We start from the raw sequence: 111,048 nt of genomic DNA on the forward strand, positions 1-111,048 counted from the left end.
GGGCAAGTAACATACCGATGACAAAGGGAACAACGTATGTTGTTATGCGGTCTGACCGATAAAGATCTTCGTAGAATATGTAGGAGCCAATATGGGCATCCAGGTCCCGCTATTGGTTATTGACTAGAGAGGTGTCTCGGTCATGTCTACATAGTTCTCGAACCTGTAGGGTCCGCACGCTTAACGTTCGTTGACGATGTAGTACTATATGAGTTATGTATGTTGATGACCGAATGTTGTTCGGAGTCCGGGATGAGATCACGGACATGACGAGGAACTCCAGAATGGTCCGGAGATAAAGTTTGATATATGGGATAGTAGTGTTTGATCTCCGGAATGGTTCCGGAATTCACCCGAAGGGATTCCGGATGTTCCCCGAAATGTTTGGGCACGAGATCTATTCGATTTAATCTTCTTTTGCGGTGTGTTTGTCGAGATCCGATGAATTGTGGGTTTATGATCAAGATTATCTATGAACAATATTTGAATCTCCTTTGAATTCTTTTATGTATGATTGGTTATCTTTGCAAGTCTCTTCGAATTATCAGTTTGGTTTGGCCTACTAGATTGATCTTTCTTGCAATGGGAGAAGTGCTTAGCTTTGGGTTCAATCTTGCGGTGTCCTTTCCCAGTGACAGTAGGGGCAGCAAGGCACCTATTGTATTGTTGCCATCGAGGATAACAAGATGGTTTTTTTATCATATTGCATGAATTTATCCCTCTACATCGTGTCATCTTGCTTAAGGCGTTACTCTGTTTCCATGAACTTAATACTCTAGATGCATGCTGGATAGTGGTCGATGAGTGGAGTAATAGTAGTAGATGCAGGCAGGAGTCGGTCTACTTGTCTCGGACGTGATGCCTATATACATGATCATACCTAAATACTCTCATAACTATGCTCAATTCTGTCAATTGCTCAACAGTAATTCGTTGACCCACCGTAAAATACTTATGCTCTTGAGAGAAGCCACTAGTGAAACCTATGGCCCCCGGGTCTATCTTCATCATATTAATCTTCCAATAGTTAGTTATTTACTTTGCTTTTATTTTACTTTGCATCTTTATCACAAAAATACCAAAAATATTATCTTATCATATCTATCAGATCTCACTCTCGTAAGTGACCGTGAAGGGATTGACAACCCCTTATCGCGTTGGTTGCAAGGAGCTATTTGTTTTGTGCAGGTACGAGGGACTCACGCGTAGCCTCCTACTGGATTGATACCTTGGTTCTCAAAAACTAAGGGAAATACTTACGCTACTTTGCTGCATCATCCTTTCCTCTTCAAGGAAATCCAACGCAGTGCTCAAGAGGTAGCAATCCACTTCAATTTCTTCATCCAACTGCTCTGAGGAAGCAGCAGAAGGAATGCCTTCATCGGATCCGCTTGGGATAACGTATTCTTCATCAAAAGGAACGAGTTCCTTTGATGGAATGCTTGAGACTTGAACAACATCAATTGGATTTTCAAACGAGCTGGTCAATTTCTTCATCTTCCTCGGAGCTGAAGTGTCTGATGAAGTTGATGCTTTCCTTTTCTTCACAGCTGCACGCTCCACAGCCTTGCTCTTCTTAGCTTCTGATGCAGAAGGAAGAATTGGACTTGGTGCAGGTGCAGGAGGAGCAGAGGAAATTGGGTCTATGTCTTCAGGCACAACATATGTGGTTGCCCTAGTAGAAACAGTTTCTTCAGGCACATCGGTTGAAGCTTCGGTTGTCCTCGCAATTTCTTCAGGTGCAACATTAGAGGTTGCCCTGGCAGTTTCATCAGCGGCTGGAATGCATTCATCAACCATGGTACTAGTATTTTCTTCAGCAGACTGATTATCATAAGCAGTGCTGGCATTTTCTTCAGTAGGCTGAGAAGATGCTTCAGCCTGAGGAGTTTCTTGTTGCGTAGGGGCTGCAACATTGGTAGTGAACTTTTCAGTTATGTTCACAAATCCGACTTTGGCTCCAAGCCAGTCAGCATAGTAGCGATCAAATTCACCACTCAGTTTCTTGATCTCTGATTGCAGAGCTACAAGTTCTTTAGGTAAAAGCTTCAAGAAGTTTTGCTTCAGAAAGCACTCTTTCTTGTATTGCGCTTTCTTCACCTTCCTCCCCTTTCATATTTTTATTTTTCTTCATCAATGAAGTGAGTCAACACATGAATTCGACCAGGAGTGAGGTTCAGCTCAGGTAGAGGTGTGTTGGGGTCCTTGTGCCACAAGTCAATGAAGTCGAGGATCAACTTTGGATCCAGCATCAATGGCACATTACTGCCTTTGTCTCTAGCGGCCCGGTGCTGCCTATCTCTGATGATTTCAACGAGTTCTTCATCATCAACTTCGTCGTCATCGGACGGTACTTGGAAGGCGACCTGCTTCTTTTGAGGACTTGGTCTAGTGCCTCGTCCTGCAGTGGCCTTGGTCTTCAACAGAGTGGGGCTAGTTGTAGAGTGCAGAGGAGCTGATGAACTTGCAGAGGCTCTTGAGGCAATAGAGATGCTTGTTGTCCTTTGGCATGAGGCAAGATGCGTAGGTGCTGAGGACTTTGAAGGAGGAGCTGAGGAATTTGAAGGAGCTGGTGCGGCTTGAGGAATTGGCCGTGAGGGCTTGGCAGAAGTTGGCCGTGAGGGCATTGAAGAAGAAGGAGCACTGGGCTTGTGTGAGAGCTTCTTAGGCATGGCCTTCTTCGGCTTACTAGCAGAGGCCTCAGTAGTGGCAGCAGCAGCAACGGAGTCTTCATTGAATTTCCTCACTGCTTCTTTTACTACTCTGGCCAACTTAGCTTGACGCTTGGCCCATTCATCAGGATAGTCCTCACCGCGCTTGAGGCTAGTGGGATCAGCTTCTTGGCCAGGTGCTAATGGATGTCTTGGGAAAGGAGGGTGAAGAGAGAATTTCTTCATATATTTTGGAGTGACATAGCGATATTCCCTCCATTCCCGTGCCCATCTCCTCTCAATCTTCTGGATGTGCACTTTGCGCTCATTCTTGGTTTCCTCAGGGGGTGTGCAATATCCATCATAGATATCATCAGATTTCAAATGCAGTGTTAACCTCCAGTCTCTTTCCTCCCTTCTGAGGTTTCTTGCCATCAGCCATTTTCTTCAGCTGAGGGTTTTGAACTATTGAGTTCTTTGAAGAGGTATGCAACTTTTCTTTGAGGAACGCTGCAAATGAGTTAAGTTGATGAGAACCTAGAGATTCAGCAACGGACATGTGTACCTGTGAACAGAGTATAGGTGTGAAGAATTTGGAGAGGTCATATGCGCTCTCAGAAGTTTTTGCAAAAAAGAACAAGTTTGAGGAATTTGACCGAATGAGTCTTGAGGAATTTCACTAAGCGTTCTTTGACTTAGGTTCCAGAGTTGTACAGATTTGAAAATCCACACAATTGAGGAATCTTGAAGAAAAATGTTGCTTAGAGAAACAGATCAAGAGCAGATGATATGTGAGGTGTTTAGTGTGTGAAGAGTTGAGGAATAAACACCTTTTGAAGATTTGAAGAAAACATCAGAATCAACAAGGGCAGTAAAAGTAACTTTTAATTACCCATGATGAAGAACACGATGAACTGTGAAGTGTAGATTTGAAGCTCGTCATATTAGATCTTCCACGCCCTAACTTGGCTGAGGAAGACAGCTACGGCGGCGGCAGAGTGAATAAATCCGCGGCTGGCGTGATTACGACGGTGACGAGGTCGAGGAAGTGAAGCTCTTCCTCACCGGCGACGATGGAAGTAGTAGTGGCGCTAGGGTTTGAGAGCTCCAGCGAGGGAGTGAGGTCGAGCGAAGTAAAAACAAATTGAGAAAGGGAGAGGGGTATTTATAGCCGAAGTGAAAAACTGCTCGCCAGAGGAAATTGGACGAACGTGCCCCTGACCCTTCTCATTCGCGTGACATGTGTCACCCACGTACTGAGAGGCGACGATCGTGTGCGATCATGGGTGAATAGATAAGTATTATCGTGGAATGTGTAACGGTTTGAGCGGCAAAAGCCGAAAATTCAGATAAGATAAGTTTAAAGTTTCGTTCGCAATTTCTTCAGCTGCCAAGAACACAGTGAAGATTTTGAATGAGTTTCAAATATAACTCACATGAAGAATTTATGAATAGACTGGGTTGAGTTTAGCATAGAGGGGGAAGGGCCCAATCACATTCACTTAGCAGAACAAGCAACTTGAAGAAATAGCAATAAGTGAATGCCGTAGAGGACATAAACTTATATATAGCCAATGAAGAACAACAACGAAAAGTGAAGACAATGCAAAGTAAAAAACAACTGAGGAATTTCACAGAGAGGAAAAACTCAAATTGAGGATTTTCAACTTTTGGTGGCGGCGTTACCACCGTATAAGAATGATGATTTCAGACACCGCGTACAATTGTCGTAGGGTTCTGAGAATCAAATTCTTCATTAATTTCTTTACACTTAGAGGGTTAGTCTTCATTGATTGAAGAAAAACGTTACTTTGTGTGTTGCACATCTAAGTCATCAATTTGGCATAAGTGTTAGGATGTGTGTCCTTTTCAAAGGACATTCGAAGATTCTAAGATATTTACCTCACACCTCAACATGCTAAATCTCTTCTCATCCAAGGGCTTAGTGAAGATATCGGCTAGCTGTTCTTCAGTCTTCACATGCTCAATAGAGATGTCGCCCTTCAACACATGATCACGAAGAAAATGATGACGAATCTGAATGTGCTTTGTCTTCGAGTGCTGAACTGAGTTATGAGCAATCTTGATGGCACTCTCATTGTCACAGTAGAGAGGCACATTCTTCATGTTGATGTCGTAGTCCTTGAGGGTTTGCTTCATCCATAGCAATTGAGCACAACAAGAACCAACAACAATGTACTCGGCTTCAGCAGTAGACAATGATACACAGTTCTGTTTCTTCGAGGACCAACAGACCAAGGATTGTCTGAGGAAATGGCATGTGCCAGATGTTGACTTACGGTCCACACGATCACCAGCATAGTCAGAGTATGAATATCCAATGAGATGAAAAGCCGAGCCCTTGGGATACCATAATCCAAGTGTTGGTGTGTGAGCTAGATATCGAAGAATATGCTTCACAGCCTTATGGTGTCATTCCTTCGGTGTAGCTTGAAATCGGGCACACATGCAAACACTAAGCATAATATCTGGCCTAGATACACATAAATACAATAAAGAGCCAATCATGGAGCGGTGTACCTTTTGATCAAAGTCAATACCGTTTTCATCAGTGCATAGATGGCCATTTGTGGGCATAGGGATTTTGACTCCTTTGCAATCTTGCATGCCGAATTTCCTCAGTACATCCTTGAGGTATTTCTCCTGAGATATGAATATGCCATTGTGCTATTGACGAATCTGAAGACCTAAGAAGAATTTCAATTCTCCCATCATAGACATTTGATATTCTTCACTCATCATATAGACAAATTCATCACTGTAACATTGGTCAGTACAGCCGAAAATGATATCATCAACATATATTTGGCACACAAACAGTTCACCATCATAAGATTTAGTGAAAAGAGTTGGGTCAAATGAACTGGGTTTGAAGCCTTTCTTCATGAGGAATTCCTTCAAAGTAACATACCACGCCCGAGGGGCCTGCTTGAGGCCATAGAGGGCCTTATTGAGTCTGAAGACTTTGTCGGGATGCTTTGGATCTTCAAAACTTGGGGGTTGAGCAACATATACTTCTTCCTCAAGCTTACCATTGAGGAATGCACTTTTCACATCCATTTGATATAAGATGATATCATCATGGTTAGCATAAGCAAGTAATATGCGAATAGCTTCAAGTCTAGTAACAGGTGCAAAAGTTTCATCGAAATCAATTCCTTCAACTTGTGTGTAGCCTTGAGCTACAAGCCGTGCCTTATTCCTCACCACAAGGCCATTTTCATCTTGCTTGTTGCGGTAGATCCACTTTGTGCCAATGATATTGTGCTTGTGAGGATCTGGACGTTTGACCAGTTCCTAGACGTTGTTGAGCTCAAATTGATGTAATTCCTCTTGCATAGCTTGAATCCACTCAGGCTCCAGGAATGCCTCATCTATCTTAGTGGGCCATGTGATAGAGACAAAAGCAAAGTGCCCACAAAAGGTAGATAAATGTGAAGCTCTTGAGCATGTGAGAGGACCTAGAATGTTGATGTCCCTGATGATTTTCTCAATCTACACTTCATTTGGAACGCGATGGTGAGCTGGTTGTCGTTGAGGAATTTGATCAGCATTTTCTTCAACACCATTTTCCTCAGGTGCATTAACATGACGTTCTTCATGTTCTGGAACACTTCTTCAGCAGATTCTTCGGTAGGAATGACATCCTCAGTAGCTTTGAACTTAATAGATTCCTCATGAGGTATTTCATCTATCACAGGAGGTAGGTGCTCTGTTTGCGAGCCATTAGTTTCATCGAACCGCACATTTATAGTTTCAACAACCTTGTGGTGATAGGTGTTGAAGACTCTGTAGGTGTGTGAGTCCTTACCATAACTGAGCATAAAACCTTCATGTGCTTTCAGTGCGAATTTAGAACTGTGATGAGGATCTCTAATCTAGAATTGCACCGAAGACTTTGAAATAACTCATATTGGGTTTCTTGTCAGTGAGAAGTTCATATGCAGTTTTCTTGAAGAATTTGTGAAGATATACCCTGTTGATGATGTGGCACGCAGTATCAATTACCTCAGGCCAGAAGCGAGTAGGCGTCTTGTACTCATCAAGCATAGTGCGAGCCATCTCAACAAGAGTCCTGTTCTTGCGCTCCACGACGCCATTCTGCTGAGGAGTATAAGGAGTAGACAACTCATGAGTCATACCAAGTTCATCAAGATAGTTATCAAGGCCAGTGTTCTTGAAATCAGTTCCATTGTCACTTCTGATGTGCTTGATCTTCACACCAAAGTTGGTTGAAGCCCTCGAGGAAAAATCGTTTGAAGACTTCCTGCACTTCAGTTTTGTAAGTGATGATATGCACCCATGTGTATCGAGAATAATCATCAACAATGATAAAGCCATATAAAGATGCAGCATTAGTAAATGAGGCATAGTGAGTAGGGCCAAAGAGATCCATGTGAAGCAATTCAAATGGACGAGTGGTAGTCATGATGGTCTTTGAGGGATGCTTGGCCTTGGTCATCTTTCCGGCTTCACAAGCTCCACACAAATGGTCCTTGAGGAATTTGACGCCCTCGATGCCAATGACATGTTTCTTCTTCGCGAGCGTGTGCAAGTTCCTCATCCCAGCATGACCAAGTGGTCGATGCCATAGCCAACCTTCTGAAGCTTTTGCAAGTAGACATGTAGCAGGTTGTGGACCTGTAGAGAAATTAACAATATACAAATCTCCTCTCCTAAAGCCTTCAAAGACTTTGGAATTGTCAGCTTCCATGATCACAACACAATGATACTTGCCAAAGACAACAACCATATCAAAATCACAAAGCATTGAGACAGACATGAGGTTGAACCCTAAGGACTCGTCAAGCATGACTTTGTCCATGTGTTGATCCTTTGAGATTGCAACCTTACCAAGACCCAATACCTTGCTTTTTCCTTTGTCAGCGTAGGTGATATGCTTCAGATGTGATGGAGATAGTGCAGAGTCCATCAATAAGCTCCTGTCACCAGTCATGTGATTTGTACATCCACTATCGAGGACCCACCCAGTGGCTTTGGGTTGATCATCCTGCAGATGAATTAGTGCAGCTTACGAACTCATATACTTCATCAGTGAAGAATATGATATCAATTTCATCAGATCAATTTCGTCAAGCAATAGAATAGATAACAAAGTATGAGGACGTGAGAAATGAGAATTCATTTCTTCATGATTAGCTTGCGTCCTTTCAAGCATATTCAGGTCTCCAGCAAATTCTTCATACGATTAAGTTCGTCTGGAGACCTGACCCGGCATAAGAGTTTAGTTCTTTTTCTTCACCACCCACATCTGAAGGGGTGGCAAAGAGTTCATCATTCTGCGAGCTCCATAAGAGAAAGGTGGCATAGATGCCAATCCACCTTGTTTCACATAAGAGGGGTTAGGGTAAGCATAAGAGTAAGCAGAGAAATTCTTCGAGGACTTATGAACATAATGATTTGAAGAATAATGCACATATCCATAATCCTTAGATCTTCCCTGCAAAACAGAAGGGTTAGCACGATGATGTTCATATGAGGACTTTGATCCTTTTGAGGAATTTGATCCATATGAAGAATTTGATCTGGGGTTCCTATTATTCATAGGTGGTGTCATGATGACTGATACATCTCCAACGTATCTATAATTTTTGATTTATCCATGCTATATTATATACTATTTTAGATGTTTATTGGGCTTTATTATACACTTTTAAATTATTTTTGGGACTAACATATTAACCGGAGGCCCAGCCCAAATTGCTGTTTTTTTGCCTATTTCAGTGTTTCACAGAAAAGGAATATCAAACGGAGTCCAAACGGAATGAAACCTTCGGAAACGTGATTTTCTCAGCAAACATGATCCAGGAGACTTGGAGTCCACGTAAAGCAATCAACGAGGAAGGCACTAGGCAGGGGGGCGCGCCTACCCCCCAGGCGCGCTCTCCACCCTCATGGGCCCCTCGTTGCTCCACCGATGTACTTCTTCCTCCTATATATACCCATATACCCTGTAAACACCAGACACGGATCCAAAACCCTAATTCCACCACCGCAGCCTTCTGTACCCGTGAGATCCCATCTTGGGGCCTTTTCCGGAGCTCCGCCGGAGGGGGCATTGATCACGGAGGGCTTCTACATCAACACCATAGCCTCTCCGATGATGTGTGAGTAGTTTATTTCAGACCTTCGGGTCCATAGTTATCAGCTAGATGGCTTCTTCTCTCTCTTTGGATCTCAATACAAAGTTCTCCTCGATTCTCTTGGAGATCTATTTGATGTAATCTTCTTTTGCGGTGTGTTTGTCGAGATCCGATGAATTGTGGGTTTATGATCAAGTTTATCTATGAACAATATTTGAATCTCCTCTGAATTCTTTTATGTATGATTGGTTAGCTTTGCAAGTCTCTTCGAATTATCAGTTTGGTTTGGCCTACTAGATTGATCTTTCTTGCAACGGGAGAAGTGCTTAGCTTTGGGTTCAATCTTGCGGTGCTCGATCCCAGTGACAGAAAGGGAAACGACACGTATTCTATTGTTGGCATCAAGGATAAAAAGACGGGGTTTATATCATATTGCATGAGTTTATCCCTCTACATCATGTCATCTTACTTAAAGCATTACTCTGTTCTCATGAACTTAATACTCTAGATGCATGCTGGATAGCGGTCGATGTGTGGAGTAATAGTAGTAGATGCAGGCAGGAGTCGGTCTACTTGTCGCGGACGTGATGCCTATATACATGATCATACCTAGATATTCTCATAACTATGCTCAATTCTATCAATTGCTCGACAGTAATTCGTTTACCCACCATAATACTTATGCTCTCGAGAGAAGCCACTAGTGAAACCTATGGCCCCTGGGTCTATCTTCTATCATAATAATCTTGCAACACTTAGTTATTTCTATTGCCGTTTATTTTACTTTGCATCTTTAATTTCTCTTTATCATAAAAATACCAAAAATATTATCTTATCATATCTATCAGATCTCACTCTCGTAAGTGACCGTGAAGGGATTGACAACCCCTTTATCGCGTTGGTTGCGAGGTTCTTATTTGTTTGTGTAGGTGCATGGGACTTGAGCGTGATCTCCTAATAGATTGATACCTTGGTTCTCAAAAACTGAGAGAAATACTTACGCTACTTTACTGCATCACCCTTTCCTCTTCAAGGGAAAACCAACGCAATGGTCAAGAGGTAGCAACATGCCGCCTAGTTTTATGCGCAATATCACTGGGTGGCAGTGGGAAACCGGTGAGGAAATGACGGGAAACGGTGGCGTGTTCATAAAACTACATCAATTAATGGGAACTTAGCATAGAAGGAATATCGAGCTAGCACGACGTGTGCGGGCACATTGCTCGCCCAAGGCTATGATCCATATACTTGTGTGCCCAACAGAGCACACTATTCACAGTAAACAATATTGTTCCGTTTATCCTAGTAGAGCAGTGGCGGCAAGCATCACATGAAGTAGATGATGATCGGATGATCATTTATCCTAGTTAATTATGCATGTAATAGTTTACTTTGGTGTGTGGAAATGTCATGTGTACTAGCCACCTATGTAATTGGATGTTTGACGCGTATCACACACATCTTGTTTACACGAAACGGTTCTGTTCTCTTGGCTCAACACAAACAGTTTATTGAAATGAACTGTATGCCCTCCATTGTACACACCTTGATCTGGCTGAACCATTCCTGTTGCTTTGCCTAATCGAAAACAGTTCATCGGAGTGAACCATATGTCATATATCGCACACACCTTGATCTGGCTGACCGTGTCTCTTGTGTTGCCTAATCACAAACAGTTCATCCCAATGAACTGTATGTCGTATATCGCACATACACCTTCATCTGGCTGTCCGTTTCTACTATTTCGCCTCATCACAAACCGTTTATCCGTGCCCACGCGCAACTAAAATCTAAACCGTGTTCAATGTATCCGCCATCGCAAACGTTTTGCATCTTTTTAACGGTTTTTTACATCTCCGTTTGCGATTAATGCATCACGCACAGTTTCGTCGAAGGGTCTCTGATTGTAGTGTCGCGTTAGCAGCATCCTGCAGTAGTGTCAGTGCGGTAGCAGCGGCAATAGATTTGGCTGTGGGGAGCTATGGGAAGGATGCGGTTGGGCGGCGAGGGGTGGATTGGAATTTTTGGGCAACAACCTTTGTGCCACATATATGCACCCAGTTGTTTTTGGGCTACCCAAAAACGTTTTTGACCATGTTGGAGTTTTTGGGCAGCTATTGGAGACGTTTTATGGCATCCAAAAGCCCAAAAAGGCGGTGTTGCCCTTTTGTTGGAGATGCTCTTATGAGCATGATTACTATAATCCAGTTTTGTATGACATGCATGGTTTTAGGTCGGCAATTTGACTACCAAAACATGTCTTACACGTCATTAAAAATATATCCTTAGATTTGTTGTCGGATGAAGCTTTAAAGTAATTTTTATGTTTTTATAGGATCATTCAACATGAAGGTGAATGTGTAGATCAGCATTGCATTGTATGCACTTTTTTCCCTAAACAGAAAGGTACACTGAAACATTATTAGTTTAAAAATGATGACCCATACAATGGTCTAGAGGGAGATATTCATAGAGAAATGGAGTGTACACACATGAAAGCCCACATAAAACAGGAAAAAACACCATTTCATAAATAAATCCCAAAAAAGACATAAAGCATAGGGGGAAACCTCATTGTACCCTCTCCTAAATTCAAGCGTACAGACGCCCCCCCCTCCCCCCGTTACTTATTCATCAATGACACATCCATCTATTTTCCATTTAGCCCATGCTTTAAATGCCGCAAGCAAACCCAACCTCGTCCTCGTCGTATCTCAGATCTCGTCCTCACCACATCACACCATACCCCTCTCATTGCCGCCGCAACCAGATCTAGAGCAGCTGCAAAAGCGGCGATTGTGGGCGCGACATCGCCCCCAGTCATGGTGAACTCGGCGGAGCCGCCGCCTGCGACTTTCCCATCGGATCTCACCAAGGAAGGTGGTCCTAGGGAGGCGGGTGGTGGGGCCGTGGAGGTAGATCCAACACCGTCGAGTGCCGAACGAGGAAGGCTGATGTCGCTGCCATCAATGCTCAAGCCCTGGGGTAGCCAACGGCAGCTGCGGTGCGTTCCCATCAACCGTCATGGCAAAACCATTGCCCCGGACATGGGATCTTCATCGAATCAGCAATATGAGGTCAGGGAGAGGCTACAGCTTCGCCTTGGCAAGGTGGCAGAGGCATCGGGCACCGGCAACCCCACAGTCGACAAGTACCCTGAGGTCACCGAGGCGGTTTCTCCATAGTTGTTGAATGCCCACCCTGGCCGCCAGCGTCGCCTTGCTATGCCATCCCTCGTGGCCACGACCGCGGCGAGTGCGTCGCCGCAGACTTTCGAGCGCGAGCGGCGGTCGGTCCATGCAGATGCGATAAAGAAGCCGCAATTCTCCATATCACTCTCCGCAGAGGAGATTGAGGAAGACATCTACGGCCTCACCGGCGCACTCCTGCGTAACCGCCCTCGCGGTCGGCCCCGCAAAGTGCAAAAGCAGATCGATGTGAGTTCATGTGCCTCCTTTGCTCCCTCCCCCGACCCCCTTACATTCCAACCCCTGCCGCTCCTCCCTAGGGACCCGTTTTTAATTCCATAAACGCTCCTGTCCCCAGCTGCTATTTCCCGGCGCGCGGTTATCGCAGATCAACATGGAGTCCTACCAGGTGCAGGACAATCGCTGACCCTGTCAACTCAACAAGCGCCTCCACCCAACAGTAAGCAAGCAAAGTGAATTTGCGAATCACAGTTCACATTCAATTCGGTGCTACCATTGTTAGCTACATAATCCATCGATTAATTGGTCAGATAGAGTCAGAGTTGGTATGTATGGATCCCACCAGGAAACTAGTTGTAAGCAGCAAGTGATGACTTCTTAGTGATTTCTAATTTTGAGTTGTACTCCGTGATATTCATTTCCGTAATAGCACTAGTGGTGCTTCGTTACTATGGTATCATCAGCAATTGGAAGGATGTAATGTGGTGTACTAGTAATTGCATTACTCTTGATACTCGAGTTAGTATGTTCGTTGATGCTAGTACATTCGTTCACAAACATCCCTATTGCAATCTCAATGCTAGTACTAGCTTCAGTGCATACAATTTCTTGCTTTTTTTCTCTAGAAGATGTTTTTGCTAGCTAACTGTTGTGGTGAGTGCCATCACTGCTTGGTTGCGTTGTAGCTGGTTGGCATGTGGGCCCAGGACCAAAAGGTTTCGAAAACCCTGGCACCGCGTGGCCTTGCCAGTGGGTGCTGCGTAGTTCGTCACTTGTTTCCTGATTCCTCGTGGGGTTGGCGTGTCTAGGAGGCCGGAGTGAGGTAGTTGAATGACATACATGTATCCAAACCCTTGGTGGTCCCTATCATTGTCCTGGAGCATCCGAGGGTTCCATGACGCCGCACGGTTCATACGCTTTCTAGGTGTGAGTGGGGCTGGTGGATGGGCACAGTTCATGCACACGTTTAATTTTTTGTTGGCAGTGGCTAGGAAACGGTTACTGCTGAGCCGCTTATTTGTTAGCATATATTAAACGAATTTGGTTCATATCAATGGGAAAAAAACACCATACCGTGAAATTCTCCTTCCGTTCTTAAAGATAAGTCATTTTAGAGATTCCAATATAGACTACATATGAAGCAAAATGAGTGAATCTACACTCTAAAATAGGTCTATATACATCCATATGTAGTTTATACTGAAATCACTAAAAAGACTTATATTTATAAACGAAGGGAGTAATGGTTTGATTGATTCCTTATTCCATCAATGATCACGGCCCTTTGCTCTCCTAGCCGTCCGATTTTGCAACGGATTGCCGAGATCGGTAGATCGTACCGATAACCCTAACAGTGCATCTACCTTACGGGACACAACATTGACATGCATGCATATGTAGCTAAAACAGGCTTAAGCTACTCTTTATATTGTTTGGGGGTTATTTATGTGATTGATCCTTATGGTTTCCTTCCCTTTAAACACCATTTGGATCAAAGGAATGGTGCCACCAAAATTCGTTGGATTAGCCTCCTATATCTTAGTTCCATGTGTATTTGAATATTTGCTCGAATCTATTTTTAACCCTCATCAACATGAGATCAAGGCCGGTTTTTTCTTTGTTCTACCAGAGCCACTATTCCTAATATTTTCATGTCTTTTGTGATAGTGCTATGTTTTGCACTTCCAAACCTATCAGATTCATTTGTTATTCGTATTCCTAATACCTTTGATTCATCTCAAGTCATTTATTGTCTATTTGAAATTATGTATTTCATAATAAATTTCCATGCAACTCGGCCCGAAAGATTCGTAGCATATCTCCAACCCAAAATAGGCGGCATAAATTTCAAACAATTTACCCAAGGCTCACAAATGAATCCAACTTCTCATCTTGCCCCTCTAAACCATGGTAGAGAGTAATTATATGCAATCTATGTGAGGAGGCCATTAATGATCTACTCCCTCCGTTCCGAATTACTTGTCGCAGGTATGAATGTATCTAGATGTATTTTAGTTCTAGATACATCTATTTCTGTGACGAGTTGGAACGAAGGGAGTAGCTTTTACATCCGATGCGTTCTCTCTCCTCGCATCTCCCACTGTTCCCTATCTCAGCCATCAATGGTCTGCTTTTCCTCAAATTTGGCAAGATTTCACGGCCGCAATTAAGACCTAGTGGGGGCATCTCAATCCAAAATCGGTCTTTCTGCTGCCCACAATCTTCATAAAAAATGTGCCAAATATTGAGGGGTGGTGGGAGTATAAGTTGTTGATGTGATCCCCTACTCATTTGGGAGATGAAATCTAAGGCATGTTCAGACAGCCCAAACTTGTGCACGAATCCACCATATGCCGGTGTGCTACACCTGAGGTGGCTCGTCGGATGGCAAGCTGGATGTTGGGCTGGCCCTAGGGGCCAGCAGGCCGTGACAATTCAGAAGGCCTTCGACTAACGCAAGGAGCCCTCTCCAAGAAAGTCTAGTACCTTGGCAGGCACGCCAAGGACTCCTCCACCAAGCATGGCTTTAGGTCGATAGGATTCTTGTAACCCTAGGCCTCGTCCCCCTTTATAAGGCGAAGATAGTGGATAGGTCAGGGAAGTCAATGTTTTGGTAGATAGTACCTCCATCCGGGTTTATTAGCCTCCCTTGTATTTTGGATCCAACTTTGACTTTCTATTTGACTAAAAATACAAATTATATTTTATAAAAAGTATACTGTTAGATTTGTATTTGAAAGAGATTTTTCGTGGTATATTTTTGTGATATATTCATGGTCAAACTTTGACCCAAAATAAAAGAGAGACTAATAAACGTGGACAGAGAGAGTACAATGGTCACTTGCTTGCACCAATCCATGAGAGATGGATGAAGGTGAGTTTGACTACATGGGGTGCAAAAGAACTCCCTCCAAGGAAATTGGCAAAATACTCCCTCCATTCCAAAATATAGTGCGTCCGCGCTTTCCGTGGTCCAACTTTGACCATAAATTTAACCAACGAGACCAACTACGGTGGGAGAAAAAAATTATATAATTGAAAACTTCTTTCAAATACGAATTCACTGATATAATTTTTGCTCCCCGCCGCAATCGGTCTTGATAGTTAAATTTACGATCAAAGTTGAAGCACGTAGATAGAGGAAGCACTACATTGTGGAATGGAGGGAGTATATAATTGCCCGTACCCCTCCCCCCCCACCCCCACCACCACACCACCACCACCACCCCTACCACCCACCACAACAGCAAACAAAAGGGGGTGACGGCAGGTTTGACAAAGGTGGGCATACGACATAACCTTGTGCATTTTACTAATATATTGACGAAATGTTGAATGTCTTTTACTAATGGTCGAATGAGAGTGAATGTGAAAATAGGCATTTCTAGTGGTTTTGTCCCGCTTGCAAAAATAACCTGCATACTTCCTGTCCTATGTCTATAAACATTTTCTTCCAGGATCCAATGCAAGAGATGCACACTGAACTCACTCAATGTTAACCCCTCCAGATTTCAGTACAAAAAAGCAAAGCGAATCATGACGGGATTCAGAGAAATATCAGAGAAATCGACGGGATTCACGTACCGTTTTACAGGATGCGCTGGCTTTTGCATTAGAAATTTATAACCATCGTCACCCATTGTAGCTGGGATAGCTGCAGCGGCCATTCCGCCCTGGTGTTGTAGCCTCCAAGCAAAGGTACTGTCAGAACGGAAAGAGAGGATTGGTGGAATAGTTTGTTGTATTGATGTGAGCCGAATCCCGATCGGGAAGGAACAGTGCAAGGGGTGGGATGTTGGGGATCGGGGTGGGGAGGAGTTGGTCCCAGATATTTTATAGCGTCGAGATAGTGGAAGGGAGAGGTGGGGACTGCTGCGGGCCGACCAGCTGGAGGCCGTGTTAGGCATCGGAGGCCACAGCTCGATGGGCATATATACATACATACATATATATATATAAGGTAATTTGTCTGGGGCCGGGCACCTAGACCCATTATATGGCAACTACGTTATAGTGCATGGTATATAATACACAACAAAATGACTTTCCAAATTTATTTGCATGCACTACAACCATCAGCCCTCATTGATTGTTTCCAAAAAGCAAATATACTATTGTTTCCTACAATGATTTCTTTCCAAACAAAAAGGTATGTATGTACGTTCTGATTTTTGAGGTATCAGATACGACAAAATAATATACGGCCGGGTCACACTTTTTAACGCCTAATATTTCTATACAAATTAAGATAACCATATAATATAATGTGACCCAAATTATTATTTTACCTTTAGGAAAATATGATGCATGCTGATACCCACAGATGATTTGTTTCATGCGCACAAATACCCGCACATGATTCTTTTTAGTTTTAGGAATGCATATTTCGTGCCAATACCCACACATAATTTTCCCCATGTCTATGTCGACCTAAGACATAATGCCGGCATACCCATTTTTATTATACGCATGCTTTGTAGATATAAACAAAATTGATAGACTTTGGACGCTACATACCCGAACACTATTTTTTATTACACATATATTATGTTGAGACATAGTTGTAACTGATGCTCGAGATATACCCCAAAATTGTATAATTTAGATATACCTAATATATAGGGTATGTATATATACCTAAGATATTGTACACACAAACTCATTATCTAGTACATGTATATGCCTTGAAGACATATCCAAAAATAATATAGTTTTAATGAGGACATACCTAATAATGATATACTTTTTTTTGGGTATGTATATGTACCAAAGATATTTTACGGACAAACTATTTTCTCCAAGAATATAACATGAATATGGTGTCATGTGACATACGTTTCTCCAAAAAGGTATAAAACATCAATACAATACGAATTCTTGTTCTCTGTAGAAAAGTCCATGTACCAATGCCATGCATATTCCTGCAAAAAAAAGCCATGCATATGACCATTAATTATTTATTCTTGGTTTCCATCTAATGTGGGAATTAAGTGCCTCAAATCAAGCAATAATTAGCAAATAATTCTTTCCTAATGAAACGCTCTAGTACGAGTACAAGTGCACATATCTCAGCGTAATCCAACGATTTATAGGTAAGGTGCCCAGGCACCTAGGTGTCCCAAATGGTCATCATATATATATATATATATATATATATATATATATATATATATATATATATTCGTCACCCTGGGTGAGGAATAGTTATTCTTCACCCCCTTCTATTTTACCATCAATGCATCATAATTTTACGTTCGTAAGTTTTGTCTTATTTCCGACGCAAAAAGAGACCGTAAGAAAATATATAATCGCCGTAAAAAATATTTTATGTTATGTAAAATTACAAACGTAAAAATAGAGTCTAAAATACACATAAACTGTAAATTTTCTTGTCTTATGACCTATATTTTTATTTTCTGATGTCAAATTTTACGTAGTGAATCAATAGGAATGTAACTATTTGAATTCAAAACGTAATTTAATTATAAAATGATCGTAAGATTACCTCGGGTGAAGAATAACTTATTCTACCCTGGGTGATGAATAGTAACACTATATATATATATATATATATATATATATATATATATATATATATATATATATATGAGTACAATGATCAACTTAAAATACAAGACAAGCCAAAACAAATTCTAGTCTATCTCGTCTTTCCTAATAATCAATATACTCAACATCCCCTGTAGTCACAACGGTAGCGACGTAGACGGTGAGACTGGAGAAGAATCCGAAGGTAAGCCGATGGACACCCCCCCCTCCCACAGTCGAATGGTCGATGCATCGCGGAAGGCGTGGCTGGAGTGGAGACCGACGGAGTTGCTCAAGCAAGGCGGTAGCCCTTTGTGACGTTTGTTGAGGTAGCCAAGAGCGTAGATAGTCGGTGTAGCCATAGTCGAGGTAGTCGTGCGAAGAACGCCATGGTCGGTGTCGAGTCGGGGGTCGCCGGTGTTCGAAGTAGTGTCCTCGTTGGGAGCCGCGGAGCTAGCAGAGTAATCTACGTCCGGCCTGGCTGGTGCGCGCGCTTGAAGTAGGTGTAATGAACCTGACAGCGTCGACGAGCAGCGTAGCGGCCACGACCTGAGTCGTACACCGGCCTGTGTGGCAGTTTTTGTGTCCGCTAGGAGACACGATTGGCACGTGGGCCCCACATTATCGCTCACGCTATGTTAAAATATCACTGGTAGCGCATCAACGCGTCGTGCGCCGCGAGTCGACCTCGGCATTAGCTGACTTACCCACACTCCGTCCCTCTGGTTACGGGCGCCACGTGAGCCATACGCCCGAATGGGTGCACGCGGTAGGTATCCTAGTAAAGTGTCCTCGGGCCGCACGCGCGCGGCCCTGAACGCCGCCGATCCAACCAATCCATCGTCAGCAGATCTGCCGATCGCCGATCCGGAGAGGTCTGACTCAGAGTGTCCCGACGCATCCGAACCGACCGACTACAAAACCGGCGACCGGCAGTGCAAAGCTACCCACAGGTCGGCGATTCAGACAGGAGTGAATGCCTGATGACACGTTGGGCAACGTCTGCAATGCTGAATTCGCGCAGTCGAATCCCTGTGCGTTGCGCGCGCTCGTACGCTCCGACGGGCTCGACAACAGCGGCAACGCCGTTGTCAGCCCAGGGTCGGGCCGTAACATTCGATGGCCCGCTCCTGATACGGCGACGGGGCGCAGCTCGGCCGCCTAAGTCGATCGCACCTGGAGTGACCCCGATGACCGACGGCCTTGGTGCGGCGGTTGACCGCGGGCCACGACACTACGGCCCGAAGGGACGACGCAGCGGCAGCGCGCGAGGTGGTGCACCCACGGGAATGGCCTTAGGACGGCGGCGGGGACCTCGTGCCACGGCGCTACGACCCAAAGGGGCGACGCAGCGGCGACGTAGATCAGTGCAGCCACGGGGAGAACCATGGGGCGGCGGCGCTGCGGTCCGATGGGGCGACACAGCGGCAGCCCGTTGCTCGATCGGTGTACGGGTGCGCTGAACTCGGGGATAGGGCAGTGACGACCGACGTAGGTCGACGAGCAGGCCGACGCGCGGACGACGGCCGTGAGGGGCTGCCTATCGCGTGAGACCGCCGGGTCGGGGCGACGGGTTGGCAGACGCACGGACGAGACGGTCGTTAGGGGCCGCCTGTCACACTATGACGTCCGGATAATTAAGCTACAGTTAATATCATGCTAATGAATGCAGGGTCATTACTCTTACTGTTTACTAATCCTCATATGATCCGAGGCATAAGTCAAATTCATTCAAATTAAGCCTAATTTTTAAATTTGTCAAACCATGCAAATAAAAATGTTCAGGTTGTGGCAATAATCCCTGGATATTTGTCATGTTGAGCCAAACCTCTTCTGGAATTTCCAAAATGCCCTGAATTAATTTTTGGTTAGCACAATTAAATCGACCGGTTTCGATTTAAAATAAATATCTAACTTTTCAAAATAAACTAAAACTTCGTGTGCTGCCTTATAATACTATCTAGTATTTATTTGATAAGTGGAACATTTAACAAAGTTCATTTGTTAGCCCAAAATAAATAATTAACAGTAGAAAAAAACTGAAAAGAATAAAAGAAATTGCAAAAGCAAAAGAAGAGGGGCCACAACCGCCCCCTTTCCCACTTGGGCCTCAGCCTACCGGCCCACCCAGCTGGTCGGCCCACCAGGCCCACCTCTCCCTCTCCCTTATCCTCCCACGCCCTAAAATATCTGGACAACTCCCTCCCCACTCTCCTCGATCCCCCACTCCCCATCCCTCCTCTGTTCCTCCCGATCGGGATCGAGGAGATCGCCCGATCCCGCGACCCCGCCGCTGCCCTTCCCGGCGCCACCACGCCGGCGCTACCTCGCCGACGCCGCCTGGCGCTGCCCTCGTCGTCCTATCTGCGGCCCCATCCTCCTCCCCGTTCCTGGATCCGGAAGGGCCTCCCCGCCCCGACCTCGTCTCGGACGCCGCTCGCCGGAGCCGCTCCGCGTCGCCTCGCCTTCGTCTCGGCCATCGCCGCCCGAACTTCCCCGACCCACGGCTGTGCCCTACGTTCCCCTCGTGAGCGCCCCTCCCCTTTTCCCCGTCGCCCGACAAGCCTGCGCGGCCGGTCTACACCTGTCCGCTGCCGCGCTCGCACCCTGGCCGCGCCGTTCGTGCCCTGCGCTCGCGCACGCACACGCCCGCGGCCACCCCTCCGTGCTTGCCGCCCTGCCTTCGCTATGCCTGTCGCTGTGCGCGCCCACGCGCCCCGCTCACCTGCCGCAGCTCCCGCGGCTGGCCGCGCGCGCCAGGCTAGGCCGCGCGCGCCGGTGCCCCTGCTGCCTCGTCGAGGCCATGGCCTCCCCCGCCCCGGTGCCCCCGCCCCCGCACCGAGCCCCCCCCCCCCCCCCCCTCCCCCCCCCCCCCCCCCCCCCCCCCCCCCCCCCCCCCCCCCCCCCCCCCCCCCCCCCCCCCCCCCCCCCCCCCCCCCCCCCCCCCCCCCCCCCCCCCCCCCCCCCCCCCCCCCCCCCCCCCCCCCCACCCCCCCCCCCCCCCCCCCCCCCCCCCCCCCCTGGCCATGGCCGCGCCCGGGCCCCTTCCCGTGGCCGCCCGGCCCCACCGCTCGCCGGTGCTGGCCCCCCCCCGACCTCGCCGGCTGCCGGCGCCCCGTCGCGCCCTGGTGGCCATCGCCGGCCACGGCCTCGCCCGTGTGTTCGGGCGGGCGCCCACGCCCGCGAGCGGCGCCCAATTGGCCCCTAGGCCCTATGACATGTGGGGCCCAGCCCCTGGAGCGTTTTTTAAAGTAAAATTAAAATAATAAATAAATAAATTAAAATAATTAATTAATTAAATTAATTAATCCTATTTAATTAATCTAATTAACCTGTTAGTTTAATTAAATAGTAATTAATTAACCCTAACCCTAATTAACCTAAACAAAGAATGACAGGTGGGTCCCACAGGGCCCACACGTCAGGTTGACCAGGTCAATGGTCAACTGCTGGTGTCATGCTCACGTCGTGCTGACGTCAGCATGCACTGTTCTGGATAATGATGGTTTTAAATAATTAAATAAATTCCTAAAAATGATTTAAATCTTTTAAAAATTTAATATAAAATAAATCGTAGATCGGATGGAAAATATTTTGTACATGAAAGTTGCTCAGAACGACGAGACGAATCCGAATACGCAACCCGTTCGTCCGCCAGGCCATCCCTAGCATTAGCGAAACAGCCACTTTCCCCCTTCCGGTTCATCTGTCCGAAAACCGAACACCGGGGGATTCTTTTCTGGATGTTTTCCACTTCGCCGGTATTCACCTCCTACCGCGTTATGTCACACCCGGCACATCTTATTGCATGTTTATGCTTTGTGGTGCTATGATTTGCTTTATATTTACTGTTCTTCCCCTCTTCTTCTCCGGTAGACCCCGAGACCGATGCTGCCCTTGTGATCGGACTACGTCGACGATGACCCCTCCTTGCCAGAGCAACCAGGCAAGCAAACCCCCCCCCCCTTGAGCATTCTGATATCGCCCATTTCTTTCCCTCTCATACTTGCATTAGAACTGCTACTGCTTTCTGCATGATCCTACTCTGATGCATAGCCTGTTGTTGTTACCTGCTTTCATACCTTACCTGCTTATCCTAAACTGCTTAGTATAGGTTGGTTAGCGATCCATCAGTGACCCCACCTTGTCCCAGTTGCCTGGCTTTATGTGCGATGACTCGATCAACGTGATCGACGTCCAGGCCCCGACACCGCACATCACCCCCCTAGTTGTATGACTCTGCAGAGTTACCATCGAGTGCCGAGGGTGGAACCTCTTACATCACTGCTGATGAGATCTCCGTAGTGTAGCTATACGGTCGAGGTCATCGAGGGTGATTTCCTCCTTAACCACTTCCGTTACGGCTCTGTCGTGCAACCCATCAAACGTGAACCTCGAGGGTGGATCCTCTTACGTTCACCTTGATGATAACAGCGAGTGGAATTCACTGGGGGTGATTCCTTGGGTTTTCCCTTTGGTGTTAGACACACAGTTACTATGGTTACTATAACTTTACACTGAACCATGTTACTAAAGACGGGTCGACCCTGAGGGGTACCCGCACGAGCTTATTAGCGAGTGATGTGGAGTCGGGTTGACCTGGAAGGTGCCCGCGAGATACTTACGAGGCGTGGCCGGGCATTCTTAGCCCTTGCCGCAAGTACTCGAGACGGAGCGATGGGGTCACATCGATCGTGAGTCTCTACTCGTTACCGCGCGTTCCTAATCCACTATGATTTGGATATTTGATCCGAGGGACCTCTGACCTGATAGCACTAACCATCACGTGGGCATAGTATGGGCGTTCTGCGTCGTATGCATCAGCCGAAGCTTAATAGACGTCAGCGACTGAGCGGCGCGCGCCGGGTTGGACTGCGTAAGCTCCTGCCTTGTTGAAGGAGGTAGCTAGGTCTGCTCACCGGCCGCGTACACAACATGCAGGAGTTCTCGGGGAGATGGCCCATGACCCCTGGGGGCATAGGTTTAGTCCGGTGTGCTGGCCTCTCTATTAAGCCTAGATCGGGTTGCGGCGTATTGTTTGGCCGAGGCCGGGCATGACCCAGGAAAGTGTGTCCGGCCGGAGTTAATCGAGCGTGGTGGGTAAGTTGGTGCACCCCTGCAGGGAAGAAAACATCTATCGATAGCATGTCCTACGGTAACGGACACTTGGAGTTGTATCCCGATCGATACAACTAGAACTGGATACTTGTGATGAGAATTGGTTTGTGATGAGAAATGGATAGTATGGCTCTGGGATTGCTTTCTCGCAGGGAGTCGAGAAAGGATCTCTGGCCGAGGTTGCTAACACTACTGCTACTTTACTTTATGCTACTCTACTCCCTCCTGTTGCTGCAAGATGGTGGTTTCCAGAAGATGCTAGTCATCGATAGGACTAAGCCTTTCCTCTATTCTGGCATTCTGCAGTTTAGTCCACAGATACAACCCATTCCTTTGATACAGATGCATACTTAGTTTAGATCTGATGTAAGTCTTGCGAGTACTTTGGATGAGTACTCACGGTTGCTTTGCTACCTCTTTTTCCCCCATACCCGTTTGTTACGACCAGATGACGGATCCCAGGAGTCAGACGACGTCACTGATGACTACTACTACCCGGAGGATGCCTACTACTACGTGAAAACCGCAGACGACTAAGAGTAGTTAGGAGGCTCCCAGGCAGGAGGCCTTGCCTTTTCGATCATTGTTACTTGTGTGCTAGCCTTCTTAAGGCAATCTTGTCTAACTTATGTCTGTACTCAGATATTGTTGCTTCCGTTGACTCTTGTGTCTTCGAGCTTATGTATTCGAGCCCTCGAGGCCCCTGGCTTGTAATATAAAGTTTGTATTATTTTAATTTGTGTCTAGAGTTGTGTTGTGATATCTTCCCGTGAGTCCTTGATCTTGATCGTACACATTTGCGTGCATCATTAGTGTACGATTGAATCGAGGGCGTCACACACGCGAGGCCGCCGGGTCGGTGAAGAGGCCGGCCAGTTGCACCGGTGTCGGAGTGGAGGCGCACGGTGGTCGACGGCGGCAGCGGACGATGCAAACCGATCAAGCATAAATCGGAAAACCAAAAAGAAAAACGCCGATCAAAACGACCGGCGAGAGAGTGAAAAAATCCGGAGCAAGGGCTCGGGAAAAAGACTCTCTAGGGCAGCAGATCAACACAACCGGCGGACGAACCCTAGGTACGAGCGGCGCGGCCCCCGACGATGATCATGGAGGCCGACCGCCCCGAGGGCGGCGCGGGGCGAAAGCAGTGGGCGACGACTAGGATTGGATCGGTTAGACTGATACCATGTCATAAAGGAAAGAGAGAATTCGTGAAATATTTTATTGTATTGCTCGAGCCTCGTAGGCATATATATAGAAGTATAATAATCAATTTAAAATACAAGACAAGTTAGAACAAATTCTAATCTATCTTATCTTTTTCTAATAATCAATATATTCAACATGCACCAGCCCGTTTAGCCATGTCAATAGGGCTTAGGACTATAATCTGCACGTCCCTAAAATTTCAAAATCCCGTACCTTCCGCGCTTCGTCTGTTCGAAACACCCAGTGTTTGACGTACCAGCACATGTGCCCACGCCCACACCCGTCACTGAAAAGCGGGACCGGATGGTGCGCTCCTAATTCCTCCTCCACTGGGGCCGAGTGCCCGAGCGTGAGAAAAGGAGCGGACCGAGGAATCACAATCTTAAGGCCAACTCCAGAACACGACTCCGTCCTGTCCGGGTGCGACCGTTTGGTGCAAAATGAAGATACCAGACGGCCTAGCGCGCGGGCGCAAACGACTTTTGCTCGTTTTTATCTCCTTTTGACTCATCTCCGGCCCAAATTTAATATGCCTTTAGGGTGTGTTTGGTTGTTGTCACCGGGTAGAACATCATGGGTCCGACCCATTCCTACGGCCCATTCCCGCGTTTAGTTAGTCGAACGATTCAGAACCCACTCGTCCTAGGAAAGGGAATATTCGCTCATTATGCCGAACCGAGGCATACCTCGAAATCGGCCGGACGACAGGGAACGAGCCCCTCGCCCCGCACCCGTAGCCCTATCGCTTTCCTCTCGCTGCTCCCGCATCTCCCCCTCTGTCGCTGCTCCTGGACTAGCGCCGCCACCCTCCCGCTTCTCCCCCCTCTCGATCTGCCTTGTCCATCCCTCCCCGGCCCGGCTTCACCTTCCCCCCGCCGTCTCCTCTGTGATGGCGCGCATCTGCACCATGGCGGCGACCTAGCAAGCAGCAACGACGAAGCAGATCGGCCACGGTCCAGATCCTAGGAGCAGCGATGAAGCAGAGGGGCGGCTACCACGTAGGGGCGACCGGAGGTGCTGCAGAAGGTCTGAATCAGCACCTAGCAGCGGAGGCAAGGTGCAGTTTCCACTACCCCTTCGCACATCTCTGTATATGTTCATGTTTGGGCAGATTTTATTTCCTGTGTGCCATGTTCCTCCTCAATTTGTTTCATATATATGTGCTTCTGTGTAGTATGCAGTTCCATGGTTACCTAATTTTTATTTCAATATGTGCTGCTTCGTACAAGCAGATCCATGTTTACAAGTCATTGCTAGCCATATTTTTGATACTATGCATTACTTGTAGATGGTAAGCAAGATGAACAAAAGAAAAAGGATGGCTAGGGGAGCCGCTGTTTTTGTTGCACTAGCTGCAATGGCAGTCATTGTTCGGGCTATAATAAGGAAGACGAGACCACGTATTACCTATGGCCCAATGCATGAAAGAGATCGAATCAGATTTGATTATCTAAACCAAAAAATTTGGCAAAGCGATGTGTTATGCAAAAACATGCTAAGGTTTGAAAGAGCTGCATTCTTTCGCTTGTGCGGCATATTGAGGGATCGCAAATTGCTAGAAGACAGTCCACATCTTAGTGTGGAGCAACAATTGGTAATGTTTTTGCATACAATTGGGCATAACCTTCGAAATAGGGGTATTTCAACCAATTTTGCTAGATCATATGACACAACCAGCATCTATTTTAGAAAGGTTCTTCATGCCATAGGCAAGCTTCGTAATGATTATATAAGGCCGCCATCATTGGAAACCCCTGAAAAAATTGCATGAAATCATCAATTTGACCCATATTTTAAGGTAATTTCAAAAACTATTTCTTATCTATCTAGGCTATATGATATGCCATTTAATACTGGTCACTATATAGGATTGTATTGGAGCTATCGATGGTACACATGTGCGAGCACGTGTTACCAAAGATGTGGAACCTTCTTTTCGTGGTAGGAAGGCCTTTACCACTCAAAATGTGATGGCAGCAGTAGACTTTGACCTCCGGTTCACATATGTGTTGGCTGGTTGGGAAGGGTCCGCCCACGACGCGACCGTTTTAGCTGATGCATTAACTCGTGAGAGAGGCTTACAAGTACCACCTGGTAAGAAGTTGACCTAGATAGAATTTGTCCATATGTTACTGCCTTAAGAAACCCTTGTAACGAATATTTGTTTTTACTTTTTTAGGAAAGTACTACCACCTTTTCGTGGCGTGAGGTATCATTTGAATGAGTGGGGCAACAATCCGGTCCAAAATGATAAGGAGCTATTCAACCTTAGGCACTCAACTCTACGGGTGACGGTAGAGAGGGATTTTGGATCTCTCAAGAGGCGTTTCAAAATTTTAGATGATGCCAAACCATTCTTCACTTTCCCAGTCCAAATCGACATTGTTATAGCGTGTTGTGTTCTTCATAATTATGCACTATCACAAGGGATCGATGAATTCATTATACCGGAAGTGACATGGACCACCCAACCAATTCGAACATCAAGGCAACAATTAAGTGATAATAGGGCCTTGGTAGACCATAGGCTACAAATTGCTGCCCAAATGTGGGAAGATAGGCAACTCATGTATGCAAATTTATGAGTGCGCCGCACTATGTATTTGTAATGTTTATGCAACTACCTTTGCATTTATTTGATGGCCGGACATATTGTGGTATTTATTATGTAAAACCATATATTTGTGATGATTTCATCCCTTTTATTGCAACATTTTGATGGCTGGGCAGATTGTATCTTCTATATGTTTAAATCATGTGTTTGTGCTGATTTCATCCTTTTTATTGCAACATTTTGATGGCTGGGCAGATTGTGACTTTTATATGTTTTAAATCATGTGTTTGTGCTGATTTCATCCTAGTTTTTGCAACATTTTCATGGCTGGGAAGATTGTAACTTATAAATTTAGATGTTTTAATCCATTTTTTTGCAAATTTTTTATGACTGGACAGAAATGGACAATGTTGAAGTTACCGCTGCAAGTGGGAACACCGGAAAAAGTGGGGTCATTGTATGGACATCTTCCATGACCAACACTAGGCTAGGTTTTTTGGCTGACCTTGTTGCTAAAGGGAAGAGAACTTCTAGTGGATTCAGGGAGACACATCTCAAACAATGTACTGCTGTTTTGAACGAGCAATTCAAGCTAGCTATCACCTCTGATCAAGTTAGAAACCATCTCAAGAAGTGGAGGAAGATTTGGGTCAGGGTTGTCAATTTGAAGAATTTAAGTGGAGCTCTATGGGATGAAGATACTTGTACAATTAGGCTCAGCGAAGAACACTATGCAGGTCATTGCATGGTGAGCTTCTTATATTATGAACAATATCAACCCATTTTATGCCTTCATTGTTGTCGTGGAATTGTCACGGCAGATGTCCTTAGTATCAGGACTTAGTCGCGAGGCCAACACATCTATGTGGTAGCTTGAGAGGGGTTGAGCGGGACGAGAGACACGATGTTTTACCCAGGTTCGGCCCCTCATGGTGAAGGTAAAAGCCTACATCCTGCTTCATTGATATTGATGATGATGATCACGGTTACAAGAGTGCTCTATCTCGAGAGTTATTGTCTAAACCTAACTTGTCCAACTTGTGGAACTTGTGAATCTTGTCCCCTTTTGGGGAGCCCTGCCCCTTCTTATATATGTTGGAGGGGCGGGTTACATGACTAGTCCTAGTTGGATTAGGACTAGTCTCTTTTCTATTACAAGACGGATAGCAATCCAGGTCTTATTCAAACTATTTAAGTCGGCCTGCTGGGCCACCTCCCGTGATGGGCCGTGGCCTACCTCCATGAGGATACTCGTGTCCCATATACACGACAGTAGCCCCCGAGCTTTCGGGTGACTCGAAGAGTCGGGCGGAAGGTCTTGATTTTGTTGATGCTTTTGTCTTCCTTGAACGTGGAGCTTTTTTCCGGGTCGTTGACGTAATGGATGCCGAAATGTGGATGAAGAGATTGCCGGGTCATGAAGCGTTGACGTTGATATTGTCGGGTTGTCCTCCGAGGCTGGATTCTGTCTCCAAGCTGGGTCTTCCCTAGCCAGGTCTTTCCGAATTTTTTCCAACTCCCATAGTATGTATATCATCTGTAGCCCCCGAGCGCCGGGTTTGTTTAGGCCTTTAACAATCCGGTGGTATGTGAACTTGTGTTTTGGTAACGAACAAAGTCCATTTTTTCATAAATTCTGGCTTGATAGCCCCCGAGGCTCGAGGCGACACGAGGAGTCGTCTTGAGGCTCTTTGTTCCTAAAATAAAACACATGAATGCATTACATCGTTCGTGATGTATAAAACAAAATTAAATAATAATTTCGATGAATTTGTCAACTTGTGTTCAAGTTGTTAATCGTTCGACTCGACTAAGTAGGCTTTCGCGTGGACTTTTTTCATGGAATATGATATGTTCAGGGTCGACAAAGTCCATGATAGGCATCAGAGTCGATTGACAATACCATACCCACTACTTGGTCGGTTACGAGTTGCATCTGACTTAGTAAAGAACGAACATAAAATTATTTTGCTGATATGTAAGGCACCCATATTTGAACTGTGCATCGTGGCAAATAGTCCTCTTTGGTAACCTTATGACTCAACTTTATGAGAAGAAATTATAGCCCCCGAGATTAACTCAAAGGTGCCGGATATATATAATTGACTGGAAAAAATGAAATTTAAATATCAAAGTGACTTAGCTTGTTTTTATGATGTGGCATAAGCCAGCGGACCGTTGGGGTCGACGAGGCAGTGGAAATGGCAGGCTGGCGAAGGCAACTCGATGGAGACGGGCCTAGATGGCGTGGCGATTCACGACAAGCCGTGAACATCAATGGAGTTTTCCCGGGCTCATGCTTTCTGCTCTTAATTGCACCTTCAGTCAAGGTAATGGACCTTCTCAATAATATCAACTTCAGATCTCCAGTACTCATCATGTTGAACGCAACTTATCCTTTGTTTAAGGGTCAAGTCCTTTTGAGGTTTTCTTCGAGGCCTGACTCCGTATGATTCCCTTTTTCAATTTGCTCAAATGCTGGGGCAGCTTGCATGACACAGAGGCGGCAGCGGCGGCCCGCAGTTGGTGATGTGAGGCTAGCCCGGTGATAGCGGGTCACAATGGTGCCGCGTGGTGAATGTAGCAAGCCTCTCCTGGGGAACAGCTTGAGGAAGCCCCGGGGAAGCAGAACGAAACGGCCATAACGGCGGCTCTGTCACATCCATACTTTATACTAATTGAAGCCTTGTTATAGTACTTGATACTAGCACCAATACCGTACGCGGCACTGCCACATCCATGTACTGCTATTGCTGTAGCTTTGTGCTTCGATCTGTCCTGGCGGTCTGGCCTTCCCAGACGTTGCCGCATCTCCGCTTCTCTTTTTTCTATGGAGGAAAACAATAGCAATTCAGCAGCAGATCTGCAGAACTTTTCCATCTCGATTGCCCAGCTTGGAAAGTCAACCTTTTTTTCACAACAGACAAGGCATGGTTCTTCACACCAACGAAGAAATAAGCCAACGCTGTTGGCCGCAGCGTGACGAGCGTCGTTGTCCAGTTGATGTTTGTGGTGGCTCAGTGATGCCAGCTTGAGGCAGAGACAGAACCCAGCCGATGCACGCGCGAAGCAACTGGGTTGAGTGCGGATGCGGCGACTTGCCGTGGGTGGGTTGACGAAGCGGGGCGAACGGCGGGTCAGCGCCCGGTGGCTCGCAGCAGTTGCCAAGGCCGCTCACTCGACGCCTCGCGGCGGACCGATACGCTGGCGGTTTGCCATGTCAGAATCCAGTAGAAGGAGGCGAGACGCACTCGGATAGGCAGCGGTTCCCAAGTTGAAGGTCACATACGGCGGCGTACAGGAGCCGGAGCCAGCGAGGGGCTTGGCGACTTGAAGGCCGAAGCGGACTCGGTGTCGAGGCCAAGGTCGTTGAATCATGGGTAATCCGGCAGCAGCAGCGAAACCCACGGGGTAGGAGCAGAGGCTCCTCAAGGCCGGGCGGCTCACAGACTTGAAGCGGGCCGACCATAGCCGCAGCTCGGCACACCGGCGAGGGCGACTCGGAGGCGGACTCATAATCCAGCCACAGCAGAAGGCGGACTTGGTCTAACGGTGACGGCGGCTCAGAGGCGGAAGCAAGGCCGTGAGGAAGGAAGCTCGATGAGGCTGGCTATGGCCAGAACGGCAGCGAGGCCGGCTCGCGGCGGTGGAGGTGCCCCGGCGAGGCGATTCAGCGAGACGGGGCTGCAGACGCATGAGCCTCCAAACGGGTCAACGGTGGTTTCTGACAGGGACGCTGCAGGTTGCCTCAAACACCAGTCCAACTTGGCAACTTTTTCTCAATTCTGGAATTAATCTCCTCGTAGCCTCTCTCCTTGTCTTCTAGTGGCGTACTAGTACTTGAAAACACCAGGGTGATGCTTAATGCGATGTAAACAATGCGCGTGTCTGCACTCTTTGATTTAATCAGAAACAACAACTCGGCAACTCTAACTGCAGAAATGTGTGCAACTTGATGGCTTCGGCGGACAAACATCTGCAGCCGTCGTGGTGAATCCTATTGTTTTCCGGATGGCTTGAAAACATATGACTTGACGGCGGCGCACCAAACAATATATCTGCCTTCCGGGTCGTGTGCGGCTGCACGTACGAAACCCTAACCTCTCAAACTTAAACTTGCATTGATGACTCTTTTTCACCGGATGATCGCGGGATCCTCGATCCCTGGGTGAAATCCCTTTAAGAACTCGACACCACCGTGTGCTAGCCCCACGGTGGATGCCAACTGTCGTGGAATTGTCACGGCAGATGTCCTTAGTATCAGGACTTAGTCGCGAGGCCAGCGCATCTATGTGGTAGCTTGAGAGGGGTTGAGCGGGACGAGAGACGCGATGTTTTACCCAGGTTCGGCCCCTCACGGTGAAGGTAAAAGCCTACATCCTGCTTCATTGATATTGATGATGATGATCACGGTTACAAGAGTGCTTTATCTCGAGAGCTATTGTCTAAACCTAACTTGTTCAACTTGTGGAACTTGTGAATCTTGTCCTCTTATGGGGAGCCATGCCCCTCCTTATATATGTTGGAGGGGCGGGTTACATGACTAGTCCTAGTTGGATTAGGACTAGTCTCTTTTCTATTACAAGACAGATAGCAATCCAGGTTTTATTCAAACTGTTTAAGTCGGCCTGCTGGGCCACCTCCCGTGATGGGCCGCGGCCTACCTCCATGAGGATACCCGTGTCCCATATCCACGACAATTATGCTAATGACTTGTGAATTTTTTGTAGACCCACAAACCTGATGCTCCCTTCTTGAATAACCAATTGAGCACTACCATGCCATGGCGACCATTTTTGGAACAACCGGGGCTAAGGGGATGAATGCAAGGTCTGGGAATGATCTCCTCTCTATTGATATTGATGATGAGGTGAATGGTAAGATCAACACGTCACCACAAGTTGGTGAGTCTGCTCACCCCAAAGGACCACCAAAAAAGAAGGCCAAGGCGGTGAAAGTTCTAGAGGGTCCACTAGGTGCCATTCTCAAAGATGGGTTTAAACTTGTTGCTGAAACTCTTGTGAAATCTGGTGGAGATGATGATGATATAGCCGATGATCTTTGGGATGTAGTCTCCAATTTGAAAGAATTTGATGAAGAGCACCTTGCCCAATACTATGCTCATCTTGTTTACAACCCCAAGACTGCAAGAGCCTTCATGAAACTCTCTGAAACCAACAAATCTGTTTGGGTGAGTAGGTATGTGAAGAAAAACTTCTAAATTCGATATGGTTGTATGGTTCTCAAGTATGTGAACTTGACATGTATGGCTATAGTGCCATTGGGTTGCTTTTGGGTATTGGGTATGTGAACCTGTATGGCTGTAGTGCACTTTGCTATGGTTATTTTTATGTTAAAGACATGTAATGGTGTATGGCTGTAGTGCACTTTGCTTTGGCTGATTGCTTCTGGATGTGCCAAATGAACTTGCTACTTCATTGCTGAAAATTGAATTCTATGTCAATATATATTGTTATGTTGTTTTTCTTGAAAATACAAATGAAATGTTGCCGAAATTTTGAATTTTTTGTTATTCTATTTTTCATTCTATTCTTCCAAACCAAACACTGGAACGGAACCAACCCGTTCTACTTTTTTGCACCTACCAAACACAGGAACGGAACCGACCCGTTCCTCTGGAATGGAACCATTCCATTACGTGACAGTTGGTTCCTCAACCAAATACACCCTTAAGGTGAAACGGACAGCGTGCGGACGGGCGGGATGCGCGCGTTTGTCCTCCCCTGGACCGCCCGTCAGTGGCACAAAGCACCCGCCCGACGCCCCGTTTTGCGCCATTTCCCTCCAGAACCCTCTCACGTCCCGACCTCCCCTCCACCCACCACCCTCCCGCCATGGCCGATGCCCCGCCGAATTTCGGCTGCCAGGCCGTCGACCCCGCCCCGAAAGGTGAAGAAGAAGGCGGCCAAGTGTCCGAAGAAGTCGCGGTCGGAACTCACGCCGGCGGGGCTCGCAAAGCTGGACGCGGAATCGACCAAGAGGAGGAACCAGCGGGCGGCGGCCAAGGGCAAGAACGCCACCCCCATGTTCGCCGCCTAGCGTGCTGCATTGGAGGCCACGCGGCACAAGGCTGACGCCGACGAGAAGGAGGCCATCGTCAACAAAGCACACGCCCTCCTCATGCTTGGGATGTGCCGTCCAACGAGTTTCTTGGCACCTCCCGTCGGCCCGGCGAGCACAGGCTCGTCGGTCGCCCGGCCTCCGCAGTGCCCCTCGCCGACGTCGTGGACCACGCCATTGTTGCCCGGTTTTTCCTCCTCCAAGGTACAAAGGCCAGACCCATTTCTCGGGGTCATCGGACGTTGGCGTGATCGTGTCGTCCACCCCACGCCCCTCGGCCGTCATCGACCTCAAAGTCACGCTAGGGTCCGGCAGCGGCGGACGCCCATCCGTTGAGATGCAAAGAAAGCAAGCACAGCCGCCATCTGCGGCCACCATGCCGGCACCCCGCGTCCTGTTCGGCGAAATGCCAACACCAACACCAACGGTCGAGGACCCCTTCTACAACCAGTTCATGGAGAATGTCATCTACGAGGGCTATGGCGAGGCCTTCCAGATGGGTGAGCATGGCGATGCCTTCGATCCCGAGGAGACCCAGAGTCAGGATGGTCATGGCCAGTATGTTGCCAATGGAGACTTTGAGGCCACCGACCATGGTGACTCGTGGCTTGAAGATGATGACATCTATTGCGAAGGTGAAGGTGAAGAAGAATAGGAAGGCATTGATATTGTGGGCGAGCCATTGTTCATCGACGAGCTCACCCAAAGAGCGGAAGCACAAAAGAGGAAGAAGAGCATCCGTACGGGATCATACTCTCAAGATGAGGACAAGTTGATTTGTGAAAGTTGGATGGAGGTTGGCCAAGATCCGAGGATTGGTGCGCAACAAAAGGGACTTGTTTTTTGGACAAGAGTTCACAAACACATTCCATGAAAGAAAGTTGTTTGCGCCCTACCAATTTATGAGCGAATGTGGCATCACCTCGATTCAAAAAAGGTGGTTGTTCATCCAACAAGAATGCAACAAGTATTGTGCCGCACTTGAGAGCGTTAAAGCACGTCCCGTGAGTGGTCTTGGCATTGGAGACATGGTATGGTCTCTTATATTTCGTTGCTACGGCCATGACTTCGGCCTTCTATATGTTTGCATGTCCAATTGTTGTTGATCGTGTAGGCATTTCAATCTTTGAAAGCATTCAAGGCTCGGCACAATGACAAGCCATTCACTCTTACGCATTGTTGGGCGATCATCAACAATTTCCCTAAGTTCAAAGATCAATACTGCAAACTTCAAAGGAATAGAGGCAAGAAGACGGCCGCGTTAGCCGGAGGTGGAGATGGTGAAGCGTTGAAGAGGCCGAGGGGCAAGACCAACTCCAAGATGGACGACAAGCATGATGCGGCATCCTTTGCCTTGCATGAGACTTTGCACGACATAATGTCTCAAAAGGAAGTGAGGGACAAGAAAAGGCGACAAGGCAAGGAGGAGAAAATGAAGCAATACCTGGAGCTTCAAACTAAGAAGCTTGAGTTGGAGGAGGCGGCCAAGAAGAGGAAGATCGACATGGAGGAGGCGTCCCGATAGAGGCAGCTCGACATCGAGGCCGCCGCCAATGCCGCAACCAAAGCAAAGGAGGTGGCGCTAGCGATCATGAGCGCCGACTTGAGCAAGATGAGCGAGAAGACGAGGAGCTGGTTCGAGGCCTGGCAGAAGGAGATGTTTGACGCCGACGGCCTGAACTAGGTGGTATGTTCGTCCGTGGTCGTTCTTTTTGGAGGCTGGCATGGGTGTCGGCCGCCGGATGTGTGCCGGCGACAAACCTATTCATTTTGGAGGTTGGCTGTGTTGCCGGCCGCTAGATGTGTTGCTGGCGACAAAACTATTCATTTTAGAGGCTGGCTGTGTTGTCGGCCGCTGGCTGTATTGCCGGCGAGGTCGTGTAAGCTGGCTGTGTTGCCGGTGTGAACTAGGACCGTTGGCATGAACTGTGGGCCTTGGTTATTCGAATATTTGTGTTTGAAAAAGGAGGCGGACGGGATACGGCCAAAGGATGCGTCCACGCGTTGGGCACACGGCCACTGCATCCCAGAAAAGGCCGGACACGACCCCATTTCCCGCCCCAAACGGACAAAATCCAGGCCAAACGGATGTCTGTTTGGGATCATGCGCTGGAGTTGTGCCTTAGAGCATCTCTAGCAGACCCCGTATAACGCTGACCCACAAAACGTGTTTACAGTTCGCGTAAAAATGGCTTTGCGGGCCGGCGCGGGTGGCCATAGAGTCAAACCCCGGAAATGGACCCGTACAAAAGGATATTCGCAGAAGATGCTTTTTACGGGTCGGCTACCCCGGCTTTGCTCGGGCACCGCCGCGTCGACACGCAAACCGAAAACCCCCAATAAGCGAATTTAACAGCGATTCCGACAAATGAGTTCAAATTCAAACGATACAACATAGTTCGGGCGCAAATAAAAGCATAGTTTTGTAGGACAAATGCAAAAGGACTTGCAAAAGAGAGGACCACGTCCTTGATCATCTTGGTCGCTCTTTACTCCGCACCACCTCCATCGAGGTTATCGCCGGCACTTGTCCCAATTCCAGCACCGAAATCACCGGCGGGCGCACTGAATGCATTGGCGATATTGGTTTCAAATCCCGATGAGAAAACATCATCGACACTGTAACACGCACCGACCTACACAAGCATCCTCCTCTTCAAGATGTCCCTCCTTGCCATATCATGCCATTCTTTGGTGATGTCGTCCATGTCATTGCGGTTCAATGTCATGATCCTATTCTCTTCGGCAAAAGCTTGGACAAGGCTTTGTTCTCAGCGGCACGTGCTCTTCTCTCCTCAATGGCCGTCTTGCGCACCCCCTCGTCCTTGAGAAATTGCCACTTCTCTTGCTTCTCCCGTGCCTTCTCGGCCAACTCTTTCTTTGTCTTCAATGTCTTTGATAACATCAACTCATTTGGTTGCACCATGACATCTATCTTGCCCCAAAAGCTCGACGCTTCGTGTTCCCTCTTGATCTTCTCCTTTGTCTTCTTGTCATCATCGGGCTTGTTTAAGTTACTTGGGCCATCATCATCTTCATCCATGTTCGTAAGTGAACCTCTCTTCGATGGGGATTCCTTGTCAATCAACTTCCACTTCTCGCACTCTTTGAGCATATCCCAACAATGCTCTAGCTTAAATTTTTTGCCTTCGAAAGCTTCCATGTCTTTGTATCTTTGCTGGGCAATTCTCTCCTACACAATTTAAACAAAGTTAAATGATGCAATCACTTCATATGATACAAAATGATGTGCACAACTTGGGACGTGAAAAGGAACTCACATAGTCAGATTCCATGGTTCCACTTGGAGATGCATTGCATACTTGTTCCAAGCAAGCTGCCCAACGGCTGCAAATCGGCTTGATCACATCCCAACGCCCTTGGAGTGACCGAAAGGTCCGTGGTGTCCTATTGGGATGCTTAGCCATCATGTGGAAGTATTGATCCTCGATTCTTTGCCAATATCTCTTGGAGGTTTGAGATGTGCCCGTGCAAGCATCAAGAGACACCACACTCCAAGCCTTGATCAAGATTTGATCTTCCAAGATCGTGTAGTTCTTTGATCTCATGCTTTTTTTGCTTGTGCTTCCTCATACGCCCCCTCATCTACCTCCTCCACTTCATCTTCACCACCGTGATCATGTTGGAAATATGCCCTAGAGGCAATAATAAAAGTATTATTATTATATTTCTTTGATCATGATAATTGTCTTTATTCATGCTATAACTGTATTATCCGGAAATCGTAATACACGTGTGAATACATAGACCATAATATGTCCCTAGTAAGCCTCTAGTTGACTAGCTCGTTGATCAACAGATAGTCATGGTTTCCTGGCTATGGACATTGGATGTCATTGATAACGGGATCACATCATTAGGAGAATGATGTGATGGACAAGGCCCAATCCTAATCATAGCACAAAGATCGTGTAGTTCGTTTGCTAGAGCTTTTCCAATGTCAAGTATCTTTTCCTTTGACCATGAGATCGTGTAACTCCCGGATACTGTAAGAGTGCTTTGGGTGTATCAAACGTCACAACGTAACTGGGTGACTATAAAGGTGCACTACAGGTATCTCCGAAAGTGTTTGTTGGGTTGACACGGATCGAGACTGGGATTTGTCACTCCATATAATGGAGAGGTATCACTGGGCCCACTCGGTAATGCATCATCATTATGAGCTCAAGGTGACCAAGTGGTTGATCACGGGATCATGCATTACGGTACGAGTAAAGTGACTTGCCGGTAACGAGACTGAACAAGGTATTGGGATACCGACGATCGATCTCGGGCAAGTAACATACCGATTGACAAAGGGAATTGTATACGGGGTTGATTAATCCTCGACATCGTGGTTCATCCGATGAGATCATCGTGGAGCATGTGGGAGCCACATGGGTATCCAGATCCCGTTGTTGGTTATTGACCGGAGAGCCGTCTCGGTCATGTCTACATGTCTCCGAACCCGTAGGGTCTACACACTTAAGGTTCGGTGACGCTAGGGTTGAGGATATGTATATGCAGTAACCCGAATGTTGTTCGGAGTCCCGGATGAGATCCCGGACGTCACGAGGAGTTCCGAAATGGTCCGGAGGTAAAGAATTATATATAGGAATGCGTTTCGGCCATCGGACAAGTTTCGGGTCATCCGGTATTGTACCGGGACCACCGGAGGGCCCCATGGGCTGAAGTCCCGGGCTGGTGCGCCCCCCAAGGCCCACCGGGTGGGGCCACCTGTCCCGGGGATGGGCCACATGGGCTGTAGGGGGCTGCCTGGCCTACATGGACAAGGAGTGCTGCTTCTCCATCATCACCAGCCCCTATAGGCCCGGTATTGCGGCACTAGGGTTTCCATATGGGCTGAGTCCAGCCACTAGTGGCAGGCACCTGCGCCTAGGGTTGAAACCCTTGGGGGGGCGCCCCATGCGGGAAACCCCCCTGCCGCCGCACCTAGGAGATTGGATCTCCTAGGCTGCGCACCCCCCCCCTGGCCTATATATAGTTGAGGAGAGGAGGACTTCAGACCTCAGCCTTGGCGCCCCCTCTCTCCCCGTTACATCTCTCTCCTTCGTAGTATAGGCGAAGCCCTGCTACTGTGACGCCCTGCATCCACCACCACGCCGTCGTGCTGCTGCTGGATCTTCATCAACCTCTCCTTCCCCTTTCTGGATCAAGAAAGGAGGAGACGTCATCCGCTAGTACGTATGTTGTTGAACGCGGAGGTGCCGTCCGTTCGGTGCTTGGATCTCGTGATTTGTCACGTCGTGTTACGGCTACATCATCCCCGTTCTTTGAACGCTTCTGCTCGCGATCTACAAGGTACGTAGATGCATCTAATCACTCGTTGCTAGATGAACTCCTAGATGGATCTTGGTGAAACCGTAGAAAAATTTTTGTTTTCTGCAACGTTCTCCAACAGTGGCATCATGAGCTAGGTCTATGCGTAGTTCTCTTGCACGAGTAGAACACAATTTGTTGTGGGCGTGATGTTGTCAACTTTCTTGCCGCTACTAGTCTTATCTTGCTTCAACGGTATTGTGGGATGAAGCGGCCCGGACCAACCTTACACGTATGCTTACGTGAGACCGGTTCCACCGACAAACATGCACAAGTTGCATAAGGTGGCTGGCGGGTGTCTGTCTCTCCTACTTTAGTTGGAGCAGATTCGATGAAAAGGGTCCTTATGAAGGGTAAATAGAAGTTGACAAATCACGTTGTGGCTTTCACGTAGGTAAGAAAATGTTCTTGCTAGAACCCTATTGCAGCCACGTAAAACTGCAACAACAATTAGAGGACGTCTAACTTGTTTTGCAGCAAGTGCTCTGTGATGTGATATGGCCAAAGTTGTGATGAATGATGAATGATATATATGTGATGTATGAGATGTTCATGCTCATTGTAATAGGAATCACGACTTGCATGTCGATGAGATGACGGTGACAGGATGATCATGGAGCCCCAAAGATGGAGATCAAAAGGAGCAAATGATATTGGCCATATCATGTCACTATTTGATTGCATGTGATGTTTATCATGTTTTGCATCTTATTTGCTTAGAACGACGGTAGCTTAAATAAGATGATCCCTCATAATAATTTCAAGAAAGTGTTCCCCCTAACTGTGCACCGTTGCGAAGGTTCGTTGTTTCGAAGCACCACGTGATGATCGGGTGTGATAGATTCTAACGTTCGAATACAACGGGTGTAAGCCAGATTTACACACACAATACACTTAGGTTGACTTGACGAGCCTAGCATGTACAGACATGGCCTCGGAACACGGAAGACCGAAAGGTCGAGCATGAGTCGTATAGAAGATACGATCAACATGAAGATGTTCACCGATGTTGACTAGTCCGTCTCACGTGATGATCAAACACGGCCTAGTTGACTCGGATCATGTTTCACTTAGATGACTAGAGGGATGTCTATCTGAGTGGGAGTTCATTGAATAATTTGATTAGATGAACTTAATTATCATGAACTTAGTCTAAAATCTTTACACTATGTCTTGTAGATCAAATGGCCCACGCTAATGTTGCCCTCAACTTCAATGCGTTCCTAGAGAAAACCAAGCTGAAAGATGATGGCAGCAACTATACGGACTGGGTCCGGAACCTGAGGATCATCCTCATAGCTGCCAAGAAAGATTATGTCCTAGAAGCACCGCTAGGTGACGCACCCATCACAGAGAACCAAGACGTTATGAACGCTTGGCAGTCACGTGCTGATGATTACTCCCTCGTTCAGTGCGGCATGCTTTACAGCTTAGAACCGGGGCTCCAAAAGTGTTTTGAGCGACACGGAGCATATGAGATGTTCGAAGAGCTAAAAATGGTTTTCCAAGCTCATGCCCGGGTCGAGAGATATGAAGTCTCCGACAAGTTCTTCAGTTGTAAGATGGAGGAAAATAGTTCTGTCAGTGAGCACATACTCAAAATGTCTGGGTTGCATAACCGCTTGACTCAGCTGGGAGTTAATCTCCTGGATGACGCGGTCATTGACAGAATCCTTCAGTCGCTTGCACCAAGCTACAAGAGCTTTATGATGAACTTCAATATGCAGGGGATGGAAAAGACCATTCCTGAGGTATATTCAATGCTGAAATCAGCGGAGGTGGAAATCAAAAAGGAACATCAAGTGTTGATGGTGAATAAAACCACTAAGTTCAAGAAAGGCAAGGGTAAAAAGAACTTCAAGAAGGACGGCAAGGGAGTTGCCGCGCCCGGTAAGCAAGCTGCTGGGAAGAAGTCAAAGAATGGACCCAAGCCTGAGACTGAGTGTTTTTATTGCAAGGGAAGTGGTCACTGGAAGCGGAACTGCCCCAAATACTTAGCGGACAAGAAGGCCGGCAACACTAAAGGTATATGTGATATACATGTAATTAATGTGTACCTTACCAGTACTCGTAGTAGCTCCTGGGTATTTGATACCGGTGCGGTTGCTCACATTTGTAACTCAAAGCAGGAGCTGCGGAATAAGCGAAGACTGGCGAAGGACGAGGTGACGATGCGCGTCGGGAATGGTTCCAAGGTCGATGTGATCGCCGTCGGCACACTACCTCTACATTTACCTACAGGATTAGTTTTAAACCTCAATAATTGTTATTTAGTGCTAGCTTTGAGCATGAACATTGTATCAGGATCTCGTTTAATTCGAGATAGCTACTCATTTAAATCCGAGAATAATGGTTGTTCTATTTATATGAGAGATATGTTTTATGGTCATGCTCCGCTGGTGAATGGTTTATTATTAATGAATCTTGAGCGTAATGTTACACATATTCATAGTGTGAATACCAAAATATGTAAGGTTGATAATGATAGTCCCACATACTTGTGGCATTGCCGCCTTGGTCACATAGGTGTCAAACGCATGAAGAAGCTCCATGCAGATGGACTTTTGGAGTCTCTTGATTATGAATCATTTGACACGTGCGAACCATGCCTCATGGGTAAAATGACCAAGACTCCATTCTTAGGAACAATGGAGCGAGCAACCAACTTATTGGAAATCATACATACTGATGTGTGCGGTCCAATGAGTGTTGAGGCTCGCGGTGGCTATCGTTACGTTCTCACCCTCACTGATGACTTGAGTAGATATGGGTATGTCTACTTAATGAAACACAAGTCTGAGACCTTTGAAAAGTTCAAGGAATTTTAGAGTGAGGTTGAGAATCAACGTGACAAGAAAATCAAGTTCTTGCGATCAGATCGTGGGGGAGAATACTTGAGTCACGAATTTGGCACACACTTAAGGAAATATGGAATAGTTTCACAACTCACGCCGCCTGGAACACCTCAGCGTAATGGTGTGTTCGAACGTCGTAATCGCACTCTATTGGATATGGTGCGATCTATGATGTCTCTTACCGATTTACCGCTGTCATTTTGGGGCTATGCTTTAGAGACTGCCGCATTCACTTTAAATAGGGCTCCGTCGAAATCCGTTGAGACGACACCGTATGAATTATGGTTTGGGAAGAAACCTAAGCTGTCGTTTCTAAAAGTTTGGGGATGCGATGCTTATGTCAAGAAACTTCAACCTGAAAAGCTCGAACCCAAGTCGGAAAAATGCGTCTTCATAGGATACCCTAAAGAAACTATTGGGTATACCTTCTACCTCAGATCCGAAGGCAAGATCTTTGTTGACAAGAATGGATATTTTCTAGAGAAAGAGTTTCTCTCGAAAGAAATAAGTGGGAGGAAAGTAGAACTTGATGAAGTATTACCTCTTGAACGGGTAAGTGGCGCAGCTCAAGAAAATGTTCCTGAGGTGCCTGCACCGACTAGAGAGGAAGTTAATGATGATGATCATGAAACTTCAGATCAAGTTGCTACTGAACTTCGTAGGTCCACAAGGACACGTTCCGCACCAGAGTGGTACGGCAACCCTGTCTTGGAAGTCATGTTGTTAGACAACGGTGAACCTTCGAACTATGAAGAAGCGATGGCGGGCCCAGATTCTGACAAATGGCTGGAAGCCATGAAATCCGAGATAGGATCCATGTATGAAAACGAAGTATGGACTTTGACTGACTTGCCCGATGATCAGCGAGCCATAGAAAATAAATGGATCTTTAAGAAGAAGACAGGCGCGGATGGTAATGTAACCATCTATAAAGCTCGGCTTGTCGCTAAGGGTTATCGACAAGTTCAAGGGGTTGACTACAATGAGACTTTCTCACCCGTAGTGAAGCTGAAGTCCGTCCAAATCATGTTAGCAATTGCCGCGTTCTATGATTATGAGATATGGCAAATGGACGTCAAAACAGTATTCCTTAATGGTTTCCTTAAGGAAGAATTGTATATGATACAGCCGGAAGGTTTTGTCGATCCTAAGAATGCTGACAAGGTGTGCAAGCTCCAACGCTCGATTTATGGGCTGGTGCAAGCATCTCGGAGTTGGAACATTCGTTTTGATGAGATGATCAAAGCATTTGGGTTTACGCAGACTTATGGAGAAGCCTGCATTTACAAGAAAGTGAGTGGGAGCTCTGTAGCATTTCTCATATTGTATGTGGATGACATACTGTTGATGTGAAATGATATAGAATTCTTGGAAAGCATAAAGGCCTACTTGAACAAGTGTTTTTCAATGAAGGATCTTGGAGAAGCTGCTTATATATTAGGCATCAAGATCTATAGAGATAGATCGAGACGCCTCATTGGTCTTTCACAGAGTACGTACCTTGACAAGATATTGAAGTTCAAAATGGATCAGTCAAAGAAGGGGTTCTTGCCTGTATTGCAAGGTACGATATTGAGCACAGCTCAATGCCCGACCACGGCAGAAGATAGAGAAAAGATGAGTGTCGTCCCCTATGCCTCGGCCATAGGGTCTATCATGTATGCTATGCTATGTACCAGACCTGATGTAAACCTTGTCGTAAGTTTGGTAGGAAGGTACCAAAGTAATCCCGGCATGGAACACTGGACAGCGGTCAAGAATATCCTAAAGTACCTGAAGAGGACTAAGGATATGTTTCTCGTTTATGGAAGTGACGAAGAGCTCGTCGTAAAGGGTTACGTCGATGCTAGCTTCGACACAGATCTGGATGACTCTAAGTCACAAACCGGATACATTTATATTTTGAATGGTGGGGCAGTAAGCTGGTGCAGTTGCAAGCAAAGCGTTGTGGCGGGATCTACATGTGAAGCGGAGTACATGGCAGCCTCGGAGGCAGCACAAGAGGCAATCTGGGTGAAGGAGTTCATTACCGACCTAGGAGTCATACCCAATGCGTCGGGCCCGATGACTCTCTTCTGTGACAACACTGGAGCTATTGCCCTTGCCAAGGAGCCCAGGTTTCACAGGAAGACCAGGCATATCAAGCGTCGCTTCAACTCCATTCGTGAAAGTGTTCAAAACGGAGACATAGATATTTGTAAAGTACATACAGACCTGAATGTGGCAGATCTGTTGACTAAACCTCTCCCTAGAGCAAAACATGATCAACACCAGAACTGCATGGGTGTTCGATTCATCACAATGTAACTAGACTATTGACTCTAGTGCAAGTGGGAGACTGCTAATCACATCATTCTCCTAATGATGTGACCCCGTTAATCAAATGACAACTCATGTCTATGGTTAGGAAACAAAACCATATTTGATCAATGAGCTAGTCAAGTAGAGGCATACTAGTGACATACTGTTTGTCTATGTATTCACACATGTATTATGTTTCCGGTTAATACAATTCTTGTTGGAAATATGCCCTAGAGGCAATAATAAAATGGTTATTATTATATTTCTTTGTTCATGATAATTGTCTATTGTTCATGCTATAATTGTCTTATCCGGAAATCGCAATACATGTGTGAATACATAGACCACAACACATCCCTAGTGAGCCTCTAGTTGACTAGCTCGTTGATCAAAAGATAGTCATGGTTTCCTGACTATGGACATTGGATGTTGATAATGGGATCACATCATTAGGAGAATGATGTGATGGACAAGACCCAATCCTAAGTATAGCTCAAAGATCGTGTAGTTCGTTTGCTATAGCTTTTCCGAATGTCAAGTATCATTTCCTTAGACCATGAGATTGTGCAACTCCCGGATACGGTAGGAGTGCTTTGGGTGTGCCAAATGTCAGAACGTAACTGGGTGACTATAAAGGTACACTACAGGTATCTCCGAAAGTGTCTGTTGGGTTGGCACGAATCGAGACTAGGATTTGTCACTCCGTATGACGGAGAGGTATCTCTGGGCCCACTCGGTAATGCATCATCATAATGAGCTAAATGTGACCAAGTGGTTGATCACGGGATCATGCATTACGGTACGAGTAAAGTGACTTGCCAGTAACGAGATTGAACAAGGTATTGGGATACTGACGATCGAGTCTCGGGCAAGTAACGTACCGATTGACAAAGGGAATTGTATACGGGATTGATTGAATCCTCGACATCGTGGTTCATATGATGAGATCATCGAGGAGCATGTGGGAGCCAACATGGGTATCCAGATCCTGCTGTTGGTTATTGACCGGAGAGTCGTCTCGGTCATGTCTACGTGTCTCCCGAACCCGTAGGGTCTACACACTTAAGGTTTGGTGATGCTAGGGTTGTTGAGATATTAGTATACGGTAACCCGAAAGTTGTTCGTAGTCCCGGATGAGATCCCGGACATCACGAGGAGTTCCGGAATGGTCCGGAGGTGAAGATTTATATATATGAAGTTAAGTTTCGGCCATCGGGAAAGTTTGGGGGGTAATCGGTATTGTACCGGGACCACCGGAAGGGTCCCGGGGGTCCACCGGGTGGGGCCACCTATCTCGGAGGGCCCCATGGGCTGAAGTGGGAGGGGAACCAGCCCCTAGTGGGCTGGTGCGCCCCCCCCCCATGGGCCTCCCCTGCGCCTAGGGTTGGAAACCCTAGGGGTGGGGGCGCCCCACTTGGCTTGGGGGGCACTCCGCCCCCCTTGGCCGCTGCCCCCCCTTGGATATTGCATCTCCTAGGGCCACCGCCCCCCCCCCCTAGGGGTCCTATATATAGTGGGGGGAGGGAGGGCGGCCGCACCCTAGCCCCTGGCGCCTCCCTCTCCCTCCCGTGACACTCCTCCCTCTCCCTGAGCTTGGCGAAACCCTGCCGAGATCACCGTTGCTTCCACCACCACACCGTCGTGCTGCTGGATCTTCATCAACTTCTCCTTCCCCCTTGCTGGATCAAGTTGGAGGAGACGTCTTCCCAACCGTACGTGTGTTGAACGCGGAGGTGTCGTCCATTCGGCACTAGGTCATTGGTGATCTGGATCACGACGAGTACGACTCCATCAACCCCGTTCTCTTGAACGCTTCCGCGCGCGATCTACAAGGGTATGTAGATGCACTCCCCTCTCCCTCGTTGCTAGATGACAACATAGATTGATCTTGGTGATGCGTAGAAAATTTTAAAATTCTGCTACGTTCCCCAACAGATTCTAGCATGAATAATAAACATTTATCATGATATAAGGAAATAAATAATAAATTTATTATTGCCTCTAGGGCATATTTCCTTCAAAGGCGAAGTTCATTGCAGGAAGAATCATTCCAGCTATTGCAACTACAATGGCCATGGCCACATGCCTTGTGTGCCTTGAGCTTTACAAGGTTCTGGCAGGTGATCACGCAGTTGAAGACTATCGCAATACATTTGCAAGCTTGGGACTACCAATGTTCTCCATGGCTGAACCTGTTCCGCCCAAGGTGGTGAAGCATCAAGACTTGAGATGGACAATGTGGGACCGATGTCTATCAAGGACAACATTACTGTCGCCAGAACTACCTAAGCGGTTAAGCGGCAAGGTCCTGACTACTTACAGTGTCTCTTGTGGCACATCCTTGCTATACCAACACCATGGTCCCAATGCACAGGGATCTAGATAGATGTTCTAGCATACAGGAAGCATTTTGATTTTGTTGTGGCTTGTGAGGATGATAAGGGGAACGACATTTATCTCTCCCTTATCTCCATTTACATCCGATAGGCAGGCGTTGTCACTCTATTGTGAGGATAGACGATTGTGCAAAGAATTCCTGTGGAGAGATGTTTGAAACATTCCTACTCTTGGTCGGTTCGGTTTCTTTTTGCATTGGTAGCAATCCATAGCGTTTTGTGTGGGTCCTTCCGCTCTGTTGTTGCATGCCAAGTATTTGCATGTGTGCGATGTTGTCTGATATTTTGATGAATGAACCATAGCCTATCCACTGGGTAGCATGGGATTGATATTTTGGGGTTGCTTGAAGATGTGTTCATCGAGTCATTACAATTTTTACCTCACATACATCAGTACCTCACTGCAACCATCACTTTATTCTTCTTTATCCCTGGAGTTAAGCTATGAACATACTGTTGTTGTGGTTAAGCAAAACTGTATCTAGCAGTTTTGCAAAAAAATCAACTTGGCTGATCCCTTTTCATTGCTTTGACATAATGGAAATACAAGAGCTAGCCAATTTGTAGCCAGCAAGTTCAAAGCGAGGTTCAGGAAGCAGGAAATGGAAAAGAGTTGAGTTTCTACATGTGCCAATCCAAACACATGCTATGGAGCCAAAACTTAATGGCAACAAATGCTCCCCTCGGCCGACACCACCCCTCGGGAGGCGGCAGACCATGTGGCGGGGAGGTGCGACGGTGTTGGTGGTGGCTGGGTCCGGACGGAATCGGTCGGATTCAGTGCGGCAGCGGCGGCGACAGGATTTGGCTACAGGGGGCTGTGGTAAAGAGGCGGTTGGGCAGCGAGGGGTTGATTGGCGTTTTTGGGCAGCAACCTTGCATATATGTAGCGGTTGTGCCCTGTTTTTTGGGCTATGCTACGCAAAAACGTTTTTGACCATGTTGGAGTTTTTGGGCAGCTATTAGAGAGGTTTTTTGGCCTCCAGAAGCCTAAAAGGGCAGGGTTGCCCTATTGTTGGATATGCTCTTATGAGCATGGTTACTATATACCGTTTTGTATGGCATATGCACGTTTTAGGTTGTCAATTTGACTACTGAAACACGTCTTGCACGTCATTAAAAAATATATCCTTAGATTCGTTGTAGAATGAAGCTTTAAAGTGTTTCTTTTAATAGGATCATTCCAACATGAAGGTAAATGTGTAGATCAGCATTGCATTGTATGCAATTTTTTCCCTACGCAGAAGGTACATTGCAAGATTAGTTTTAAAAACGGTGATCCATACAATGGTCTAGAGGGAGAAATTCATAGAGAAATGGAGTGTACACACATGACTTTCTCCCGAAAAAAAAGAAAGTAAACATAAAATGGCAAAAACACACTGTTCCATAAATAAATCCCCAAAAAAGACATAAAGCATAGGGGGAAACCTCATTGTACCCCCCCCCTGAATTCACGCGTACACACGCTCTCACGCGTAAAAAGACATAAAGCATAGGGGGAAACCTCATTGTACCCCCCCCCCCCCCTAATAAACGCGTACACACGGTCCCCCCCCCCCCGGTTACTTATCAATGACACATCCATCTATTTCCCCTTTAGCCCATGCTTTAAATGCCGCAAGCAAACCCACCCTCGTCCTCTCCGTATCTTAGATCTCGTCCTCACCACACCCTTCTCATTGTCGCCGCAGCCAGATCTAGATCGGCTGCAAAAGCGGCGATCGTGGGCACGACATCGCCCCCGGCCATGGTGAACTCGGTGGAGCCGTCGCCTGCGGCTTTCCCATCAGATCTCACCAAGGAAGGTGGGGCTAGGGGGGCAGGTGACGGAGCCGCAGAGGTAGATCCAACACCGTCGAGTGCCCACCGAGGGAGGCTGGTGTCACTGCCATCAATGCTCAAGCCATGGGGGAGTCAACGGCGGCTGCGGTGCGTTCCCGTCAACCGCCATGGCAAAATTATTGCCTCGGACACGGGATCCTCCTCGAATCAGCAATATGATGTCAACGAGAGGCTACAGCTTGGCCTTGGCAAGGTGGCAGAGCCATCGGGCACCGGCAACCCCGTAGTCGACAAGTACCCTGAGGTCACCGAGGCGGTTTCTCCACAGCCGTTGAAGGCACGCCCTGGTCGCCCACGTCGACTTGCGATGCCATCCCTCGTGGCCACGACCGCTGCGAGCGCGTCACAGCAGGCGTTTGAGCGCGAGCGGCGGTCGGTCCGCGCAGATGCGCTCAAGAGGCCGCAGTTCTCCGTATCACTCTCCGTGAAAGAGATTGAGGAAGACATCTACGGCCTCACCGGTGCACTCCCGTGTAGCCGCCCTCGCGGTCGGCCCCGCAAAGTGCAAAAGCAGATCGATGTGAGTTCCCGTGCCTCCTCTGCTCCCTCCCCTGACCCCCTTACATTCCAGCCCCTGCTGCTCCTCCCTAGGAACCCATTTTAATTCCATAAACGCTCTTGTCCCCAGCTGCTATTTCCTGGCGCGCGGTTATCGCAGATCAACGTGGAGTCCTACCGGGTGCCGGACAATCGCTGACCCTGTCAACTCAACAAGCGCCTCGACCCAACAGTAAGCAAGCAAAGTGGATTCGCAGATCACAATTCACCTTCAATTGGGTGCTGCCATTGTTAGCTACATAATCCATCGATTAATTGTTCAGATAGAGTCAGAGTTGGTATGTATGGATCCCACCAGGAAACTAGTTGTAAGCAGCAAGTGATGACTTGTTAGTGATTTCTAATTTTGAGTTGTACTCTTTGATATTCATTTCCATAATAGCACTAGTGGTGGTTCGTTACTTTGGTATCATCAGCAATTGGAAGGACGTAATGTGGTGTACTAGTAATTGCATTTCTCTTGATGCTCGAGTTAGTATGTTCGTTGATGATAGTACATTCATTCATATACATCCCTATTGCAATCTCAATGCTAGTACCAGCTTCAGTGCATACAATTTCTTGCTATTTTTTCTCTAGAAGATGATTTTGCTAGCTAACTGCTATGGCAAGTGCCGGTACTGCTTGGTCGCATTGTAGCTGGTTGACATGTGGGGCCGGGACCAAAAAGTTTCGAAAACCCTGGCACCGCGTGGCCTTGCCAATGGGTGATGCGTAGTTCGTCACTTGTTTCCTGATTCCTCATGGGGTTGGCGTGTCTGGGAGACCCGAGTGAGGTAATTGAATGACATACATGTATCCAAACCCTTGGTGGTCCCTATCATCGTCCTGGAGCGTCCCAGGGTTCGATGACGCCGCATGGTTCATGCGCTTTCTGGGTGTGAGTGGGGCTGATGGATGGGCACAGTTCGTGCACGCGTTTTTGATGGGATCAAGGGGGGTTATTTCTTTGTTTTACCAAAGCGACTATTCCTACAGTTTTCATGTCTTTTGTGACAATGCTATGTTTTGCACTTCCAAACCTATCAGATTCATTTGTTATTCATATTCCTAGTACCTTTGATTCATCTCAAGTCATTTATTGTCTATTTGAAATTATGTATTTCATAATACATTCCCATGCAACTCGACCCAAAAGATTCGTATCATATCTCCAACCCAAAATAGGCGGCATAAACTTCAAACGATTTAACCAAAGCTCGCAAATGAATCAAACTTCTAATCTTGCCCCTCTAAATTGTGGTAGAGAGTAATTATAGGCAATCTATGTGAGGAGGCGATTAATGATCTAGCTTTTACATCCGATGTGTTCTCTCTCCTCACATCTCACACTGATCCCTCTCTCAGCCATCAATGGCCTGCTTTTCCTCAATTTTGGCAAGATTTCACGGCCGCAATTAAGACCTAGTGGGAGCATCTCAATCAAAAATCGGTCTTTCTGCTGCCCACTATCTTCATAAAAAATGCGCCAAATATTGTGGGTGGTGGGAGTATAAGTTGTTGATGTAATCCCCTACTCATTTGGGATATGAAATCTAAGGCATGTTCAGATAGCACAAACTTGTGCACGACTCCACCATATGATGGTGCGCTACACCTAGGGTGGCTCGTCGGATGGCAAGCTGGATGTTGGGCTGGCCCTAGGGGCCAGCGGGCCGTAACAATTCAGAAGGCCTCCGACTAACGCAAGGAACCCTCGCCAAGAAAGTCTAGTACCTTGGCAGGCACGCAAAGGACTCCACCGAGCATGGCTTTAGGTCAGTAGGATTCTTGTAACCCTAGGCCTCGTCCACCTTTATAAGGCGAGGACAGTGGATAGGTCAGGGAAGTCAACGTTTTGGTAGATAGTACCTCCATCCGGGTTTATTAGCCCCCCTTGTATTTTGGATCCAACTTTGACTTTCTATTTGACTAAAAACTACAAATTATATAACATGCGCTACACCTTGGGTGGCCCGTCAGATGGCAAACTGGATGCTGGGCTGTCCCTAGGGGCCAGCGGGCCGTGACAATTTAGAAGGCCTGCAACTAATGCAAGGAGCCCTGTGCAAGAAATCTAGTACCTTGGTAGGCACACCAAGGACTCCCCTACCGAGCATGGCTTAGGTTGGTAGGATTCTTGTGACCCTAGGCCTTGCCCCCCTTTATAAGGCGAGAAGATAGGTCAGGGCATCAACTTCATAGTCATTGTCTTGTAGATACTACCTCCATCCGGGTTTATTAACCCCTCTTGTATTTTGGATTCAACTTTGACTTTCTTATGACTAAAAAAATACAAATTATATTTTATAAAAAGCATATTGTTAGATTTGTATTTGAAAGAGATTTTTCATGGTATATTTTGTGTGACATATAAGTTAAATTTTATTAGTTAAAACTCATGTCAAACTTTGACCAAAAATAAAAGGGAGCCTAATAAACCCCGGACAGAGAGAGTACAATGGTGGCTTGCCTTCGCCAATCCATGGGAGGTGGATAAAGGTGAGTTTGAATCCATGAGATAAGAGAAATGGCATTTTATTAATATTTGAAGAAATGTTGAATGTCATTTTACTAATATTTAACGGATTTAATGACACCATAATTGTGATGATTCCGAAGGTAAACTCACTGGAGTTACTGTCACAATTCCGACCTATAAGCTTGTGTAATGTATTGTATAAAATTGCGGCGAAGGCACTGCCCAACCGCCTCAAAGTGGCGCTGACTTTTATGATCTTGGAGGAGCAAAGTGCCTTCGTTCCCGAAAGGTTGATAACGGACAATGTTTTGGTGGCATATGAATGTGTGCACGCCATTAGGACACACAAGAGGAGGAAACCATTATATGTTGTAAAGCTAGATATGATGAAGGCGTATGACAGGGTAGAACGGGATTTCCTTAATAAAATGTTGATGAAGTTTGGCTTCTCTAGTCACTGGACGGAGATGGTCATGAGGTGTGTTAAAACAGCAAAATTCTCTGTAAAGATGAATGGATGACTCTCCAACAGTTTTGTCCCTTCAAGAGGGCCTCGGCAGGGAGACCCCCTATCCCCATATCTTTTTCTTTTTGGTGTGGAGGGGTTTTCGGCGCTGCTAAGGAATGCACAAAGGGAAAGGGAAATAAAGAGAGTATCGTTTGGGAGCAACAGCCACTGTTACTCATCTTCTCTTTGTAGATGATAGTGTGGTGTTTCTAGAGGGAACTCAACAAAACTTTGCTTCACTCCGAGCCATTCTGCAGGACTATGAGGTTGCCTCAGGTCACAAAGTTAACTTGCAGAAGTCATCAATATTTTTTGGTAAGGGGAGCACGGAGGAGAGTAAAGAGGACCTCAAACGGGTGATTGGGATAGCTTCCGAGGCCTTAAGTGAGAGATACTTGGGGCTCCCTACGGTGGTAGGGAGATCCAAGGACGGGACTTTCAAATATGTCAGTGAGAGTGCACGTGAGAAGGTGGCAGGATGGAAGGGCCAAGGGCTCTTCAAGACAGCAAGGGAGGTACTTGTCAAGTATGGGCTCCAATCTACGCCGACTTTTACTATGAGCTGCTTTCAACTCACCAAAAGAATGTGCGGGAACCTTTCTTCTATCTCTTCGAACTTCTGGTGAGCCGTTTTTTTTCTTTCACGCGAGTCACGGTTTTGCTTCCGCGAAAGGCATAGTTGTGCTTTCGCGAGAAGCATGGCTGTGCCTCTTCAGAAACGAAAAAAACGCGTTTTCTCTTTTTTTTTCCTTCCACGCGAGTCACGGTTTTGTTTCCGTGAGAGGCACGGTTATGATTTCGTGAAAGGTACAGGCATGCCTCTTTCAGAAAGGAAAAAAAACCCGTGTTTCTGGTTCGGTTTTTTCGTCTGTTTTTTTTCATGAAAAAAAATTTCGTTAAAACTTATCAACATGGGATCTAGTTTTGAAAATCTTGACATGAGGAATCCAACGATGAAAGAGATTCGAAGACGCACGGTTTAAAAGATAAAACGTTTTGAATAAACGGATCTATAAAAAAAGAAAAAACTTTCAGGTTATGACAAATGGCGCACATGCAGCGCGCCACTTGTCACAATCTGGAAAGGTTGAAATGATCTTTACAATGAGTACTCCTCGACTAGTGATTTCGGCTAATATTGCTAGCGGGTCCTTAAGCGTGGAACAGGAGCTCCGCGTGGCTCCTGTTGTTTTCTTTTTTGAGGGGTTGGCTCATGTTGGCTGATGTTGCCTAACGCGAAAAATAGTCTCATCCCTTTTTGTAGCATCTTTTCTAATTGGATGCGCCTGTAGGCCTTGTTTATGTGTCAACGGCCCAAATTCTAAAAGAAAAAGTGTCAAGGGCCCAAGCACAACAAGTAGATCCACAAAGGAAACCCCTAAAAAAACCAGACGCCGAGGAAACCCTCGCGCGCCTCCGCCGCCGACCATGGCGGGCGCTCTCGCAATCGCCGCCGCCGCTGGTTCTTACGATCGCGATTGGGCGGGGCTGCCGGAGGAAATACTCCTGATGTTCATGCAGGAGCTGGAGATCCCCGACCTCGTCCGCTCAGGTGCTGTCTGCGCCTCGTGGCATGCTGCTTACCTAGACGTCCGCCGCCATCGCTTCCCCCTTCCGATCCCCCGGAATCAGCTGCCCTGCCTGCTCTACGCATGCCGCGATTCCGCCGCAGACGGCGCCCGTCGTATGCTGCCCCTTCACCGGCGATTCCGTCCGAGTCCCCCTGCCGCAGCCCCCGCTCACCCGCCACTCCACCATCGGCTCCGCGCACGGTTGGCTCGTCACCGCTGACGAGGCCTCCAACCTCCACGTCCTCAATCCAATCACGGGCGCCCACGCCGCGCTCCCGCCCATCACCACCCTCCACCATGTCGAGAGCTGTACCGACGCCGAAGGCCGCCTCATGTACAATGTCTTTGAGGGCGGTGATCCGGAGCCGATCCCCTTTGACACGCGCGAGGCCAGGGATTGCATGTACCACCGTGTTACCCTCTCCTGCAGCCCGGCGGCTGGGAGCGCTTGCATCGTGCTGCTGGTGCACATGCCAGACGGCGAGCTCTCTTACGCCCGGCTCGGTGACGAGCGGTGGACGTTGATCTCGCCCGACGACCACCAGCTCATGGGCATAAGTTGGGGCTTCATGGACTCTTTCTACAATCAGGATGATGGTTTGTTCTATGTGCTTCGTAGCCACAGATCGGTTTTCACCCTAAATTTCAATGGCCCATTCCTTGTTGTTAAAAAGATCATGCGCAGAGATAGGAAGGGAAATGATCCTTCTAGCATGTACATCCTGCAAGCTCGAGTAAATAGCATAAAACTACTACTTTACAGGCTAGGGTTCCAAAAAACTACCGAATTTTAATTTTTCTCAGATAACTACCAACTCAGGGGTTGGCTGTTTCAGAAAACTCAAATCACCGAGTCTTTAGTAGTTGATCACGATTATGACAGTTGGGGCCCACAATTTTGTTTGACCGTTTACTTTGACCATTAGCTTACAAAGGGGGCCCACCTGTGAGTTTTCAATCAGGTCCCTAAAGGTTTTTGCAAAAAGCAATCGGGTCTCCAGAGGAGATGCGCCTGCTGCAGCCTGCTCGATCCCGAGCTGCCTGCACCGGCCGGCGAGCCACACGCGTAGTGCCTCTCCTGCCGCCATGCTGTGCGCGTAGTGCCTCTCCTGCCGCCGTGCAGCCATGTCGTGCCTCGCCTGCCGGCATGCCGTGCCGTGACTCGACTGCCGCCGCGCCGTGCCTCGCCTGCGGCCGCGCCGTGCCTCGCCTGCGGCCGCGCCGTGCCTCGCCTGCGGCCTCCGTTATCCCCTGCCGCGAGCTCCTCAAGCTCGACGTGGTCGTCGCCGGCTTGGGAGGGGAGGCGGCGGCCAGCACACAAACGCCCCCCCATGGCGCATGCGGTGACCACGGGCAGAGCCCCATGGCGCGCGGCGACAACCACGGGCGAAGCCCTATGGCGCGAGTTGACCGCGGGCGGAACCCCATGGCGGCGGCGCGCGGTGGCGACCACCCATGGTGGCATGCAGCGGCGACCACGGGCGGAGCCCCATGGAGGCGCAACAGCGACCACGGGCAGAGCCCTTTGTAGGCGCGGCGGCGACGGTCCAAGGACCCGATTGCTTTTTTAAATGATTCCAAGGACCTGATTGCTTTTTTAAAATATTATAGGGACTAATCCGTAAAAATCTGTGGATGAGGTGCTGACATGTGGCCCCCACAAGTCAGTTAACAGTCAAACAAATGGTCAACCAAACGGTGCGTTTAGTGGCGGGCCCGACCTGTCATAAACATGTTTAATTTTTTTAATAAAGAGGATTTGGGGTTTTTTGAAACAGCCAACCCCTGACTTGGTAGTTATCTGAGAAAAATTAAAATTCGGTAGTTTTTTGAAACCCTAGCCTGTAAAGTAGTAGTTTTATGCTATTTACTCTGCAAGCTCCATGGGGTGATATTTTGCAAATATGGAGGTGGAGGAGCTACGTCGATTCATCAACACCCGTGGAGCTTCCTGGAGATCTGCTAGGTCACAACGAAGATGACATAGACCGGTATATTGAGCTGAGAACAACTGAAATAGAGATCTATAAGGTTGACCTTGAGAACCAGACACTTGTGAAGATGACAAGCTTAGCAGGTCATGCACTATTCCTTGGTTATAATAGCACCATGTGTTTTGCCACTAAAGATTTTCCAACATTGAAGCCAAACTGTGTCTATATCACGGATGACTCTTATGAGTATGTCAACATCGGTAAGCATAACTGGGCGAGAAATCAGAGTTTGGGATATAGAAAACAAGAGTCTGCAGACTTTTGATAGTGATTTGCTTACTAATTCCTGGATGAACTGGCCTTCTCCGGTTTGGGTAACACCCTCCCTTTTCTAGTAAGTGACTTTTTATTTAGTGATGTGTCAGGACCCAACTGAAGAATCAACAGCAGTCCGGCTAAGTTTAAATTCCCTGCCGTTGGCGCGAAGCTTCCCGGGCCGTCCATCGCCCATCGGACGCTCTTCTTTCGCTCGTACCGCTTCGCGTAAGGAGAAGCTCTGGATCGCGTCGAAGTGGCATCGGACGGCTAGCCGCAAGGCTCGGGTCGCTGTTCACTTTCCGGCAAGGACTTACAGCGTCCCACTGCTTTTCGTTTTACTTTCTTACTTTTTCTCCAATTTGTAAGGCTATAAAGCCAAGGATTCCTGCTCGTTCAAGGGCATGAAATTGTTAGGGTTTCCCCTTTCCGCCGCGAGTGTTCCTGGCCGGCCATAGATTCCTCTTGGCTTGTACTAAAACTCTCTGAATTAAGCCAGTAAATTGAGCTAGTTTGAGTGGAATCCTCCCCCTTTTCTCTGAATATTATTCTTCAGACTCCTCTGGGTCTGACAAGTGGTAATCAGAGCAAGGTTTCTCCTTGGCTGCGCGAGATCCGGTGCCGAAGTGGAGTTGGAGGCGCCATAAAATCCTCCACTTCTCACCGGCGACGTTGGGCGGCGGTGGTTCTCCGGTGGCGATTGGCGGCGGTGAGAAATTCGATACAGGTTTGGGCGCGGGAAGAGGTTGCAGAAACACACCGTCTCTGTGGTAAAATCCCTCCCTCCCTCCCAGATCCGGTGTACTTCTGGAGACGCGGCGTTGGCGGCGGTGCTGGCGGCGGCAAGATCGAAGGCCAAGGTCGGCTTGCAGCTCCGGCTGTGGTAAAATTCCTCCCTTCGCCGGCTGATCACACACAGCGAGGTTACTCGGCACTCTGCCAGTTCTAAAAACCCTCCCTGTGTTCTATTGGTGCAAGCATGACGGGCCCTACGGATTCCTCCTCTACTGCAAACCTGGAGCTCCAATCCTTGCAACTAGATGTCAAAACCTTGCAGCAGAACAGAGAAACAGACAGACAAGACTTTGAGGATTTCAGAGACCACGTTGCTACAAATTTTCACTCACTGCAGAAAACCTTGAGTGAATTGCAGGGCTCTCTGAACAGCTTCATTGCGGGCTTTCCCAAACCCAGGGAAAATCCTCCAAGCCCTCAACAGATAGCACGAGGTAGTGGCCAACAACAACAAACACCACAAGGCCCAACTCATGCACCAGCGGCTGTCCTTCAAACTCCCCCAACTATTGGTTCTGCAACCTTAGTGGACAAAAACACTGGCAAAGAGCTGAACTTGGATGGAAGCAACAAGGCCCCTTACAGTCATCCACACTTTGCTGCTAGTAAACAACCTGTTCCTGAAACCAGAGCACCCACTATTGTAAATCAAACTCTGAATGCTCAGCAGATAGTGCAGCTGGACCTGGAGCAAGTTGAACAAGTCCCACAAGAAACCAGAGGTGGAATAGGGCAGAGAGACCAAGGATTGGAAAACAGAAGACCTCTACCAATAGTCAAACCAGCAAAATACAACATTCCTGAATTTGATGGCACTGGTACTGATTCCTGGATACAGACTATTGAGTTGTACTTTGAGGCTGTTAGAACCCCACTGGAGCAGAAAACAGAAATTGCAGTAACATACCTTAAAGGCCCTGCAATAGAATGGTGGAGAGGTACTGGAATTGTACCTAACACCCTGCCTTGGTATAGGTTCTGTAGGTTCCTGGGTGACAGGTTTGCAGAAACCTCTGTTTGTGTCAATGTGAAATCCTTTCATGCACTCACCCAAACAGGATCTGTAAATGACTACATCCTCAAATTTGAGCAGGCCATGAACTTGATGAGAAGAGATAATCCTGCTCTGCCCCAGGATTACTACAAAACTAGTTTTATCTCTGGACTACATGACAATATACAACACCATGTCCAGTGTCATGAACCTGCTGACTTACAAAAAGCAATCTGGCTTGCGAGAAGAATGGAACAAGCACAGCCACAGAAGAAAACTCTTATACCTAACAACAGTTTGCCTCAGGTGAGAAGGCAGTTGCAATTTGATCTAGGAAAACCTGGACCGACCAACACAACTACAATCATTCAACAAGCTAGAATGAAGGGCATATGCTACAAGTGTAAAGAACCTTCCTGGTCATAAAAAGGTCTGCAAACTGGCAAATCAAGTTCAGATTCAAGCACTACAAGCTGCTTGCCCTGATGATGTTGAACTGGTCTACTATACTGAAGTTCTGGATGAAACTGACATCCCTCCCCTTGTGGAAAGTGATGATACCCCCCTCCAAATCTCTATGCATGCTCTTATGGGTATCAAATCAACTAAGAAGCTCAGTTTTACAGTCACAGTCATGCTTGGAAACACTCTAGCTACTGCCCTCATTGATAGTGGCAGTACTGCTACATTCATCACTCCTAAGATTGCCCACCTAGCTAATTGTGCTCTCACTCCCACCAGAAAAAGGAAAGTGGTGGTAGCTAATGGAGAAACTCTCTGGTCAGAATTTACTGCACTGCAATGCCCATTCTCACTACAAGGAACACAATTCTCCACTGATCTCAGAGTACTACAACTTCAGGGTTATGATGTAATCCTGGGGGCAGATTGGATGGCTTCCTTCAGCCCAGTAGAGTTGGATTTTGATGAAATGCATGTGAAGATCACTCTGAAAAATGGTGAAAAGAAAATTTTCAAAGATGAGAGCCTACCTTCTGTAGCTGTGCAGGAAGAAGAAACTATAGAGGATTTCTCTGAAGAGCCTGTTTGTGGAGCTGTCTTACTCTTGAACAGAATTGTTGTTCAAGAACCAGTAGACACTGTAATTCCTGCTTCGGTCCAGCTGCTTTTGGACAAATACTCACCAGTTTTTAGCACTCCAACTGATCTCCCTCCAAAAAGAACTATGGATCATGCCATACCTTTCACTCCTGAGGCCAAAATAATCAACCAGAGACCTTACAGACTTCCACACCACCAGAAAGATGCTATGGAAACTATAATCAAGGACATGATCAAGACCAAAGTAATCAGGGATAGTTCTAGCCCTTACTCTTCCCCTGCTCTCCTTGTTAAAAAGAAGGACATGACTTGGATATTGGTCAATGATTTCAGAAAAATTAACCAACAAACAGTAAAGAACAAATATCCAATCCCTATCATAGAAGATCTCTTGGATGAGTTGAAAGGTGCCACTGTATTTACTAAACTGGACCTAAAAAGTGGATATCATCAAATCAGAATGCAGGAAGAGGATATTGGAAAAACTGCTTTCAGCACCCATTGTGGCCACTATGAGTATTTAGTTATGCCCTTTGGACTTACTAATGCTCCAGCAACCTTTCAGCTGCTAATGAACACAATCCTGGCACCTTATCTGAGGAAATTTGTGTTGGTTTTCTTTGATGATATCCTGATATATATACAGCAGAAATATGAAAGAGCACTTGCTCCATCTACAACAAGTCCTTAAAGTTTTGCAATCCAACCAACTATATGCAAAAATGAGCAAATGCACATTTGCACAACCACAGGTGGAGTACTTGGGCCATATTATAAGGGGAGATGGAGTAGCAACTGATCCTTCCAAGATTGAAGCAATCAGCCAGTGGCCCACTCCTGAAAATGTAACTCAGCTGAGAAGTTTCCTTGGCCTCACTGGTTATTACAGGAGATTCATCCAAAACTATGGATTTATCTGCAAACCCCTGTTTTAATCTTTAAAAAAGGACAACTTCGGATGGGAGAAGGAGCAACAGGAAGCTTTCAACGTACTGAAGCATAAAATGACCCAAGCCCCTGTCCTGGCCTTACCTAATTTTTCTCAACCTTTCATCCTGGAAACAGATGCTTGTGCTTATGGAATTGGGGCTGTGCTCATGCAAGAGGGCAGACCAATCTCCTACTTCAGCAAAACCATTGGCCCTAAGGCTGCTGCCCTTTCAACTTATGATAAAGAGGCCATGGCCATCATTGAAGCATTGAAACATTGGAAACATTACTTTGCTGCTTCTTCATTGATTATAAGAACTGATCAGCGGAGTTTGAAATACATACAAGAACAAAAGCTAACTGAGGGCATTCAACACAAGTTACTGGTCAAGCTATTGGGTTACAATTTCAAAATTGAATACAAACAAGGCAAGAATAATAAAGTTGCTGATGCTCTTTCTAGAGTGAAATACAGGTTACAATCACTGGTTGCTACTCAAGTGAAACCTGCCTGGATAACTGAAGTTATCTCAAGTTATACCTAGGATCAAAGGTGCAAGGACCTTATGGCACAACTTGCAACTTCTGCCACTGCTGTTCCTAATTATGCTCTTCAGCAGGGAATTCTGAGATACAAAAACAGAACAGTCATTGGCCAAAATTCCAACCTCAGAAATCAGTTGGTGTCTGCTCTACACAATTCTGAACTGGGGGGGCACTCTGGCCACAGAGCAACATATCAGAGAGTTAAACTCCTCTTTCACTGGCCTGGCATGAAGCAATTCATTGTGGATTATATTAAACAATGCCCCACATGCCAAATCAACAAACCAGAGCACTGCAAGTATCCTGGACTACTTCAACCTCTCCCTATCCCAGACTTTGCTTGGTGTCACATTAGTATGGATTTTGTTGAAGGCCTCCCCACCTCTGAAAACAAAAATATGATTCTAGTTGTGGTGGATAGGTTCACCAAATATGGGCATTTTATTCCAATGCAACACCCCATCACTGTCAGTACTGTGGCCAAAGCATTCACTGATAACATCTTCAAGTTACATGGACTACCTTCAGTTATAGTCACTGACAGAGATACCATCTTCACCAGCAATCTTTGGCAGGCACTGTTTAAAAAGCTGGGCATTAAACTGCACATGAGCACTTCCTACCATCCTCAATCAGATGGCCAAACTAAGAGGGTCAATCAATGCTTGGAAAACTATTTAAGATGCATGGCTTTCCTGCAACCTAAGAAATGGATGAACTGGCTCTCCTTGGCTGAATGGTGGTACAACACTAGTTATCATACTGCTCTACAGATCACTCCATTCCAAGCACTATATAACAGGCCTCCCAACATGATCTCTGAAGCAGCTCTCTACCCAACTGAGCAGGTCCAAGAATTTTCCTCTGTCCTCACTGCTGAACAAACAGCAGCTCAGATCAAGGCTAATCTGCTGAAGGCCCAAACCAGAATGAAGCATTATGCAGACAAAAAGAGATCTGAACGAACTTTAGAAGTGGGTGACATGGTGTACCTTAAACTTCAACCCTACAGACACACTACATTGAGTGTCCATCGCTGTCTCAAGCTTCACTCTAAATATTATGGCCCCTTCAGAATAACAGAGAAAGTTGGCCCAGTGGCTTATTAACTACTGCTACCTGACGATTGCAAACTGCATCCTACATTCCATGTCAGCCAATTGAAAAAGCACCTGGGGCCACAAGCAATTCCAAACCCCAGACTGCCACTCATCAATACTGATGGTACCATTCTCCTGGAACCGTAAAAGCTCTTGGAAAGGAAACTTATTCCCAGAACTCAAGGAGATATCCAAATACCAGTAGTGCGCTGGCTTATCAAATGGTGTAACATGGACGAGAAAGATGCTACTTGGGAGGATGCAACGTTCATACAAAAGGTTTTTCCTGGATTTCAGCCCTGAGGACTGGTCTGAAGTCGTTCGGGGGGAGTTGTCAGGACCCAACTGAAGAATCAACAGCAGTCCGGCTAAGTTTAAATTCCCTGTCGTTGGCGCAAAGCTTCCCGGGCCGTCCATCGCCCATCAGACGCTCATCTTTCGCTCGTACCGCTTCGCGTAAGGAGAAGCTCTGGATTGCGTCGAAGTGGCATCGGACGGCTAGCAGCAAGGCTCGGGTTGTTGTTCACTTTCCGGCAAGGACTTACAGCGTCCCACTGCTTTTCATTTTACTTTCTTACTTTTTCTCCAATTTGTAAGGCTATAAAGCCAAGGATTCCTGCTCGTTCAAGGGCATGAAATTGTTAGGGTTTCCCCCTTCCGCCGCCAGTGTTCCTAGCTGGCCATAGGTTCCTCTTGGCTTGTACTAAAACTCTCTGAATTAAGCCAGTAAATCGAGCTAGTTTGAGTGGAATCCTCCCCTTTTTCTCTGAATATTATTCTTCAGACTCCTCTGGGTCTGACATGATGCCACTGTAGACATTGCATACTTGTTCTTGGCTTTGATTATTGTCAATTTATTTGTTCTATTAAAGCTTAATAATTTGAGTTTTTGTCCCATGATTATATCAATCCTCTCTATATATTAAGTTATGAACTTTTCCCTATGTATCGCTGGATAATTTTTGGCTTGATTATTGTCATTTTTTTGTTGTATTATAGATTAGTAATTTGATTTTCCCCCCACAATTAAATCAATTTTCTCTATATATTAGTTCCTATGTATTAGTGGATAACAATTTTGGGTTCTCTTAACGCCATTCCATTAATCTCTTGTTAGAGCCACGTAGTTTATGTAAAGACCAGTCTAATTCGCGTTTGGCACCAGAGTGAATGACAATAACTTCTATTCGTTTTGGCACCAAAGTGAAGGACAGTAATGACAACTTTTCATGTGATTTAAGTTTAACAGAACGCCACTAACATAAGGTTTACACACTTGTATTAAGAGCTCAAATCTTGTATGCAGTGTTATGTAGGAAATAACCCGTTTTTCAACGGTAATATTCTTACTATTTGAACTAGTCATCAACCCGTGCAGATGGATGTGTTAAAATTTTCAGCAATACATTAACTGTAAAGGAGGTTTATTTTAACACAAGGACGTGCTTTAAAAAATTATTACAGCTAAAAACTAGTACGGCCACTTCCTATTATGTCCAAGTTGTGGTCCTTGTCAATTTCTTCGCACCAAGTAAATCGATCTGTTATACATGCTAAGCTTGTGGGGCTAGAATTGCATAACTGATCCCTACATATAATTGCATAGAAAATCCATCACAATAGATGTGAAAGCAATACAGAGACTAACATTATTTGTTATTACTGCTGGGGAGTGGGGATAGTACTCATCTTTCTCCGCTGGATGCACCATCCGAGTAAAAATAGACACCATTACATTTTCTCTACACATTATGCAATGGAACAGGGGTAATAGAAGAAAGGGTCCCGTCAAAACCTTATTAAATTATTAAGTCTAGCATGTTTCTCTCTGTTTTAACACACCATGGAACACATGAATCAATTTATCTTGGGAGAAGGGAGCACTCCTGCAAGGCATAGTATGTATGTATATAAAGAAAACACAGTAAAATTCAAATTGAAGTAGCACCCAGACCTTTTTAGCATTTTACATTTAGGGCAAAGCTAGCGTGAATATCGTACAGCTAATATTTGGAATCACATCAACGCAATAAGCTACATAAATAAACATGGATATTTATATCTTTATTGATTAACCTCGAAAATCTGTATGGCATTCAGTGTTTACTAAATAGAACAAAATCTTAAAATGAATTGTACAGTTAGTGATTATCATCTGTAGAAGTCCTGCAAAATTGTTGTAAAAGGCAATCTCACTAAATATAACAGCATCTTCTGTGTATAAACCTCATGCTCTTAACGGCTTGAACTTTTGCATGATAAAGCACAAATGCTCCAGAAAGATTGGCCAATTAGATCTCACTGGTCATTTAGAATCATATATCTAGTCTCTCACTTGCTTGAGTCATGTGGAACACCATGGCTCTCCCTGTTCTCAAACATTAGATCATCGTAATGAAGCAATGATAACATACCTGAAACAAAAGATGATGGCCTAGGAACAATCAAATAAGGTTCCCCACACAGTTTAACATCCATACCTATTATACTGAACTTCCTTGATCATTGTGGAAAGCGGTGATCAATGATCTCAAGTACCAATTAATTAATCATATGAATCAATGTTCACACACCTGAAACAAAAGGCAAAAATTAGATATTAGCTTGTAATCCGTGGGCGCTCCTATTGGCAGAAAACATGAAGTGCTCCACCTCAAAGCTGACCTCCCATTTCATTTCAGGTACTCAACTAGCAGAAAAAGGCGCACAAAATTCTAATCACAATTGAATTTTTTTCAGCTCAATTAAACAACAATCTAGAGCTGAAGTATGTATGCATTGGACCCTAAAGACTTGAAGCCATTGAATAGCTGCTGCGATGCTCAGATTTCTGTTTTTGGTTCTAAGCTTCAGAAGAAGATGCGAGACTCTAATATTTTTGTTGTGGGATCTGGTGCTCTTGGATGTGAATTCTTGAAGAACTTTGCTTTAATGGGGGTTTCTTGTGGCCGTAAAGGGAAGCTAACTATAACAGATGATTATGTCATTGAAAAAAGCAACTTGAGCCGGCAATTCCTGTTTCGTGATTGGAACATTGGACAGGCAAAATCTACAGTATCTGCTACAGCTGCTAGTGCTATCAACTCCAGCCTCCATATTGATGCTCTGCAGAATCGTGCCTGTCCAGAGACTGAACATGTTTTCAATGATGCATTCTGGGAGGGCCTTGATGCTGTCATCAATGCACTTGATGATGTCAATGCTAGGATCTACGTACGTGGACATGGGATGCCTGTACTTCCAGAAACCACTCTTGGAATCTGGAACGCTGGGTCCGAAATGAAATACACAGATGGTGATTCCTCACCTTACTAAAAACTATGGAGCTTCACGAGATAGATCCTCCGGAGAAACAGGCACCAATGTGCACAGTTCATTCTTTTCCGCGCAATATTGACCATTGTCTAATTTGGGCTCGCTCAGAGTTTGAGCTGATAGAGAAAACTCCAAATGAAGTGAACTCATTTATGTCTAACCCTGCTGAATGTGCTGCTGCTATGAGAAAGGCAGGTGATGCTCAAGCCAGGTAATTATTGGAGCCTGTACGTGAATGCCTTGACAAGGAGCGATGTGATAAATTTGAAGACTGCATAGCCTGGGCAAGATTGAAGTACGATTTATCTCTCTACTACATTCCCCTTTGAATTCAACAATTTGTTATTGGCTTTGTTCTGCTTTCTTTTTTAAGTTAAAATGGTTTCACTTTGATTATATTGCCAACAAATATGACAGTATCTTTTGTGCTCCAGATGCCATGTAATAACATCTGTTTTCTTTTGCCAGGTTTGATCGTGTGAAGCAGCTAACATTCACATTTCCTCAAGATGCTGCCACTAGCACTGGTGCTCCTTTCTTGTCTGCCCCTAAGTGTTTCCCTCCCCCGGTGCAATTCTCAGCTGTTGATCCATCTCACATTCAATTTATACTGGCTGCTTCCATATTGAGAGCGGCGTCTTTTGGGATCCCCATACCGGACTGGGTAAATAACATGGGTAATTTGGTCGATATAGTAAGTAAGGTTGCAGTGCCTGAATTTGAGTCAAAGAGTGGGGTTAAGATTGAAACAGATGACAAGGCTACTAACCAGTGCCTCAGTTGACGATGCTGCTGTTATCTAAGACCTTTTAACCAAGCTGGGAGCATGTGCCAAGAAACTACCTTCAGGATTCCAAACGAAGCCTATTCAGTTTGAGAAGGTTGGCCTCTTTTTAACTACTTCTGATGTGTTAGAATAGGACTTTTTTTCTTTGCCCTGTCTGTTTACAAAAATCCTTGCTCGTTTCACACTAGAAAGCAAACATACATAACTAATGCATAGGTGCATATTTGGTAAGAAAAAGCATCAACAGGGACTATGTGATTCAGTCACATTTCTTTCTGCTATGCATTGAGTTTGAGTTATAGAACTTAGTTGCTAGTACGGAAAGTCACAGGAGCGCTCGTCCTCGTTTGGTCTCGGTATCGTGAGTTGTTGGACATCTTCGAGATCTGACACGGTTTCGATTGTGTGACAGTGCTGCTTTTAATACGTTAACGGGTGGATAACTTAGCGCTGTAACATCGTTTGGATGGTCGTTCGATTTTGACGGAGAGCTGCGTCTTGTACCCGCGGCCCAGTTTGACGCGGATCACACGACTGCGCACAGTGAAAATTTCCTTTTCGAAATCCCTTGCCCAGAAGGCCGTTGTTCCGTACGTCGCTCGCCGTGTTGAGAATGCTGGCCAGCGTTTCTACAAGTGCAGGAACGTAAAATCCTCTAAAGTCTAAACCTTGCAGATCTCGTCTTCTTCTTTTTTTTTAAACGAAGGCAAAAGATTTGTCTCTTCAATTAAATAAGGGAGAGAATAGTTTAGAGTTTTTTTACAACGCACTCACAAATGCGGCATGGCAATTACTTGGACACTATGATGTTCTCTAGTTTTTTTGCGCCGGCGGTCATCCAAAGTTTTGCATCTTCTAAAATGTTGATAAGAAGAATCGTCGGCGGTGCGCTTTTGTGACGGAAAACGCGGGCGTTTCTCTCGTTCCAAATTACCCAAGAAACGAGCATGGTGAAGGAGGCCATCTCATCTTCTTTTCATCCCATCCAGTTAGTTAATTACGTGTGCTTCCCCATCGACCGGCCAGCAGGAAGTGGATGCGATCTATTCAGGTAGCAGCAGTCATACGCCGGTCATCCGGTGGCGGCCCCTATCCAGCAACAGTCACAGGCAGATATGTTGCAGGCGCAGGAAGACACGTTTCATGCTTTGTGTAGATGCAAATGAACAATGGCTCAGTATGTCAGATTGTTGGTCTCTTCCGGATATAAGGCTACGGTGCACACCGGACCAGAGTGGATTTTGCATGCGATAGGTAATATGGCAGACCGTTCATGTTGCTGTGGAGGATCTGGCACACGAGAAAAGATTGTAGTTCATCACAAGCCTGCACCTCCAATTCGTGCTTCTAAACGCTTCCTACATAGCCATGTTCAGTCTATTTTAGCACTCGAACAGTCCCCGAATAAGACCCTATTAAAGGTAAGGTTGTTGTTTTTGAGAGTGCCCCGTGCCTGATAGCACCAACAATTATACCTGTTATACACACGGCTACATGGGAGAAACCAGATGATCATTTTTTTTTAGAAAAGAGATGATCATTGGCTGAAGTTAAACACTAATGGATCGTTCGTAGCGGCAGATGGTACAACATGAAGTGGTATGATTCTGCGTGATCACTTGGGAGATATTATTTTCAGCTTCTGTCTTCATCTATTACACTACCAAGACGCTCTTAAGGCTGAATTGTGTGCTATTTGGGAGGGCTTTTTGCTAGCATTACAGTAGAGTAATCAACATATTATCATTGAGTCTTGACGGTTTGGAGGTCATTGAAAAAATCAATGAATACACTATGCTCCTTAATTTTTGAGGCTTCATAGTCAATTTATGTTTTTCAATTTAAAATTAGTCATCCGTTGACCGGGCCAACGACATTCCTTTACTTAAGAAGCTCTTCATTTGATTGAGATATTCAGTTTCGGATTTGGCTCACGATTTTGACCAGGTGAATAAATTTTAAAAATCACTCAACAACAACCGGGCCATAAAAATATATCAGTGCCGCGATACTCTCATCACCTAGAAAAAAGAAATGACAATATATTGTGTTGTGGCACCAGTAATTCTTTTGATTCACTATGCTTTCTAATTTTAGAGCTCTCCTGTTCGAATGAGCTATTTAATTTTGGATTTGGTTCACCATTTTGATAGTGTGAACGAATTTTCAAATCAATTAATAGCAACCGGCCATTAAAAAGATATCAGCCCCGCGCATCCTCTTGCCATCGAGAAAAAAAATTCAATGGACTCTGCTAAATACCAGACGTTACGCTAGTAAGGAACAGATCTGAACGATTTCTAAATTTCTTCGATCACCCTCGCTCGCGAGCTTTCCTTTCTATTATACGTGGGTATGTAGACGAAGAAAGAGCGCATCGCTGCATGCTTATGCCTCAAAAATGCATGCATGCATGTAAGATAAATTTGCTAGACGTGGTGCGCTCCGTCTAGTGTCCGAACACCGTGGTGAAGGCGCATCCTCTTCATTTGCCCACCAGTTAGTGGTGAACGCATGGGCCACGTTTGACGCAATGAGGCGGAGCCGCACACTCCGGTGTTGGTGCGAGTGAATGGCAACCCTTGGCGTAACTGCGTCATGATGTGTTAGGTTTCGACCACAACGGACCATCGTCGATTTGATATCGACGGGCAAAGTTGAGGGCACGGGTTCCGACAAGGAATAGTAGGGCATGAGAGACGACGGCACTACAAGTCTCGTGAGCCAGTTCATGTCCCATGTCCTCGTCTACTTAGCTGGAGGCCGTACCTCCACTCCGAGGGACTCAACCGGCGCCGGACATGGACACGATCGGAACAACAAGAACAGTCGCCCGCGATTAGGCTTGCATTGCATGTAATTGTATGAATTTAATTATTTAAAAATAAGATATCTAGTTATGGAAATGATTTTTTATATGTTGACCGGTCATTGTCTATGGACGCGTCCAAAAATGTGGGCAGGCGTTTAAGGCGAATCTTATGAGTTGTGGTTGTAGATGCTCTAAGGGAATCTACAGCCGCGATGGACAAATATGGCCCCACAAACGCCCGCGGAAACGCCGGGCGCGTCACTGACCGGACACTTCTCAAATCGCGTCGTCCATATTTGTGTATCTCATATCCAAACCCCTATGTCCATACTAAACCATCCAACGTTGATCAAACTAAATAGATCAGCTGACTGGACATAGAACAGCACAATAGTTCACCAAAAGATCATGAACGAATGTTCAAAGGACCACCAAAGTTCACAGAAACAACAGACAACTTTAAACTACATCTAAAACTTGAAACTAAATTGAACTTCACCACTTTCGGGCCGCTCCTTTCCCCTTCCGGTCGCGGCGCAGCTGTAGCTGTCGGCGGCTGGTGGAGGATCATCGGATTCGTCGGACAAGGAGCCGTGGTCATCCGACGAGGAGGAGGAGGAGACGATGATGAGGCCCTTGAGGCGCTGGACGCCCCGGTCCTGCTGGCGCCTGAGCTTCGCCAACCGAGCAGCCTCCGTCGCCTTATCCTTGGCCTCCCGCTCAGACTGCTCGATGGCAAGCCGGAGAGCCTTCGCGTTCTTCCGGCGGAGCCGCCGAGCGCCCGTCTCCGCCATCGTAAGCGATCAACAGTAGACTCATGCGAGCCGCTCGTCCTTGTCGGGCTCCACCTGTAACCCGCGATGGCGGCGGACAAAGCTCTCCGATGCGTGCCTTTCCCTTGCACACCGACTCTCGCGCGGGCGGCAGGCGCCACCGACTCCGGCATGCGCGTCCGGGCCAGCGGGGCTGGCCGGATTGGGGATATATGTGGGACAAAGTGGGGTCGGGATGGGCTGGAGTGATGTGGCGGAAGTGCCCGGACTCATCATATCCGCCCCATATTTTGGGCTGGATATGAGGGTTGCTGGATAGCCCGAGTTTTTGATGTCCGTTTAAGACGTCCGGACGGGCCGTCCGGGCATTTAAGACCGGTTTAAAACGTCCGATTGTAGATGCTCTAATAACTCAAATCCATTCGTCATTCCCAGGTATTTCTAAAAGAAGGAAACACCATTCTCCTCCATGCCCGCGTCCTTCGGAGCATGTCTCCGTTGGTAGGGACACGCACACCCAACGTGTCGCACTCCATTTTTTATGGGATCGCAGGCCGCCAGTTTCGGACGAGACTTGCCTGCTCCCCCGTTGTGTGCCCATCCGTGCTCCCGTCTACGTGGCTTGATTTGATTGGAGCAAAATAAGGCCTGGCCCCACCCCCTTAAAATCAGGGGAAAAGATAATTAGATTAGAAAGAAAAAAGGAAAAAAGACAGCCGTAGGATTAAGTGGGAGCACGGATGGGAGCACGGGAAGGGAGCAGGCAAGCCGGATCCGCCAGTTTCCTACCTTTTTTTTGTTACCGCGAATCACAGCCGTGACATTCGTTTCTCTCGGTGTCGATCCCGTAGCGGCACATCCGCCATGACTCCGTCATGTACCATTGGTCCACTTTCTCGCCGTCACAGGACCCACACACAGTGTTGCCTGTTGCGACAGCGCTCGACCTGTACCTGCGTGACACATAGCGTGAGCACGCGTGCCTGTCCGCTAAATCGCCGCACTCCTTTCTCCCTTGTTGCTAGTAGTAATCTACTCTCCACTTCTGCCCAGATACATTGAGGATAAGTAACTTCACAGTTCTTCGAGAACGAGTTTTTTTTTTATGCTCCCCTCCACCTATCCTTCCATGTTGGTGTATATCTATTTGTGTGTGTTTCTGTTTTTTCTGCTGGCACCGTAAAGATGTTTTCATATGTGATTGCCTGTGTCAAATAGCTGTTGTTGACTTTGTTATATATTATATGAGGCATAAGGAATGCAATTCTAGATTATGGGAATCTGTTAATTTCAGTTCTCAAAATATCTTCTGGCAAACCACTGTAAAAGGACAGAAATAATCAAATATTTATAGCTGATCCTCTTTCTTCACTAATTCTGGTTACATGACATTTTTCTTTTGTAGGATGATGATACAAATCTCCACATGGACTTGATTGCTGGTCTTGCTAATATGCGTGTGAGAAACTATGGTATTCAAGAGGTCGACAAGCTGAAGGCGAAGTTCATTGCAGGAAGAATCATTCCAGCTATTGCAACTATGACGGCCATGGCCACATGCCTTGTGTGCCTTGAGCTTTACAAGGTTCTGGCTGGTGATCACCCAGTTGAAGACTACCGCAAATACGTTTGCCAACCTGGCACTACCAATGTTTTTCATGGCTCAACCTGTTCCACCCAAGGTGGTGAAGGATCAAGACATGAGATGGACAGTGTGGGACCGATGGTCTATCAAGAGCAACATTACTCTCGCCAGAACTACCTAAGTGGTTAAGCGACAAGGGCCTGACTGCTTACAGTGTCTCTTGTGGCACATCCTTGCTGTACCAACACCATGTTCCCAACGCACAGGGATCTAGGTAGATGTTCCAGCATACAGGAAGCATTTTGATTTCGCTGTGGCTTGCAAGGATGACAACGGGAACGACATTTATCTCTTATCTCCATTTACATCCGATAGGTAGGCGCTGTCACTGTATTGTGAGGATAGATGACTAGTGTGCAAAGAATTCCTGTGGAGAGATGTTTGAAACATTCCTACTCTTGGTCGGTTCGGTTTCTTTTTGCATTGGTAGCAATCCATAGCGTTTTGTGTGGGTCCTTCCGCTCTGTTGTTGCATGCCAAGTATTTGCAGGTGTGCGATGCTGTCTGATATTTTGATGAATGAACCATAGCCTGTTATCCACTGGGTAGCATTGGATTGATATTTTGGGGTTGCTTGAAGATGTGTTCGTCGAGTCATTACAATTGTTATCTCATACATCAGTACCTCACTGCAACCATCACTTTATTCTTCTTTGCAACTCTTTATCACTGGAGTTGAGCTATGAACATATTGTTGTTGTGGTTAAGCAAAATTGTATCTAGCAGTTTTGAAGAAAAAAAATCAACTTGGCTGATCCCTTTTCATTGCTTCGACATAACGGAAATACAATTCGTAGCCAGCCAGTTCAAAGCGACGTTCAGGAAGCAGGAAAGGGAAAAGAGCTGAGTTGCTACATGTGCCAATCGAAACACATGCTATGGAGCGAAAACTTAATGGCAACAAATGCTCCCCTTGGCCAACACCACCCCTCGGGAGGTGGCAGACCAAGGCGGTGGGGAGGTGCGGCAGTGTTGGTGGTGGCTGGATGCGGCAGCGGCGGTGACGTGATTTGGCTACGGGGGGCTGTGGGAAGAAAGCGGTTGGGCGGCGAGGGGTGGATTGGCGTTTTTGGGCAGCAACCTTCCAATATATGCAGCTGGTTGTGCCCTGTTTTTGGGCTACCCAAAAACGTTTTTGACCATGCTGAAGTTTTTGGGCAGCTATTGGAGAGGTTTTTTGGCCTCCAAAAGCCGCAAAAGGCAGTGTTGCCCTATTGTTGGAGACGCTCTTATGAGCATGGTTACTATATCCAGTTTTTGCATGGCATGCACAATTTTAGATTGTCAATTTGACTACTGAAACATGTCTTACACGCCATTAAAAATATATCCTTAGACTCGCTGCCGAATGAAGCTTTAAAGTATTTTGTTTTTGTTTTTATAGGATCATTCGACATGAAGGTAAATGTGTAGATCAACATTGCATCGTATGCACTTCTTTTCCTACGCAGAAAGGTACACTGAAACATTAGTTACAAAAACGGTGATCCATACAATGGTCTAGAGGGAGAAATTCATAAAGAAATGGAATGTATACACACGAAAGTCCATATAAAACGGCAAAAACACACCGTTTCGTAAATAAATCCCCAAAAAAGACAAAGCAGAGGGGGAAACCTCATCGTAACCCCCCCCTCCCCCCCCCCCCCCCCGGGCATAACGACGCATCTATCTATTTCCCCTTTAGCCCACGGTTTTAACGCCGCATGCAAATCCACCCTCGTCCTCGTCGTATCTCAGATCTCATCCTCACCACATCAAGACATACCCCTCTCATTGCCGCTGCAGCCAGATCTGGAGCGGCTGCAAAGGCGATTGTGGGCGTGATATCGCCCCCGGCTGTAGGATCGAAAGTATGTCTAGAGGGGGGTGATTAGACTACTTGACCAAATAAAAACTTAACCTTTTCCCAATTTTAGTTTTTGGCAGATTTTAGCTATTGTAGGACAAGTCAAGCAATCATCACACAATTCAAGCAAGCATGCAAAGAGTATATTGGCAGCGGAAAGTAAAGCATACAACTTGCAAGAATGTAAAGGAAAGGGTTTGGAGAATTCAAACGCAATTGGAGACATGGATGTTTTTCCCGTGGTTCGGATAGGTGGTGCTATCCTACATCCACGTTGATGGAGACTTCAACCCACGAAGGGTAACGGTTGCGCGAGTCCACACAGGGCTCCACCCAAGGGCAATGGTTGCGCGAGTCCACGGAGGGCTCCACCCACGAAGGGTCCACGAAGAAGCAACCACCCACAAAGGGTCCACGAAGAAGCAACCTTGTCTATCCCACCATGGCCAATCGCCCACGAAGGACTTGCCTCACTAGCGGTAGATCTTCACGAAGTAGGCGATCTCCTTGCCCTTACAAACTCCTTGGTTCAACTCCACAATCTTGTCGGAGGCTCCCAAGTGACACCTAGCCAATCTAGGAGACACCACTCTCCAAGAAGTAACAAATGGTGTGTTGATGATGAACTCCTTGCTCTTGTGCTTCAAATGATAGTCTCCCCAACACTCAACTCTCTCTCATAGGATTTGGATTTGTGGAAAGAAGATTTGAGTGGAAAGCAACTTGGGGAAGGCTAGAGATCAAGATTCATATGGTAGGAATGGAATATCTTGGTCTCAACACATGAGTAGGTGTCTCTCTCAGAACATATGAGTTGGAATTGTGTATGTGTTCTGATGGCTCTCTCCACGAATGAAGAGGAGGTGGAGGGGTATATATAGCCTCCACACAAAATCCAACCGTTACACACAGTTTTCCAATCTCGGTGGGACCGAATCAACAAACTCGGTCGGACCGAAAAGGTAAACCTAGTGACCGTTAGAGATTTTCGGTGGGACTGACATGCAACTCGGTAGGACCGATATGGTTAGGGTTTGGGCATAACGTAATCTCAGTGAGACCGATTACACAAACTCAGTGAGACCGATTTTGGTAATTAGCTAACCAGAGAGTTGGTCAGGCAAACTCGGTGGGACCGATTTGCTCTTTCGGTGAGACCGAAAAGTTACAAAAAGGAAACACTGAATTTACATTGCAATCTCGGTGGAACCGATCCGCTCTTTCGGTGAGACCGAAAAGTTACGAAAGGGAAACAGAGAGTTTGCAATCCCATCTCGGTGAGACCGAGATCCCTATCGGTAGAACCGATTTGCTTAGGGTTTGGCAATGGCTATGACAAGTGAAACTCGGTGGCGCCGGATAGAAAGAATCGGTAGACCGAGTTTGGCTTAGGGTTTAGGTCATATGTGGATATGGGAAAGTAGTTGAGGGTTTTGGAGCATATCACTAAGCACATGAAGCAAGAGGCTCATTAAGCAACACCTCATCCCTCCTTGATAGTATTGGCTTTTCCTAAAGACTCAATGTGATCTTGGATCACTAAAATATAAAATGAAGAGTCTTGAGCTTTTGAGCTTGAGCCAATCCTTTGTCTTTAGCATTTTGAGGGTTCCACTTTCACATCCATGCCATGCCAATCATTGAGCTTTCCTGAAATAGTCATCTTGGAATAGCATTAGCTCAATGAGCTATATGTTGTTATGAATTACCAAAACCACCTAGGGATAGTTGCACTTTCACCGGCCATGGTGAACTCGGCGGAGCCGTCGCCCGCGGCTTTCCCTTCGGATCTCACCAAGGAAGACGGTGCTACGGAGGCGGGGGGGCAGGGCCGCGGAGATAGTTACAACGTCGTCGAGTGCCCACCGCGGGAGGCTGATGTTGCTACCATCAATGCTCAAGCCCTGGGGAAGCCAACGGCTGCTGCGGTGTGTTCCCGTGAACCACCATGGCGAACCCATCGCCCCGGACACGGGATCCTCCTCGGATCAGCAATATGAGGTCAGCGAGAGGCTACAGCTTGGCATCGGCAAAGTGGAAGAGGCGCCGGGCACTGGCAACCCCACAGTCGACAAGTACCCTGAGGTCACCGAGGAGATTTCTCCACAGCTATTGAAGGCACGCCCTGGCCGCCGCCGCCACCTTGCTATGCCATCCCACGCGGCCACGCCCGTCGTGAGTGCATCGTCGCAGGCATTCGAGCGCGAGCGGAGGTCGGTCCGCGCCGATGCGCTCAACAGGCCACGATTCTCCATATCACTCTCCGCGAAGGAGATTGAGGAAGACATCTACGGCCTCACCGGCGCACTCCCATGTAGTCGCCCTCGCCGTCGGCCCCGCAAAGTGCAAAAGCAGTTCGATGTGAGTTCCCGTGCCTCCTCTAATCCCTCCCTTGACCCCCTTACGTTCCAGCCCCTGCCCCTCCTCCATACGGACCCGTTTTTAATTCCATAAACGCTCCTGTCCCCAGCTGCTATTTCCTGGCGCGCGGTTATCGCAGATCAACGTGGAGTCCTACCGGGTGCCGGACAATCACTGACCCTGTCAACTCAACAAGCGCCTCGACCCAACAGTAAGCAAGCAAAGTGGATTCGCAGATCACAATTCACCTTCAATTGGGTGCTGCCATTGTTAGCTACATAATCCATCGATTAATTGTTCAGATAGAGTCAGAGTTGGTATGTATGGATCCCACCAGGAAACTAGTTGTAAGCAGCAAGTGATGACTTGTTAGTGATTTCTAATTTTGAGTTGTACTCCGTGATATTCATTTCCGTAATAGCACTAGTGGTGGTTCGTTACTTTGGTATCATCAGCAATTGGAAGGGCGTAATGTGGTGTACTAGTAATTGCATTGCTCTTGATGCTCAGTATGTTCATTGATGCTAGTACATTCGTTCACATACATCCCTATTGCAATCTCAATGCTAGTACCAGCTTCAGTGCATACAATTTCTTGCTATTTTTTTCTCTAGAAGATGTTTTTGCTAGCTAACCGTAGTGGCGAGTGCCAGTACTGCTTGGTCGCGTTGTAGCTGGTTGACATGTGGGGCCGGGACCAAAAGGTTTTGAAAACCCTGGCACCGTGTGGTCTTACCAGAGGGTGCTGCGTAGTTCGTCACTTGTTTCCTGATTCCTCGTGGGGTTGGCGTGTCTGGGAGACCCGAGTGAGGTAACTGAATGGCATACATGTATCCAAACCCTTGTGGTCCCTATCGTCGTCCTGGAGCGTCCCAGGGTTCGCTGACGCCGCATGGTCCATACGCTTTCTGGGTGTGAGTGGGGCTAATGGATGGGCACAATTCGTGCACACGTTTTTTACGGGATCAAGTCGGGTTATTTCTTTGTTCTACTAGAGAGACTATTCCTACAGTTTTCATGTCTTTTGTGACAATGCTATGTTTTGCACTTCCAAACCTATCAGATTCATTTCTTATTCGTATTCCTAATACCTTTGATTCGTCTCAAGTCATTTATTGTCTATTTGAAATGATGTATTTCATAATAAATTTCCATGCAACTCGACCAAAAGATTCGTAGCATATCTCCAACCCAAAATAGGTGGCATAAATTTCAAACGATTTACCCAAAGCAATTGTTTTTTATGGCTGATGCTTATAGCTGTTGAGGAGGAACTATCGTTACAATGTCGTGCCGCAAGTGTCGTCCGTAAAGCAATTTCACTCGAACTTTTTCGTGTCATCTAAGCCATTTCCACTCGATCGTTACGAGGCATCTTTTCTAATCGGATGCAGCTGTAGGCCTTGCTCATATGTCAATGGTCCAAGGACACAAGTAAATCAGGGAGACTTTTATGAGATCCCACATTTAGGTGAGATCGTGAGATCAACCTAAAAAAGGAAATCATATTTAGATTAAAAAATTCTGAATTATTTGACAACATCCACGTGGGGTATGTTTACATCTCCAAAAAATCAGATCTAAACTCAGTGTACAAAATTGCTACTATTCACATTCAAATTTGTCCTTTTTTTCTATTAATGTAAGTTGAATTTGAAGCTGAATTTTTTTAAGGTTGTACATCAAACATTGTTGTGTGTTTAAAAAGTTGAAAATATTCGAAGATTTTTTTTAATGGATCTCATAGAAATCATGTAATAGATATCACAAGTATAAATGGCCATCCTTTTGGCCGGGTCTAACCAAGCCCGAGGAAGAAAACCTAGACCCGGGCCTGGCCTAGCCGTCAGGCCTACGTTTCAAGCCGAAGCCTAGCCCGTTAGAAGAAAATCCCCCCGGGCCTCGGGCCGAGCCTCTTCCCTAAACAAAATACCCAGGACCAGACCCGGCCCAATGTGTGCTTCAGGCTCAAAACTTAGGCCCATGCCCAGCCCTCGGGCAAGCCCAGGCTAAGTTGGGTCGAGCTTTTTTGGGCCGGGTCGGGTCGGGCCGGACGGGCCGGGTATCCGGTGAGCAGGTATACTCACAAGTCTCCTAAGTAGATCGGCAGTTCGGCACATGATCCCTAGAAAAAAAAGTAGATCGGCACACGAGATGCCGAGCCGCCGAGGAAACCCCCTAAAAAAAAAAAAGACACTGAGGAAACCCTCGCGCATCTCCGCCGCCGACCATGGCGGGCGCTCCCGCAATCGTCGCCGCCGCCGATTCTTACGACCGCGATTGGGCGGGGCTGCCGGAGGAAATACTCCTGATGTTCATGCGGGAGCTGGAGATCCCCGACCTCGTCCGCTCAGGTGCTGTCTGCGCCTCGTGGCATGCTGCTTACCTAGCCGTCCGCCGCCATCGCTTCCCCCTTCCGATCCCCCGGAATCAGCTCCCCTGCCTGGTCTACGCATGCCGCAATTCCGCCGCAGACGGCGCCGTCGTCTGCTGCCCCTTCACCGGCGACTCCGTCCGAGTCCCCCTGCCGCAGCCCCCGCTCACCCGCCACTCCACGGTCGGCTCCGCGCACGGCTGGCTCGTCACCGCCGACGAGGCCTCCAACCTCCACCTCCTCAATCCTATCACGGGCGCCCACGTCGCGCTCCCGCCCATCGCCACTCTCCACCACGTCGAGAGCTGCACCGACGCCCAAGGCCGCCTCATGTACAACGTCTTCGACAGGGGCGATCCCGAGCCGACCCCCTTTGACGCGCGCGAGGCCAGGGACTGCATGTACCACCGTGTCACCCTCTCCTGCAGCCCGGCGGCTGGGAGCGCCTGCATCGTGCTGCTGGTGCACATGCCGATCGGCGAGCTCTCCTACGCCCGGCTCGGCGACGAGCGGTGGACCTGGATCTCGCCCGACGACCACCAGCTCATGGCCATCAGCTGGGGCTTCATGGACTCTTTCTACAATGAGGATGATGGTTTGTTCTATGTGCTTCGCAGCCACAGATCGGTTTTCACCCTCAATTTCAATGGGCCATCTCTTGTTGTCAAAAAGATCATGAGCAGAGTTAGGAAGGGGGATGATCCTTCTAGCATGTACATCATGCAAGCTCCATGGGGTGATATTTTGCAAATATGGAGGTGGAGGAGCTACGTCGATTCATCAACACCCGTGGAGCTTCCTAGAGATCTGCTGGGTCACAACGAAGATGACATAGACCGGTATATTGAGCTCAGAACAACTGAAATAGAGGTCTATAAGGTGGACCTTGAGAACCAGGCACTTGTGAAGATGACAAGCTTAGCGGATCATGCACTATTCCTTGGTTATAATAGCTCCATGTGCTTTGCCACTAAAGATTTTCCAACACTGAAGCCGAACTGTGTCTATATCACGGATGACTCTGTTGAGTATGTCAACATGTGTAAGCATAACTGGCGAGAAACCGGAGTTTGGGATATAGAAAACAAGAGTCTGCAGACTTTTGATAGTGTTTTGCTTACTAATTCCTGGATGAACTGGCCTTCTCCGGTTTGGATAACACCCTCCCTTTTCTAGTAAGTGACTTTTTATTTAGTGATGCCATTGTAGACATTGCAGACTTGTTTTGGCTTTCATTATTGTCAAATTTTTCGTTGTATTACAGCTTAACAATTTGAGTTTTGTCCCACAACTATATCAATTCTCTCTCTATATATATTAAGTTATGAACTTTTCCCTATGTATCACTGGATAATTTTTGGCTTGATTATTGTCATTTTTTTGTTGTATTATAGATTAGTAATTTGATTTTCCCCCCACAATTAAATCAATTTTCTCTATATATTAGTTCCTATGTATTAGTGGATAACAATTTTGGGTTCTGTTAACACCATTCCACTAATCTCTTGTTAGAGCCATGTAGTTTATGTAAAGACCAGTCTAATTCGCTTTTGGGACCAGAGTGAATGACAATAACTTTCTATTCATGTTTGGCACCAAAGTGAAGGATAGTAATGACAACTTTTCATGTGATTTAACAGAACTCCACTAACATTAGGTTTTTACACACCAGTATTAAGAGCTCAAAACTTGTACTAGGAAATAACCCGTTTTTCAACTGAAATATTCTTACTATTTGAACTAGTCATCAACCAGTGCAGATGGATGTGCTAAAATTTTCAGTAATACATTAACTGTAAAGGAGGTTTACTTTAACACAAGGACATGCTTTTAAAAATTATTACATCTAAAAACTATTACCGCCACTTCCTACTATGTCCAAGTTCCGGTCCTTCCCGATTTCTTCGCACCAAGTAAATCGATCTGTTATACACTTTGGTCCTCAGCAGTAAATGGAGTTTCTTCCTTGCCACAAATGGTGTGGTTTGCAATCCAAAAAATGAACCAAAAATCCACCTGAATAGCTTATTATGGAAGAATACAGATCTTGGTATTTTCATTAAAGTAATACCAAAATGGCAGCAAAGGTCAGCATCATGGTGTCGAAAGTTTTTCTTTATAAAGGATACGTACAACAGAAGAATCCAGAGGAGATGACACCCAGCATGCTCCTCTTTCTGAAGCAAACTTCTTGTCTATGTACACAATGGTAGCATGGAATGGGCACTGGTAGTGCAATGATTCCAAGGCCTTCTACTGAGCCAGATATTTATGCAGTATGTACAAACCAAAGTATATAATACACGCTAAGCTGGTGGGGCTAAAATTGCATAACTGATCACTACATATAATTGCATAGAAAGTCCATCACAATAGATGTGAAAGCGATACAGGATAGTACTCATCTTTCTCCGCTGGATGCACCATCCGAGTAAAAATAGACACCATTACATTTTCTCTACACATTATGCAATGGAACAGGGGTAATAGAAGGAAGGGTCCCATCAAAACCTTATTAAATTATTGAGTCTAGCATGTTTCTCTCTGTTTTAACACACCATGGAACACATGAATCAATTTATCTTGGGAGAAGGGAGCACTCCTGCAAGGCATAGTATGTATGTATATAAAGAAAACACAGTAAAATTCCAATTGAAGTAGCACCCAGACCTTTTTAGTATTTTACATTTAGGGCAAAATATGGTACAGCTAATATTTGGAATCACATCAACGCAATAAGCTACATAAATAAACATGGATATTTATATCTTTATTGATTAACCTCAAAAATCTGTATGGCATTCAGTGTTTACTAAATAGAACAAAATCTTAAAATGATTTGTATAGTTAGTGATTATCCTCTGTAGAAGTTCTGCAAAATTGTTGTAAATGGCAATCTCACTAAATATAGCAGTATCTTCTGTGTATAAACCTCATGCTCTTAACGGCTTGAACTTTTGCATGATAAAGCACAAATGCTCCAGAAAGATTCACCAATTAGATCTCACTGATCATTTAGAATCATATATCTAGTCTCTCACTTTGCTTGAGTCATGTGGAACACCATGGCTCTCTCTGTTCTCAAACATTAGATCATCGTAATGAAGCAATGGTAACATGCCTGAAACAAAAGATGATGGCCTAGGAACAATCAAATAAGGTTCCCCACACAGTTTAACATCCATACCTATTATACTGAACTTCCTTGATCATTGTGGAAAGCGGTGACCAATGATCTCAAGTACCAATTAATTAATCATATGAATCAATGATCACACACCTGAAACAAAAGGCAAAAATTAGATATTAGCTTGTAATCCGTGAGCGCTCCTATTGGCAGAAAACATGAAGTGCTCCACCTCAAAGCTGACCTTCCATTTCATTTCAGGTACTCAACTAGCAGAGAAAGGTGCACAAAATTCTAATTACAAATGGATTTTTTCAGCTCAATTAAACAACAATCTAGAGCTGAAGTATGTATGCATTGGACCCTAAAGACTTGAAGCCATTGAATAGCTGCTGCGATGCTCAGATTTCTGTTTTTGGTTCTAAGCTTCATAAGAAGATGCGAGACTCTAATATTTTTGTTGTGGGATCTGGTGCTCTTGGATGTGAATTCTTGAAGAACTTTGCTTTAATGGGGCTTTCTTGTGGCCGTAAAGGGAAGCTAACTGTTGAACCGGTATGGGCCCTAGCCCATCAAGATCTGTCTCTTGGGCCCAAGCCCATGAGAGGTGCTGACCTAGAAGAGGAGCCCCTCTTCCCTTCTCCCGTGTGAGCCGCCACATCTGAGACACACACTCACGCAGGAAACAAGACATGAAGCGAGGCTGCTGTCTGAAGGTACCCATCTCCCGATTCGACATGGTATCAGAGCCAGACGATGACGGTGACGGCGTAGTCCCTCGCCGGAGAGGCGGCGGTGGGGCCCAGTGGGGTCAGGCGAGAAAGGAGGCTGCGTGCGTGCGCGAGGCGGTGGGTCTGCTGTGGTGCATGCGGCGGCGGCGTGGCTGGGCTCGAGGAGCTGCGACGCGGCCGGGAAGGTGCTGCTTCCTCTTGTCCTGCTTCGCGTCCCTGGGGTGGCTAGCTGCAAAGGGGGCGGTCGAGGAGGGCTGCTGCGGGCTATGCAGGCGGCTGCGGCAAGAAGAGGAGGAGGAAGAAGGCAGCGGCGGATTTGGGCTGTGTGCGAGTCACGCTGCGGCGGGGAGCTGCTGCTGTTGGTGCTGCTGAACAGAAGAGGAACTGCAGCTGTTGCTGCTGCCTTGTGTTGTTCCTGGAAGCTTGCTGAGCTGCTGGTGCTTGTGCGGCTGGTTCTTGGTGCTGCGGCAGAGGAAGAAAGAAGTGCAGCCTGCTGGACTGCTCGTTCTGGAATAGGAAGAGGCTGGGCTGGACCGCTTGTGTGCTTTACAGAGATTTTTTTTCTCTGTGGACTTGCTGTTGTGAGCTTGGTGTTGTTGTGGTGGTGGTGCTGCTGCTTGGGAAAGAAGACTCTCTGAGGCTGAGTTTTGTTGTTGCTGCTTATCCTGTCAAACGATGGCTGAACCAACTGGTCTTGCCGAGGCTTTGGAGAAGCTCGCTAAGATCCTCGCGGAGTCCAACTCTAGGGCCATCGCTCCTCGACAGGAAGTGGCTCAAAAGCTTGAAATGTCGCCTTGGACATGAAGCTAGAGGGGGCAACAAATTATTTGAGCTGGTCCAGGAGGGCTTTGTGGGCTGTGGAGCAGAAGGAGCTTGATGGATATTTGTTGGGCACCGTTGTAGAACCAGGGGACAAGCGTAGTGCAGAGGGCAAGAGGTGGAAGGTCATCCACTCTGTACTTATGGTGTGGTTGTTGAACTCTGTGATGCCCTCCATTGGACGCTCTGTGGAGGGGCTATCCTCACCTGCTGAGATATGGAAGATTCTGTCCACTCAATACTCTGGCAAGGGCAATGTCATGCTCATTGCTCAGATTGAGGACAAGATTAGGTTGCTGCGCCAAGATGATGGCATGTCAGTGATGACATACGTGGCAGAACTGCAGGCTCTGTGGGCTGACCAGGATAACTGTGATCCCCTGGAACTCTATGACGCGGCTTCAATCGAGTCAGGGCCATAAGTGGATGGCACGCAGGCGTGTGCTGAAATTTTTGGCTGGCCTCAAAGGTTGCTTTGATGGCAGGAAGGCTTCCTTGTTGCACCAACCTAGTCTGCCTACCATTCCCGAGGCTATTGCAGCGATGACTCAAGAGGAGGTGCGCCTATCCCTTGAGCATGCAGACGTGAAGGTTGTGCCAGCTTCGACATTTGCAGTCACTGAGCGCATGGAGTGGGGAGATCCCACCAAATGTCATATCTGTGGGGAGGTAGGTCACTGGAAGAGAGAATGTCCAACTCGTGGCAGAGGCAGGGGATATAACAGAGGGGGAACAGGCAGAGGTAGAAGTGCTAGAGGCAGAGGTGGATACTCAGAGACCTCATGGGGCCAGGCTTCTAGAGGCAGAGGTGGCTACTCAGGACACTCAGGGGGTCAGAGGGCTCACATGGCCGTTGCAGGAGACACTGGGACGTCCAAAGGCAAAGATGTAGATGATGTTGTCTATGGAGACTTTGCTCACTGGGCCTCCACTGATGAAGGTAATCTGGAAAGAGCATCTCTTGCTACTAATGAGAGTGCTCCAGAGTGGGTTCTTGACTCTGGAGCATCTAAGCATGTTGCTAGTAACTCCTGTGTGTTCGAGTCTTACACTAAGCATCCTCCCTCTCACACGAGCACTATACAAACGGCTGATGGCACAAAACAACCAGTCATAGGGGTTGGTACAGTCAAGTGTACTCCGACCATTTCCCTATCGTCAGTTTTACATGTGCCAGCCTTTCCTGTCAATTTGGTCTCTTTCAGTGCACTCATTGATCAAATGGACTGTTGTGTGATCCTTGACAAGTTTGGTTGCTTGATTCAGGTGCGACAGACGAGCCAGACGGTTGGGACTGGCACCAGGCGTAGGGGGCTCTGGTACATGGACCAGGAGGTGCAGCCGGACTTGGTGTGTGCTGCAACCATGGAGGATAAGGAGAAGCAGGCGATGATCCATCACTATAGGATGGGGCATGTATCTTTTGATAAGATGAGTAGAATATTTCCGGATGTTATGTGTGGAATAGGCAAAGGCAAGCTGACATGTGATGCTTGTGAATATGCAAAACACACACGGGCCTCATATGTGAGTAAGGGGCTCAGGAGCATATCTCCTTTTATGCTTATTCATTCGGATGTATGGACTAGCCCAGTGGTGTCAATGAATGGGAAGAAGTATTTTGCTACCTTTATTGACTGCTATTCTCGCATGACTTGGATTTACTTGATGCGTCACAAGGATGAGGTGTTTAGCTGTTTTCAGCACTTCCATGCTCTTGTAAAGAACCAGTTTCAGGTACAGGTCAAGGTGCTCAGGACGGACAATGGAACGGAGTATGTGAACAACATTTTTGGGGCTTTCATGGCTGACCATGGGATTCTTCATCAAACTTCATGTCCGGACACCCCCCCTCAGAATGGAGTAGCCGAACGAAAGAATCGTCATGTTCTTGAGGTAGCTCGGTCGTTGATGTTTACCATGAATGTGCCTAAGTTCTTGTGGGATGATGCAGTTATGACAGCCACATACTTGATCAACCGGACACCTTCCAGGATACTTGGCATGAAATCTCCGTCTGAGTTGCTCGTTGGAGATAATAAGTTTGTTGTTCCGCCAAAGTTGTTTGGTAGTACCTGCTTTGTTTGTGATCACCGACCATCTGTTGGCAAGCTTGATCCTCGGGCAATGAAGTGTGTCTTTTTGGGATACTCGTCTAGTCAGCAGGGGTATAAATGTTGGTGTCCCTCTGAAAAACGCAGGTTTGTAAGTATGGACGTTACGTTCAGGGAGTCTGAGCCATTCTATGGTGAGCCGTCTGATCTCAGTCTGCTGTTTGCAGAGCTTGACCACCTACACCCTGTGCATGATGGTCAAGAGGGGGAGAAGGATGTGTCTCATACTCACGGGGATTATGTGGACATTAACGCTGATAATGATGTGCAGGCTCAAGTTCAACCAATAGTGGGTACAATTCCGGTTAGTACCATCACTGATGATGATGTGCAGGCTCATGTCGAGCCAACTGTCGATACACTTAAGATTGGTGCTCTCCAGGTTCCTGTTCGGGATCGATGGCAGACGAATACCCTAGTGTACTCTCGACGGCAACCACAAGTGCAGGGGGAGTAGCAAGGCAGGGAGGCAAGAGTGCAGGGGGAGCATCAAGGCAGTGAGGCAAGAGTGCAGGGGGAGCAGCAAGGCAGTGAGGCAAGCTCATCTGACACAGTGGAGCTGCCCATTGTGTTGCGAAAACCTACACGTGAAGCGGCAAGGAAGGGTGAGGTAGCAAGGAAGGCTCTGCCAAAGGATGATGCTTGTGATGACCTTGATATTGGCAATTTTGTGTCTTACAAGGCTTTGTCACCTTCATATAAGGCGTTTGTTGCCTCTCTGCAAACTGTGTCTATCCCTAAGGATTGGAAGGCTGCAAAGCAAGATCCGAAGTGGCATGAATCGATGATAGAGGAGTTAGAAGCATTGAAAAAAAACAAGACATGGGTGCTAACCACATTGCCGGCAGGAAAGAAAGCAGTGAGTTGCAAGTGGATTTTTACTGTGAAGCAGAATCCTGAGGGCAAGGTGGAACGGTATAAGGCTAGATTGGTCGCCAGAGGATATAGTCAAACTTATGGAATTGACTATGATGAGACATTTGCTCCAGTTGAAAAGATGAACACAGTACGGGTATTGGTCTCGTGTGTTGCAAACTTTGGGTGGAAATTGCACCAGTTAGATGTCAAGAATGCCTTCTTACATGGTGACTTGAAAGAAGAGGTATACATGGAGATACCACCTGGTTTTGGCACAGAACAGACTATGGGGAAGGTATGCAGGCTGAAGAAATCCTTGTATGGTCTGAAGCAATCGCCGAGGGCATGGTTTGATAGGTTCAGACGAGCTGTTTGGAATATGGGGTATGGCCAATGTAATGGTGATCACACGGTGTTTTATAGACACATTGATAAGAAGATCACCATTGTTGCAGTGTATGTTGATGATATCATCATCACCGGAGATGATGAGGAGGAAATAAAGAGAGTGAAGGGGTGTCTGAGCAAGGAGTTTGAGGTAAAAGACTTGGGAAATCTAAAGTACTTCCTTGGCATAGAAGTGGCTCGGACAGAGAAGGGAATATCTTTGTGCCAACGAAAATACACCTTGGATCTTTTGAGTGACATGGGCATGATGGGATGTCGTGCATCCCCTACTCCGATTGAACAAAATCATCAAATAACAGCACAATCAGGTGAGCTAGTGAATAAGGAAGATTATCAGAAGCTGGTTGGAAGGTTATTGTACTTGTGTCATACCAGGCCTGACATTACGTATGTCGTGGGGGTGGTGAGCAGATACATGCATGAACCAAGGAGTGGGCATCTTAATATTGTTCACAGAATCCTGAGATACTTGAAGGGGACTCCGGGTAAAGGGTTGTGGTTTGCGAAGAGTGGACATCTTGAGGTGGATGGCTATAGTGACTCTGATTGGGCTAGCTGTCAAGATGATAGACGATCAACTTCAGGCTACTGTGTGTTTGTGGGAGGAAATTTGGTGTCATGGAGAAGCAAGAAACAGACTGTTGTGTTATCTCAAGGGTTGTGTGATATGCTCTGGGTGAAGCACCTACTATGCGAGTTAAAACTTTTGAGGAAGGGACCCTTAAGAGTGTGGTGTGACAATCAGTCAGCTATAGCCATTGCTAATAACCCAGTTCAACATGATAGGACGAAGCATGTGGAAATTGATCGCTTCTTCATTAAAGAGAAACTAGATGCTGGGATCATCAGCCTTACTCATGTCAGCTCTGGGCAGCAGTTTGCAGATTGCTTGACAAAGGGACTGGGAACAAAGGACTGTAACTTGGCGTGTGACAAGATGGGGATGATAGATATCTACCACCCATCTTGAGGGGGAGTGTTGAACCGGTATGGGCCCTAGCCCATCAAGATCTGTCTCTTGGGCCCAAGCCCATGAGAGGTGCTGACCTAGAAGAGGAGCCCCTCTTCCCTTCTCCCGTGTGAGCCGCCACATCTGAGACACACACTCACGCAGGAAACAAGACAGGAAGCGAGGCTGCTGTCTGAAGGTACCCATCTCCCGATTCGACACTAACTATAACAGATGATTTTGTCATTGAAAAAAGCAACTTGAGCCGGCAATTCCTGTTTCGTGATTGGAACATTGGACAGGCAAAATCTACAGTATCCGCTACAACTGCTAGTGCTATCAACTCCAGCCTCCATATTGATGCTCTGCAGAATCGTGCCTGTCTAGAGACTGAACTTGTTCTCAATGATGCATTCTTGGAGGGCCTTGATGCTGTGATCAATGCACTTGATAATGTCAATGCTAGGATCTACGTGGACATGGGATGCCTGTACTTCCAGAAACCATTCTTGGAATCTGGAACGCTGGGTCCCAAATGTAATACATAGATGGTGATTCCTCACCTTACTGAAAACTATGGAGCTTCACGAGATCCTCCTGAGAAACAGGCACCAATGTGCACAGTTCATTATTTTCCGCACAATATTGACCATTGTCTAACATGGGCTCGCTCAAAATTTGAGGGTCTGCTAGAGAAAACTCCAAATGAAGTGAACTCATTTATATCTAATCCTACTGAATATGCTGCTGCTATGAGAAAGGCAGGTGATGCTCAAGCCAGGTAATTTTTGGAGCGTGTACGTGAATGCCTGACTGAAGTACTACATTCCCCTTTGAATTCAACAATTTGTTATTGGCTTTCTTCCTCTTTCTTTTCATCTTAGCTATTTGAAGTTAAAATGGTTTCACTTTGATTATATATTGCCAACAAATAGGACAATATCTTTTGTGCTCCAGATGCCATGTAATAACATATGTTTTCTTTTGCCACGTTTGAAGATTACTTCTCTAATCGTGTGAAGCAGCTAACATTCGCATTTCCTGAGGATGCTGCTACTAGCACTGGTGCTTCTTACTGGTCTGCCCCTAAGCGTTTCCCTCACCCGGTGCAATTCTCAGCTGTTGATTCATCTCACATTCAATTTATACTGGCTTCTTCCATACTGAGAGCGGTGTCTTTTGGGATCCCCATACCGGACTGGGTGAATAACATACCGGACTGGGTGTCTTTTGGGATCCCCGTACCGGACTGGCCGATATAGTAAGTAAGGTTGCAGTGCCTGAATTTGAGCCAAAGAGTGGGGTTAAGATTGAAACAGATGAGAAGGCTACTAACCTCTCCAGTGCCTCAGTTGACGATACTGCTGTTATCTAAGACCTTTTAACCAAGCTGGAAGCATGTGCCAAGAAACTACCTTCAGGATTCCAAATGAAGCCTCTTTTTAACTGCTTCTGATGTGTTAGAGTATTCAAGAGGTTGACAAGCTGAAGGCGAAGTTCATTGCAGGAAGAATCATTCCAGCTATTGCAACTACGACGGCCTTGACTATTGTATTTTTTTAGTTTGAAAAATATTCTGTAAAAAAAGATGAAATGGTCACAGGCTTTGTGTGCCTTGAGCTTTAAAAGGTTCTGGCACACAGTTGAAGACTACCGCAATACGTTTCACAGGAAGCATTTTGATGTTGTGGCTTGCGAGGATGACAACGGGAACGACATTTATATATCTCTTATCTCCATTTACTTCCAATAGGCAAGCACCGTCACTATTGTGAGGATAGATGATGAGTGTGCAAAGAATTCCTGTGGAGAGCTGTTTGAAGCACGCCTGGTGATCGCTTATGGTGTTAGCGCCCATCTCCATCGCGTTTTCTGTGGGTCCTTCCGCTCTGTTGTTGAATGCCAACTATTTGCAGGTGTGCGATGCTGTCTGATGTTTTGATGAATGAACCATAGCATGTTATCCACTGGGTAGCATTGGATTGATATTTTTGGGGTTGCTGGATGATGTGTTCATTGAGTCATTGCAATTGTCGTTTACCTAGTACCTCACTGCAACCATCACATTATTCTTCCTCGCAACTCTTTATCCCTGGAGTTGATCTATGAACATATTGTTGTTGTGGTTAAGCAAAACTGTATCTAGCAGTTTTGCATTTGTTTTTCAACTTGGCTGATCCCCTTTTCATTGCTTTGACATAACAGAAATACAAGAGCTAGCCAGTTCCAAGCGAGGTTCAGGAAGCAGGAAAGGGGAAAGAGCTGAGTTCAGCGCACCGCTGGGAAGCCTACTACATGTGCTAATCGAAACACATGCTATGGAGCGAAAACTTAAAGGCGACAAATGCTCCCGTTGGCCGGCACCACCCCTCGGGAGGCGGTAGACCCAGGCGGCGGGGAGGTGCGGCGGTGTTGGTGGTGGCTGGATCCGGACGGAATCGGTTGGATTCAGTGCGGCAGCGGCGGCGACAGGATTTGGCAGCGGGGGGCTGTGGTAAGGAGGCGGTTGGGCGGCGAGGGGTGGATTGGCGTTTTTGGGCAGCAACCTTCCAATATATGCATCCGGTTGTGCCCTGTTTTTGGGCTACCCAAAAATGTTTTTGACCATGTTGAAGTTTTTGGGCAGCTATTGGAGAGGTTTTTTGGCCTCCAAAAGCCGCAAAAGGCAGTGTTGCCCTATTGTTGGAGACGCTCTTATGAGCATGGTTACTATATCCAGTTTTGTATGGCATGCACAATTTTAGATTGTCAATTTGACTATCGAAACACGTCTTGCACGCCATTAAAAATATATCCTTAGACTCGCTGCCGAATGAAGCTTTAAAGTATTTTGTTTTTGTTTTTATAGGATCATTCGACATGAAGGTAAATATGTAGATCAGCATTGCATCGTATGCACTTTTTTTTTCCTACACAGAAAGGTACACTGAAACATTAGTTTTAAAAACGTTGATCCATGCAATGGTCTAGAGGGAGAAATTCATAGAGAAATGGAGTGTACACACACGACTTTCTCCTGCAAAAAAGAAAGGAAGAAAGTAAACAGAAAACAGAAAAAACACACCGTTTTATAAAAAAATCCAAAAAATGACATAAAGCATAGGGGGAAACCTCATTGTACCCTCTCCTAAATTCAAGCGTACAGACGCCCCCCCCTCCCCCCGTTACTTATTCATCAATGACACATCCATCTATTTTCCATTTAGCCCATGCTTTAAATGCCGCAAGCAAACCCACCCTCGTCCTCGTCGTATCTCAGATCTCGTCCTCACCACATCATATCGTACCCCTCTCACTGCCGCCGCAGCCAGATCTAGAGCGGCTGCAAAAGCGGCGATCGTGGGTGCGACATCCCCCCTGACCATGGTGAACCCGGCGGAGCCGTCGCCTGCGGCTTTCCCATCAGATCTCACCAAGGAAGGTGGCGCTAGGGAGGCGGGTGGCGGGGCCGTGGAGGTAGATCCAACGCCGTCGAGCGCCCATCGAGGGAGGCTGATGTTGCTGCCATCAATGCTCAAGCCCTGGGGGAGCCAACGACGGCTGCGGTGCGTTCCCGTCAACCGCCATGGCGAAACCATCGCCCCGGACACGGGATCCTCCTCGAATCAGCAATATGAGGTCAGCGAGAGGCTACAGCTTGACCTTGGCAAGGTGGCAAAGGCATCGGGCACCGGCAACCCCGTAGTCAACAAGTACCCTGAGGTCACCGAGGCGGTTTCTCCACAACCGTTGAAGGCACGCCCTGGCCGCCCGCGTCGCCTTGCTATGCCATCCCTCGTGGCCACGATCGCCGCGAGTGCGCCGCCACAGGCGTTCGAGCGCAAGCGGCGGTCGATCCGCGCGGATGCGCTCAAGAGGCCACAATTCTCTGTATCACTCTCCGCGGAGGAGATTGAGGAAGACATCTACGGCCTCACCGGTGCACTCCCGCGTAGCCGCCCTCGCGGTCGGCCCCGCAAAGTGCAAAAGCAGATCGACGTGAGTTCCCGTGCCTCCTCTGCTCCCTTCCCCGACCCCCTTACATTCCAGCCCCTGCCGCTCCTCCCTAGGTACCCGTTTTTAATTCCATAAACGCTCCTGTCCCCAGCTGCTATTTCCCGGCGCGCGGTTATCGCAGATCAACATGGAGTCCTACCTGGTGCCGGACAATCGCTGACCCTGTCAACTCAACAAACGCCTCCACCCAACAGTAAGCAAGCAAAGTGAATTCGCAGATCACAATTCACATTCAATTCAGTGCTACCATTGTTAGCTACATAATCCATCGACTGATTGTTCAGATAGAGTCAGAGTTGGTATGTATGGATCCCACCAGGAAACTAGTTGTAAGCATCAAGTGATGACCTGTTAGTGATTTTTAATTTTGAGTTGTACTCAGTGATAGTCATTTCCGTAATTGCACTATTGGTGGTTCGTTACTTTGGTACCATCAGCAATTGAAAGGACGTAATGTGGTGTACTAGTATTTCACTGTCCTCGATGCTCCAGTTAGTATGTTCGTTGATGTCTATCCCCTATTGCAATCTTAATGCTAGTATCCATTCTATTGCAATCTCAGTGCTAGTACCAGCTTCAGTGCAGTTTCTTGCTATTCTTTCTCTAGAAGACGCGACGAGTGCCCAGTACTACTTGGCCGCGTTATAGCTGGTTGGTGCGTGGGCCCGGGATCAAAAGGTTTCAAAAACACTGGCACCGCGTGGCCTTGGCTGTGGGTGTTGCGTAATTTATCGTATGTTTCCTGATTTCTCGTGGGAATGGCGTGCCAGGGAGACCCGAGTGAGATAGTTAAATGACATACATATATTTGAACCCTAGGTGGTCTCTATCGTCGTCTTGGAGCGTCCCAGGGTTTGATGATGCTACACTGTTTTCTGGGTGTGAGTGGGGCTGGTGGATGAGCACCGGCGTTTAATCTCTTGCTGGCAGTAGCCAGGAAAAGGTTAGTGCTGAGCCGCTTATTTGTTAGCATATATTAAACGAATTTGGTTCGTATCAATGGAAAAAAATAAACACCATAGTGTGAAATAGATGGTTTGATTGATTCCTTAGTCCATCAATGATCTTGGCCCTTTGCTCTCCTAGCCATCCGATTTTGCAATGGATTGCCAAGATTGATAGATTATACCGATAACCCTAACAGCTCATCTACCTTAGTTATGGGACGCGACATTGACATGCGTGCATATGTAGCTGACACAAGCTTAAGCTACTCTTTATATTTTTTGAGGGTTATTTATGTGATTCTAATTCATATGGTTTCCTTTCCTATGAATGCCATTTGGATCAAAGGAATGGTGCCACCAAAATTCGTTGGATTAGCCTTCTACTCCATTCGTCCGAAAAAGTTTGTCCCTCAAATTGATGTATCTAGCACTAAGCTTGTCCCAGCTTGTCCCTCAAATGGATGTATCTAGCACTAACTTGGTGTGGTGCTAGATACATCTATTTGAGGGACAAGCTTTTTCAAACGGAGGAAGTATATCTTAATTCCATGTGAATTTGAATATTTGCTCCAATCTATTTTTAACCCTCATCAAGGCGGTTTTTTCTTTGTTCTACTCGAGCGACTGTTCCTAGTTACAGTTTCGTGTCTTTTGTGACAATGCTATGTTTTGCACTTCCAATCCTATCAGATCCCTTTGTTATTCGTATTACTAATACCATTGATTCATCTCAAGTCATGTATTGCCTATTTGAAATGATGTATTTCATAACAAATTTCCATGCAACTCGACCCGAAAGATTCATGGCACATCTCCAACCCAAAATAGGGGGCATAAATTTCAACCGATTTACCTAATGCTCGCAAATGAATCAAACTTCTAATCTTGTCCCTCGAAATCATGGTAGAGAGTAAATTATAGACAATCTATGAGAGGAGGCGATTAATGATCTAGCCATTACATCCGATGTCTTCTCTCTCCTCAGATCTCGCAGTGTTCCCTCTCTCAGCCATCAATGGCCTGCTTTTCCTCAAATTTGGCGAGATTTCACGGCCTCAAATAAGACCTTGCGGGGGCATCTCAGTCCAAAATTGGTGTTTCTGCTGCCCACTATCTTCGGTAAAAAAATGTGCCAACTATTCTGGGGTGGTGGGAGTATAAGTTGCTGATGTGATCCCCTGCTCATTGGGAGATGAAATCTAAGGCATGTTCAGACAACCCAAACTTGTGCAAGACTCCACCATATGATGGTGCGCTACACCTTGGGTGGCCCGTCAGATGGCAAGCTGGACCGAGCATGGCTTTAGGTCGGTAGGATTCTTGTAACCCTAGGCCTCACCCCCCTTTATAAGGTGAGGACAGTGGATAGGTCAAGGAATCAACTTCATAGTCATTGTCTTGGTAGATACTACCTTCATCTGGGTTTATTAGCCCCCTTATATTTTGGATCCAACTTTGACTTTCTATTTGACTAAAAATACAAAGCATATTTTATAAAAAGTATATTGTTAGATTTGTATTTGGAAGAGATTTTTCATGGTATATTTTGTGTGGCATATAAGTTAAACTTTATTAGTTAAAATTCATGTTCAAACTTTGACCCAAAATAAAAGGGAGCCTAATAAACCCGGACAGAGAGAGTACAATGGTTTGCTTGACTGCTCCAATCCATGAGAGGTGGATGAAGGTGAGTTTGACTACATGGGGCGCAAAAGAACTCTCTCCAAGGAAATTGGCAAAATAGTTGCGACAGGTTTGACAAAGGAGGAGCAGACGACATAACCTTGTGCATTTTTGAAGTAGGAGAGAAAAGAAGAGAAATGTCATTTTCCTAATATTCGATGAAATGTTGAATGTCATTTTACTAATGGTCGAATGAGAATGAATGTGAAAATAGGCATTTCTAGTGGTTTTGTCCCGCTTGCAAAAATAACCTTAATACTGCCTATCCTACGTCTATAAACATTTTCTTCCAGGAACCAATGCAAGAGTTGCACCTCTGAGCACATTGAACTCACGCAATGTCAACCCCTCCAGATTTCAGTGCAAAAAAAGCAAATAGAACCTTGACGGGATTCAGAGAAATCAACGGGATTCATGTACCGTCGTACAGGAGGCGCTGGCTTTTGCATTAGAAATTTATAACCATCGTCACCCATTGTACCTGGGATAGCTGCAGCGGCCATTCCGGCCTGGTGCTGAAGCTTCCAAGCAAAGGTAGAAATCTTTTGAGCAACTGGAGGCTTCAACATTAAATCCCAGCTTGGAGCAGACCTATCTGGACTCAAACTAGGACCCCCGACTCCCTGATCAAAGAAGTTGAAATTCAGTGCTAACTTGTAGGCACCACGGACTGAAGAGAACACCAGAATTTTTATCAGGTGACAGGCGAGGAAGTTTTCATCGTGTGTCGAGCGGAAGGCCGAATTTTCATTTTCGCCTCCACATTTGCAGGTACGAAGTACTGCTGCAGCAGGTTGCGCCGGCAAACTCCCATCAGAAGCCACCGGCACCAGCGCCAGCAAAGTCTTCTGGTATCCAATTGTCACTCCAGAGTCCAGACCTGCCTCAAAAAAAATTGTCACTCGAGACCAGCACTTTAGTTCCCGAACCTATCTGTCAGATCAAACCCTTATTTAAAAATTCCAAGCCATATTCAATAGCATGCCATGTCAATGATGCATTGCCAGAGAAAACCATGTCGGAGATGATGACATCGTGGCGTACCTTGCCTTCAGAACCTGCAAGCATAAACTGTCCGGACGTTGTATTAGTTGCCAGGCTTGCCGTGACAAGAGGGCTTTGGTTAAATACCAAGCACCATTCTTGGCAAGATAATCTGTTTTAAAGCGGGGATGTACATAGAGCAGCAGAAGATGCACCACATGTCTTCAGCCCGCTGTGATTCTATTCAGCATCTATTGTTTTAGTAGCCCATTTCGACATTATATGGAGTTATTTGAGGCTCTTCTAAGTTTATACATTTGCTCCTTGTTCTCTCACACAATTGAGTTTGTTGTGGAGTCCTCAACAGGTTAGGTGTTTATGCCACCGCTTGCAAAATCAGCCGATGGCCCAATTCATGTGATCTGTACTTGATTTTCCATTGGAGTTCTCCAACTGGGATCTGGAAGGCTGGCGATGGTGATCATCAAAGGCCTTTGTTTGATGGGTACGTGAAGATCAGATCTGATCTTCAGTCACAGGAACCGAATGTGCTCGGGAGATATGAAGGTAAATCAGTGGAGAATTCAAGAACATTATGATGCTACAGTTATCAGAAACAGGAAAAAATCTGGGGGTTCTTAGGGATTCTTTTCCTTATTGAGGGGCAAACCAATCAGCTTCCACCTTTCCGGATGTATATGATAGCATTATAGCGCTATGTTTCTCCTTGCATTTTTTGGCAAGTGGTTTGTAATTAACCTTCATGATTGCCTTAATGAAATCAGTGGGCACGGCAGAAAAATGTCCTACAGAAGAATATTCAAGGCACTGCCGTACAGGTAACGTTCTGAGGGTATATAGAGCACGCAAGTTATAGTGGAGCACCCATGAAAAGAAACAGTTAACCTCATGAGACACCGAAGCTTCCTGAAAATGATAGATGCAACGCCACATTGAGAGTTTACTTCTCAATTCATCGGTTCGCTGCCAGCGATTGGGGAATCACTCGGTGTCTGAATTCCTATGAGTGAGACGAGGATAAGACAACAGACGTGGCTTCATTCTTCTTCATCGGGAATCAAGATGAAATAAGCACCATATTTTGCTAAGATATCAACTTTGAACCTTTGAATGCATCATCCTTGCAATGTGCGCAATGATCTCCAACTAGGATCTGGAGGGCTGCAGATGGTGGTCTCCGAGGGTTTTGACCAATGGAAGGGGCGGGCTCCCGTTATGTAAAGATCACAGCTAATTTTCAGTCACATGTATAGAATGAGGTCAGGAGAGATAAATTCAGAATAGAATGAGGTTAGGTAAATCAGTTGAGAATTCAGAATATTATGATGCTATCACTCCTGGAAATAAAAAGATAAATAGATCCTGGGGGTTCTTTAGCGATTTCTTTTCGTTACGTGAGGGGCAAATCAATCTGCCTTTACCTTTCTGAATGTTATAGGATAACAGGCTGCTCAGTGTTCACCTTAAATCATGTGTTATATTTCTCCTTGCATTCTGAGCAAGTGGTTCATACTCATTGTTAAAAAAGGCGCGCCTAGGCTCTAGGCGATAGCAAAACGCCTAGCGCATAACTGCGCTTAATCTGCACATAATTGCGCATAAGCATGCGCTTTGATCAGAAAAACGCAAGGCGGTGGCAAAACGCACAATTAACGCCTAGCGCTTTGTTGAACTATGTTCATACTGAACCTTAATGGTTCCCTTTTAATGAAATAATGTCTACAAAAGAAGCAGCCTTACAGGTTATGTTCTAAGGCAGAGTACCCGTTTCCCATATCAGAACAATCAACCGATAAACCTCGCGGGACACTGGAAATTGGGTCACAGCCAGTAAGTAATGTGGGGACTCAATGTCTAAATTCAGAAAGACAAATGCACAGCTTCCATTCTTGTTCAATGCAAATCAAGATGAAGTAAACACCAAATTTGTTAAGATGCCAACTCTGAATCTTTGCATGCATCTCTAACCAAGTAATATAATCATAGAATTACAGTGTTAAATGCCAACTCTGAATCTTTGAATTTGTTTCCAATCAAGTACTAGTATATAATAAAAGAATTACAGTGATGAGTTTAATTAAGATGCCAACTCTGAATCTTTGAATATATCTCCAATCAAGTAATGCAATCATAGAATTACAGTGATAAATGATGCTCAGATGCTAACTCTCAATGTGTGAATTCATCTCCAATCAAATACTAGTATACAACCACAGAATTGCAGTGATAAATTTTGTGAAGATGCCAACCCTGAATCTCCAAATGCATCTTGAATCAAGTACTAATACATTGGGTTACAGTGATAATTTCTTGAAGGACAAAGCTTGCGAACTTATCTCCGTCCTCTGGTCGACGTCTTGGTCCACCTCGAAGAAATGCCAGCTCGTCTCGTTGAACGCACGGGCGAACCAGTCCTCGTCGTCCACATCCCCGGCCTCGTCGATCCGCTGCTCCCACGCGAACCGCCCTGCCTTGAGAACAAGATTGGCCTTGGCGGCGGGTCCCGAGCGGTTCTCTTCCGCCTGCACAGCGTACCGCCGGAAGCTATTGCCGAGCACGCAGACTCGGCGGAGCTGAGCGCGGGGCTCCCAGTTGGCCACGAGGAGCGCGTCGTAGAGCGACGCCTCGCAGTGGGGCATGTAGAAGAGGGTGGGCTCCTCCACGCGGCGGCCGCACCCGTCGTCGAGGTTCGGGACGGCGAAGCCGAGGGCGACGGCGACGGCGCACTCGACGGAGGAGAGGACGGGGTCGAAGAGGTCGGCCGTGGCGGAGGCGCCCGGGAGGAGGTCGCGGCGGAGGAGTGCCGCGAGCGCGAGCTGGAGGCGCGCGGCCGGGGAGGACTCGAAGCTGCCGACGCCGAGGAGGGAGAGGCGGGCGGGGGCGAGCGAGGCGAGGCGGCGGCAGAGCGGGGAGTCGGGGAGGAGGAGGCGGCGGTATAAGCGGGAGGCCTCGACGCGGGAGATCGCGGCCCGGGCGCGGTCGAGGAGGCGGGAGACGCGGGCTGGGTCGAGGGACGGGTCGGAGGGCGCCCACGGGATCGGGGTCAACGGGAGTGGCGGCGGGGCGTCAAGGTGGGAGGTGGTGACCGGGACGTCACCTCGGCGGCGGCCGCCACGCCGGCGGACGACGGTCCAGTCGGCGCCAGTGGCGACCGCGACCGCGGCGGCGGCGGCCATGGGTTGGGGGGTTGGGTAGACTCGGTTGTGGGTTGGGGGTTGAGAAGAAGACGGTGGATGGAGGCCGTCTAATGGCAAGACTGGACGGTCCAGATATTCAAATACGAGACGGGCCGATTAGTTTTTTTTTTCTTAAGAGACGGGCCGATTACTAGTGCTACAACATTCCTGTGGGTTTTTTTAGAAAACATTCAGTGGTTGGATGGTTAAGAAGATAGTAGTAGAAGATAATTGCATTTTTTAAGGATAGACGATAATTGGTTTGATGCCAATATTTGGCATTGTCAATACTTGGTAACCCAATAATTGGCAATATCAAAAGTTGTCAAAAATTGATAATTTCTTGCATGGTTGGCAAGTAAATAAGGGTCAGTTTTTTTGGGCGGCTTAAAGCATAAGCTGCCTCTTCCCAGTTTAAAAAATAAGTCGCTTCTTAAATTTGTTGAGACTTCTAAATTAGTTATCTCATAACTAGTTTAGAAGCCCCAACGAATAAGAGAGGCGGCTTATGAGATAAGCTGGAGAGGAGATGGCTTATTTTTTAAGCCACCAAAATAACTGGCGCTAACTAACCAAGAGTTAACCAATATTTAACATTTGCCAAATGTTGACATACCAATTTCTGATATCAAACCAATCAACCTTCTTTAACCCATCAGGGTTCAAGTCTTAAACCTGACATTGGCTTGCCTCACTCGGAGCGAGCAAGCCCACCCACGTTCGAGTCCCGGAGGTGACGTGTGGTGCTTAAAGATTTCCTTTTATAAAAATATACCTCCAAAGGCTGGTCCTGAATGGTCTTGTTTTTTTACATTGGTTCTCATATTATTCCTGAATTTATTTCAGGCTTCCGGCAATGTTCGTTCAGTGGGAGAGACGCTCATGTCGACTGCGAGGCGTCTGTGATGACTTCATAAAATGTTAAGATAATATGTCGGCTAAGTCTATCAGAGGTGCTCATAGGAATATGATGTGCGTGTGTGCATTCATAGGGATGAGTCTATGCTTGTGTATGTGAGCGACTTCGATTGTAATGTTCATAGATGACCAATCTCAAACGTGCATGAAGAACCTCGTGCCGGAGATTGGCACCATGCCAATGAGGATTTTGCCGTCAGCACGCCCGAGCCGTGTTCCGTGGTTCCTCGCGACACTCTTGTTGGTGGCGGCGGTTGGCTCGCTGCTGCTGGAAGGGGGCGCGCCGGGATCCTCGGAAATAAGCTCGATGTTTCCCCTAGTATGCAAGAATCCCCTTCGCTTGCTTTCGCCGACGGCAGTCACCATGGTGGCGGTCAATTTGATAGGGACTGGTATGAAGACGGTTCTTGCGACCGGTTCCCAGAGCAAATCATCGATGGTGCTTGAGCTTGGGCGCTCTAGGCGGTCAGCCGGCTTGCAGCGCGGCCGTGCCACCGAATCCTCTGGCTGAAGGGCGGCCAAACCTCTTCCTCCTAGCCTTGAAGCTACATGGGAGGCAGTGCTACTCTAGCTCGATGTTTATGAATTGCTACGGTGAAGAACTCATCGGACCAAGTGGTGATGTCCCCAGCGCCGGTGAGTTTGAAGTCGATCAGGAGTGGCTTGGACCTGACTGCGTTCCTCTTTAGATCTTTGGGGTCCTTTCTGCATATTTTAGGGGCTGCTTTGGAATTTTTAGTTTGTTGTGTATCCTATTGCTCTGGCTTTAAATAAAGTTTGGGGTCCTTTTGGACTCTGCCCTTGTTCAAATTTTTTTAAATGAAGAGCATTGCTCATTCTTCTTAACCAATTTGACCTAGTCTTCTTGTCCATTCTTCTTGCGCTCCATCAAGTGGGCACAGTGGCCCAGGTCAAATGATTCAGGCATTATTCATGCTCTGTTCTACCCCAAACCCCCTCTATTTTTTTCTTCGAAAAAGCGTTTCCCCCCGCTTTTTGTATACAAAGCAACCAACCGAACCATACAGAAATAGGTGCTGGGTCGGAAGCAGCACGGTCACTCCCAAAAAAATGATAGAGAAAAAGCAAAAGAAACAAATGCCGACAACAGCGGATCAACAAAAACGAAGAAGCCTCGCGATTCCTGCGCCCACCGGGATCTTCCACTAGGCTCCAAGACTCCGAAGCGCCGGCACCTATCAACACCTCCAAGAAGGATCGCGACGATGACGACGCTGCTGCCAAGGGTTTCCCCCGGTACACGACGAGGCGAGAGGAAGGGTAGCCCCTGACACCCTCCCGGAAGGTCAGGTGGCACCCACAGGCGCCATCGCACTGGAGTCGGCCATGCCGACAGGGGTTTCCCCCGATCCCAATCCGCACCTCGGGCGCGCCGGAGCCTGCCACCAAACCAACCACCACCCTGCGTCAACGCGGTCTTGAGGCCCCCACGCCGTCTCACCACGGCACCACGAAGTGAGGACAACACGTCGAAGAATCAAAGCCGGGACTAGGGCAACAACACCGTCGGCACGCGGGAGGGGCCCCACCTCCACTGTCAGCGACGGTAGCCATCCGGATGCAATAGCAGGAGCACACCAGGCCCGACCGAGCCCTCGTAGGCCAGTAAAGCTCCCGCCCTCGCGCTGCTGCCGGCACGCTGTCGGTGCCGCCGCCCCACATCCGAGCCGCACCTCCTCCTCACCACGCCGCAAACAACAAGGCCACACGCTACCTCTTGAGAACTTGCGTTGGTTTTCCCTTGAAGAGGAAAGGGTGATGCAGCAAAGTAGCGTAAGTATTTCCCTCAGTTTTTGAGAACCAAGGTATCAATCTAGTAGGAGACCACGCACGAGTCCCTCGCACCTACACAAACAAATAAATCCTCGCAACCAACGCGCTAAGGGGTTGTCAATCCCTACACGGTCACTTACGAGAGTGAGATCTGATAGATATGATAAGATAATATTTTTGGTATTTTTATGATAAAGATGCAAAGTAAAATAAAAGGCAAAGGAAATAAATAACTATTGGAAGATTAATATGATAGAAGATAGACCCGGGGGCCATAGGTTTCACTAGTGGCTTCTCTCCAGAGTATAAGTATTCACGGTGGGTAGACAAATTACTGTTGAGCAATTGACAGAATTGAGCATAGTTGTGAGAATATCTAGGTATTATCATGTATATAGGCATCACGTCCAACACAAGTAGACCGACTCCTGCCTGCATCTACTACTATTACTCCACACATCGACCGCTATCCAGCATGCATCTAGAGTATTAACTTCAAGAGAACAGAGTAACGCTTTAAGCAAGATGACATGATGTAGAGGGATAAACTCATGCAATATGATGAAAACCCCATAGCCTCTCCAATCACCATACACCAACACCAACCCACAATTGATCATAAACACCATAGCCTCATCATAAACCCCATCTTGTTATAGGAGCCCTCCGTGATCGATGCCCCCTCCGTGATAAACTCATGCAATTGTGGATTTATGATCAAGGGATAAACTCATGTAAACTACTCACACTTCATCGGAGAGGCTATGGTGTTGGTGTAGGAGCCCTCCGTGATCGATGGCCCCCTCCGGCGGAGCTCCGAAAAAGGCCCCAAGATGGGATCTCACAGGTACAGAAAGTTACGGCGGTGGAATTAGGGTTTTGGCTCGCATCTGGTAGTTTGGGGGTACGTAGGTATATATAGGAGGAAGAAGTACGTCGGTGGAGCAACGTGGGCCCCACGAGGGTGGAGGGTGCTGGGGGGGTAGGCGCGCCCCCTACCTCGTGCCTCCTGGTTGATGTCTTGACGTAGGGTCCAAGTCCTCTGGATCATGTTCGTTCCGAAAATCACGTTCCCGAAGGTTTCATTCCGTTTGGACTCCGTTTGATATTCTTTTTCTGCGAAACCCTAAAATAGGCAAAAAACAGCAATTCTGGGCTGGGCCTCCGGTTAATAGGTTAGTCCAAAATAATATAAAAGTGTATAATAAAGCCCAATAATGTCCAAAACAGATATAATATAGCATGGAACATAAAAAATTATAGATACGTTGGAGACGTATCAAGCATCCCCAAGCTTAATTCCTGCTCGTCCTCGAGTAGGTAAATGATAAAAACAGAATTTTTGATGTGGAATGCTACTTGGCATATTTTCAATGCAATTCTTCTTAATTGTGGTATGAATATTCAGATCTGAAAGATTCAAGATAAAAGTTCAATATTGACATAAAAATAATAATACTTCAAGCATACTAACTAAGCAATTATGTCCTCTTAAAATAACATGGCCAAAGAAAGTTCATCCCTACAAAATCATATAGTTTAGTCATGCTTCATTTCCGTCACACAAGAATGCTCTCATCATGCACAACCCCGATGACAAGCCAAGCAATTGTTTCATACTTTAGTAATCTCAAACTTTTTCAACCTTCACGCAATATATGAGCGTGAGCCATGGATATAGCACTATGGGTGGAATAGAATAATGATGGGGGTTATGTGGAGAAGATAAAAAGGGAGAAAGTCTCACATCAACGAGGCTAATCAATGAGCTATGGAGATGCCCATCAATTGATGTTAATGCGAGGAGTAGGGATTGCCATGCAACGGATGCACTAGAGCTATAAATATATGAAAGCTCAGCAAAAGAAACTAAGTGGGTGTGCATCTGACTTGCTTGCTCACGAAGACCTAGGGCATTTGAGGAAGCCCATTGTTGGAATATACAAGCCAAGTTCTATAATGAAAAGTTCCCACTAGTATATGAAAGTGACAAAACAAAAGACTCTCTATCATGAAGATTATGGTGCTACTTTGAAGCACAAGTGTGGTAAAAACGATAGTAACATTGTTCCTTCTCTCTTTTTCTCTCATTTTTTGGGCCTTCTCTTTTTTATGGCCTTTCTCTTTTTTCCTCATTTGGGACAATGCTCTAGAAAATGATGATCATCACACTTCTATTAATTTACAACTCAATGATTACAACTCGATACTAGAACAAAGTATGACTCTATATGAATGCCTCCGGCGGTGTACCGGGATATGCAATGAACCAAGAGTGACATGTATGAAAGGATTGTGAATGGTGGATTTGCCACAAATACTATGTCAACTACATGATCATGCAAAGCAATATGACAATGATGAACGTGTCATGATAAACAGAACGGTGGAAAGTTACATGGCAATATATCTCGGAATGGCTATGGAAATGCCATAATAGGTAGGTATGGTGGCTGTTTTGAGGAAGATATAAGGAGGTTTATGTGTGAAAGAGTGTATCATATCACGGGGTTTGGATGCATCGGCGAAGTTTGCACCAACTCTAAATGTGAGAAAGGGCAATGCACGGTACCAAAGAGGCTAACAATGATGGAAGGGTGAGAGTGCGTATAATCCATGGACTCAACATTAGTGATAAAGAACTCACATACTTATTGCAAAAATCTACAAGTCATCAAAAACCAAGCACTACACGCATGCTCCTAGAGGGATAGATTGGTAGGAAAAGACCATCGCTCGTCCCCGACCGCCACTCATAAGGAGGACACTCAAAGAACACCTCATGTTTCAAATTTGTTACATAACGTTTACCATACGTGCATGCTACGAGACTTGCAAAATTCAACACAAGTATTTTTCAAGTTCACAACTACTCAACTAGCACAACTTTGATATCACTACCTCCATGTCTCAAAACAATCATCAAGCATCAAACTTCTCTTAGTATTCAATACACTCATAAGAAAGTTTTTACTAGTCTTGAATACCTAGCATATTAGAATTATTTAAGTAAATTACCATGCTATTTAAGACTCTCAAAATAATCTAATTGAAGCATGAGAGAATAATAGTTTCTATAAAACAAAACCACCACTGTGCTCTAAAAGATATAAGTGAAGTACTAGAGCAAAACTATATAACTCAAAAGATATAAGTGAAGCAAATAGAGTATTCTAATAATTTCCGAATCATGTGTGTTTCTCTCAAAATGTGTGTACAGCAAGTATGATTGTGGTAAACTAAAAAGCAAAGACTCAAATCATACAAGATGCTCCAAGCAAAACACATATCATGTGTCGAATAAAAATATAGCTCCAAGTAAAGTTACCGATGGAAGTAGACGAAAGAGGGGATGCCTTCCGGGGCATCCCCAAGCTTTGGCTTTTAGGTGTCCTTAGATTATCTTTGGGGTGCCATGGTCATACCCAATCTTAGGCTCTTGCCACTCCTTGTTCCATAATCCATCAAATCTTTCACCCAAAAACTTGAAAACTTCACAACACAAAACTTAAAGTAGAAAATCTCGTGAGCTCCGTTAGCGAAAGAAAACAAAACACCACCTCAAAGTACTGTAATGAACTAATTCTTTATTTATATTGGTGTTAAACCTACTGTATTCCAACTTCTCTATGGTTTATAAACTATTTTACTATCCATAGATTCATCAAAATAAGCAAACAACACACGAAAAACAGAATCTGTCAAAAACAGAACAGTCTGTAGTAATCTGTAGCTAATGCAAGATATGGAACCCCAAAATTCTAAAATAAATTCTGGATGTGACGAATTTATCATAATCATAAACAAAAAGAATTAACTAATTAAGGTCAAATAAAAATACAGCAATTCTCGTGAGCGCTAAAGTTTCTTTTTTTACAGCAATTAAAAAGACTTCCCCAGTCTTCCCAACGGTTCTACTTGGCACAAACACTAATACAACAAAAACACAACCCCAAAACAGAGGCTAGATAAATTATTATTACTAAACAGGAGCAAAAAGCAAGGAATAAAAATAAAATTGAGTTGCCTCCCAACAAGCGCTATCGTTTAACGCCCCTAGCTAGGCATAAAAAGCAAGGATAGATCTAGGTATTGCCATCTTTGGTAGGCAATCCATAAGTGGCTCTCATAATAGATTCATAAGGTAATTTAATTTTATTTCTAGGGAAGTGTTCCATGCCTTTCCTTAACGGAAATTGCAATCTAATATTCCCTTCCTTCATATCAATAATTGCACCAATTGTTCTTAAGGAAAGGTCTACCAAGAATAATAGGACATGAAGGATTGCAATCTATGTCAAGAACAATAAAATCTACAGGCACATAATTCCTATTTGCAACAATAAGAACATCATTAATTCTTCCCATAGATTTCATAATAGTGGAATCCGCAAGGTGGAAGTTTAAAGAGCAATCATCAAAATCACAGAAACCTAGCAAATCACACAAAGTCTTTGGAATCGTGAAAACACTAGCACCCAAATCACACAAAGTATAGAATTCATGATTTTTAATTTTAATTTTAATAGTAGGTTCCCACTCATCATAAAGTTTTCTAGGGATAGAAACTTCCAACTCAAGTTTTTCTTCATAAGATTGCATCAAAGCATCAACGATATGTTTAGTAAAAGCTTTATTTTGACTATAAGCATGAGGAGAATTTAGCACGGATTGCAACAAGGAAATACAATCTATCAAAGAGCAATTATCATAATTAAATTCCTTGAAATCCAAAATAGTGGGTTCATTAATATTTAAAGTTTTGACTTCTTCAATCCCACTTCTAACAATTTTACCATCAAGATCTAAAGATTCCGAATTCTTGGAACGCCGTCTAGGTAAAGGTGGATCATATTCAGTCCCATCATTATCAAGACTCATATTGCAAAACAAAGATTTAATAGGGGATACATCAATAACTTTTAGATCTTCATCTTTATTATCATGGAAACTAGAAGAACATGCTTTTATAAAGCAATCTTTCTTAGCACGCATCCTAGCGGTTCTTGCTTTGCACTGATCAATGGAAATTCTCATGGATTTGAGAGACTCATTGATATCATGCTTAGGAGGAATATATCTAAGTTTCAAAGAATCAACATCAAGAGAAATTCTATCAACGTTCCTAGCCAACTCATCAATCTTAAAGCAATTTTTCTTCAATCAAAGCATTGAAATTCTTTTGCGAAGTAATAAATTATTTAATATTAGATTCAAAATCATAGGGCATCTTATTATAATTTCCATAAGAATTGTTGTAGGAATTACCATAATTATTAGAGGAATTACTAGGATATGACCTAGGATTAAAGTTTCCTCTACACGCGTTGTTACCAAAATTATTCCTACCAACAAAATTCACATCCATAGATTCATTATTATTCTCAATCAAAGTAGACAAAGGCATATCATTAGGATCAGAAGAAACACTTTTATTAGCAAATAATTTCATAAGTTCATCCATCTTTCCACTCAAAACATTAATTTCTTCTATCACATGCACTTTATTATTAGTAGATCTATCGGTGTGCCATTGAGAATAATTAACCATAATATTATCTAGGATTTTAGTAGCTTCTCCTAAAGTGATTTCCATAAAAGTGCCTCCCGCGGCTGAATCTAAAAGATTTCTAGAAGCAAAATTCAATCCAGCATAAATTTTTTGTATAATCATCCACAAATTCAAACCATGCGTAGGGCAATTATGTATCATTAATTTCATCCTCTCCCAAGCTTGTGCAACATGTTCATGATCAGGTTGCTTAAAATTGATAATATCGTTCCTAAGAGAGATGATCTTAGTGGGAGGGAAATACTTAGAGATAAAAGCATCTTTGCACTTATTCCACGAATCAATACTATTTTTAGGCAAAGACGAAAACCAAGCTTTAGCACGATCTCTAAGCGAAAAAGGAAATAGCTTCAATTTAACAATATCATTGTCCACATCTTTGTTATTTTGCATATCACACAAATCAACGAAGCTATTTAGATGGGTAGCGGAATCTTCACTAGGAAGGCCGGAAAACGGATCTTTCATGACAAGATTCAGCAAAGCATCATTAATTTCACAAGATTCATCATCGGTAAGAGGAGCAATCGGAGTGCTAATAAAATCATTGTTGTTGGTATTGGTAAAGTCACACAATTTGGTATTATCTTGAGCCATCGTGACAAGCAAGCAATCCGACACACAAGCAAACAAGAAACGGGCAAAAAGAGGCAAATAGAGAGAGGGAGGATAGAGAGAGAGAGGGCGAATAAAACGGCAAGGGTGAAGTGGGGGAGGGGAAAATGAGAGGCAAATGGCAAATAATGTAATGCGGGAGATAAGGGTTTTGTGATGGGTACTTGGTATGTTGACTTTTGCATAGACCTCCCCGGCAACGGCGCTAGAAATCCTTCTTGCTACCTCTTGAGCACTTGCGTTGGTTTTCCCTTGAAGAGGAAAGGGTGATGCAGCAAAGTAGCGTAAGTATTTCCCTAAGTTTTTGAGAACCAAGGTATCAATCCAGTAGGAGGCCACGCACAAGTCCCTCGCACCTACACAAACAAATAAATCCTAGCAACCAACGCGATAAGGGGGTGTCAATCCCTACATGGTCACTTACGTGAGTGAGATCTGATAGATATGATAAGATAATATTTTTGGTATTTTTATGATGAAGATGCAAAGTAAAATAAAAGGCAAAGGAAATAAATAAGTATTGGAAGATTAATATGATAGAAGATAGACCCGGGGGCCATAGGTTTCACTAGTGGCTTCTCTCAAGAGCATAAGTATTCATGGTGGGTAGACAAACTACTGTTGAGCAATTGACAGAATTGAACATAGTTATGAGAATATCTAGGTATGATCATGTATATAGGCATCACGTCCAAGACAAGTAGACCAACTCCTGCCTGCATCTACTACTATTACTCCACACATCGACCACTATCTAGCATGCATCTAGAGTATTATGTTCAAGAGAACAAAGTAACTCTTTAAGCAAGATGACATGATGTAGAGGGATAAACTCATGCAATATGATGAAAACCCCATCTTGTTATCCTCGATGGCAACAATACAATACGTGCCTTGCTGCCCCTACTGTCACTGGGAAAGGACACCGCAAGATTGAACCCAAAGCTAAGCACTTCTCCCATTGCAAGAAAGATCAATCTAGTAGGTCAAACCAAACTGATAATTCGAAGAGACTTGCAAAGATAACCAATCATACATAAAAGAATTCAAAGGAGATTCAAATATTGTTCATAGATAATCTTGATCATAAACCCACAATTCATCGGATCTCGACAAACACACCGCAAAAGAAGATTAAATCGAATAGATCTCGTGCCCAAACATTTCGGGGAACATCCGGAATCCCTTCGGGTGAATTCCGGAACCATTCCGGAGATCAAACACTACTATCCCATATATCAAACTTTATCTCCGGACCATTCTGGAGTTCCTCGTCATGTCCGTGATCTCATCCCGGACTCCGAACAACATTCGGTCATCAACATACATAACTCATATAGTACTACATCGTCAACGAACGTTAAGCGTGCGGACCCTACAGGTTCGAGAACTATGTAGACATGACCGAGACACCTCTCTAGTCAATAACCAATAGCGGGACCTGGATGCCCATATTGGCTCCTACATATTCTACGAAGATCTTTATCGGTCAGACCGCATAACAACATACCCTTTGTCATCGGTATGCTTCCCTTTGAGATTCGATCGTCGGTATCTCATACCTAGTTCAATCTCGTTACGGCAAGCATACGTATACTTTCCGTCATCGGTATGTTACTTGCCCGAGATTCGATCGTCGGTATCTCAATACCTAGTTCAATCTCGTTACCGGCAAGTCTCTTTACTCGTTCCGTAATACATCATCCTGCAACTAACTCATTAGTTGCAATGCTTGCAAGGCTTAAGTGATGTGCATTACCGAGAGGGCCCAGAGATACCTCTCCGACAATCGGAGTGACAAATCCTAATCTCGAAAATACGCCAACCCAACAAGTACCTTTGGAGACACCTGTAGAGCACCTTTATAATCACCCAGTTACGTTGTGACGTTTGGTAGCACACAAAGTGTTCCTCCGGTAAACGGGAGTTGCATAATCTCATAGTCATAGGAACATGTATAAGTCATGAAGAAAGCAATAGCAACAAACTAAACGATCAAGTGCTAAGCTAACGGAATGGGTCAAGTCAATCACATCATTCTCCTAATGATTTGATCCCGTTAATCAAATGACAACTCATGTCTATGGTTAGGAAACATAACCATCTTTGATCAATGAGCTAGTCAAGTGGAGGCATACTAGTGACATACTGTTTGTCTATGTATTCGCACATGTATTATGTTTTCGGTTAATACAATTCTAGCATGAATAATAAACATTTATCATGATATAAGGAAATAAATAATAACTTTATTATTGCCTCTAGGGCATATTTCCTTCAGTCTCCCACTTGCACTAGAGTCAATAATCTAGTTCACATCACCATGTGATTTAATACCAATAGTTCACATCACCATGTGATTAACACCCATAGTTCACATCGACATGTGACCAACACCCAAAGGGTTTACTAGAGTCAATAATCTAGTTCACATCGCTATGTGATTAACACCCAAAGAGTACTGAGGTGTGATCATGTTTTGCTTGTGAGAGAAGTTTAGTCAACGGGTCTGCCACATTCAGATCCGTAAGTATTTTGCAAATTTCTATGTCAACAATGCTCTACATGGAGCTACTCTAGTTAATTGCTCCCACTTTCAATATGTATCCAGATTGAGACTTAGAGTCATCTGGATCAGTGTCAAAACTTGCATCGACGTAACCCTTTACGACGAACCTTTTGTCACCTCCATAATCGAGAAACATGACCTTATTCCACTAAGGATAATTCTGACCAATGTCCAGTGATCTACTCCTAGATCACTATTGTACTCCCTTGCCAAACTCAGGGCAGGGTATACAATAGGTCTGGTACACAACATGGTATACTTTATAGAACCTATGGCTGAGGCATAGGGAATGAATTTCATTCTCTCTCTATCTTCTGCCGTGGTCGGGTTTTGAGTCTTACTCAACTTCACACCTTTGTAACACAAGCAAGAACTCATTCTTTGACTGTTCCATTTTGAAGTACTTCAAAATCTTGTCAAGGTATGTACTCATTGAAAAAACTTATCAAGCGTCTTGATCTATCTCTATAGATCTTGATGCTCAATATGTAAGCAGCTTCACTGAGGTCTTTCTTTGAAAAACTCCTTTCAAAAATTCCTTTATGCTTTGCAGAATAATTCTACATTATCTCCGATCAACAATATGTCTTTCACATATACTTATCAGAAATGATGTAGTGCTCCCACTCACTTTCTTGTAAATACAGACTTCACCGCAAGTATATATAAAACTATATGCTTTGATCAACTTATCAAAGCGTATATTCCAACTCCGAGATGCTTGCACCAGTCCATAGATGGATCGCTGGAGCTTGCATATTTTGTTAGTACCTTTAGGATTGACAAAACCTTTTGGTTGCATCATATACAACTCTTCTTTAATAAACCCATTAAGGAATGCAGTTTTGTTTATCCATTTGCCAGATTTCATAAAATGCGGCAATTGCTAACATGATTCGGACAGACTTAAGCATAGATACGAGTGAGAACTCTCATCGTAGTCAACACCTTGAACTTGTCGAAAACCTTTTTGCGACAATTCTAGCTTTGTAGATAGTAACACTACTATCAGCGTCCGTCTTCCTCTTGAAGATCCATTTAATCTCAATGGCTCGCCGATCAATGGGCAAGTCAATCAAAGTCCATACTTTGTTCTCATACATGGATCTCATCTCAGATTTCATGGCCTCAAGCCATTTCACGGAATCTAGGCTCATCATCGCTTCCTCATAGTTCGTAGGCTCGTCATGGTCAAGTAACATGACCTCCAGAACAGGATTACCGTACCACTGGTGCAGATCTTACTCTGGTTTACCTACGAGGTTCGGTAGCAACTTGATCTGAAGTTACATGATCATCATCATTAGCTTCCTCACTAATTGGTGTAGTAGGCACAGGAACATATTTCTGTGATGAACTACTTTCCAATAAGGGAGCAGGTACAGTTACCTCATCAAGTTCTACTTTCCTCCCACTCACTTCTTTCGAGAGAAACTCCTTCTCTAGAAAGGATCCATTCTCAGCAACAAATATCTTGCCTTCGGATCTGTGATAGAAGGTGTACCCAACAGTTACTTTTGGGTATCCTATGAAGATGCACTTCTCCGACTTGGGTTTGAGCTTATCAAGATGAAACTTTTTCACATAAGCATTGCAACCCCAAACTTTAAGAAACGACAGCTTAGGTTTCTTGCTAAACCATCGTTCATACAGTGTCGTCTCAACAGATTTAGATGGTGCCCTCTTTAATGTGAATGCAGCTGTCTTTAATGCATAACCCCAAAACGATAGTGGTAAATCGGTAAGAGACATCATAGATTGCACTATATCAAATAAAGTACGGTTATGATGTTCGGACACACCATTACGCTGTGGTGTTCCAGGTGGCGTGAGTAGTGAAACTATTTCACATTGTTTTAACTGAAGGCCAAACTCGTAACTCAAATATTTTACTTCTGCGATCATATCGTAGAAACTTTTATTTTTGTTACGATGATTCTCCACTTCACTCTGAAATTCTTTGAACTTTTCAAATGTTTCAGACTTGTGTTTCATTAAGTAGATATACCCATATCCGCTCAAATCATCTGTGAAGGTCAGAAAATAACGATATTTGCCGTGAGCCTTAACACTCATCGGACCGCATACATCAGTATGTATTATTTCCAATAAGTCAGTTGCTCGCTCCATTGTTCTGGAGAACAGAGTCTTAGTCATCTTGCCCATGAGGCATGGTTCGCAAGCATCAACTGATTCATAATCAAGTGATTCCAAAGGCCCATCAGCATGGATTTTCTTCATGCGCTTTACACCAATATGACCTAAACGGCAGTGCCACAAATAAATTGCACCATCATTATTAACTTTGCATCTTTTGGTTTCAATATTATGAATATGTGTATCACTACGATCGAGATCCAATGAACCATTTTCATTGGGTGTGTAACCATATAAGGTTTTATTCGTGTAAACAGAACAACAATTTATTCTCTTACTTAAATGAATAACCGTATTGCAATAAACATGATCAAATCATATTCATGCTCAACGCAAACACCAAATAACACTTATTTAGGTTCAACACTAATCCCAAAAGTATAGGGAGTGTGCGATGATGATCATATCAATCTTAGAACCACTTCCAACACACATCGTCACTTCACCCTTAACTAGTCTATGTTCATTCTGCAACTCCCGTTTCGAGTTACTACTCTTAGCAACTAAACCAGTATCAAATACCGAGGGGTTGCTACGAACACTAGTAAAATACACATCAATAATCTGTATATCAAATATACCTTTGTTCACTTTGCCATCCTTCTTATCCGCCAAATACTTGGGGCAGTTTCGCTTCTAGTGACCAGTCCCTTTGCGGTAGAAGCACTTAGTCTCAGGCTTAGGACCATACTTGGGCTTCTTCACTTGAGCAGCAACTTGCTTGCCGTTCTTCTTGAAGTTCCCCTTCTTCCCTTTGCCCTTTTCTTGAAACTAGTGGTCTTGCATATCATAGTTCATCACGAAGTTCTACTAACTTGGTGATGGTGACTAGAGAATTCTGTCAATCACTATTTTATCTGGAAGATTAACTGCCACTTGATTCAAGCGATTGTAGTACCTAGACAATCTGAGCACATGCTCACTGCTTGAGCTATTCTCCTCCATCTTTTAGCTATAGAACTTGTTGGAGACTTCATATCTCTCAACTCGGGTATTTGCTTGAAATATTAACTTCAACTCCTAGAACATCTCATATGGTCCATGACGTTCAAAACATCTTTGAAGTCCCGATTCTAAGCCGTTTAAGCATGGTGCACTAAACTATCAAGTAGTCATCATATTGAGCTAGCCAAATGTTCATAACATCTGCATCTGCTCCTGCAATAGGTTTGTCACTTCGCGGTGCATCAAAGAAATATTTCTTCTGTGCAGCAATGAGGATAAACCTCAAATCACGGATCCAATCCGCATCATTGCTACTAACATCTTTCAACTTAGTTTTCTCTAGGAACATATCAAAAATAAAACAGGGGAGCTAAACGCGAGCTATTGATCTACAACATAGATATGCTAATACTACCAGGAGTAAGTTCATGATAAATTAAAGTTCAATTAATCATATTACTTAAGAACTCCCACTTAGATAGACATCCCTCTAATCCTCTAAGTGATCACGTGATCCAAATCAAC

General features: G+C 45.9%; 3 protein-coding genes and 4 pseudogenes across 3 annotated transcripts; 6 read left to right on the plus strand and 1 right to left on the minus strand.

The window, feature by feature from the left end:
* Positions 1-36,007: 36,007 nt before the first annotated feature.
* Positions 36,008-45,696, plus strand: LOC125532668 (annotated as a pseudogene).
* A 1,560-nt stretch (positions 45,697-47,256) lies between these two features.
* LOC125550065 lies at positions 47,257-48,433 on the plus strand. Its single transcript, XM_048713015.1, has 2 exons — positions 47,257-47,970; positions 48,079-48,433. The coding sequence occupies exons 1-2, from the start codon at positions 47,356-47,358 to the stop codon at positions 48,145-48,147; spliced, it is 684 nt and encodes a 227-aa protein (XP_048568972.1). The 5' UTR covers positions 47,257-47,355; the 3' UTR covers positions 48,148-48,433.
* A 14,145-nt stretch (positions 48,434-62,578) lies between these two features.
* LOC125550163 lies at positions 62,579-69,871 on the plus strand (annotated as a pseudogene).
* Positions 69,872-75,895: 6,024 nt separating this feature from the next.
* Positions 75,896-79,662, plus strand: LOC125545176. The gene is made up of 2 exons (XM_048709056.1): positions 75,896-77,315; positions 79,529-79,662. Coding segments are annotated over exons 1-2 (1,320 nt in total). The 5' UTR covers positions 75,896-75,996; the 3' UTR covers positions 79,530-79,662.
* Positions 79,616-86,120, plus strand: LOC125545185 (annotated as a pseudogene).
* On the plus strand, positions 86,094-86,899 carry LOC125532669 (annotated as a pseudogene).
* A 7,950-nt stretch (positions 86,900-94,849) lies between these two features.
* Positions 94,850-96,028, minus strand: LOC125545192 (protein SENSITIVITY TO RED LIGHT REDUCED 1). Its single transcript, XM_048709077.1, has one exon. The coding sequence runs from the start codon at positions 95,951-95,953 to the stop codon at positions 95,072-95,074; it is 882 nt and encodes a 293-aa protein (XP_048565034.1). The 5' UTR covers positions 95,954-96,028; the 3' UTR covers positions 94,850-95,071.
* Between the last annotated feature and the right edge of the window lie 15,020 nt (positions 96,029-111,048).

This window comes from Triticum urartu, chromosome 1, assembly GCF_003073215.2.
Source record: "Triticum urartu cultivar G1812 chromosome 1, Tu2.1, whole genome shotgun sequence".
In the NCBI taxonomy this organism is placed as follows: Eukaryota; Viridiplantae; Streptophyta; class Magnoliopsida; order Poales; family Poaceae; genus Triticum; species Triticum urartu.

Bases quoted from the DNA above. Each gene is read 5' to 3' on its own strand.
- LOC125550065 (XM_048713015.1), top strand. From the start codon at position 47,356: ATGGTGAACTCGGTGGAGCCGTCGCCTGCGGCTTTCCCATCAGATCTC. The intron at 47,971-48,078 runs GTGAGTTCCCGT...TCTTGTCCCCAG, and splicing joins AAGTGCAAAAGCAGATCGAT to CTGCTATTTCCTGGCGCGCG.
- LOC125545176 (XM_048709056.1), top strand. From the start codon at position 75,997: ATGGCGGGCGCTCCCGCAATCGTCGCCGCCGCCGATTCTTACGACCGC.
- LOC125545192 (XM_048709077.1), bottom strand. From the start codon at position 95,953: ATGGCCGCCGCCGCCGCGGTCGCGGTCGCCACTGGCGCCGACTGGACC.